This window comes from Dermacentor variabilis, chromosome 5 (genome assembly GCF_050947875.1).
Source record: "Dermacentor variabilis isolate Ectoservices chromosome 5, ASM5094787v1, whole genome shotgun sequence".
Lineage (NCBI taxonomy): Eukaryota > Metazoa > Arthropoda > Arachnida > Ixodida > Ixodidae > Dermacentor > Dermacentor variabilis.
In genome coordinates this window covers 59760049-59904227 of record NC_134572.1, presented here as the reverse complement: position 1 = coordinate 59904227, position 144179 = coordinate 59760049, and the positions used below count along the sequence as shown (strand labels likewise).

General features: G+C 43.9%; 1 protein-coding gene and 1 pseudogene across 1 annotated transcript; both read right to left on the bottom strand.

Moving 5' to 3' along the window:
• LOC142583540 (uncharacterized) overlaps positions 1–7947 on the bottom strand; it is a 15125-nt pseudogene extending 7178 nt beyond the window's left edge.
• A 37602-nt stretch (positions 7948–45549) lies between these two features.
• On the bottom strand, positions 45550–125269 carry LOC142582645 (glycine receptor subunit alpha-2-like). The gene is made up of 9 exons (XM_075692564.1): positions 124817–125269; positions 59397–59482; positions 58628–58695; positions 55380–55603; positions 51581–51663; positions 51018–51152; positions 50495–50877; positions 46940–46963; positions 45550–45788 (listed from the first exon to the last, which is right to left on the bottom strand). Exons 1-9 carry the CDS (start codon positions 124900–124902, stop codon positions 45612–45614), a joined length of 1266 nt encoding a protein of 421 aa, XP_075548679.1. The 5' UTR covers positions 124903–125269; the 3' UTR covers positions 45550–45611.
• Positions 125270–144179: the final 18910 nt, after the last annotated feature.

The window sequence follows — 144179 nt, the reverse complement described above, 5'->3', positions numbered from 1 at the left end:
ATGTGATGCAGTCCGTGTGGTGGGAATAAATGTAATAAATGAAAACAGAGTTTGTAACCCTTAGTCAAGGACTGAGGGTTACAACCAGTTAGATTAAAGCAGTTAGCTCAAATGTGGTGTGTCTCCGCCATTAATCTGCTGTCGTCGCTCCAACGCCCACCATGAGCTTGCGTAACTGCCACACCGGGCACCATAAGCGTTTCGCCAATTGACGAGTACGTGTTAATTCAGCACTCTACAGTTGCAGACGGCTTTTTTTACTATGGTCAGCATCAGATAATGTCATGTATCCTAAGCAAATGTTGTTATAAAATATGGGATTCCGGAATTTTTGCAATTGATTTGTCGCGCACTTTGCAAAAGCGTTACATTTAAGCCAGTATATAATTTGGCGTTAATGTTGCGTTGCATAACAATATTTTATTATTAATATTGTGACTGTTATGCGAAAAGATGGATATTAAAAGGTGAGTACATCTCAGTTTTCATTCCAATAAAAAAGGCCGATCTGCTTGATAGCCCTCGGGATTTCCTTACGGACAGCAAGCTAAATAATTATCTTTCCTTGTGAATGAAAATTACTAACATTTTCTATTTACTTTTATAGGGCTACTTGTGTGCGTGTATGATAGTGTTTTTTTTTAGTGAACAGTGGCCACGTAATACTATTAGTTAACACGGGTGCGTATAAAACGCATGTACTGGTTAGTTTTTTTTTTTTTTTGTCCTGATGAAGCTAAACTTTTTTTCTGTAGGCTTAGCGTGTTGCTATGTTTGTGGGATGTGTTTGTGGATTTATATGGGGAAAGCGATAGCTTCGATTTCTTAACATTGTATTGATAAAACAGTCCTTATGTAGCCTACCGTCCCGTTCCTCAGCAGTTACTAAAAGAAACATCAATAACGGGACCGCACCTTTTTTTTTTTTGCGACAAGTCACGTACTAAACTTGTAGGCCGTGAGATGGGACTCTGTAACTTGTGTGGTTTTGTTGCCTGCAAATCATAAAACACAGTTCGCACCCTAGCCAGCATGCTGTTGGTTCGATGGCGAACATACATAGCATTAGCACTGAACTGCAGTGCACATGGCAGTATCACCATTTTGATAAGTTCCCTTCGTCAGCCAGTACGTAGTGTTCCTCTAGACGGGAATATATTGACCACAGTATAAGAGAGGTCAATTGATAATATGTTATGACCTAAGGGCCATCGTACCTAAGGTCCCTGTTCTATATTTTTATCACCTTTCACCTTAGGAGATAACCACCCTTCGCTCGGTTAACTGGCAATATCTCCTACCAACAAATTATCGGTTAGGAGCACCATACCGTCATAAGCGATAAAGTTGCTGGACCGAACTTTCTAGGGTGATTTTCGTCCAAATCAATAATGTACTCTCAAACAAAGCAGCTCGCCGTAAACGGAATTATTATTCAGATCAGTTTGAATCGTTCATCACTGCGCACTCTGGCGATGTAGGGCGTCAGAAACAGACTTCGCCTTTGTGATCGCCACCCTTCTGCACAAATAAAGAGACGCTGACCGATACTTTATATTTCCTTGATCGTGGCGTCATAATATACTTTCCGGTTGGAGTTCTTCCTTTAAGAGAAACTTTCCTAGAGTTCGCGAGCCATTAGTTACTCGGACAACTTCCTTTTTGACATTCTGTGCACAGCAGAACTTCACCCAGATGGCTTGACAAAGCTGCCAGTTATCGTCAGACGTTTCTTCAATATGCAATTTTTTGTTTACCGTAGTAATCCATGCAGAGAGCCATAATTATGGTGCATAGTTAAGGTAAGTTAAAAACAAATCGATAATGACCGTTTACGAATACTTTCCCATCTTGTAGCATGGAATTTTGCTGTTGCACACAATAAACCTTTTGCTCCTCAAAAAAAGATGACTGAAGGCACTTTCCTCTGGGCGAACAGGAACTCCTTTCAACTTCTCAAGAAATTGCTCGAGCTAACTCACGTGTAGTCTGCTTGTCATAATCGAGCGTTGTGTGGGAACTATTGCCCACATAGGTGAGAAGCCATAAAACTTTGCAATCTGGAATCCTGTTTCATCTACTAATAGGCGTATGTACCTTGTCCCACATTCACATCTAAGGGTGACATTCTTAGTCGGAGAAAATTTCAGCCAATCCTGCTGCAGGACATGCTATTAGCGAAGGTAGCCCACCAGTGGCAAAGAACTGTTACGAACTAAAAGTTTGGGAACTCGGCACTTAACTTTCCATGTTTTGTAGAAAGCGGCACGACCGAACGAGAGACCGGGTGGTTTTTTTCTTCCAACACACGCGAGTAATCTCCTTTGCCCAATTGTTGCCGAAACGTTTCGTCCATACGCCTCAAAAATGTGTGTCCCGAAAAGAAGGGCGTTTGTCGCCATGTGTGTCAGCTTCGAAATAGGTTCCAGCAATTCACGCTATAGCAGTAATGTAAGATATTTATGCTGTTACTTCGTGCAAAATAAGTTTACAAGCCAACTGATGCGGCAGAAGGTCAAGTTACACATTTTTTTTTAAAGAACCGTGGTGAAGTTCACTCTGTCTTTACGTGGCGGGCCTATAGGCTGCTTATTACACTGTGCGCTAGCAGATAATCTCCTGCGCGAGAATCCCTTCTTCAAACACTTCAGGGAGCTAAAGTGGAGCCATAGATACTCACTGAAATTTTATTTTGGTTTACGGTGTATAAAATATTAATGATATCTACACGAAGCAAGCTTCCAAACAGGGCCACACCAATCTTTATATAACATTCGCTTATTTTTCTTTTCCTGCATTTGGTTTCTTTTTGTTTGTTTTATTTTCATCGCGAAATTTTCCGCAGGGTATATGTAGTAAAAAGGAACAATAAAGGTCATGAAGTAAACGCTTGCAGCCTTGTGTAATGCAGGCACTGCGGTGATGAGTCAGCGGTTTAACCAGAGACCCGCTTGAAGGTGCTAACTACTGCGAGTTTGCTCCATCTCGCTTGTCATCCTCCACACTCCACCGTTTACTGCGCGATATGAAAAGAACTTTGCAGTTTAGCGAGTCAGGCTCCTCAACTAATGGCTTTCTATATTTGTTGTCTTATTCTGGTAGGTTTAAGAGGCACTACCTCGACGGTACTTTTCGTTAAAGCAAGGGCGTTTTCTCAGTGCAATACGTGCTACTGAAGTTACCTATGTGTGTTTTTGTTTTCTTTTTACTATACGTTTTTAAGGAGATATTAGTGCTTGTTAGACGGAGCTGGCTACTCGTCCTCTTTAGCAGATGTGCTCAAAAATGCCTCAAAAAGGAAATGAAGTCTATAGGAACCGCAGTTCTATAGTTCACGCACACACAACATAAATCCGCAAACTATATTACCAACGGAAAAAGAAATTATACAAGACAAATTAGGAATAGTAGATATCAACATCATTTAGGACCGTGTCACTAAGAGCAATACTTATCAGTTGGTGTTCTATATTGCACAAAGAGAAAGCTAGACTTTTCACATCATATATGTTTGTTGATAAATATGTTTGACAACATGACTATGTGCTGATATCATGATGGCGTATACATTTGTATACATGTTGTTACATGTATACATCTAACATGTATACAAGATGTATACATGTTTTGAAACAATTACAGCCTACAGCCTACAGTTCTTAACACATAATATACCGACTGTACTAAACAACTATAAGCACACAGCTACGCTAAATAAAAATGGTTTGCGTGATTACTTTATTTCTTTATGGTGACACTTTCGTATGTCGTATTCAAGTGTAAAATGTCATTTTTTATGCATACGTGCGATGTGTAATCTTTGTCGTGTATAAAGCTCCTGTATATATATCATGTGAGTGCTACTGCCATGTGAGGGACCCTGGACCTCCGTCAAGCTGCTGCGACAGCTTTTCGCCCAGGTGTCCCTCCAGTTCCTTTTGTTTCTGGTAAATAAAATTGATTGATTGATTGATTGATTGATTGATTGATTGATTGATTGATTGATTGATTGATTGATTGATTGATTGATTGATTGATTTCGCGTAAGAAGATCCGGCAGAAATTTAGTTTATTGCATTTTTTTGCATAAATATTGTTTAATATCTTATTTATCACTGGCTAAGAGCTCATAAGGATTTTTGCCATATTCTACTAATCTTCATGTCTGGTAATAAGCTGAGGACGGTTAGTGGGATAAAACTGTGGAACAATTTAAATGAGGAATTTACGATTTTTTGAGAGCAATGTAACGGCAAACAAACGAGCACACACACTTGGACACATATAAAGCTGAACGCTGGAGTGCGAATGCTTAGTTATGTCACATCACTCCCGTTGCACTACACCCATATAGTTTCTAAAGAGTAAGCTGCCTTTTTATTTCGGACTAGTTGTTGTTTATTCTACCACGATTTCTTAGTGATTTCTTTCTATTGGAAGATGTATTTCTAGGAAACATGTAATCGAATTTGTCCTAAGTGCTTACGGCATCGAGGCCAACAAAAGTGTTAAATATACAGCTGTGTTTGAACAATCTCCGGTTGCTTCCAGATTTCTATTTATATAAAAAGAAAACATCCAGACGGCTTTCCAAGAACGTTAGCAATTTAAGTACGTTCGGCAGTACCTAGTGCGTAACTATTGCTATGTGTAAAATCTTTGGTGTAAAAGGAAACATTGAAAAAGGTTACTGAACCCAATTCGGCAATGTTTCGTGCGTAATGGGTGCATGGAGCAACCGCCTTTTATTAAAACTATTTTTCAAACTATGCGCAAATTTTTTTTTTAAATTGCGCATTTTTTTAAAGATAGCGCAATGCAAATGAAAAGGCCAAAAGGTAGGCTATAATTACAAGCGAAATTCGGATACTGTTACAAAGAACATTGCGCTGATGTCCTGCTTCGCCTCCCCATCTCCACCCCATAGCCACAACAAAGAACACAAACAGAAGAAATACTTAGTGCTCACCCTTGTTTCTGTAAATATTTGCTGGCGTTCAAAAGCGTTCGCGCCGTCTGGTCAGCGGTGATAAGGACCGCCGGCCGATAGAAAGCACTATAACGTGTGCATTTGCCACAAAGTGCCCAGAAGTACAAAAGCCAGTGCATTACTATATGTACGCAAAAAGAAAACTGCTGCAGAGACAAGTACACGTAAAGCCCTAGTGTGTTTATTTTTGTAGTTACACGGAAGGGGGGGGCGCATTGCTGCAACATTTCTTTTATGTGTATACAGTGCACGCATTAAATATTGAAAGAAACCTAGTGTGATGAAACTTAAAGTAAAATAAATGGTACATTCCACCTATTACCTGCAGTGTTTAAGAGTTCTCCTATGGAAGTGCGTAATGAATAAGGCTTCAGCAGTGAACCGACATTCGTTGTAACGAATAATCACTGTTCTGCACACCAAAGCATGAGCGCGCCAGCAAGACATTTGCGCAAATGTGTGCACACCCTATAGTGCCTTACTTCGCAAGTTTTGTTTTTCTTTTCTTTCTTTGAATGAAATTCAGCATCCCGTATTTTGTTCCGAAACACTGCTTTATCAAAAGGTGGCACATGTGGCCCAAGCTATACTGGCACGCATATTTAATGAAAGCGTATGGGTTCCTGCAGTTTCCTTGTGAAGTGAACTACTTTCCCCACGTCTGCTACATGGTTGAAGCCCACTCTTATTCACGACGGCATACCAAATATAGGAGACACCAGTCAGGTATACGTTATTGTTCTTTCAAAATATCTGGCTTGTTCGCCCTCAAATTACGCATACAGGCAGCATTTTTATGGTGAATTCACTTTAAAACCTTGTTTACTCGCACTAGCTCCATATCTTGTGTAGAATGAATTTTCGCGTTGCCTGTGCAAACATCACACCAAAAATGTAGAATTCGCAAAACGGAACATCTGTACCGCCTGCCGTATTTGTGTAACTGCGAAACAATACACGCGTCGTGTTTTGGTCTAACAATGACAAATGGCACCACTTCCCGTTCAAAAAATTTTAGATGTGTTTTTTTCCCTCTGCTTGATATTTTCAGATGTTATAAGCGCTGCTTCCAGAATTATTGCACACTGCTTCTAAAAAAGCCCTGATATTTTCTGTCGAGTGCACACGCCAAGAGTGTCAATGAAGTTACGCCAGCGCAAAGTAATAGCTTGCAAAATGTTAAACGGTGCAGTCTGCCCAGTCACTTTACATTTGGTTATACGTTCAACTCTCTTTTACGTAACCTTTATTGCTTTGGGCTTAATGACAACCAAGATTGATTTTGCTGGCTTCGAGAAGCCTAGGTAAGCATAGTTCGCAAGACACAGTTCAGGCACATATAAAGAGAAATGTGTGAACTAGCAGGGGGCGAATTTTACGGCGCAATTGAAAGAACTCATTAGAAGAAAAGCGACTTCTTCACGTAATGACACAAAGTACTTCATACAAAGGCACCTCAATTTCTATGTGTATTCTTTTAAAAACTTGTACTTGAAGCTGCAGTCGACCTATGTGCCTCGATTCATTAGAAGTGCAATTATTTTGTCATGCCTAAACATGAATCCCGCACGCATACTTGGCGAGGCTATGGCGAGGCTGCCAACTCTGGAGGTCCCAGGTGAAGGCCGCTATGGCCTGACATGTATAGAAATCCAGTAATCGTCATCACGGTTGCCTTAACTACTGCGACTTCCAGAAGTAAACAAGCTGCCCAACATGCACCACTGTAACGCCTTGATAAGTGAGAACGCAAAGTATTCAATTACACAGAGTAGTAAACATTAAAAAGTGTAAAACAGGTTTCCACTGACGGTAGGTTGTTGCGCTGAATTGCTCACGGACAACGAATACATGCCTAATATGACATATGAGGAAGGTACATTCCTATTATACCGGGTATACTCATATGACACGACTCTTGTGTTGCCAGATGGGAAGTTTTAAGCGAACAAAATACAGTTCTCGTTTGAGGAACGTGCACACGCCCCATTTCATGACTGAATAGCATTCTACTGCTGCCTGTTATGCACTGCATTCCGTTTTATTATTATTTGGTGTTGAAATGGTGAATGAAGAGGGCGCACGTTATTCAGGGCGCCATATTTCCCATCTACGAGTCGTTCCACGTCACAGCGCCTCCCGCTTGGTCACTAGAGCAGAGTCGCATGGTTGTGGGGACCTTGTTTGTTTTCCTTTTTTGTTTGTTTGTTTCTTTTTTTCTTTCTTTAAACATCAGGCTATTGCAACAGTGATGCAGGTCATGCGTTATATAACGGCGACAGCAACCCCATTTCAGCCGAGCCAAAATACAATAACCCTTCTTACTGAGCTTTCGCTGCCCGATAGGAAACGGTAAGTGCTAAAGGGTCTTCCAAAATACTCAAGCGCAAATAAAGGATATTGCGGGGTTTAACGTTTCGAAGCAGCAAAGCTGGTTATGAGGAACTCACTACTGGAGGGCTTCGAATGAACGTTGTCCACCTGCAGTTTTCTAACGCGCATGCTATGCAAGGCACAGGAGGGTTCTTTTGCATTCCATACCCATGGGAATGTGGCCGCCGCGTCCGGTATTAAATCCATGATCTGGTGCTCAGCAGCGCAATGCCATAGCCAGCAGGTGAGGCAACAGGTCACCTTAGCACACTTCCGTTCGTTGGCGCCTATGGCAAAGGGACTTCACAGAACTGAAACTACTCTCCTTCATCGCAAATGAGCGCAGGGCTACCGCAAAGTCAAACGTCGCGGTGCAAGACGGGACTTAGCACATCAACGTGGTGTGTGTGCTGTCGATCTGTTGCTACATGGACTATTATTTATTCGACTGTCCTGAATTAGAAGCGTAACCTTAATAATGGATGAATTGCAACGCTAGGTTGCCCGACATTCCAACGCCAATGACTCTGTTCCCTCGAGTGTACTGGACAGAGCTGCTTAGGCTTCTCCTGAAGTTCCTCCATGATACTGGGATACTGGCTTGGAGTGTGAAGGTAAGCCGTATGGGTCGACCTGGATTAGATAACGCGCAGCCTGCGCAATTTTTTGTCATGTTGCTTGTGTTACCGGGTACTGCTATGTTGCCAGATAGACTGTGATGGGCTTCATACCGTACCGCGTTTGACAGGGGACGCTTAGACGAAACAATAATGTCGACAACTTTTGCAAGGCAAGGTCCGCCTGGAGCAAGCCACAGTCATATTTGTCCTCCTACCACGGCGGGTCTCTAGAACCACTTGCGTTGCCTTTCATGCGCACCTTTCCGACCTAAACGCCAATCAACTAAACTTTTATGCATAAGTGCTATTATGAATCCTTATAAATGTTTTTATGAATAAATGCTATAGAACTAGCCATGGATGTGGCTGATAATTGTGGAGGCTGTTCGACGCGGCGTCACTTTAATTCCGGCTGCAGAGTTCTCTTCAGTCTTTAGATTTGTCCTGTTGCAGTGTTCTACTTTGGTCTTTATATTTGTCCTGTTGCTCTGCTTTCCTCTTTCCTTTTTCCTCCCCACCTTCCTATTTTCCATTTCTGTGTTGCTGTCACCTCCCTTCAGAAGAGTAGGCAGGTGTTGGGCCCCTTCCGGTGGCAGTTGCCAGCCAGCTCCTCGCTTTCCCTTTCCTGTTACCTGTGTATATGTGTATATGTGTTCAAAACAAATAATAATAATAATCGTAATTTAAATGCGGCTGACTTGCTTCTCTAGCATCGACTTACTACTCGACTAAGTTGTCATGCACAGTCCGTATATTCAAGTGAACCAGTAATAAATTTAAAGCCATACATAATAATCTGTCGAAATAATTATGTTGAACTGCAATTACCGAAAAAAACTGCTACTCGCAAACGGCATGATGGAAGCGTTGCAAAGCCACAATGCGAAAGTATGTACTTTACTTATGCTACTACAACAAACGTGAGCATCGCATACGGTGAAGTTACCTCCCGACTGCCGACGCTACTGATTGTACTCTCTACAATTTCCTGCTTGTTCTGGGGGCAGAAGTACAGGCCGAAACTGCGCAGAGCGTAATGATCGCAACGACTGGCTGTGCTATCTTTGGGGACAAGCTAACACGAGGCTCTTGTTTTTTTTTTTCTTGTTGCCCTCTCTCGACTCCGCACAGGGCCTGATTGAACGTTCCCGTTACGCTCGCGTTGATGGCACAGGAAGTAAATCTGAACCGGTGCCAACTCTGCGAAAACTAGGACCCATCTATTGTTGCCGCCGTTCGCTCAGCCGTGCTGTGGTAGAAGCCTCCGCGACTGTGAGGTTAACGTGGGCACAAAGCGATATTGCGAATGGCTGTTCGTTATAACCACGTAACTGAGAAGTCTATTAGATGTTTCTCGCGTCTCGGCACCTCCTTCTCCCCCCCCCTCCCCCTTTCTTTCGAAGAATCGATCGCTGGTGTAAAAGCGACCCAGAAACCGTGCACTGTTCACTTCTTCTTTGTGCGGTTTGTGCACCTTATGACTGCGTTTTGTGCGCAACGGCATGGAAGTGGAATATATTTCTAGGCTTCTCATTTTTTTTATCTCCAACTATCTGCAGTACCCTACGTTATATTTAGTTGGTTGGTTACTAAGCAGTCCTTGTCGGCGGCTGTCAGACAGCGGCTGAAAGCAACGGGAGTTGAAAAAAGAAATACTAATGATACGAAGAACACAAAATAAACGAAGTTATTGCATATTTCCTAAACGTTGCAGGCGTAGTTACTTTTGCTATTTTACTCTGTTACGTTCGTGGTTGCATTCCAAAGATTGTGAGAAAACGCGCCACTCCTTCAAAATTCACTACTCTTTTAGATCTCACCAGCTTCGGTGGCATAGGGTATTCTGTTGCTGAGCACGACATCGCACGCTCGGTTCCCGTGCTCGGCGGACGCATTTCGATGGGGGCGAAATAGAAGAAAGGCTCGTGTACTGAGATTTAGGCGCACCTTAGAAAATCGCAGGTGTTTAAAAAAATAATCCGGAGCCTTCCGCTACAAGATTTTTTAGCTGCACTGTGAAGGATGACTGCGGTAGCGCGACAAGGCGAGGATAAGGAAGTAAGCATAGACAGGACATTGGCTCTTCCCACAGCTCTCTCTCTCTCTCTCTTTGTCCCTCTCTTTGTGTATATATATATATATATATATATATATATATATATATATATATATATATATATATATATATATATATATATATACGCAGGAAAGAGACGACGAACTTTTTGGGAGACTTCTTTTTCTTACTTAACGTTTTCGGCTGGTGGACCAGCCTTCGTCAGAGTACAGTACTGTACTCTGACGAAGGCTGGTCCACCAGCCGAAAACGTTAAGTAAGAAAAAGAAGTCTCCCAAAAAGTTCGTCGTCTCTTTCCTGCGTATTTTACGTCGGGTCCAGCGTGCTGAACTTTGAAGAAAACCCCTATATATATATATATATATATATATATATATATATATATATATATATATATATATATATATATATATATATATATACGTGAGTTGCAACGGGTACGTGCTACCAACAATATTAAGAAGAAATTTAGTAATCATACCTGAAACATAAGGCAATAGCATACTAGCATTCGTGCCTAATTTCAATGTCAATCTCTATGTTCCTTAGGTATTTCCATAGCGCAGAAAAGTGCTCACGCACACACACAAAGACACACACACACACACACACACACACATACACACGCACACGCACACGCACACACAGACACGCACACACACACACGCACACACACACACGTACACACACACACACACACACACACACACTCACACACGCACACACACACACACACACAAAGAAGAGACGACAGACCAGTACGAGCGCTGGTACCAACCGTTTATCTCACCCATCTGTATAAGCGAAGCGTCTATTCATTCGCAAAGGGCCGAGTTGGATTTCCTGAATTCTAATGTCTGAAGCAGGTAGCAGTACTGTCCACTCTTTTACATTTTTCTTTTGTCAAATTCGTACGAGGAAGGGGGTGTGACACTTGCAGGGGCGCTATAACGTAAAACTATTCCAAACTTTACTATTCCAATTTTGCAATCAGCCCTCCGCGATTGGTCAAAAACTTTTTGGACCGCCCCCCTTTCACCTGTCTGTCACGCGACGTCACAAAAACCGCGATAGCTCCCCATCTGATATAACGTGTACACACGGACTATGCATGGTTTGACCGAACAAAACAAAAATAGCTATTTCTGATTCGACGCATCTTCGCCATTAGCCCTCGGCCATTGGTCAAAAGCATTCGGGCTGCGGCCACTTCACCTTCCTCTCACGCAACGTCAAAAAACCGCAAAAACTCACCGCGTCAAAGTTACGTGTACACGATAAAGATGCATTATTATGCCGAACAACACTGAATTTTCTTCTGAATAGCCGCAGGTTGCCCCGTTGCGAAAGGAATAAAAGATGGCTGCCGCCGATCGCTCAGCTACTGGCTACTCGCACCTGTCGAAGAGCATAGGTTTATTTGTGTCTAATAAAACTTTCTACATGGCCCCGTAACATTTTCGAACACTTTCGGCCCGTTTAAGACCTCGTTCTGCCAACTCTCCTTTGCTGAGGATCCGTTTGAGCCTCATTCTTATGCTTTCTTTGCATGCCGCCGCGATTGTCGAGGAGCCACCGCAAGCTAAATTAGGGAAAGCGGACCAATCGCAGACGCCGGCACCACCCTCTTCATCCGGTTATCGATTTTCAGTGCAGTGGCTCGGCCCTAACGAATCCCTCCCCACTTGAGCGTGCTCCTCGCCTCTTGTGAGCCAATTAGATAAGACAAGCCGCCCAGTGTAGGCAATGTTATTTGTTTTTCAAGCAAACAAAAGTGACCTCCTATGAACGAGGAAAGCGTTTGATTGGTCTGTTCAGAGAACCCGGCGGGTGATCGCCCGATGCTTCCGTCGGCGGTTACGCAAATTTGACGTCTGGAAATTGGAATAAAAACACATTGGAATAGCTTTACGTTATAGGGCCCTATAGGTGGCTCACTTTATAAAATCGGAGGGTGTGTCGATTGAAATAAACGGTTGGTAGTAGCCCTCGTCCTCGTCTGTCATGTATTTGAGTGAATGTATACTTTTTCTGCACCATATCTGGAATTAACAATGTTAGACGAACTAGCCCAACAGACTATGTTCTGGTGTAACTTCCTTGTTATGGAAATGTGTTCCAGCTGGAGTGCTTGGCTTTGGTTGAGCGTCATTGCTACTATCAGATGTAAGGACATTGAATAGCATGTAGTTTATTTTACGCAGTATGCATCTTCCCAACTTTTGCTACATTTATATCCACATGAAATATTCGTATCTGTGTAAGCTCGCTTACAGCTGCCATGTCTGTCACGTCTGTCTCTGCAAAGACACGTACAATATGGCTTTCAAGTTGCAGCGAGTACTTCTTTGCCCGGCGCCCACTCTACGTGAATCAAATCCTGTACCACCAAGAGAAATAAACTGTAACGGTACGTTGTGCTCATATACTCGGTATTGGTGCCCGTTAGAGAATGCCCTGGTGGCCAAAATTAACCCTCAGCTCTTCGACTGCCGTGTCTGAGCCTGTGTTATTGTCCTAAATTAAACGCAGTCAATCAAAGAATCAGTCAACCAATGAATCTGTAAGTACATACATCTATAAATATCTATTAAAATATCTATCTATCTATCTATCTATCTATCTATCTATCTATCTATCTATCTATCTGTCTGTCTGTCTGTCTGTCTGTCTGTCTGTCTGTCTGTCTGTCTGTCTGTCTGTCCGTCCGTCCGTCCGTCCGTCCGTCCGTCCGTCCGTCCGTCCGTCTGTCTGTCTGTCTGTCTGTCTGTCTGTCTGTCTGTCTGTCTGTCTGTCTGTCTGTCTGTCTGCAATCATGAATCCATAACACCTGGCTCTACACACAAATGCAGTCGTATTATATGATTTTTTCTCATAACAAAGGGCTACTTTTTCAGCATTCCTGGAAAGATAAATAGCAGCGGCTGCTATTATTTCGTTCAAATAGACGCACATCCTTAGAGAGTGTAATGTGCTTCTATACCAGCGTTAAGATGGCAGTTAAACTGCCAATATGGCGGTTTCCCTTAGGGCCTGCTTCGAATTCTATCCTTCGAGTACATGCACTCCAAGTGTTTTATACCTCTGTCACACGAGCGCGCAAGAAGTATTTTACGTAAGCGGTCTTTTACCAAGTTGAAATGCTTTTTATTGAATAGGCGTTGCGCAGCAGACACATGGCACCGACGATCTCGTTTTAGTGTTTCCTTCAGGACACGCTACCGAAAACATGGCTCTGGCATTCGAAACAAAACGGGGCAAATTAAAATGATCTATCTCGAAATATATATATGAAAACTTACCGTATTGCACACCTTTGAAATAAGTTTAACTACGCCAGATTAAGAAACGTCATAGCAAAGGTTTATTCTGGTACTTTAAAGAGCGTTTGCAGGACTAGCGAAGTGTACAAGTTTGTCTGGCAACATTGGACTTTTTTTATCACGTTGGCTGCAGCGTTCCCGTCACAGGGTGTGCACGTAACAAGTACAGGTTGTATTCCCACACCTTGGTAAGCGTCCACGTGTCCCTCTCCTACTATTGTAGCCGCTGCTTTTTGCGTGTGCCCAGGGCTGTTCCGTCAGCGGCGTTTGTCATCAATGCACAATGCCGCGCCGGGTTTTTGTCATCTGCGCGACGCACGTCTGTAAGCGTCATCACGTGACACCCGCGACCCGTTCGACCTGCTTACGAGAGTAGTGAAGAAAATGAGCATTATTAGGTTTACTGCACTTTCTGCGAGACATAATTTAATTTTCTTACGGTGAGCCTAGGCGACATAAAAAAAAAACGCACTTGCTTATTTTGTTTATATATAATTCCTGGCACCCACTAGTTTTGAGGCTACTCCTTTTCGGCCGTAAAGGAGATCGACGAACTCCGTTTCCAGAGAAGACTGCTTCTGAAAAAAAGGTCGCTCCCTGTTGTGTGTCTCCAGGCGAAACTCCTTTTCGGGAAAAGTCTTTTTGTTCAAAAGACTTTCGAGTGCCCATGTGACAGGGGTATTACTTCTGAAAGAAATCGTTACGACGAAGAAAGTTCATCTTCTAAGGATGAACGCTTACTGAATGAACCCGTTGGTAAAAGATGAGACACAGTTACTAAATAATATGCTCATGCCTATAAACACACACGGATGTCACTTTCCAATATCACATATATCGCATCAACAGTTTAGCCCATTTTGTACTCTTGGATTTAATTGCTATCGTAAAATCAGAAAATTTCTCATTACCCGCTATCATATTGAGACAATTCTTTTGCTTATGCTCCTCAACTACTATCTCTCCCGCGTACAATTTCAGACCCTTGCATTGACGCACTTTCGCTCTGGTGGCATCTGTAGCACACCTAAGCGCAGTTATTCTAATGCGGTTGAGATAGTCATTTAGTTCTCACGTTTTAATAGAAGCTTTGGATTTCCACATTAATTGCATCCGGAGTAATGCGCATAGACGCCCTTTGGTGTGGCTGCCCGCGTCTTCGTGTAAACAAGAAAACAAGAAACAAGAACTTTATTACTTTTTAACGACGTGCCAGGGAGTTAAGCGAGTTACTGTGCTCCTATTAGTGGCTCTAACTTCATGATTAAAGCCGCAGCACCACTACGTCTAATTGCTTTGCGACGCGACTCCCAAGCTCTGCAAGCTAAATCTAGGAGATTAACTCTCCAGGAAGCCGAGGATTTACTGTACCTCTCAAATTTAGGATGCGCGAGGACATTCATTAAGCTAGGTCTCATTAACTCTGCATACTCGCATTGGCAGAATGTTTTCTTTTGCTGCGTTTTACATTTATAGTAACGCGGCTAAAAGAACGATACTCTAACCCTTAGGCAGGCCGTAAAATTGGTATAACGAAGCCGGTATTTACAGGAAGCTTTCAGAATTCCACGTTACAATTCTCTTTGAGCGCGCGGTAATTATTCGTGGTGAGAGGCGGTGCTGCCTGCTAACAGCTTCCACTAAAAGTTTCACTGGCCATGCTATACTGTAATTAACGTGCTGGTGCGCACATGAACACGGCAGGGAACCTTAATTTTTCCAGCCCATGAGCAGTCGAATTATTGATGCACTTTATAGTGATATACTGTGCACGTACGACGCCTTCCTGTTGGTCACTACGTCTGGAACCTCATATGCAATGCTCCTTGTCAGCGCGAAACTCCCCTCGCCCTCATTCTGAACTCCGCAATTATTCATTTTTGTTGCGTATGCGTGTAAGGAGTCCTTACGATGCACTGACTGCGCAGGCGCCACATCGCTTCGCTGATGACCAGTAGCGCACTGGTCTTGCTTGCGTATACCTCCATTCGTCGTTATGTTGACAGGTTTCTCTTTCTGTCCATCGCAGCACGCGTTCCACAAGAGTGCCGCCATATCACAGACTATATCGCTACCTTCCCATTTAGCAAAGTCTCATTGACCCCATTTGCTAACGCAATCTCGACATGCCCTGTACGCCGAATTGAAAGCTCGGACGCCGAGTCCACTGCAGCGACTTTTTTTTTTAGTGTATGTGTGTGTGTGGGGGGGGGGGGGGATTGTGCGCGTACATGTGTTTATTGATTTCAGGCCCCGCTGCGCCATACATGCGTGCCTACGTGTTTGCTTACTTGCATGCGTACGATACTCTTATCATGTTGAGAGCGGCAGGAACAAACTGTGACACCCGTGCTATTTCAAGCCGCGCGCACTGGGACAACACCTACGCATTACCAACTTGGTCAGACGAAAGCTCCTCCGGAAGCAATCAGCGGTGTAATGTTCTTGGTAGTAATAGTTCCAAATCGCAGTATCGGCGGTAAGCCACGGAGCAGACTCAGGGATCTCTATAATTATCACCGTGGTTTCTGTACACTTTAAGAACGTTCACGACACGCCTACCCAAATGAAAGCATGTATAGTGGATATCGCATGCATTAAAGTATAGGCAAAAGCTGTTCTAGGTGATGATCGGCAGCGAAGAAGCGCTCATCATTCATCGCAGCCTTATTTTTTTATGACAGAGCCACCACATGACAATTATTTGTGCGTGTCCTGCGCGAACATCTAAAGTAGCCCATTCGTCGGACGGGAAGCTTCTTATGGCAGGCACGCCCGCGCGGCACATAAAAGCCGTGATCCGGTGAGGAACATCGCGAAGCTTAAGGTTTCCTAATGACAACGCAACGAATATTTTCGAGCCATTGCATCCCGTTAGCCCATTCATATATACGATCGCCATCCCAGGCACAGCCGAAATACGGGGCTCAGGGAACTAAGTCTTGGTATCTGTCATCCGCAAAAACACTTGTAGCTCTATATAGTACTACTATTGAAGCACGCTAATTAACGTTTTCTTTCTCTGGCTAAACAAGAAAAGCATACGTATAGCGACGGCCATGGTTGTCGTATTTTAAATTAATGTCAGACTGCTGCAACCAGCAGGATGCATAACTTATGGAGCTCTTAATTCAGCTATAGGAAGTACTCGAACAGTACGCAGCGAGGTGAGATATGTGATGTCTAATATAATGACGACATTGTCTTTCTGCCTCCATGGACATCCACATATTCATGCAGGCAACGTACACAAAAAAGCAAAGTGTGGTCAACTATAAAAGTATAGTAGTATTTCGCTTTCATTTCACGGCAAATCTCCTGAGCATCTGCATTTCTTCTATTTAGTGTTTCACGCTCGGAATGTTACGGACAATACTGAGGATATCGCATCCAAGCCAATTTTCACTCCAGCACAGCTGCTAATCAAACGTTATTGACACATAATTGCCAGTGACTTGTTGACTGCCCCTTTTGCCACCTAGCATTAGCAACAATTTTGATAAGACAGTCTTGTTTTAACTCAGAGAACAAACCAGCAAGCGGAATCAATTTTGCAGGGTAAAGCGTTACAGGAAGGTTACGAGCGACGATAATCTATACACACTCAGTGCTCAGTGTACGAGCAGGTTCCTCCCTCGTGATTTGATCTTGCGCCCGCGCGCGTGCAGTCTCTAGTCTCCAAGACCAGCTTTGGCGGTCGCCTTACTAGGCGCTAACCATGTTTGATAGGCGACACCAATACAGTCACTCAGTAGGTCACGTTTTCCAAAGTTTTCGAATATTTTTCAATGTTTTCGCTGTCACCATTGTCTCTTTCAATGAAGTAGAAAAAAAGTAGCGTCTAAAAAGCAACGATCTACTAACAACCCTTAATTATATCTGTATCTTCGCCTGCGCCATATACACTATAGCTAACCTTGAAGCGCACACAATTTATACTATTTAATTTATTATGCTCTCTATGTTGCTTAATCATAGCACGCACAAATCAGCTCTAAACTGAAAAGCGGCCACACTTGGAGAAGCCGGTTCATTTCATGGCCACGTTATCGGCATAAAAAGTTAAAGGGCCCGCCATCTGCTCTACGTCTATCAGTTCCGTGTTTGTTGCATGATGAGAAACTATGCTCCATCTCAGAAATGCCTTGCAGCACTGCCAAAGGTACGACGCTTACACAGCCAATATCCTTCCGCGGCGGCATACAGTTCCGGGCGTAACTGGGCGATTATTGAAAGTACTATAGAGAATTTGATTTTTACTCACTACATGACATAGCAGAGCGATACGGGACATGTTATGGCATTTGCGCATACATGTCGTTTACTGAGAATTAATATGGCAGTTACGGCCGGTAACCACAATAACCACCCTAGCCGTGACCACCTAGTACAATAGCAGCACCCATACAGTGCCGACCGCCCGCTTTGATCCAAATTAGCGCTTTTTGATGGCTCTCCGCCCAGTCAGCAAGAAACAAGGGGCGAAATTCGTCATGGCAAAGTCTAATCTCAAGCTGAGGTTAGAGCATTAGGCCTATTTTGTCGTAGTTATTGAGATTGGCTGTTTGTTTTCACGCTGCTAGGAATGCAGACACGGCGGCGAGCCATAAAACTGGTTTGATTTGTAGTTATCAAATGGCGCCACACCATCAACACTGGTGATGCGTTCACGATGCGGAACGCTATAAAGGGCTAATAGTTCGCTACGTCAATAACGTACTACCCTAAACTAGTATGGTACGTGATGACCGTAGCGAGCAAAACGCCAAGTAGACGTCCAGCAGACGTTGTGCCGCAGGTGAATATTTACGCGGCTGTTCGCCCTTACTACTTGCTAAGGAGGCTGCACAGTAACTGCAGGGAAATCTTACAAGTGAAGTGTAGACCTGCTGTCGCATGTATGTTAATAACGGTAAAATTTATGGCATCAAAACATTTTTTGCGTCAATCCGTCGACCATAGAGAAGGTACTGAAAGCATGCTAAGCAGACGCTGAGCAGATGGCGTGGCGCGGATGAGGACATCTCGAGGGGCTTTCAGCCTTTCCGCTTAGCTTCCACAGTGCTGCAAGAAACTACTGAGATAGAGTATACATTGATGATTCAATAGGCTGAATGCATACAGCGCGCTGATAAGACCAAGGAATAATATTATTCTTTCGCGACTCGTTTATCGATACAGCGCGCATCCGACGCCCTAATTGCGATCGGTAGGTCGACGGGTAACCACAGCATTCGATTTACATAGCGCCATGACGGTGACACGCATGACCCTCCGAATGCTCTACCAAACCTAATTCTTCTCAGAAGAAATGTCGTCTGTGTCCTCCCTCTTCTTCAACCGGGGACACCGAATCGATCGTCACCAAATTGCCTTTCGCTTATTCGGCCCTGTCCGCACATGCAGAACTTCCTTCGCCTGCCGCCATCGAGCATGACCCTTTGCATTCTGTCTTGTAGGGCTTTTCGCGCGCCTGGACTTGCGAGAAGGAAAGTCTCTCTCGGATCCAGTTATTGATCGCGAAGTTGGCAACACAATCCGAGGTCACGGACACTTGTTTTTTTGCAAGTGTTTTACAAAATCAATAGGATAGGAATTGCGGCCCGTTGGTCGCGTCCGCCGTCGCGTGCAGAACTAAGCAGTAAAAATCCTCCAGTATTGTCGTGACAGCTTCTTCGAGAGCTTTCACTCATTAATTTGCATTTCGTTGGTGCCCGTTTGTATATGTGCAAACATCAATGTCCCCTTCGAGCATTTGGACTGGCTTCACTTTGTTTGAACTAGGAGAGCGCCTCATAAATTTTACTGGGTGTGAGAGAACTTTCCATCTCAATTTAAAGTCCTCTTGCCATTTTGATTGAGTTCATTCCCTAGCTCTCGGCCACTTCAGCACAAAAATTATCTAGTTTGATTTGGCATTCTTTTTCAATAATCCACTCCGAAATTACTTCTGTCTACTCATCGAAGATGAAGCCATTGTGGTGCAACTAAACATGAACACAAAGAACACAAGACCGGACACCACGAATACTACATTCACAACTTATTTATTAATGTCTTATAGAAGACCAGAAAAATGTGTAATAAAATGTGCATGCGTAGAGGTTTATCACGGCAAAGAAAAGGTATTTAAAATAACACATGTCGCCTTCAAATCGGTGCCTTTTTTCCTGATATAGAAGGGTTCTAAAAGTTTGCGTGCAGTAGTTTCTGAGATTCTGCCGAGAATCTTAATTTCTAAGGTTCACACATGCTTGACATGCAATGTGCATGCAGATGCACATTGCCTTTATTTTTAATTGGAACTTCGTGACTTTGCGCTCAGTCCTTAACGCACCGCCCGAGGTAGGTATGCAACGACAGCTTGGTACTCTGGTGACGTACTTGTGCATGTCATGCCTGAAACGTACTAGCTGAACATAAGGAAGCGTTCGACACACAACTACTGTTGGACCACACTTAACTATGCACCCTAGTACTAAGGCTGATGGGAATGGAAGCGCCTCCTGATATAGATGGACACCTTCTTGCAATGAATAAGCGTAATTGGTAGCAAGTCCTGCTCTGATTCTAATACGAGCCAAAAAGAAGTGGAAGTTCCGTCCTAAAGGTGAAGCATTCATTGAGATAGCAAATGATTAGACAGCTATACGAAGTGCGGATAGCTTTATCGACTGCATAAACTTGTAAACATTCGCTTACTAATTAACTTAACAAATATGATATCAGGGACGCACGAGAAAACGCGGACACATCTCACTCTATGACCGTTGACACTTGCTGACGAAACGCTGGCGCGAGGAAGAGCGACAGCAGCAGCGAGCGAATAGACCTTCGTGCTGGCCCTCGCTTCAATGCAAACTAAGCGGCGAGAATACGGCGCACGCGAAGGTTCGAGTTCTCGGCGTTAGCCTAGACTCTTTGCCCATCGCAGATCGCATTCGAGATAGGGCAGGTGCGGCCGCTCTCAGCAACGCCACACGCAGCCGCCGCCGGAGTAGAACGACCATCCCCTTCTCGGGTACCTTAAGCGCGATAGAAGACGGCGTGCTACCTCTCCGCCTACCTCCCTTGCGCGCGCTAGATCAAGCCACACCCTCGGCTCACCCTCGAAGTCTTTCAGTGGGACCCTATGCATACAGCGCGCCATCACAGTGCTATCACACTTGGATTTCATATGGAACATCATGGCGACACCGACTGCGACGACGACGACGGCGTCAGAAATGCGCTTGGCGTGCCCACATAACTTCTATCACAATAAAACTAAGCAAAAAAAGCAAGAAAACAGAAACGCCTGATCATTACGGGGGTAACCCAAAATTCTTCGAGGGGAAAGAACAGGAAGACACCATACAGCAATTTCAGGAATACTCAGAAGCATGGGACAGTTTTTGTACGAAAAATCACGCTGCACATTCGAAGCTGAATTGCGGAAATCACTCATCTATTGCTGCAAGCGCTTTTCCATGTGTTTACTTAATAAAAAGGCGAAGCTTCGATTGCTATGGCAAATTAGTAGACACCTATACGAATCAAGAATAGTATATTCTTCAGCCGTATAAATGTGTTCAGATTCACTTTCTCACTAGATTAAATTAACAAGCATGGTGTCACGCGCGCACAATCAAACATGAACACAATATTCGCAATCTAGAATAACACGGCATCAACACGAGCATACGCTAACCGAGTATTCCTTTTCTAATGACGCATTCAGATACTCATTCTTTTCTCGGGTAATCAGAGAATAGAATGAACTTAAATCGTCATTAACAGCGACAAACCCTTTATCCCTGTTCGTTTCACAGCTGGAGCTTATTACAAGAGATTATTAACGACTTCTCATCTTTGTTCCCTATTTTCTTTATTTTATGTCTTTATTTTTGTCTATGATATGCCCCGGTTGTTGTTCATTTTATTCTGCGTTGTTTAGTGCTCTGTTGTATACCTTATCTACCTTATCTTTTGTGTTTTGATGAATATCATTGCTTTTTTCATTCTTTGTGTAGCTCGCACGTGTGTTTATGTACGGAAAAGAAATTGTTCATGCCCATCTGCTAGGCTCTCGGCTGAGAGCGACCGTATTGTAAAATAACTAATAAATAAATATAACTCTCTCGTTGACCGCGGAAACTCGCAATCAAAACGTTGGAGCGAGGAAGCGCGGCAGCAGCACCGAATCAGTTGACCTTCGTGCTGTCTCTCGCTTCAGTGCGAACTGATCAGCGAGAACACAGCGCGCACGAAGTTATCAGCCCTCGTCGCATCTAGATTCTGTCCCCATCGCAGATCGCTTCCAATATTGGGCCCGGGTGGCCACGCCATACGCAGCAGCCGCTGAAATAGAAAGCCCCCCTCCACTCTGTCCCCTCCATCCAGCATCTTGCACACTATGGAAGAGAGCGCACATCCTCCCCGCTTTCCTCCCTTACGTGCGCGAGATTAAGCCCACATCGCCCACATACAGCAAACGGCGCGCGGCGATGATTTTATCTCCCTTAGACTTTTACGGAATATCATGGCGATGGCGAGAGCAGAAATGCACCTCAAGTGTCCATATAATTGCTATCGCAATAAAGAGAGAGAGAGAGAATGAAGAGGAAAGGCAGGGAGGTTAACCAGATATGAGTCTCCGGTTTGCTACCCTACACTGGGGATGGGGGATAGGGGTTAGAAAGATGACAGAGAGGAAAACGTTAAAAAAAATAAAGGTAAAAAAAACACGCACACATGGAGGCACACAGACAAAAGGCGTTCCAGTTAAAGTCGTTCACACAGGCCGGTAGATCGCAAAAAGCGCAATAGCGCTTGCACGGCCTCCTTCTGTGACGGTAGGTCCTTTCGATGTTGCAGAATTCTTTTTTCGGATAGCGCTTGGTCGTCCAGTTCGTCAAGTTCGTGGCGAAGGCATGCAATAAAAATAAACATTTAGGTTGTACGGGTGCCTCTACAACGTCTATGCACAATAACACTTACTCTAACCGCCTTTGTGGCGTAGTGCCTTGGGTTTTGTGCTGCTCAACCCCAGGAGTGGTATCGAATATTGGCCGCGATGGCCGCATTTTGATTAGGGGGAAAAGCAAAAGAACACCCGTGTACCGTGCATTGGGTGCACGTTAAAGAATCACAGTTGGCCAAAATTATCCCATCAGGGCGTGCCTTATAAGCATATCCTGGTTTTGGCGTGTCGCGCCCCAGAACTTAAATCATTGTTTCCTGTAGACCCTTCAGAGTTTCTTTCTTGTGGATTTCTTTTGTTTAACTACCTAGGTCTCGGCTTCCGAGATTTGGGCAGCTATTCAGGGCACAGGGTCTTGTTATACCTACATATTTTGTATCTCTACTGCATAATCTTCAGACTAAACTGCACATCGGGCTTCCATATATTGCTTCTATCTTAACATGATTCATCAGTGCGCTTATCAGACTAATAAGAGAAAGATATGTCGGTGCTGTAAATGAAAAGAATGCGGAATATTGACAAATGACTTCAAAAAATGCTATCTTTAGGCCACACAATGTTCTAAGTTCACCCTCTCTCAAAGATAATGTTGCGGCTGAGTTCTCAAAATATGTAGAAGATCCCTACATAGGTCTTAGTTAAACAAAAAAATGATATTCAGGGTTCTCGCAACCATATTTTACCTAAATGAGCATAAGTCAACAAAACCGAACACAAACAGAACACTGCTTCCCCATAAGAACAGCTGGTTTAGAACAGATGGTGTTCTGCCGTGAGATTTATAGGAATGCAATCGATAAGATGAAATGAGTGAATTACAGCAGATTGATAAGCAAGCCATGTTAGCGGGAAGCGATAGTTTTCTTTTTTCCAAAGTACCGAATAGCTTGCGTCAGCTGCTGCCTAGCAGCACAGAGTACAACGTCGCTAACGGCGTGGAGCGACAGCTTTCCCACATATTATTTTCAGTCACCCAAACAATGGCACAGATGCGGAAATCGAAGAAATCGCCTCATTACGAAAAGGCATGCAGTTCTCGTCAAATCTAAGCCCGCCCTCATAAAAGTGCCATCAAGCAGACTTTTACATTGTTTCTGCCGGGACACTCAAACTCATTGCGAGCATATTGCATGAGTCACTTCCCATAAATCAAAACAAACTAAACTTGTTTTGTTAATTTATCAGGAATGCTCAGAGCTGCCTTTTTCACTTTTAAATGAAATGTTTAAACGTTGCCTATCAGGCTTTTATTCAAGACAAATGTTACGAATGGAGAAGCGTGTAAACTAAAACAAAAATCACATATATATTGTATATTTTAACTTCTTCGATGCGAGAATCAGTTTTGTGATTCCGAGAAGCAGAGGGCGTAAGAAACGCATTATATTCTTCAACCTGAAAAACTTGATCACGCAGGACTTTACCTGGTAGGGCTCACACTGTCCGTTCTGAAAGCAAACCAATCAAGAATGACACATTATTATTCACGCGCCTGTGATATTCAGGACTGGTTTTCTGCTGGTTAAGTAGTTGTTTTGGAGAACGGTAAGTGTATACGGAACATCTTTTATGCACAACATGGAAACGAAAACACACACACACATCAGATTTTCAGATTGGCTGATCCACTCAAATAATTACTTAAAAGATAAACTAAGATCTTTGCAATAAATAGCGCGTCACGCCGCTTATGTTAGGATCTTGCGTGGCCTACGCGATGAGCTAGGGTTGGTGTACTTTTCTACCCTTCCTTGCTGGAGACGTAGAAGCCAACCAAGCTCTTTCTCCTCGCACGACGCCATAGCGCTGTGCAGCGTGTGCAACAGCGTAAGTTGGCTGCAGAAGGAGACGCGTTCTTGAAATGAGCTAGCATGCCACTGTCACTTCCTTACTTATCCATTCTCACATTCAGAGGAACTGACCATAGTAGTGGGCATGGCTGGGAGCAGTCCGCAAACAGTTTCGCTAAACTGCCCAGCACAGCGTCTTTGTTAGCTCGGTGCAGAGTATGCAGTTCCGTTCGTTTAGCAAGTCTGCTTTCTCTACTCTTCACCCGCTTTAAAACAGAACACCCTTTGTGTGCTCCTCTATATTTCGCATCGTCATCAGGAAATAGGAGAACTTGAGGTGGCTTGGAAGTCCCTTAGATCTACGTAGCATGGGATAGTTGAACGCTGAGAAGTTGAGTATGAAACTCTTGAAGTATGAAGTTGAGTATGAGCTTGTAGCTACTCAAAGTTGTATAATCAAAACCAAAAATTAAATAAATGTGACGGGTTATTTTTTTGGTTCAGCCGATGTCTCGCTTGTAACACTTGTTTTTGTTTTTTACACTTATTCAATCACTACAGCTACAGCAATATTCCTTGTCTACGTACTACCCCTAACAGCAGTTGTCTCGTCGTTTCATAACGATCTTTACTAGAAGTAATACGCAGACGCCTACATGAGCTTAGTTTAACTACCAGCTTAACTACACTTAGAAGTTAACTACAGACCGCACATGGTGGCACCACAATCATCACAATAACGTGGCAGTAATTCTTTCTTTTTTCGAACTAACTCTCCATCGGTAATTATCCCCACACGCGTCAGTATTTTCTTTGCTGCTACAAACGAATTTGGCTGTAATAAAAAAAAACATACAGCTTCCAAGATTCTGTATGAAGTAAATGAGCTCTAGTCGCCAAACTCTCTGCAGATGAAGACCAAGAAAGGTGAGAAGGGGCGAAGGGGCTATGCAATAACTTTTTTCCGCAGATCATTAGGCAGGCAGATGGGCAAAGAAAGTAATAACCACTCGGCCGTCAAGCTGGGTGGCAGCAAAGGATTTGAGAGCTCGAGGAGTAATCACTCCTCTAGTAATCCTCGCGACAACACTAGCTCAAAAATAAGTAAGGAACTTTTTTTCAATAATAATAATACAGGAGGGGACTTATCCTGCATAATGATCCATTCGTCTATGTTGCTAGATCGATGAAGCACAAATACGGCAGAAAAGTCATCCTACCCTGTCAAGGCCTCGTCAGAAATATCCAGAGGAACTAATGACTTCATAAGGCAGCAGAGACTGGTAAAAAAACTTCACGTGTAGGGTTGACGGGGCTCCTGGCAGATAACGGAGACGATTGTTTCGCAATATTTTTATATAATTGTAATTTTCTTAGAGTATCTATATTTTCTGGAGATATGGAAATCTTTTGAACATTAAAAAAGGTACCTTGCACTTCTTTCATACACCCTATTTCAGCTTTTTGTTTTCAGGAGGAGCTATCTAAGCAGGTTTGACATGTTAGTCAAGCAAGTTAAAATTTAAAGTTTTGTTAAAAATGAGCTTTCCGCAGCCAGAAAAATCAACCAATGTAGACACTAAGAACAGAAAGTTTTTTTCCCCACTTTCAGAAATATAATCTGTCAAAGCTTCAAGCCAGACTGATTGATGGCCCTGCAGTCACAAAAATTGTGTGATGCTTGATGAGAGAGGTACAGTCTATTATCAAACTGAAAGCATGAAAGTAAAGTTGCTCATATTGAAAATTTGAAAGACGGTTTAGCTGGTATTTTTCTGCTAATATTTCTCTAGATTAGGCGTAGCACGTGTACTTCTGAACGTGTACATTTCCGGCGAACTCGAAACAACTACGTTATGCACCATACCCAAATCAAAGGTGTAATAAAATACAACGCTTAGTTGTTTACTAAAGTTGTGCATGAAGTCGTGTCCGCTGCTGCAACTGACCTAAAATAAAAAATTGAAAATGTTTTTCTCTACACGTGTCTCATTTTCCAGTTCGCAAGCTTAAATTTGTAATATTTGGTTATTCACTGCAATGGGAAAGCATTTGCACATGAATGGACGACACATTATGTTAAGACTGCCGGCTTCGGTTGCGACGAATAACGCACCGCAGCTTACATGCAATATTTACTTGAATGTAAGCCAATGCTTTTATGAAATATAATGTGCAAGAATTTGAGGGAGGCTAAATTTCCAGGATTGGGTTCAGCCGCCACCCAAAGACACTGCCGATTACAGAACGATTGACGCCACTACGTGTGAAAAGATGTTGCTAATTTAATCAGGACAAAAAGAGAGATGGGAATATCTGTGACAACGAAGCTTATGCAGGAGAATGTGAAGGAGGTCTCAAACCTTCAAGGCGCCGCTTGAAACGCATTAAAACGCCTGTCCACTTCTGCCTATTTCTATTTCGACATGCATTTAACATGTCTACTTCACTTAATAAGGTAAGGAACTGAGTCGCTGTGGCCTGGGATTAAATTCAGGCTGGTGTGATAATGCAAGCATTTAGAAAGCGCAACATCTAGATGATGTTGCTTGTCCTTTCTCGTATGCCTTCTTTTCTTTTACTTACACTAGCTAAAAGCATTTTCTTTTTCTGACCTTGCAAATTTCCATGATGGGCCTGGAGTCAAGACCGGCCTAGATTCGAATAAATACGGTATACAAAAACTTATCCCCCTAGGAACGGCGTTTTTTGTATACAAGTTGTACTTCTACCAAGCTCTTTTCGAGCCTGTGCAAGGTATTTACGGAGCCGCCGTATAGAAACGGGTATACTTGCGTGTCTGTGCTCAGACATGATTTATGTCGCGGTTTTGTTACTATATTGCTACGCTACGTTTTTTCTCCTATGTTACGCAAAGGGGTGTAACATAAGGCGTCATTTTACAGAGTAAGGAAAAAACTTTTGCATTATTTTAACATGAAAGATTATTTGTTACTTTTCATATGAAGGTTTAAAAGGACGCTTTAGCTCGGGCCCAACTACTACGCGGCCTATTCAAATACATGTAAAATGCAAAAACGCTTTTCTGAGATAACCCCTGGACCGATTTTAAAGAAATTCGTGGCATTTGAGAGAAAAAGTTAAATCCTAGTTACTGTTGCAAGCCGAATTTGGATTTAGGGCGTGAATTTGGCAAAAAAAAATTTCAGAAATTTGAAGTTCGAAAAAGATAGATGCACGAAGTTTAAATATTATAGCTCTGTATCAAGAGCAGATATCGCGGTTCTGTAAATGGCATCCATTCGATCATTCTAACACGACAAATTCGACATGTCAACTTGTCTCTTCGTGAATTTTTCATGTTGTTTACAAGGGTTCTGTAAAAACTGTATTTCCGTATTAGTAATTTTTTTACATTCATATGTAAGATATCAATTTTGTCCGCCTTAGATGTACTATCAGATGCAACTCACAGAATTGTGATATCATTTTTCCGTGCTGAGTAAGAGAGTTGTAAACTAGATAGTTTCGTTTTCAGAAAATTTTCCATTTTTGCCAACTTTTAGTAAAAATTGACGACGTAAATCAAAAATTCGAACTCAACACTCACTAGATTTAATATTTTTTGTTTTAAATGCAACAAACGTCATCAGATTTGGTGCAGTGGATGCCTAGAAAATCGAATTCTCATTTTACATGCATTTATATAGAGCGACATTTTGTGAAAAACCGCTCCAGTGTTTGGCTGCTCTGAAAAAAAAAAGCAGAGACTGTTTTAGTGCGTACACGGAGAAGAGGAACCAGTGCATGACTGGTGCGTTTAGTTATACGGCATGTTATGCCCTTTTCTCGGGTTAGGGAGCTTAACAACCATTCGATCAAAGTCTGATGTTCTTGTAGACATTTTATACCAGTACAGATTCGACGTACCACTTTATCGTTTTTTTTTTACGGCCCTTTTTGTCTAACTCGCCTCTCGGTTAGTCAAACGCAAGGAACCTTCTGCTGCCTTACGCTTCTCTCAAGCCCCACCTTCTTTTAATATTTTTGCTTACAACCTTTCCTTGTATCTACAGGTGTTCTAGATTCTACACAGCTGGTTTATTCTCTTTATTTCAGTTTTGTGAGTGTGGACCACTTTTATTAAGCTCCCTGTGTTACGTTCCCTGTACCTATTACTTTCCAGGGAAGATCGCTGGGAGCAGCCTTCCTCTTGCAGTGGATATAAAGGTAGGCGGTGGCGTTGCTGTTGCCTTTATTTTTATTAGTATCTCACCAAGGCAGCATTGGTATGTTTGCTTTGATTGGCTAAACCACAATCACTTCATTAACATTAAGTAGCATGCCAGTACCCACCGTCTCATGTCCTGAGTAAACTGTTCCGATTCTCTTATTTTGAACAGGTGGCCTCGCCCCCTATCCAGAGATGCATACTTTTGCGACTAACAGTGCTTGTACTTGAATTGTTTGTGTACGTTCTGCGGCCTAAGAGGCCCTTCGAAATATAAAGAATACTACAATACTCACACACATGAAGCGCCGCACTGACAACCGTTTCTTTTCTGGTCGTGAAATTTGTACATATTTCTTCAGAGACAATTCTAACGACGTCCGCTTAGATACCATTACAGCTTCTGATTTATGCTAGCAATCTCAACGTTACTAAAATATAGGCAAGAACGGAAATTCAGAATAGGCCTTCCTGCTACATTGGAAGAGGTGGACGCAGATTTTTTCCCGATACCCAAGGCATTCATGGTTGCGATATTGCGCCAGTTTTTCAAGACGAACATACTTCATAGAATGCCCGCGGTCGTCAATAACGGCGGCCAAGGCCACGACCGGAGAGTCTCAGATGCTTGGTGGTTCGCGCGCTGCGATAAAGCAAATCATCTTTTTCCTGTGACAAGCGATTGTGCTGCAAAATTAAGATGAATGACGTCTAATGCGGGAGAATGCAACAGGCAGACGTGAGTCAGCAGCAGTAGTGGTGGCAGAAAATAGAAGCTGTGTCGCGAGTAGCACATTTCATCACATTATTTGGCAATGTCTCACTGGAAGCAAGGGAGTCTCCATGAGGAGAACAAAATAAAAAAGGTTGCCTTGTTTTTCTCGTCTTACGCATCTGGGGTCATATCTGTCATGCTGCACATTTTCGCGAACTACGCTGCGCAGAACTCGATCTATCAACGAGCGCCCTGCTGTCGCATCAGGCACCTTTTGTCAATCTTGTAAAATAAATTATAAGCAAAGATGACATTTAAGTCTGCGATTTAGAGTCTTGGACTGAAGCACAAAATATCGGATCGTTTGCACGCAATATAGCATCGAAAGGTAGCTCCCTTCCTAATACAGTAACGCCGCTTTGATGGGCTAGTGGGCTTAAATAGTGTTGTTTGAGTGGCACAATCTTTAGCTAGCAAAAAAGTAAAGATGACTTTGTTATGCTATGGACATGTGTGTTTTTGGTGTGTGTTTTTCGGTCATCTCAATATTTGAGTGTCCCGCTTTCAGTGCGCAGCGCATGTCGCTAGTGAGAAACTATCACCTCCTTGGCCTGCGGTGTGCGACACTCGAGGAATGCTTATACCCCAGTGGTTGTGCATCTAAACGTGATCAGGCCCATCGCGCCCTACTAACCTTTCTAGAGCTAACTAACTTAAGTTCACGTTTGTAGCGTGAACGTTCAACATTCTGTAGTAGCGTGACCTTCAGTGACCGGCCCTACTGTGTGTGATCTGTACTGTGTCCTAACGATTCTTCCTTCGAAGATGGGAAGTGGCGGGTTCAAACACCTTGTAGTGTATATTGTGAACCGAATACCAGTGAAACGGTGATTGCGTGCAGCTGTACTTGGCGTCTCGTTGTGGAGCGCACAATTAGCCGCGTAGCAAACTAGCCATGGACGTGATTGATAATTGTGGAGGCTGTTCGATGCGGCGTCACTTTAATTCCGGCTGCAGAGTCGAAACTCGGCGGAACAACGTGCTAGTGTACTGTGTTCTACTTTAGTCTTTAGATTTGTCCTGTTGCTCTTCCTTTCCTCTTTCCTCCCTTCCTTCCTATCTTCCATTTCTGTGTTGCTGTCACCTCCCTTCAGAAGAGTAGGCAGGCGTTGTGCCCCTTCCGGTGGCAGTTGCCAGCCTGCTCCTCGCCTTCCCTTTCCTGTTAACTGTATATATGTGTATATGTGTTCAAAACAAATAATAATAATAATTTATTACCACAATGTCTTTGTGAGCGTTAGTGACTCTTCGTACGCTTTGTTGTGATCTGAATTGTTCAAACGTGAGCAAATAATCATGCTTGTTATAGGTTATGTACTGACTCTTCATAACGAATGATTCGTGCAGATTTCCAACTTTACATGAAGTTATTTGCATACTTGTAGAGTACATATAGTATTTCTCTTACTCTCAGGAATTTTGAAAGATTTTGATTATTTATATTCGCCGTCCTCATGTTGATTTTTCATATAGTGTTGTCTCGTGTAATGTTTTCTCGTATAGTGTTTTCGTGTAGATTGCTTTCCCGTAAAGCATTTTCCTGTACAGCACTTTTTATTTATTTATTTATTTATTTATTTATTTGTTTGTTTGTTTGCTTGCTTGCTTATTTGTTTATTTATTTATGTTGTTGTTGTCTGCAATTTGCGGATGACGGGCTCATTATTAGCCAAACTTGCCATCCTATCGCATAAATTAAGCAACGACAACAACAAAGTTTACTCAGAGGCTGTTATTGCCATTAGAAGCAGCTAAAGGGCACTTTGCCCTGTCCACCTAACACTGAAGGACACGCGTTAATCTTAAGGTCCCGTACACAAAAAATATAGAGCTCAAGTCGTAAAATTCTGAAGTGGTTCTGAGTAGGCAGGAGCCCACTCATGAATTAGGACATTTTTACCGTTAAGCATCGAAATTTTTCTAGCGTCGCAAGCAGGGACGTGAAGAGTTGGTGTGGCCGATTGGTGATCTGTGGCACTCCGTGCAAACAAAAGTCATAACTCTCAACATACCATTTAATTAGGGTTCACTTTATAGAAGTTCTATCTCTACTGGAAATCGCTAGGGCATGGCCCGGTGAAGGCACAATGTGACTTCCTCGGTTTTAAAAACACTTTCTGGATAAACTCCTGGGCTTGCGCGGTACGCGTGGCGTGGCAAGACGTAATATACTTCAAAATGCGCCGCTTAAGTTTGTCCTCGTAAATATTAATATCTGGCCGTCACCTTCACTGAAAGATGGTCCCTAAGGAAGCGTGCTCCGATACGCTTGTATCAGCGCTTGTCTTTCCTGCTGGGTAAGCCACCTAGAAGAACTTGATTATTTCTTTACAGAAATCTGCTGAAGATTGATTTACAGATGTATAAGAACTGATTTCGAAAGATGAAGTCATGCTATTTTCCTTAAGTGGTGGAGTTATAAAACAAAGAAAGCATTGACTCTTTCATATCACGCCTTGCAACGTGCCCAATTCACGCGCAATAGATAAGGATCACAAATGTTAAAGGATGAAATCACTCGCCGTGGTTGCACTGCTAAGCACGAGGTCGAGGGTTTCGTTCCCAGTCACAGTGGCCACACTTCGAAGGAGGCGAAATGCAAAAAGTACCTCACGCACCTTGTGTTTGGTGCACGTTAAAGAACCCCAGGTGGTCAAAATTATTTCACTGTCGCCCACTATGACGTTCTTAATAATCATATGGGGATATTAGCATGTTTTTAGCATAACTCATTGACCAGTTCAAGTAAATACCAATTCAGTGTCCAACCTATATAAAGCAACAGTCATGTACGCCTAGCTCGAAATGCGACTAATATATCGTTCTTTAGAAGCATTTCTTGGCTTCGCTTTTATTCCGACTTTTGACATCGAGCAACAGGCTCCTATGGTCTAACGCTTGCTTGCACAAGCTAGTCGTTAAAATGTTCGTGACGTAGTCTTCGGTAGCTCCGCCCACAGTTCCTATGTGTAGCCTTTTTCTTTATTTGTTGTTTTTCGGAACAAGGTAGCTTACGTCATATCACTCAGGTGAAAAATATTTTTTGGCTCGAGACCTTGACAAAATCCATGCAGTCTTCGTCTGGAAAAGGCTTGCAGAAAATCACCTACTTCTATAGGTCACACCAGTAGCTCTGCACAAAAAATAAATGGCACAATCTAACAGCTTACATAATGAGTAAAGGTTCTTGTGCACTTTGCCTCAACTCTAGCAACAGCGGAGCACGTTTTCCATCTTTTTTTTTTCATTTGGGCATGCTTAAGGTAGGGTGGACATGATAGCCGCCAACTGCGACGGCAGTCATATTCGTGCTCATGGCTTCACTTTATCAACATGTCCAGAGCAGTCCTTGTCCCCAGATCAGCTTACTATGTGTTTTGCATCAAAACTATGGCTAAAGATATTAGTGGCGTGCACCTTAACAAATGTAAAACTGCACATACAAGTAAACTAAATACAACTGTCATTACCATTACGTTTTAAATGCAACGCTTTGGCCTTCAAGCGTCATGTGTGAGACACTGCTGTACAAAACAAAAAGAAGCGAAGTACATGAACAGCCACGACTTATTCTGGCAAACTTATTCCATCATAGAAAGAATATTACCTTCGTGTGCGACGCAAGCACAAAATTGTTCCTTGGAGTGGTGCTCATCGATCGATCACCAGCATTTCGTGACTTCCAGAACAGCTTGACTTTCAAAACTTTTATCCCAATCGCACTTACACCCTTTCGCAGCATTCATGAGCAAATCTTTAAAAAGCGACAATGCCTACCAATTTTTGAACTCAATATACCGGAAACTATAACAAGGTGAAGCACTCTAAAGAAGCGGACAACGGTGCTCAGGTAACAGCAAGTGACGTCACTATACTTTTTCGCGCAGGCTTGAAAATTTATCTACGCGTTGGTGTTATATGTCTGCAATATATGCATACATTTCTGAATCACGTTCACAAAATTGTTGTGTCAAAGTGATGCTTTCTTAACCTCTTTCCTCCACTTTGGAGTTCGTTTTCAACTGCGATCGACTGCGCTGCAGCACGCTGACGTCATAATGCCACGTTCCCATAACTAAAAAAAATCATGCCACAAGAGAAAATTCAAACCACTCATAATGCGTTCTTTCCGCACCCTTAACTCTCATGAATACCTAATCAGCCCCAACAGATAGTGACGTTTGACTGAAGGCTACCCGCTGCATGGGTTCGTAGTTCATCGCCTTGATTCAAGCGCATGCGCATGTTATCAAGCGATTCAAAAGCGCGGAAATTTCAAGCATGGGGTCTTTCGGCAAAAGCAGTAATGCTCGGTGGTGTTATACGACGCAATACCTACGTCGACGTTCGGTGAACGGGTCGATCACGCGCTCACCAGAAGAATTGTCCACATGGAAACCATTAAGTACGCGTCTTACTCGATTTCGACCTTGCTTGGTTTGAGCATTGAAATTTGGCAATGGTTATCTAGAATTAGACACGATTTTTCATGATTTAAGAAAGTGGGGTGCCTTAAAATGTGACTGCCTCCAAATTTTTCATTTATACAACTCCGTCCAAGGCCCTAAAAATTATTTGAACGATTTTTAGATTGGTGTTTACCTGTAGCCCCTGTATGCATCCATCGAATGCGTTTCCAGAGGAGTGGGGAGGGTACCATGGTCGGCTTACGTCCGTATGGGAGACAGGAATGTGTGCGCCGATCGCGGGGATAGTGTAATACCGGTTATGCATTGCCAGGGGAGGTGCCCTGATCGCCATTGCCCCTACCCCGGCCCGTTTCATATTCAGCGACTCCAAAGCTGCAGTCCACAACTTTGCGATGGGTCGCATCTCCTCCTCTGCGCTCAGCATCCTTGAGCACTCCCCTCCCCCTTCTCGTCCTATTCAACTCCTCTGGGTTCCGGCTCACGAGGGGCATCCTGGCAATGAGGCGGCAAATTCCATCGCTCGCGAGATGACAGACCGAGCTTGCACCCTCCACTCCGGAATGGACACGCGTGACTCCATCCTCACTTTCCATGACATCACCCTTCATTACCGCAACTCTCGCCTATCCCTCCCTCCCCCTCACGATTTCCTGTCTAAGCTCCAACAGAGCACGTGGCGGCATTTACAGGCCCACACTTTCCTCTCTCCTGCCCGACTTGCCCTTGTCCACCCTCGGAACGGCGGCATCTTAGTTTTCTTTTCATTTTTTGGCATTCACTAAATAAAGTTTGTACCACCACTACTGACCGGCTTACGTCCGTATCACGGCACGTGAACAGAAATACGGGGGCACATCCCGGAGATTGTGTAATACTGGGCCGACCCGCGGTGGTGGTGAAGCAGGCTTCAAGCACTACGCCAACTTCCAAAAATAAGTGTAATAGCTCAGGTACAAATAGAACATATATATATATATATATATATATATATATATATATATATATATATATATATATAAGGTCCACTTATTGTAGCAAGTTGGCCTTCACGCGCTGCGCTTTATTTGTATGAAATCACCTTTGATGAATAACGAAAGGGGGAAAGAGTGTGGCGGCCGTACCTCTGCACGTTCCCTGAGCTTGCGTGGTTATAACGTCACGCGTGTCGGAGGTGCCGGTGCGGCTGCAGCAGCGGTTGCGGCAGATGCATGGGAGGTGCGGTGACCACGGCGGCGCTTCTGTCGGCACAGTGTCGTGCAGTATTAAGGAAACATGTAAGATTTCATAATATATGAAGCCCCGAGTAAGCAGTCCATGAATGCAGCCTGAACAGCTTCCTTGGTAATCCTTCCCCATATGAATGTTGCAGCCCCAAAAATATTTTTTTAATTACTCTTCTGGTGCTCGCCTTCGCGATATTTTAAACTTCCATAGCTTGAGGTTCGCATGCATTTCGTAAGTCGTCTTGTGATCGCAATAAACAGCACCGCTGCTTTCATGACTACCGACTATACGTTAACAGCCTATTAATTAGGGGATTTGTAGGTTTCAGGTTCACGTAACTAATTTTTCGCGAGGAATGGCGCTCTCCCATGAAAATTGCTCTCCGTTGTAGCTCATTTCATTCAGCTATGCTGCTTCTTGATGCCTTAATTTCTTGGTATTTCGTTCTGGTATTGTCTCGCCAAACAATTGTTTTTTTTTTTTGTGCCACGTAAGCGACAATTTTCGTTAAGTAGCTTGTATTAAATTTTTGGGTGTTAAGAACAGATGTTTTAGACATCACATGTATTTGACAGCAGCTCCTTTAAAAATTTCAGCAGTGTACACTCAACTCGTGAGATCATATATTCCAAGCAATGGCAACAACGCTAGTCATGAATAAACGCAATGAGTGTCTTGTAAAGCAAAGCATTAGCAAAGATTCTCTGACCTGGCTGATCGTGACTGCTACTGCTGGGCGCGCCTCTTTCATAGCCGAATAGCTATCACAGAGGACAGCCCTCATAATAAATTGGCTTATGTGTGCTCCCTCCTCCTCCCTCATTGTGCTACCCCTACGGACTGCCCTATCCTACACACTGCCCCTACGTATTAAAGCAACGAACAATACCTAAATATCCTCCATGGACACAAACATGCGCCTTCAATTGCATCATTTATTCATTAAAACTAACCTTTCAGCGCCTTTTTTTTTTCATGTGTGTGGTGAGTCTGCTCAATCAATATCTTGCCAAGAAAAGCATGTCGATCCTTAAGATAAGTGACACAGTAAAGTAGGCCGACCCTGACCACGATGTCACAGCAATGTGGGCCTACCCCAGACATAGTGTTGTCCGCGCTCACGTGAATCGCGTGGGGAGGCTGTCCACGTATTGCCGTCTTACCGAGCAGGTACGTAATCACTATGCCGCGAAACGCTTTGCCGAAAACGAACAGTTGTATAGCATTTAATTCACCATCCACTTGGCATATATTACCCGCCACGGAGGCTTAGCGGCTGTGGCGCTGCGTTGCGAAGCACGAGGTGACGGGATGAAATCCTGGCAGTGGCGGCCACATTTCGATGCAGAAGGGCCCGTGTCACGTGCATTTGGCGCACGTCAAGGATACCCTGGTAGTCAAAATTAATTCGCACTCCCCCACTACTGTGTGCCTCATAATCAGATCGTTGATTTTGCACGTAAAACTGCATAATTCAATTGACACAGACTATAATATGTTCGTTTTAGCTGCAAATCCTTTTTCTTTTACAATATCCAAATTTCATATATAAGAGAATCATAATTTGGTTGTTTCATTTAGCATGTGTTCGAAGAGAAAGTGAAATCTTTATTTACATGTAAACAGGCCCCAGATTCAGAAATAGCACGCATTCGTGCACCTCTAGTGAAGACGAAGCTTCAAGTGTGGCTTTCTTTTTACATTGTACAACGCCACACGCCGAGAAATTGTTTGAAACGCCAGGGCGACCGAAGAATCAAAATTTTGAAAGAAAGTTATAACATTCAGACTGGCATCTAAGCCTCGAAATAAAATTATCATCTCTAAAAAGCGCTCGCTGGAAATAATTTCTCGTCCTCGAAAAGCTTGATTATATGGCCATCAAGACAGAAATTATAGCCTTGCGCGTGCAAGTGCCAGCTCATTCTAGCGAGTTCCGCCCTAGTTAGCTAGTTAAGTACACGGGCGCACTCCTCACATATCTGCGCAAGGATCGAGACAGAAACGCGGTAAGCCTGTCTTTAGCCTTCGCGAAAATGTCTTTTCTCGTAAGAGATGTCACTGCTCACGAGGGTTGATGAGGGGTACATATCGGGCTAGAGAGGAACGAGCATGCCTCCTGAAAATAGCTGGTCGAGCTACTCCCAGATCTTCGTGATAAAACGGCCCCTAACGTTCAGGATGGCGTCCAAGTGGAAGGGCACGTCGGTGTCGCGACGCAAGGAGTATGCTCGACAGCGAGTCTGACACTTCCGCATGACACTCACCCCCCTTGGATCCCAAGCCCGGAAGTGGACGAACAAAACATCGAAAAGTCTGCGTACGGAGTGGCATCTCCTCCGCCTTCTGATAACATGGCACGAAAATTGCACTTGTTTATATAAGTCATGCTCCCACGTCGGGAAAATTCCGGTCTCATATCGCGAGAAGTGCACACCAGGATCAAAGTGCAGTTGTTTGCGCGATCTGGTCCGCGTAATGAAGAAACCTTTTTTTTTCTTAAGGCAAGAAGGTTTCTTAGTAAGAATGTTCCGCTACTGTGCGTAACCGACATTTATTATATATTTTAACTAGAACAAAAAAAGAACTCAAGGATATCACTGCCTACAGGGAAGTACTCTATGGACCTGACGGGGCTGTGTTTGAGCAATCGTCTATTGAGTGAAGGCTTTAGTTTTAGCTAGTCCCTTGGTCGATCGCTGCTTTTTGTTTAAATACGCCCATCTTTTTGGCAGTGTACGCGTGCTCAGATGGCTCGACCGACAGGCTGATAAAAAATATATTTGACGTTTTACGTTGTTAAAATCAGGTGATGAACGAGTAAGCACAGAGTCGTTAGCCCTCACAAGGGAATAGAAAATACATTTCGGAATAAACTCTTGTTTCAATTTATTTGGACGGCTGTGACATCTTTTGGAAGCGCTGCCGATTGTTTTCACGTACTAGGTCCGCAATGCATGAATTTATTTAAATAAAGCATAATTTGAAGTCCAGAGGCCAAATCCTGACGCTCTTCTTTCCATGGGCCAATTCCTAACCTTAAGTGAGGAGCCCTTCATGATTCCTTGTAGCAAAGGTTGCAAGAAGGAAGCAAACATAATCTGCAATGTCCGTTCACCCGTCCTCACGAAAGGAACCCTTTATTTAGCTAAGGAACGGATTCCATGCGTCTGGCTTCGACGGCATTCTTCATAAGTTTCACGCTATACTCTTTATTCAGGAAAATAAAGTTCGTTCGTCAAATATTCTTTGTTCGTTGAGTAGTTAATATATAACCTTATACGGTTTTTCAGTACCAGTGGCACCCACGACGATAATGGAAGAGAGAATAGTCTAGAGGAATTCGAAATCCCACAGGTAACGCCGGAAGAAGTAAAAGCCTTGGGAGCTATGCAAAGGGGGAAGACAGCTGGGGAGGATCAGGTAACAGCAGATTTGTTGAAGGATGGTGGGCAGATTGTTCTAGAGAAACTGGCCACCCTGTATACGCAATGCCTCATGACTTCGAGGGCACCGGAATCTTGGAAAAACGCGGACATAATCCTAATCCATAAGAAAGGGGACGCCAAAGACTTAAAAATTATAGACCGATCAGCTTACTGTCCGTTGCCTACAAAGTATTTACTAAGGTAATTGCAAATAGAATCAGGAACACCTTAGACTTCCGTCAACCAAAGGACCAGGCAGGATTCCGTAAAGGCTACTCAACAATAGACCATATTCACACTATCAATCAGGTGATAGAAAAATGTGCGGAATATAACCAACCCTTATATATAGCTTTCATTGATTACGAGAAAACGTTTGATTCTGTCGAAACCTCAGCAGTCCTGGAGGCATTACGGAATCAGGGTGTAGACGAGCCGTATGTAAAAATACTGAAACATATATATAGCGGCTCCACAGCCACCGTAGTCCTCCATAATGAAAGCAGCAAAATCCCAATAAAGAAAGGCGTCAGGAAGGGAGATGCGATCTCTCCAATTCGATTCACTGCGTGTTTACAGGAGGTATTCAGAGACCTGGATTGGGAAGAATTGGGGATAAATGTTAATGGAGAATACTTTAGTAACTTGCGATTCGTTGATGATATTGCCTTGCTTAGTAACTCAGGGGACCAACTGCAATGCATGCTCACCGACCTGGAGAGGCAAAACCAAAGGGTTGGTCTAAAAATTAATCTACAGAAAACTAAAGTAATGTTTAACAGTCTCGGAAGAGAACAGCAGTTTACGATAGGTAGCGAGGTATTGGAAGTGGTAAGGGAATACATCTACTTAGGACAGGTAGTGACTGCGGATCCGGATCATGAGACTGAAATAATCAGAAGAATAAGAATGGGCTGGGGTGCGTTTGGCAGGCATTCTCAGATCATGAACAGCAGGTTTCCATTATCCCTCAAGAGAAAAGCTTATAACAGCTGTGTATTAACAATACTCACGTAGGGAGCAGAAACCTGGAGGCTTACAAAAAGGGTTGTACTTAAATTGAGGACGACGCAACGAGGTATGGAAAGAAGAATGAAAGGTGTAACGTTAAGGGATAAGAAAAGAGCAGATTGGGTAAGGGAACAAACGCGAGTTAATGATATCTTAGTTGAAATCAAGAAAAAGAAAGGGGGGGGGGGCATGGGCACGACACGTGATGAGGAGGGAAGATAACCGATGGTCATGGAGAATTACGGAATGGATTCCAAGGGAAGGGAAGCGTAGCAGAGGGCGGCAGAAAGTTAGGTGCTCGGATGAAATTAAGAAGTTTGCATTGACAACATGGCCACAATTAGTACATGACCGGGGTAGTTGGAGAAGTATGGGAGAGGGCTTTGCCCTGCATTGGGCGTAACCAGGCTCATGATGATGATGATGATGATGATGATGATGATGATGATGATGATGGTGGTGGTGGTTTTTTTATGATTAGCGTGCACCGCTGACACACGTAAAGACACCGTGCGGTAGACAACAACGCGGCTCCCATCAAAGGTGGTATCGGCCACTTCAGATGTACGTAGTCTTCGTCCTTCACTATTTCGCGTTTTCGCTCTCAACTGATACTTGCATTTACTTTAGATTTCTATCATGCTGCTTCGACAGCAAAGTAGTGATGACAGTTGGGCGCTCTTCCCAAGATCAGTCTACAATTTTTCGTTGCTGTAGGCCAGAAGAGGGCCTCGAGATTTCGCAGCGTTCGTGGCAAGCGACGCGCTACACAATCTCGAACGCCATAAATATAGAAGTTTGCTTGTACTTGGAACTTCGTGTTAGAGGGCGCTACAAACCGAAACTCGCAGCCTTCGGTATTTTCCCGCATGACAGCCGAAAAGTGTTTGCGCATTCGCAGACGAGTATCACAAGCTGTTTCTCGGGTGAACAGCAAATGCACACAGGTATGGGTTCCGCTTTCAAAGACAAGCACACAGTAAGGCACACAGGTAAACAAACAATCTGTCCCGTTTGTTTATCTGTGTGTTTTACTGTGTCGTTGTCTTCGAAAGCGCAGTACATACATATGTCGCCTTGAAGAAGACAAGTACACTTGTCGAAACGTTGGCTCCTGCTTTCACGTTGTTCTCGTTTTGCTCATCCCCAATACATACGAGTATCACGTGAGCAAAAATCGCCAAGAAGCGCTCGTTCAGTGAAAGGAGCGAGGATAGGAACCATGACGGTACCTTCGGGGCTCCCTTGCGGTAAGGGAGCAGCGAGAAAGCCTCCAATAATCGCGCCTCAGTAAGGGAGCTTTAAAACGATGTAACACAGCCTAAGTGCGCAGCAGGCTTCCTTATTAAGATAAGGAAAGTTTCAAAATTTGGGCAATCACTGCCCTGCCCTTGCCCTCCTTTTTTTACAACGAAGCTATGCCTCTACCGTCCAAGGAACTTTCCGTGTCATTGTGATAAGCAAGAAACTCCCCATACGTAGGCCGACCCCGGAGACAGTGCAATGCCGGGCCGACCCGCGGCGGAGGTGAAGCAGGCGTTAAGTACTCGCCATACGTAGGCCGATCCCGGAGACAGTGCAATGCCGGGCCGACCCGCGGCGGAGGTGAAGCAGGCGTTAAGTACTCGCCATACGTAGGCCGATCTCGAAGACGGTGAAATACCGGCCGGACCCGCGGCGGAGCTGGAGCAGGCGTTAAGGACTCCCCATTAATGGTCCGATCCCCAAGATGGCGCGATGTTGGGCCGATCCGCAGCGGAGGTGCAATTCGCCACTAAGGTGTCCACACACACAGCTTCGCTGGTCCTCCTTCATCACAGAGTGTAAGGGCACTGATATTTTGTTATGCTAAGTAAAACGCCCAAGGCCTCAATTATTTCCTGTTTTACCTTCACGCATTACTAGCGATATCTATGATGGAAAAGCTTGTGCAGATCATTGCTTTCTTGCTTGGCTACCTTTGGCAGGTCTAGCCAGAAAATGGGTGATTTGTTCTTCTACCTGATGTATTCTTCCTCGTTATTTATTTATTTATTTTAAAGAAATTGCGGCAGAACCTATCTCAAAGTGACTGACAAGGGTAATACGTTAGCATTGAAAATCACTATGGTGACTCAACGTATTGCCACCATCGAAACAAGTTATGTATGAGACGTGCATTGCACAGGGACTCCTCTTTCTGGCTTCCCTAAGAACACTCGGTGCCATCTAGTAGCGCCACCGCCGAGAAAAGCGCGCGTGGCCTCCGAAGTGTATGGCGCGCCGGTGCGTGCGGACGCTGAGCAACGCGCCATCTGGCAACTGGGCTCTTCCCTCTCGCTTCTTTCTGAAAACGCTGCGCGATCTGGTGGCACTGCCGAGAAATCAGGGCGTGGCCTTCGAGACTAGAAGCACGAAGCTCCGCTACTTGCGAGAATTGTTCCCTCGCTTTCCCCCCACTCAGTGGCACCTACTCAGTGACCCAGGTTGGCGATATGTTCACTGAAGAGCGGCACATACCTAATGTTTTCCTAACTTATCTCGCTAAAGCGTTGGCGTTAAAGGCGTTCATTGGAAAGCGGCACACGCCCAGTGCATTTGTGGCGCAACCTGCTAATGCGTCGACTACTGCCCTTGAGAAACACTTGCGACGTGGGTTTGGTTCTGCTCTGCGTCGGAGAAATTTAAGGGACCTTTTCGTCATTGTATAGCGGCACCTTCACAGTGGCATATACCGAGTTACCCAATTTGGCGTCAAAGACGTTCATTGAAGAGTGGAACACACCTACTGACAGGCACCCAGTGACCCAAATTGGCATCGAAGAAAAATTGGAGACCAGCGCATACGGAGCGGCAAACACCCAGCGCTCCAAGTTGGCGCCAAAGAGTTTCTTCAAACAGCGGTACTTACCCACTCGCCCACCTACAGTGACTTATGTCGGCGTGAAAGAGATTAGGAAGTTAGTTGAAGAGTGGCACGTGTGTGCACACTGCCAAATAGTCAGTGACCCAAGTTAGTCCGATGGTTGGTCTTGAACCCTCGAACCTCAGCACAGCAGCGTGACGTGCTGCTGATTAGATCACTGACTACAAAGTGAGCCAGGTAAGTGCGAAAAGTTTTGCATACATACATACATACATACATACATACATACATACATACATACATACATACATACATACATACATACATACATACATACATACATACATACATACATACATACATACATACATACATACATACATACATACATACATACATACATACGCACGCACACAGGCCCCGGAAAGTACGTGAAGCAACCTAAGATTGCTAACGCATTATAAATAAGGAAGGCCTCGTTTCCCGAAGGCTATCAAAGTACAACTATAACGGGTAGAACCTGTGCACCTCATCGAAGCATCTGTTCAGTTTGTTTTCTTTTAACTACGCGCTGCTGCCCTACATTACATAAGACAGGCTCTAGGTATAAATTGATACGAAAAAATTGTCCAAGTTAAACACCATAAACCGCTACGTCAAAAATGTGTGACCAGATAGCTATGGACAATACAAACATAGGCAATCATGTCAATGTGAGGCTTGATGGTACATAGCTACTTAGGGATGACTCGGACTGAAAACTTGGCTCTAAGTGGCATTTGCCAAGTATTGAAAACAATAGTCACTCAAACGGCGCGAGAAGAACACACATTGGAGGCGGTGTTGATGTCAAATATTTATTGATTCAAACTGTTAGGTTTTTATAACTACACTTGTGAGTGTTTCGCCGCTGTGAACTACTGCTAATCTGTTTTGACGGAAGTTAAAAAAACTGGATCCACGATTCTGCCGTGCCCCAGCACATTTGAGAGTGGTATAAGCTCCGCGAAAATGAAATCTCTCCGCGATTCTAAACAGGCGTCCACATTCAAGTGCCCTTTACAAACTACAGCGTCAACGCATATAATGGGCTTGATATGCGACTGCTTTCTGTGTCACCAATATTTTTGCAATATTTTTGCTATTCCCCGGAGCGAATATGTAACGCATAAATTTCATGTTCCACAGCGCAGTGAAAATACATGGTCTTTCCAATTGAGGTTCGATAAATATAAGTTTTGCGATGACATACTTCAGCTTTGATTGGTCGCCGCGGGCTCTGAAGTTGGCAATCGCTTGTTCAAGGGCGCGCACATTGTGGGAGTCCTAGTGTGGAGAACCTCGCGCAGCTTCCGCATAGGTGATTCAAAGTGCCAGCTGCCGCACCTCGTACAGTGGCGCTCCGAAATATTCTGAGGTTCGGGCAGCACGCCCCATCTTCTAACGAACGACCTCAGCCGGCGAAGTCCGCAGTACAGAGCCTGGAGTTAGATGGAGCATTTAACCTCTTCCAGAACAAAGAACTTTATAAGCACTCGCATTACAGCGACGTTGTCCAAAGCCAAATCAGGATCCTACTGCTAGATCGTCTTTTCCTTTGACATGGCCTCTGCGAGGTACTCTGGGAGGTTCTTGGGCAAGTTTGGTATCAGGCCCCCAAAGGGTTCTTTCTTTACTGCGCGCATGAAGTGCTTAAATTTTTGTTTCCGACATAGATGGATCCGTGTTTCACAAGAGTCGGGTCGTGTACTCCACAAGCATGGCTACGTTTTCGCTACGCCGCTGTATCCTCGCCTGACTTGCAGACTCCACCCTTCTATAGTCCATTCTCCTACCATGCATAACATCCGACTGTCCAGAGTTGCGTAGATGGGGATTAGCTGCCTGCGCAATTCCTCCCGAAGTAATAACTCCGCCTCATGGTACTACAAGTATGCGTGCGCCAAATTCTCCAGGCGGAACTGTACGTATAGTATTGTAAGTGGCGACACCTTTGAAGTGATTAGGCAAGTCTTCCACATCTACAAAAGCGCTACCGTGGAATAATTTCGCAGTTCGGGACAGCTTAAAATGGCGAGCATTGCCGGCAGCGTTACGCAATAAGGGGCTGTTGTGCTCATCTTTCTGACGCCGTTTGACACAGGCCCATACTTAGGTCAGAGTCCTGTAAGCCAACGGCTCATCCACATCTGAACGGGAGTTCGCAAAAGCGGACTTTGTGCTGGGCTTGAATACGGTTTTAGGCCTAGGATTGGTTAAATGAACCCAGTGGGTCTAACAGAAAAATGCTGCGTAGGAAGAAGGTGCGGGTTATCAAAATATACGCCATGTTTAATAATTGCGGACCCCGAAAAAGCGTGCGGCCTGCGCATCTCATTGTCTTGTAGAGACAGGAGGCGACGCCCGTTTTCGTTGCGATGTGGAAGCCGAAATACTTTTTTTGTGCACTAATGCGTTCCCTCAGGAACTGTACAGGGCAAATTAACCTAAGGGCGCGATGACGAAAGGAAACAATGAAACATTTTTTTTCCAACATGATTCTCCGGCCTGAGTCGTTGATAGTATATCTTTTTTTATAATACAACAATAAAGCATTGAAAGCATCATGATATACCAGGTGTTCAAAATTAAGCTTTATGGTTTTCTTAAATTTAGCCACTGGGATGCACGCGAAGACCACCTGTGCAAATAAGTTATGTGGCCAGGGGGACACAAAGTGAGATGAGAGTTATTGCTGTCAGCAGCCCAATTAAATAAAATCGAGTAATTAACTTTTTATTGACTGCAGTAAGTGTGTATTTGTGTATTGAAAAGTTTCTACACAGTTACACTTAGAAGAATTCTTCCAGCATATCTTTGCTTCGAGATAGCTGGCTCCAAATTTTAATTGTCGTTTACGTGATTACGCACGCAAGAGAGTGAGGATTGGCACAAAGATCTTCCCTGATGTGACGAGGCTGTTGTGTGCGGCATTTAGTCTGACAATAGGGCGGAGGCATAGACAAAGACGATAACGGTTGCCCTTCCCCTCGCAGTGCCTAATTCCTATAAAACCATAAAGCTTAATTTTGAACACCCTGTATAATCATTGCATCTTCCCTCCTGCAAAAATACTGTTTCTAGCAACATGTTAGTCTGCCTTGTAAATACTACTTCAGTGTTGAAGTTTATATTCTCTACCAGAATATGATGAGATCCACTTAAAGCACAAGAAAAGTGCTGCCTAACGCATCCTTAAACTCTCCTACGTGTTAGATTAGTGACTAGAGGTGCCCTCAAGAGGATCGCGAAGAGGAAATATCCAATTCACTTTGGGACTTATACACACTGAAGGGTTGGAGTGATATTCAGTCAGAATGCACACGGGAACACAAGTGCAGAAACAAATAATTAAACACTAGGGAGACGCAAAATGTGATGCAGTGAGCTTCTGTGCAAAACAAAAGCGTTCTTACAGAGAACCAACGGGATTGTGATAGCCACAAGCACTCTCCCCCCTCCCCCCCCCCCCCCCGACTTCGTGGTACCCGCCTCTCCGTTCCTGACATTAGCTCGGGGTACCGCGGCCTCACAAAAGATAGTATGGCCAGTATGCGACGCTAAACGCCAGGAAAGCCATGGGAAATGCTATCCTGCAGGTCTGGTCAATTCTCTTGGCCTGAACCTTGTGTCTGTTTCTGACAGCTTCAGGACCTGTGGGCGAAGGGCTGATGTCTGTACCGCCAGTGATGGGGCTGCATGGCCCCTGCAAAATGGGGAGCAAAGACATCATAACAATTTCTACCAACTCTGAGAAACAAACCTTGCAGGAGTCACCGCTACCGCCGCCAATAACAGCTCACCTCGGCCTTGCATTGAGCATGTTGTACACTTTTCCACGTCATCATGCATGCAAACTACCTAGACAACTTAACGTGGAGATATTTGATGCAAGTACTGAAAGGAATATGTCAGCTACAAAAGCAATAGTATTACACGGCAACCGACGTCAATGCCACTTTATTACTTATGCAGGCTACCGTACATTCAAACTGCGTGGCAATCAATAAATTTACGAGGGTATTTTTCAAACCAAACATCAGTTTTCTTGACCGAACCTAAATGAAAACATTCTAAATGAAGCTCCTGCTCATGCTTCGTCACCTTGTGTTTTCTGTGCAGAGCAACATTCGCAAATAGGTAAAGACAGGTTCAAAGAAAGTTTTAAGTAGATTTACCATTCAAATTACAAAGTCCCGAGCGGGCACGGTAGTGCCATAACGTCGACAGCATACATGAAAGAGCATTTTCCGAATTATAAATGAACTATTAAGCAATTATGCTGTTGTACTGCACAGACAACCAATGTTTGAGATGAGATAATTTTCAAAGGACGCAGACAACAAGTAAAAAATAGTTTCAATCTCCATGCCTTACAAGCGGTACTAATACAACATATCCTGACACTTCAATGCAGCGGAAAAGCCAAGCCGATGTTTGTATAATCACAGTGACTTATAGCGCTTTAGTTATACCACTAATTAGGTTTCCTCTGGACTCCACAACAGCTGCTAATGTCTTCAAAGTTTGAACTTTTTCCGTTGTAGTCTTCAAGGTAGCCTTACAATTAAAAGAAATTTTGCTCTAAAACAGCAAGATCTGAAATCCATGGGCCAACTGCTTTTTAATTTGCGGCTTTCCTGCTGATTCAATTCTCGTTCACTTCCCCCTTCTCTTTTCAAAATATGCTATGGCAGTACAAAACTGTCTTAAAACTAATGTCAAAGTTGTTTTTAGAGCGATGTCTCATAAGCAGCCTGCAACTATACTGCGCAATACTGAGTATATAAACCCAGTGTACTTTTTTTCGCACTGCAGACACTTTAAGTCAATAGAATAAAATTTTAAAATCTTTACCAAGTTTCCGTTGCATGGGAGGAGCTGAAAAGAAGGAGAGAACATGGTTACAACTTTGTCCACCTGCGCTGTCTTACGGCAGGCAAGTAGAGTGCACAAAGCAATCTCCGCAAGGCATTTGTTCACTCAAAATGTTCATGGGGAGAATCCATGCAAACTCACAGCGTGGTGCCTCACGCGCAGAAGAAACAGTTTCTTCTACGAAAAGCACTTTCTTTAAGATCTTTCTTTCAGTCGTACTGCTTTCCCGTGACAACTACGAGCGCAATGTTATTTCGACCGCTTTAAATCACTCGTATCCGACTGCAGCAAACAACGGTGCAGTATAACACGCGTGTTTCACGGGTTTGGTTTTATCCCACGAAATTTAAGTGCGATCATGTCTGCTCGATTATAGGCACAACCCAAGACACTGTGTCATACTGATTATGAAGCACTGCTTAAGTGCCACAACAGACGCACAATAGAGGTCAATAAGCCTAGCAAAAGAGACACGTATAACTTTATAAGGTGCCTCATGTTCGCGCGAAGAGTTGTCATTTGCCTATGTGCATCTTTCCGTCGTTATTATTTTCTTATTCAGTGAGTAACTGTGTTTGTTGAGCAATAAACACAAGCAGTGGCAACGTCGCTTCATTTCCTGCGCAGTGCGTGGTTTCTCCATAACGTGTAGCGGATATGAAATAACTCTACCAAAATAAAGTTGTCGCACATTTCAAGTGGGAGTATAGGCTTCCTGCTACACATAAAGCGCTTTAATATTTCGTCTGTATGAAGTTATCAACAGTGACACAAACTTCGCTTCGTCGGAGCCCTAGACGTTGAGCAGCACTGTGAGCACTCTATACGGCCTCCAGAAGGTATAAACCATAGTCATAGCTCAGTTCCCATTCTTTACAAGGGTAAGTTCGGGAGCTATATGCGATCCGCAGAGAATGTCGCTCTCTCGTAACCTGACCGAGCAAGCAAACATGAAACCTCCTTTTACAATTGGAAGTGACTATAGCATGAGCCTGCACGCTTGAAAGCATGTAATACTCTCGTAGTAAAGAAAGCATCCGTGAAACAACTTAAACTATGCACACGCAGCTGGCTACGACACCATATCTTAGTGTCATTCACCTTTGGCTTAGACTTAACGGCAAGAACTCTAAGGCAAATGTAAAGCAAAAAAAATACAATTGCAACATGTTAGCCTCCTGCTCAATACTGTCTGCTGCGTTTATAGATAAAGTCATCTGAGCGAAAGGATGTAGGCTCACTGGGCTGCGTCTCTTTAGAAGCTCTGCGAAGGAGAAAGCTATTAGCCAGCATGTAGAGACAGGTTCGAAGGCAGTAGCGTTGGGCACTGGAGGATTTGAGAGGAAAGTATTGCGAACTGAAGCTGCCTCTGGAAATCAAACTTCCACTATCAAACATTGACATTTATTGATTCATTGCTCACCAAATTTTACTAGTGACTAAGTGTACCTCTGAGGCTTTATTATTGATGAAAAAATATCCAAGGTCGATCCTTTTCCCGCAGTCGAGAATATGTCGTTTCTCTGCCGTATAAGGAGTTATAACAGTTGTAACAATGAGATATACCATATTTCCTACGTTATAGATATACGTTATATGTCACATAGCTGCTAAGCACCAGCTATTCAGCGTCAGATCGTACCGGTCGTACCAGCGTTTGACACCGGAGTTGCTCAAGGCCAACTCGCCAGAGTTCGTCGCGCAGCGGTCGGACCAGTCTCACTCAGCGTCAGAACCACTTAGCGGACATGTCACCCTTAACGTACCCGATATTTGTGATTACGTTACGTTACCGTACTTGCTGTGAAAGCTTCAGCAAGTAGAGGTCAAGAGACGGTATGGTGACACCTTTTCAAGTACCTGTACCTTCAACTACATGCGAGGTTTTTGAGTTCGCTCATTGAAATTGGTGCTGCGCGCGTGCCACCACGTGCATTCTTGCCGATATTCACGGATCCTTAAATGGTCTCTACCGCAAGTAATTAGTTATGGTGCACTGTAAAAATTACACCCTTATGAGTGTTCGTTTGTCATACAGGTGTCATCCCTACATTTAAGACCTTACAAAAATACGTTTAAGGGGTACGATCAAATTCTTCGTGAGAACCAGTGATAGCATCTTGCTTGCCAACTTTTTCTTTGAAGTAAAAACGATGACAACTGTGCCAGGCGACATAAAAAGTGCGTTAAATAAGGTTTCATATCTATCACTGTGAAAATCTCCCGTCGGATATTTCTGTGCGCCCAAGGATGTCCGCATGATTACATAGTTTTCAACTACATTAATTGTAATCGCACGTCTAGTTAGAACACTGTTGTCGTCCTTTATAAATTTTTTGTATGGACCTAACGGTAAGGGTGTTACCTGTGTAACAAGCAAACACCCTTAAGAGTGTAAACATTTTTGCAGTGGGGCTGCGGAAGTGCGCTCGGGCTCACCTTAGAACGCACATGGCAACGCGAAATTTTTTCGCAAGTAAGCATTATAAAAAGTGTGAATTTCACGAACACAAGGGTGTTCACTTATTACCTGCTGCAAAATATTCAACAGCAATTATATTATTTACGCAGTGACAATGTTTGCTCCACAAACTATTTGATATTGCGCCGTGCTTTTTGTTGGGTGGAAAGCTTCTGTCACAAAATTGGGACTGGTTTCCAAGTTTTTTCGGTATCCTTACAGTGTGCAGTGTCTTAGCAATAAATTGAATATTTCTCAGACTTTTTAATAGCACATTATTGCACCACACCCTCTTCTTGACGCTTATATGATGAGTGAGTGACAAATTACCACCTTCAAAACTGACAGTACTACTTTTTGTAAAGAACGCTTTATATCCACGCAAATAGGAAAGCAGCACCAATATAGACACTTTGCTTTCATTTAGAAAAAGGCTATCATGAAGTCGAATGCGTAAAGTTCAATGCCCGCTATATATAAAGTCGACGCTGTAAATCTCGTGCATTTGTGCAGCAGCGGGAGGAGGTTTTGTTTCTACCTGTCTGATAATTTCCACAGGTGCTGCTTCTTTTGAAACCTTATCTTTAAAAGTCAGTCAAGTTAACCTAGCACTCGCTTTGTTCTAACGTATGCTTTAGTACTTACGGAGTGTTATCGCTTTCCCACAGGCAAGTGGTGGGCCAAATCCTGATATAGCACATGTTTACTGACCATTATAGAATCTGGTGGAAGCGAAATCCTTTCTTTCGTGGCGTGGTTTAGCCAAATATTGATGCCTCGATTTTATTGGCCCGTTTTCCACCGGCTACTGTGATTGCGTATAAATGCGCTCTGACTATCGAAGTTTTGACTCGGTGACTACGAAGGAGCAGCAAGACTGCACTGTCAAGCTTCTACCTACTTCATGTGAGTCAAGCATTGCAAGCCGGAACCATACCCAAAAGAGAGCCTTAATTTTGGCATTCTATTCAGCACTGACGTGTTCTAATGATGGCAAACTTTCAGCCTCTGATTCGCTTGATAGGACGTAACTAACCACTGCTTGGTCGAAGCGTTTGTTAAGCGATACCCACCACAGCCACTTTGCTCTCGGGAATGGCTGCGACCACCGGAGGTGGTGACTTGGCAGTCGCGGGCCGCTTCCTCCACAGGTAGTTGACAAAGGTGAACTCAAGCAGTGCGGCAAACACGAACATGGTGCAGGCGCCCATCCAGACGTCGATTGCCTTGACGTACGAGACGGGCGGCAGGTTTCCTTGTATACCGGCACCCTTGGATGAGATGGTAAGAAGCGTGGTGACTCCCAATGTAATTCGGGCTGGAATCGCTTCCACGTCGAGCCAGAAGGAGACCCAAGAGATGACCACGATCAAGATGGTGGGCAGATACGATTGGACGAGGTGGTAGCCAATAGAGCGCTGTAGGTTGAACTCGGCTTTCAGGCAGCTGTACTCTCCTGCATGTTCGCAAAACAAGTAAAACAAGAGTAATGAGCAAACTCATTATTCCCGCGGTGGTAGTGCATGTTCTCACGTTAAACAGTGAAAGCATATCTCCAACGTCCTCTACGTACAACTGAGAAAATTGCACACGTACCAATGTGGAATGTCTCATTGCACAGGGACGTGTTCACGTTTTGAATTTCAAATTGTGGGAGCTTCATGTTTTCATAGAGGATCACAGGCGATGCCTTAGACCAGTGCAGCTGTAGCTCGTCCGTCGTCTTCGAGACTGCAAAACATATATGAACCGAACATCAACAAAACGCATTCCGCTAAGCGATTAAACCGAATGATTTGCCCACAATGTCCTCGTGCTGGACAACAAAGAGGCTTAAGGGAAAAAATACGGTAAGTTCTGCAACACACATCTGCATATTCATCTAAAAATTATACTTCTCAAACTTCTATTACCACATTTTGACAATGGTATGTTAGTTCAAAGTGGCAGATAGACAGACAAATACACTCGTTCTTGTCTGTTTTTTTTATTCGTGTCTGTTCGGCCATTTTGATTGCGCTGAGTTACAATAGTCAGAGTGAGATACCAACTAGCCCAACAGTCAGTAATTCCGCTCCCACAACGTCGCAAAATGCCGTTTACTTAAAACAATATGCATTGTAATCTGGCTCAAAAGAACGTTCGAGTTTAAAACTTACACGAAGCGAGTTCAATGCTGCAAACTTGAGCGTCTAGGGGGTACCGGTAAAGGTCCATCATGCAAGAAAAAGTCAGCTTCAACCTGCATGAAACAAGGTGAATATGTATTATATAATCAATTGCTTGATCAAGCCTGCCACCTTTTCCAACTGCGTTGAACTACACTGCCGAATTAGCATTCGAGGTAACACAAGGGCATTCTCAACGCAGATGGAGATGAGAGACTGGTCATAAAAATTTACTACGAATCTCACTGTTTATCTTTCCCCGCTCACATTCAGAGCATATGAACTTGGATTTCTTATCAGAAATAACGTCGAGCTATATTGACTTTTTTGTGCGTTATTCATGTGGTAACTTGTGCAACAACGCAAAAGATAAGGAAGGGACGACGATAGAAACGGAGTGAAAAGAGCGCTGACTTCCAACTGTTTATTCTACTGTAGATGCTATGCGTATGATTACATACGAAGCGCCAGCAGGAAAGGAAGAAAAAAATTGAGAAAGGCGAAGAACGACAATCAGCATGAGTGGCACAAGGTGATATCACCAAACTCCTATTCACCAACCATCAAAAAACCTTAGCTCTTTTTTGGTGACTGTAAGTGATTGCATGCTTATACACCCTTCTCATGTAAGAGAATTCTCGATCGTCTCGATAATCTTTCTGACACACTGATCCTTGTGCTCAGAAGCAATTCCGCTTCTTTTTTACTTAGGCACATATGGCTTAGTACGATGACCCGTAGACTTGTCACATTTAGCAGTGTAAGCTAAGCTGGCCCTGATGAGTGTGTAAGCAGTGGGTTTTAGATGGTTGGTGACTAGGAGCTTGGTAATATCACCTTGCGTCACTCATGCTGATGGTTCTTCTTTTCCTTTCTCCCTTTTTCCCTTTCCTGTTAGTGCTGTGTATGGTCACTCGATGTCTATCGTCGTTCCTTCCTTATGCTTCGGGCTGTTACATCAGTTGCAATGAAACAGCTAGCCCAGCAAGCAACCTTTATATGGTGTAATTGGACAATTTGAGATTAATAGCACCATGTTACTGAAACATTGCACTTAATGCATAGAGAATAGCATGGATCGTGGTAGGAATGCAAACCGCTTGCGTAAAAGGAGGTCAGCAGGTTCTGGCGCTCAGAAGCAGGACGACAGATGCGGCTGACATGGACGTAATTGAAATTCGGCGCGGCCGTTCATCACACTGTGCCACCGCTTGCGCAAATGCGTCAACCTCAGGCACACGCAAAGTATCCAGATCCAGTAGCCGCTTTGTTACGCCAGAAGAGATACGCCCAGTTCTTCTTCAGAAACTTGTGGGCACAATAGGCCCTTTGACCAGCGTTTTGTAAAGAACCGTGCGTTGACATATGCGCTGCAGTTGCCACACCGCAAAAGAAAGCGGGTTGTCTCTTCTTTACTACTACTACTAATAATAATAATAATAATAATAATAACAATAATAATAATACAGACTGCCTTCTCAGTTTGATCCCGTTGATTCTACTGAACAGGTTGGGTTCACCCTCTCCTCCCCGCTCACCGTTTTTTTTTTCTCTATGTCGATTAGCGTCCTCAAAGATTCTAGCATAGTGAGCCAGTTATAACGCGGAACGTTGTTGGGATGAATGCGCTATAAAATACCAGAGTTAAAAGTGAAGAAAAATCTTCGCCCTGTACTTGCAAATAGCGCGCTGCTCATTTCAACAAAACTGCGCAGCACTGTTGATTGGTTAGTGGATAACTTAAAATGCCCCCACTTTAGAAGGCCACCGCCACTTTCATATTTTATCAGTATCGTTATATTTCGATTTGACAGTTTTGACGCAGACACAATTCTAACGAATGAGCTAAGGGCAAGTGTGACGACTTTGCAAAGCATACCTTGTAATTTATCACAAAAGCGACATCGTCAAGCAGTTTACATTGTCATTCAGTTAATGGGTGCCGTCCTAAAGATGGCCATTGGCTTAATTAACATTTCGCTCAAAATGCAATGCCACTTTCAGATTTGGTTGCGGATGACGAAGTGGCCAGCGCCGCTGATCACCTCTGCCCGTTTTATTATGGTCTTTCGAAGGCAATGTAGAATTTTTTTTTTCAGGCAATGTGCTCGTATGACTAAATAGTGCGCGTCGGGATATTCATGATAACACGCACAGCATGAGGATAAACTGAAGCAGGGATTATGCCATCGCAGCCGTACTAGCTAACGCATGTTTACAAACACTGTGTCTTGTGTACATCGCGGATCTTAAATTAAAATGAACAAATGTTGCAGCTATCCGATGAGCTTTATAATGAATGAACTTCTAACAAGGGATGTGTGGCGCTAAAATATAACAAGGTTGCAGCACCGAGAACTAAAGCTATCTGAAGGCGCAGTTAAGACATTGGCAAGTTTCTCGTTTTTTGATTAGCTACAGAGGAAAAATGATGAACCAGTTGACTAAAGCGGAATTTAAGCTCGTCCTGGCATTGTACTACACAATGATTAGTTTAATTTCTTGTTGTTCTAGAGCTTCATTATCGGAGACCACTTTGCCTCGCCAGCACTATCGCTCGGATCGGACACTTGGCAGGACAGGTAAGCAACGAATACAAGTCTATAGAATCAAACATGGAGTTTTGCGAGCGAAAATTATGATCTAATTAAGAGGTGGTCCATACTGGGCGACTCCGGAACAATTTTGACCATCTGGCGCTTTTTAAAATGCACCTAAGTGTCAGTACAGCAGTTTTTTTTTAATTTCACCTCATCCAAGTGCGGCCGTCGTGATCGGGATCGAACCAATAACCACAAGGTTCGCAATGAACGTCATAGCCACTAAGTTACCGCCGCAGGTTAGTATAGGAAAAGAAACCTCACAAAATCCAGTTGTGCTATTTGCTCTTACATTTATTGACACATAACCTCAGGTACCGCCTTACACCTCCAAGGGCGGGGCTTACCCACCTACGATCATATTATTAAGAAAGATTAGGAGGATGTCATCTTAGAACTAGAATAGGCACAGCATGTAAGACGGTCTCGTTAGGAAAAATAATTATCGATGTTTTTTTTTTTATTCCAGCAAGCAGCACATTATATTGGCTTCGTCATCAACTCCTCTCAAACAAGCAACCTTTGCGGCAAGACTAGAAAATCACAAGGTGTTTCTTCATTTATTGTGCTGCACCAGATTGTCAATATTTGAGCCAAAACCATCATTTTATTTGTGGCGTGTCAGCTTGTTCCCTTAGTTATGCTCAAACAAAGCAGCTGTAGTATGGAGTAAGAAAGAAGTTTCATGCAATATCTTGTTTAGAGAAGCACTTGCATTTGGTTTTTGCTTAACAATATTTCTCCACCGATCTGCTGAACTTTTTCACAGTTGAAGTCTGCAATACACATTAAAACACAAAGTAAGAATACAAAAGTTGAATAATTGTTATCTCTGCAAAACGTTAGATTATCTCTACAAAACGAGTGCGCTGCTGCACTCTTGTGCACTATCTGGCATTTGTTTTATTATTTCCTATTCCCTTTCTAAGCTCAGCTTATTCTTTAAGAATCTCACACGGCACTTTATATACAATTTTTGAGGCGTTAGAGCTCGAAATAGAACCTTCGTAAGTGGGTGCTGTTTCTTTCTTGAAGCTGTTATGCCGTACCATAAGAATTACCAGCGATTTAACAGGCCATGCGCAAAATTCATTTGTTATCTGTTTGTGTATGCGATACCGAGTCATAGTTGGCAACACTAGTTTATTAGAAGTTCATTTTACTCCATGCATTCGTGCTCAAGCTCTCACCTGAGCATGTAGAGAATGTCCCCCGTAGGACTGATGCGTACTAGGACGTTGGGCACCGTCACGTACTGGAACTCCGCATGCTTTGCGTTGGCAAAAAAGACTTCGGGTTTCCATATACGTTGCACCAGTTTGGGATCGTTCAGGTCGAGGGGTCCACTAATGCCGCTCATCTCAAAGCGGTCATCATGCCATCGTTGTCGCAGGTAGAGGTCCACTTCGTAATCCTGAAGTGAATAAAATATAATTCGTTTTATGTGGCTTCCGTTATAATTTCAAAATACACTTGAATATTGCTTTCACGTGCATAAATTTACGGCGACAAAGAAATGTTACAGTTAGCATACTGGCGTGCAGCTAGATGTACATTCTGATAATGTGGGCTATGGTGTACAGTGGTGGTCTCTATTTTCTTTTTCTCTCCTAATTTTTCTTCGTACTTTTTTTGCACAGACTGCATTATGCTTTCGTTCAGACTTTTGAACTCGGCTTCTGAACTTGTGGTTTATGTGTCACAACGTGTGAACTAGTTTCAGGAATTCGACCTTAAGAATGCTTGTTGCACCTCTGTGGCTTTGTACTTAACAAGCAGCTTATTTCTTTGCCGCCTGTTGGGGCAGAGGAGTAGCAGGAATCTTTTCGAAAACCCTACATTTATTTTTTTAGAAGTGTCTTATACGTGAAAGAGTGCGCTGATAATTTTAGAAAAAGTATATGTTGATTTATTACGCTAGTGCTACCTGGTGCATCTTCAAACACTGTTTAGTTTTAATCATAAACGGTAGAGACAACAATACCATGTGCGTGCTATTGTTGAGAACGAAGCATGAGCACGAAGTTCGTGCTCATGCTTAAATAAGCGTCAATATTTCACCATGAGAAGTCATGGGCAACGCCAGGTTCTTTCAGAAAAGTTGTCTTGGATTTGTGTAGAGCCTTACGGCCCTCAAATAGCCTTACTAATATCGTGACGATCAAACACCGTCTTTCGACGATAATCGATAACAAGCGAACACAAAAAAAATAATTTCCTCTCTCAAAGCGCGCAGATTCAGAGTCCGGCGCATTGTACACGGCGCGACAGGCTTAACGGCTCGAACATCACCTCTAAACACAGGTAACCAGTATTACTTTGTTGAAGTAAAAAACGCTGTGCTGATGACGACGGCTATTAAGAAAGAGCGCAGCAATCTTGCATTTACTGCCAGAAGTGCCCTATACGGAAAACCTTACTTACAAAAAAACGACATGGCGGACAAGCGCGATTCCGCTTTGAAGAAGACAAAAGCAACGCTGGGTTATTGCATCCGCCGTCCGGTAATGCGACGTGGAGTGCTGCTTTTAGATTGTCCATACTATTGTTGATACATTTCCGCAAGCCGGAGGTTCATTTCTCAGGGAAATGGAGTCTAATGAATGTACGTCGGTTATGCACTTAGCAATATTTCATTTTCACACTCACTCCCGCTTACGGAGAGACTGGTTCCCACAAGTCATTCATTTGTTCTTTTTAAGTAAACTTATCAGTTAAAAGAAACTTATCCTGTGCTAGCACATCGGCGGATAGATATAGTATACCGTATGGTCGAGTTACGACTAAAATATATAAGCCGTAATTTGCAAACGTAGTACCGTAAATAATCCCTCATATTGTAGTCGTAAAGGTCGATGTTGTTCTTGAATATAGTGTCGCTCCTTTCCGCTTGCAAAAAAGAAAGGTTGTTCTAATCTTGTCACCGCTTAAAGCATTCTTATGGCCTGAAACAGGCACGAATGTTCGAAAGCCTTCCATCCGCAGCTCACAAAATAGTACTAGGTTACCGGTCAATCAAAGTTTCTCTATAAGAATCCTGAGTCGGCTAGACTGATAGGGTCATAAACAAATAAAAGCAGTTCTTCGATATTGCAGTAGTAAAAAAACTTCCTCTTGTCTGAAGCCGAGGGAGAAGTATTGTCGCTGCAGCCACATTACAAAGCATTCCCACTCAAGAAAGTACAACCTCACTTCTGAAGCATTTTTCTTGCCAAATTTTATTTTTAGGTACTCGTATAAACAACGGTTCGTAATGAAATTAAACAGAGGTTCGGTTCTGAACTTTCAAAGGATGGAAATGGAAGAAAATAGCATCCGTATAGCATCACTTAGACGACACGCGTGAACCATGCGAAATAATTATGGATCAATAGCCCAAGTATACCCTTATAAGCTATACGTATGTAAATCATGGCACTGCCAGATTCTAAAGTAATGCATGAATATCCCAGAAGCGTTCCAAAAGAAAGAAGTAGGCACCGATGCGTACATAAGTAATTTTCTTTTCAACAAAAATTTCTTGTTTTCAGTTCTTGCCGTTTTGTTTGTTCAACTTACATTATACACGCGTACCCCAAGGTAGCAACGTATAGCGGCTTTGCTAGATGAAAAAAACTTTGTTTTAACTAAATGTGTGGCACAGCAAGAGACTTTTTATACGAGATTCTTTTTTACTAACTCTTCGCTTCCGATAACCACCCCACAAAGACAGACGAAGCCAGACTCAGTTCTCGCACATTCATTACTCAGCCGAAATAAACGAATGAACATCTGGTATGGTTTCACGCATACTAACCGCATGCCAAGCGCTCGGGGATCGGCCTGTCATTCAATCTAACGACCTCTTAAACAGCGATGCATCCGCTACATTTTCTCCTCCAGACCGCGAACTGCGGGCGCACATTTATTTCACTCATTGCACCATTCCACGTTCAGGCTGCCTGCCTTGCTGCGCAGTAAAAATTTGTTAAGCATTCTCTGCAGCTGACACCCCAGTAATGGACCCTGAACTTTACTGTTTTAATTTTTTTTGCGTTATACTGTTGTACGTGTCTTAGAAGCGACTAGCTAGCGAAGTATGGTTAGGTTAGCGAACAGTGCACGGGTGTTCCGTCGGCGTGCATGGGACGTAATGCTTTCGCATGAAAATTAAATTCTGCAGACACTTTAACAGCGTCGCAATCTTCGTTGTGATTGTAAGAGTACGGGGCTTCTACTTACTAATGTAGATATACGTTCTCTTTCACGTAAGAAGTTTTTCAGCATGAATAAAATAGACGTAATGAAAATGACTATGTTTTTCTTTTATGCAGTGTCCATGGCACAGAGACTGCAAGTGATATCTTGTGGACCTCTTGTTTTATCATGACTATAATACTGCTTTATAGTGCCTTCGCGCATTTTCCTGCTTTCAAGCGACAGAAAATTCAACACATACCATTGTTGCCGGATTGATAGAGCCGAAGCTCCTGATGTAGATTTCGCAGGCGACTTGCGTGGGTCCACCTAATAAAATGAGAGTGACAGAAACAAACCTTACACAGCAAAGATTTAAGTAATGCAACACTAAGCACGTCTTGTACCGCCTGCGTGCTAAATTTAGGCCGCCTTGTTTCTGCATGGGTTAGGGTGCCCTCTCAGGCACAGTTCTAATTTCCTTATTCGTTTCTTTATTCATGTCTTTTTGTCTTCGCATCACCATCCTATTCGCTTTCACTTTCTCGCTGTCTTCTTGCTCCTTTTCCTCCTCCCTCCCCCCCCCCCTAAGCCAACGCTGAGTAGCAGGCTAAAACATAGTAGTTCAGGCTGAACTCTGAGCCTTTTCATTCCTAATAAATATCTCTCTCTCTCTCTCTCTCTCTCTCTCTCTCTCTCTCTCTCTCTCTCTCTCTCTCAGGAATACTTAGTGCATACATCTACCCATATTTAAAAAAGCGATGCATGTAAATCTTGTTTAAATAAGCTCCAAAACAATAGCACAACAACAACAAAAACAACAGCCCGCCCATCTGACACGTAAAAAATTTAAGTAAACACTGCGACGAGAACAGCCTACGTGCTGGACAAGCTTAGCCCGACTTGTTGGTGCATTCGGTGGTTCAGTGTCTGAGTCAGGCATCGCGCTTTCATCCTTGTCGTTGTAATTCAATTGTATTTTATTAAACGCCAAAACAACAAACCACCACTACTGCTGCTATAAAACTCACTCATGTGCCCCGTTGGCAACGCCCTTCTGTCATATTTGCTCAGGAGTTTGTCCAACTTGTCCAAATCGCCGACAGTTCCATGTCTCCTGCGAAACAAAAAAAGAAAGGCAGGGGCAAAATCAAGACTTGCGTAATTTCACACTCAGTACGGCAGCAGCTTGGTTCGCGATAAAAAAAAAAGCGAGCACGTCCAGAACTTGTACACAAGAATTATCGTGCCGTCCTACTCTGGAGCTTTAACCGAGTCTATATGCGCCAATTAGTCCCTACCGCGAGATGATAAGCCCCGGAATCTTTCTTCTTAAGTCCACACTTAAGCGGATCCAAGAGAGCATGGTGCGAGTAGCCACATACCGAGGCTTCAGTGTGAGATGCGCAGTCGTGTAGATGTGAAACCCAGCCACACAACAAAATATAATGGCCAGCCCATTTTGCTCTAACGGTGGCCTTTCTATAGTTTGACTACTGCGTATCTTCAATGGCTCCAGACCACATTATTTTCATGTAGCGCATTGCTTTGCAATAAATCAGACTTAAAGGAATTGTTAACTGAGCTCGCAAAGTTTACTGAGGATTCCATCGTGTATGTAAGCTTCATAAGCAAGTTCTCTCCACCTACACAGTCCAATACAGTCCTAACCAGTTCTAGTGGGCCGACTTAAAACTGCGCGTCGTTATTACGTGGCCTGATCCTAATGACTGGTTGCTAAACGCGCGAAATTGGGAAACAGGATACCACACAAAAAGAGAGACACTGAAAGAACTGCACACGTTCTTTCCGTGTGTCTCTTCTTGTGCGGTGTCCTATCTCAAAATTTTGCGCATATAGCAGTCAGTCATTAGAATGAACCAACTATCCTCTCAAGGCATTCTATTATAATCTGATCCTAAAGTGGGTGCTAATAGACGAATTGCACCATACGTAGAAATGATGTTCTCTCGTGGCTGCGAATAATGGTTTGCGTGAATGATCTGGTCAACAATTTCGCTGAATCTTTTTCCCATCAAGACACCCAATTCTCAACCATTATCACCAGTACTGATGCAAACAAACCGAGTGACAAAGGCCAAGTCCACGGAAAAATTTAGGACGGGAAACAAAAGCAATGAGCAGACGAAAATGCTCGCAGTTCATCAAACCTGTATTTAAAGAAGTCAAGACGAGACAAGAAGGTAGGGGCAAGCGGTGAAGATACGTGCAGGAATATAATAATCTTTATCCTTATCTAAAAGGCCTCTCCTTTATGAAGCCACCATTTTCTTCTTCCTTATTAAACTTGAGGTAATCTTCTATATTCTCTCCCGTCTCTAAACACTTGTACCCATGCACCTTTCTTCTTATACATGCATTCCATGAATACATCTTACAAATTGAAAATACTAACGTCCTTCTCTTGAACCCTTCTGTCGCAACAACGTGTCAGCAGCTTGCAAAAGCTGGTTCTCTATATACAGAAAACAATCCTTGGTCTATAGGCCTAATGCCATAAACCTCAATGGCATTCCTTTATAAACGCCTACTCCTCATATTCCTAATAAGAAGTAAGCCTTTAGTGAAGCCACTGCAAGCTTTCACCACTACACCAACGTTACTTTTATTTTGTTATTCAATTCTACCCAGTGCTTGGGGACCCTCCCCTTCCATATACAGACAAAACAGCCAGAACGTTGGCCGGAATTCAGTATTATGTGATATAATTTTGCACTGAATCATCAAGTCATTTTTTTCTGCCACAAAGACATTGCAGTTTGGGTCAGAAATGGCGTAGCGTATATGCCTCCAGAGCACCTATAACGAGAGTTCGATAGAGTCCTGCCAGGGTATGGCAAGGTTGTGGTTAGCTTGCATTTCTTTCTTCTTTTGTTTTCTTTTCTTTTATTTCGCTGTATGGACCACAGAATCAGGGAGACGCATATCCGCAGCAAACGACAAAGAAACGTATCAGACCTTACTGCGAAGATGATGGAGGCAATTCAGGACGGGAATCTGCCACCACGGGTTGTTTATTGCCAGCTTTTGTGGATTGTTACCGGCTGTTTTTCGAGTGAGGCGCCAACGCATTGTCGCCAGTGTGGTCCGAAAAAGCTTTCGGTGGTCCTGGTCGGATCATTTGTACTCGGAACCCTGCAATCATAACGTTGCATCCAACGACGCCAGTTTGTTTGTCAAGTTCATTTCTTGGCCGTCTACTCCAGTTTACTGCTAGCATGGTGCACGAAATGCTACGCAATGCCATTTGCAAAGCCCTGAAACTGAAGGGGTCATGCGCGACGTGATCTGTCAGAGAATTTGCCGTGTTCGCTTCTATGTATCACGAAAACAATACTCTTACTTTGGTGTCTGAAAAAGGTGTAATTAAACCCGTGGCGTGTGAAAATGTGCGTGAGCATTATGTATATCGTTTAATTATCTTCTCAATAACCACATTTGCACACATCTTAACCACAAGGTGTCGTTCAGGTCAGACATAATTACTTGTGCTATTACTATTACATGGCATAATATTCAAATCATGCACAAAAAAAGAATACGAAAAAATCCATGCAGTATTACTCCCGCGCATTAAAATGACATAAATCTTTAAACGCCATGTATATTATTCGATAAGAATTGCGTATACACTTCTATGTTATGATGCGATGACTGTATTAAATAGCTACGCCATCCTCCTTGGTATGGTGTAAATTGTGAGTACCGTATTTTATAAACATAGATGAAACACGAATATAGGTCAACCCCTGTATATTGAATTCGTTTATAAATAAAGAAATTACAATTCGAACATAGGCTGACCCATATATTTGTAGAGATACAAAAATCTTTGAAGATGACGTGCATTTATTTACAGTAAGATCGGAAACTAGACTTGGCTTGCTTCAGTGACACTTCTCGTAGTCTCAGTAATTCAAAAGTGAGTTTCCTCAGCGGTGTGTTGTGATTGTAAGAGGATCAGGTGATGTTGCTCTAGAACCTCTTCTTGATAGTTTTTCACGTATGTGCCAGGATGCCTGATGCAGGGCATATTTTTCTTTCTTCCGAAGCAAATTTCGCTAGCCGATCCCACAAGCTGCATCCCCATTGGATGCTTCGCAGGCGTTCTCGACACCCCAAGTAACGTCATCCTTGGTGCAACAGAGTGCTCTGGATGTGCGGAATTTCTTAAAGCCACACTGTATTTCCTCCAGATTGGCTTTTCGGTGGACTTGACGGAGGAACCCCGTTAGCTACATACTTTTGATATGTTTGTTCACGGCTATAGCTTGAGATTCTTTCCTGTTTGAAGATAGACCAACAGATCCTTCTGTGTAACACCTTAAAACAAGAGTTGACCTATATTCAAATAACAATGGCACTCGCACGTCTGTAATTTTCATTGGTGTGTGTAGTGTGTGTTATTTTCATCTTGCCTTCTGATAGCTTATTTCTTCCTTAGCATTGTATTTAGAATTTAGCCGACATTGAGGAGGCCTTTCCGTTCATTTTCCTTTAATTTATGAGTAACTCAGCCCTCCCATGTCATGGCAGGAAACGTGTACTCAGTTAAGGCTTAAGATCTTCAGGCCTTCCTAAATGATGCGCCAGAATAAGTACCTGCTCTTAAGTGCATAAAACATGTGACAGTGCAACATGCCCTGTGCACCGGAAAACAACGAAAGCCTATCTATACTTCGCTTAGATAATTCGAGCCGTCGTAAAAACCAACAGTGCATTTTCCTTGGCACGAAATTATACTTTCTTTTATTGAAGAACTTTAGAATAAGTAAAGCTTGTTTCTTTGTCATTATGTAAACGCGCACGATGTTACTAACCGCAGACTTCCACCCTGTGTAATCAGTCGCCAACTTCGCCCATACGCTTCTTCATCGTGTACTTGCAGTGGTGCACGACAATATTTATTTATTTATTGAACATACCTTACAGGCCCCTTGACAGGGCATTGAGTAAAGGGGGTAATAAAATGTACAAAGTAACTTGTCAGTGTACAACGTACGGCTCAAATTTGCAGTTTAACATAAAGCAGAGCAATCGATGATAATGTGGTATGACGGCAAATACAAGGTTGGGCGGGAAAAAGGATAACACGAAGAGAGAAAAAAAATATTGGCTGGCATTATACATATGGCAAAACTGTATACAAGAACTATAATGTATACCGTTATGCATTATATACTATAATGATCCTTTGTAGCAATTGCTACGAACGGGTGGATGTCTCATTTTCCCTTTATTCATTGCTTCCCTCCACCTTGCGGGTTTCCGCAGAACTACTACGTCATATACTATAATGTACATAATGTAAACTATATAATAGTTTACGAACAAATGCCGCATTTAACTGGTTACTACTGTACTTATGTTTCAAGTATCCCATTCCAAATTGTTTCCCCTTCATTTTGTTTTGTTTTGGTTATTTGCTTAACTCTGCAGTGTAAACTCTGGAAGTGGCAATCAAAATGTTTTAGCCAAAAGGCCCTTCCGCTGGCCATCTCCTTCGTAACTCACGTCGTCGCCATATTTGCACGTTCTTTTTTCTTTCTTTTACTCCAGCTGCCTGCCTTTACACATAATAGCACATACACTTGCAGCACAAGCATTTGACGTACTAAAGCCGCTCCAGGAAGCAGCTGCTCGAGGCTGCTGAGCAAAGCAAAACAATGCTTTCGTGTACTGAGTCATTTGTGGAACGCCAGGTGGCCGCGTGGGAAGCAGGAATTGCTATCGACCTAGAGTGTTGTAATAATAGCAGCCAAAGCGGCGGAAAAGAATGCAGAGGGAGAAAGAAAGATTTCCTGTCTGTTCAGTAGCGGCAATTAGGGTACTTCTTTGCCAACTTGAAGTTCCTTGGCGTCAGGTGACGAAACGAAAAACAACTTATCTCGACGATATTTCTCCCATGCTGACGGGAGGTTTGGGAAACTGAAATTCCATTTCCGTCTGTGCCACCACAACAATTTTACAAGGTCCTGAGAACGGCTACCATACAAAATCCAAAAGGAAACGTGAGTAGCGTTACGAACCTCAGCGATGTCTTCTGAAAAACTCGTTGCATACTAGTTTAGCATTCAATGGAAGACAGTCTACTAACTTCACTATCAGCGCACGAGAAACGACGTCACTCAAAACTAGAATACAACATTCCGGTTATTGTCGTTCTGTTTCCCTTGCAAGTAAACTTGCAAGGGAAGAGAAACTTGTGCAGAGACCATCGACAATGAATGTTTATGCAAGCGCTTATAGAAAACTATTCGCTTTAGAAAAGCAATGAGGCGCTCAAGGCGAACATTAGTTGTTGTGGAGATACATATGTTGCGTTTCTTGTTTCATACAGAGCACATCCGTTAGCCAGCACATCTAAAGCGGTAGCATGGGTGGCTATGCATATAGGCCAAACTCTGAGAACATGAAGTCATTACAACAGCACAATATCAATTCCTGTATTTATTTTCTCGCCTCACTAGCTTGCCAGCCAATCTCGGAGACCAATATTAGCGAGATATAGGCAATAATACGTACGCTTGGGCGAATTTCTTTGTGCGTATATTACATGGGGAGATTGAATTAAAATGTTAAAATAGAACAACAACGAGGAAAAGTGTGACAGCCCCAGCTCTGTACTGCAACAAAATTACTGTCCTGATCAATTGACGATACTTCTCTACTAGGTACGCACTCTGAACGATGTATCCAACCTTACATCGTGGTACGGTGGCCGCGTTCTTATGAGAACGTGCATAAATGCTCGAGCACAAAGTTTTGGGTGTTATCAAGAGCCCCAGGTCCACAAAGTTAATCCCAGGCCTTTTAGATGCAGTGCTTCTCATAGCATAAGTTTGGCTTTGGTTTGTTATGGCCAATGAATCACTAGATCTCCTACCCGGTATTTATTTATGCAGAAAACTCTCTATTTAGAAGACGCTTTCAAACCTAGGCCCTTGCCGCCCGTGCAGATGTGCTACGTGGATAGGCGGACATTAGGAGCAAAAAAAAAGTCCACGATAATTTCGCTAAATAATGGAATGTGCTAATTAACGTTTTACTAATTACGTTTTACTTATTCAATTGCCGTCACATGTAATTGCTAAAATGAAGCAGGAATTGTAAGACTGGTGCCATTTTTGAGGTGTGCGACGTTCAAATGTGTTACAGAACACACTGGCATTCCATTTAATAGTTACTCAGAAGAGTGTCTCTAACAGTTTGGGACTATGCTAACTGAAGTGCCAAGGCATTTTTAATAGATTTTGGAGACAGACATTTTGAAGTGGTTGCTAGCCTTGGGATTTCTAGTTAACTGACAATGGCTTCACTACTCCTCGGCTTCAATTTAGGAATTGCCTCATGTACCATAAAGTTAATATTTAAATAGTTCAATAACATATTTTTGTTCATTTGCAAAATTATCGTCAAAATCTTTTCCTTTTCCTTTTATATTTTATTGTTTTTGCTAATGTCTTCTCATAGCCATGTAGCCAACCTGTCTGCAAGAACGGCGGGGACCTAGATATCAGTTTTTGTTCATTAAATAAATGGTCCGCATATAAAAAATACGTGCTATACCACATCCACTCGTTTAAGAAGGTTGTTGTTGTTGTTGTTGTTGTTGTTGTTGTTGTTGTTGTTGTTGTTGTTGTTGTTGTTGTTGTTGTTGTTGTTGTTGTTGTTGTTGTTGTTGTTGTTGTTGTTGTTGTTGTTGTTGTTGTTGTTGTTGTTGTTGTTGTTTAATACTGAACGGCCCTTACACGCGAGTGGTCAAGTGGGGTCTCACTTTTTCTGGCCGTGTGTTACACCCCCGATTTCTTTGTGCAAAAAGAGCACACGCTGCTGTTTTCATAATGCACGCATTCGTTCACGCAAGCACGCCATGCAGCTCATGCCCGTCTATAGTCCTCACTACTGTCGTTGTCCCGGCTGCTCGGATTCGGTTCGGTAGCCCACTGATCAGTACAGCCATCCTCACTGCCCTTCATGGCCTCAGATGTGACTGCGATATCAAAGTTTTTCAAAGCTATGTCCCAATATTGCACACGCCAGGGGCTCAGTGTCCGAGAGCATGCAAACGCAAACTGCGACGCTCTCTTCAGTCTTCGGATTCGTTATTTAAACTATTTTTCGAATTTTGGGCGTTAAAGTTGGGGGGGTGGCTGTTACGTGACTGCGGCCCTTAATCCACGATGTAGTGCAATTTGCTCCAGCGGCTTCATTCAGCCAGACGCCACACATCAAGCTGCGGTATGCCGCAGTATGCCACTGTGAGCTCGCTTCTTCTTTTCTTATTTTTATGTAAAACCAAAGAATAGCAATTGCCAATTTAATTCCGGCATTCTTACGCAATATTTATACCTAACAAATTAGGAAATTACCAATGTAAACCAAAAAAAGATACAACACGGTATAAATAGAGTTCAACAAGGCTGATTCTTGAGCTATAGTTGGTACGGTTTACTCTAATGTTCAACATTTTACTATTGAAATATATTTGATCCAGATAATATTGGTGGGTAATGTTTATTTTTGTTTATTTTGTGCGAAAGTCGTAATTTTCTGTTTCCATTGCTCAGCAGGAGAACTTCCAAATGGCAGTAGAAGAAGAGTATCCATGCATTCTGCAAGAGGCGATCTTTGTGACGACATATAGACAACGTCTTCTGTGTAACAAAATAGCTGCCTGCTCCCGTTGTATATAACACCATCTATGAACGCCAAAAGCCCCACCAGAAATTATCCCCTCCCCCCATACCTTCTCTAAAAGAAAAATAAAGAAAGGGACAAAGTTTTCCGAGCCAAGCGCCGAGCACTGCAGGTCCCTCTCTTTGAAATGTACGGGTTACCGGTGTGACGACCACTGCTGAAACTGTGCGAGCTCATTGTTCGCAAGGCGTTGCATCAGAGCGTGAAGTTGGGAATGCGTCGGAGTGAAGGCAGTGGCAGCAAAGCATCAAAAGATCAAAACAGGTCCTGTATATACGGGCGCGTTCTCCGACGTTTCGTGATACAAAGGACAGTGCGCGCGGAACACAAAACTTGAAAGGACGTCTTCCACGGGTGCACCATTACCGTTAGCCAACGTAGCTCGTCTTTTTATTACCTTCGCCGTTTCCTTTACGAGCAGGCTGCAGAAGCTTGCTGCGGTCGTTGCACCGCTGGCAATATTGGGCTAGTAAGACAAAAATATTCAGGCGGGTCTTGCGGGAACAGAAAAACGTGATGCTAGTCCTGTAAAAAAACACTGCAAAGAGCCTTTGATGTTGAGTTACGATGGCTATGCGCGTCCGCGCAAGGGTTTGAACGGCCGATTACGAAAGCCTCAAAGAAAGAAACACAGCAGATTTCAACGATTCTTCAGGCTCCCAACTCATTTACAGCAGCATTCTGCCACAATGAAGACGACCATCTTATTCGTTTTTTTTTGGTTGCAAGTTTCTTCTTCATAAAATTGTGTTCGCCTATTACAGGAAACTGGACAAGACCCCAGAAGTTACAGGGCGGATCTTCAGGAGGGAAGTGTGCAGGCGAATAAAAAGTTATAAATTGAATTAGGAATTTAAAAACATGTATGCATGTATGTATGTATGTATGTATGTATGTATGTATGTATGTATGTATGTATGTATGTATGTATGTATGTATGTATGTATGTATGTATGTATGTATGTATGTGTGTGTGTGTGTGTGTGTGTGTGTGTATGTATGTATGTATGTATGTATGTATGTATGTATGTATGTATGTATGTATGTATGTATGTATGTATGTATGTATGTATGTGTGTGTATGTATGTCTTGACAGACAGACAGACAGACAGACAGACAGACAGACAGACAGACAGACAGACAGACAGATAGATAGATAGATAGATAGATAGATAGATAGATAGATAGATAGATAGATAGATAGATAGATAGATAGATAGATAGATAGATAGATAGATAGATAGATAGATAGATAGATAGATAGATGAAAGGTAGTCATAACTGCGCGGGATAATACAGAACGAATGATGTTGATTAGATTATTTCTTACTTCTCCTTCTTGCAAGTACTGAAGTAAGTTCCTTTCTGAATGACATATTAATGCACGTTGTGGAATTCGAACTACGTACCTACACATACTTTATAACTGTTAGACTCCCCCTGTAGAAATAAGCTATATTTATTTAGTTAAAATGCATAGCTTTATAGAACATCCTACAGTTTAGCCAAAGGGTTATGCTGATCTGCATTTCTCTTTTCTTTGTTTTGTTTTTCTTTTGTCTTTTGCTAATGTTCGTGACGGTTCAATAATTTACGATTAAAATATATTTGGTTCACATAATCTTGATGCGTCATATTTATTTTTGCTTCTTTTGTGTGACAATAATATTTCTTTGTTTCAATTGTTCAGCTGGAAAACTGCCAAGCAACTACCAATCGAATGTGACTGCATCGCGGCATTTGAAATAACCTTATAGTTCGAAGCCTCCTCACGCCATTTCTAAAATTCCCTTTTTGTATAAATCAATACTCTGTTTTCAGGTGAAGAGGCAGTCGCTTTGTTAAACGCTTTCATTCGCACTTTACATGCGAAGTGCCGGCCGTATATATTTTCTTTGTCTTTTATTGTGTAGGTGCAGTGCAAACATAGCATCGTGCCGTTTCTTGTCGTTAATATTAGAAGTATTAGATAGCTGTAACGTAAATACTCGTAAATATTATTTGTTTATCATTTTAAAAAAAACCATGCTCGCAACATTATTTTTAATTATTTCCAGTCTTTTTGTTATCGTAAAGCCTCGGTATTCTATTTAACAACAACAAATAAGAAATTTCCACTGCATTACGTTACGCCAAGGTTAGAGCAAGGAATGTATAACCGTTGCCGCTAGATGAAAAAAGAACGCGTTTTTCTCGAATGGCGGTGGCATAACACTCTGGCAGAGATAAAGGACAGAAGAAACCAACGGGAAATCCAGCCGGGCTGCTTCAGCCCACACACAAAGGCAAGAAACGTGCCCCTGGTTTTCTAGGATAGCACGCTTAGCAGCGACCTTCACTCCAGAGTCATTTGTGAGAGACGAGAGGAAAGCGCACTCACGGAATGCGCGCAGTTGATCATTATCATTTTTCTACAGTAAAAAAAGAAGATTGAAATCATTATTGATACGCAATGGCGAAAGAGTGCACGGGTTATGAGTAGCTGTGTTCGATCGATAGCTCTCATCGCAGGAATGAAGTGCTCGACCGGAAACCGCCTCGATTGATTTCGTCTTTCACTCGTGTATCTTACATGTCTTGAACCAAGCCGTATCTTCGTGCTTCTTCGTTGTTGTTTTATTCGGAAGCTTGCAATGCAGCATAAAACGTGCGAACCATGTTATGTGTATGTACATTCAAAGCTTTTTTGTTCAAGTGAACTTCAACAGGTATTTTTGTATGTAGCACCGATCCACGGATGGTAGTGAAGTGAGTGGCTTTTAGAGGCTTTTATTCGCACTTTACATATCAACTGCCGGCCGAAGACATTTTCCTTGTCTTTTATTGCGTTAGTGCAGTGCAAACATAGCATCGTGCCCTTTCTTGTCGTTAGTATTAGAAGTATTATATAACTGTGACGTAAATACTCGTAAGTATTAATTATTTATCATTTATGAAAGCCCTTGCTCGCAACATTATTTCTTTATTATTTCTAGCCTTTGTTATCGTAAAGCCCCATTCTTTAAAGGTAACTGCGCATGGGTGTGCACAATTCAGCAGAACTGCACAAAAAGTGCGGTAGATATGCGAAAGTAGATGGACTGTAGGCAGGTGGAACAAGTAGCGCTGAAAGCTGGTCGACGCTCAGAAGCCGACAGGCAGCTTGCAGCTGATGTCAGTACAGAGCTCACGATAATCCCTCTTAGCAGAACCTCTTCGCGGCCGGAGATACCATGTGGGAAGTCTGATTCACGCGGGGCTATTAATACGCGTTTGTGTAGAAACACACGAGTCTACAGAATCACGGCGTTAGATTATTTTAAATTTCTTGCTTTTTTTGAGAAAACCCGCTTGACAGCAGCTCTGCCTTCACACCAAGTCCAGCGTCGACATAGAGACATGTCACCACGAAAATAACAGAAGCTGCGCATAGAAAAAAAATGTACGGTTTCTCTTTTCGTTCTTTTTAATAATTTTCCAGCTGCCCTTTCAAAGTCGACTAGATATATGCCACTGCGCAGACTCCATGAGCTTTCGCAGAGATCGCAACGACGAGCCGTAGTGCTTCGCGAGGTTCTCGGCTGCAAAACGTAACTATTTTGCCACGCATGGAACTTTACAGCGTTGATTCCTGCTCTCTGGAGTTTCCCACATACGTAGAGCCGTGATCGCGTCAGGAACGGCGTGGATTGATGGTAACTTTAGGGGGGGGGGGGGAGGCTGCTCTCGCTCAATTCAGCTGCACATTCCGCAAGTTGTGAGTGACAGCCGGCCATCTAAGTGCTGGCAGGCCGCAGCGCCAGCTTCAGGCCGCTAAATGCGATGTTATTCACAGTTGCAGTGTGGCGTGAGCGGTAATCTGCTCTGTGTTGTACACCGACGAGCTTTCACAGGAATGTCTTCGTGTTCATGTAGCATTCGTATTTGTTGCATTTAGAGTCCGGCATTCAAGTGCTCAACACCTTCTGTGTGAACATCTTGGTTTTGTGAACCTTTATGCTGTGTCAACTCATGTGTTCCGTGTGAACCTTCCGCTTTTGTATCTATGCTATGTGGACTCTTCTGTTGCGCGAAAGCTTATTTATATAGCGGTACTGAGAATTAGTTCGGGAATGTTCATTCATGTGTTTATTAGTCCAGTTTGGTGACTGTTGACAACTTTCCGACGTTATCTATCAGGAGAAGAGGAGTGGCGGTGCCACACATATGCACCAACCTCTCCTTGAATACATTTAATAAAAAAATATATTGAGCAATGGTAGCCAAGTATTTGGCGTAGAAAAGACCTTTCGGTAGATGCAAGCTACGACATTTTATCTTGCAATATACATGTACGCTGAGCAAGACTCTGTTAATATTTTTTAATGTTATATGACTTTGAAGCTTTCACATAAATCCAGGCACAAGCGCCCGATCCTTTGTTTCTCTATACCGACCCCTCCCCGCATTTTTTGCTTGGTGCTTTTGAATTTTTGCAGAAGGCAGCTCTTTTGCATTACGCTATATTTAGAATGTGTTAGTCGCGGCATGGAATCAATCCCCTGACACCAGAAAGCCGTAGCCAATGAGTTTACTAGCCAATTGTCCTGGTCAATGGGCACGTGTTGTGCATGTGTAAATAGGAGCTGTTTCCGTATAGCAACAAAACTAATTCTGAAGGCTAAATCTCTATGAACTTCTCCTCCGTAGTTAAGCGATACTCTACACTTCCACTATTTTTATTTCCTTCTTTTTCGTTTGTTTTCTTTGTAACTGTTTGGTCTGTTTTCCTTTCTTTTCATGAAGTCCTTAGCCACTGGCTGTTATTTCAGATGATTGGTAAAGCCAGCCCTTCGGTGGCCTATTTTTGCACTTGCTCATCATTTAATCAACAGCAAAGTTGCTTCAAATCACGGCGTACTTCAATCACTGCTTGGACACTGGCACCCTCCCTAGTTCATGGAAAGATGCCAGGGTAATTTTTATCCCAAAGCCAAACAAACCAGTCAACACTTCTAATCTCAGGCCTATATCACTAACCTCTTGTCTGGGTAGAACACTCGAACACGTCATCCTCAACCGACTCAGCAAATACATGGAAGACAACAATCTTTATCCATCAGAAATGGTAGGTTTTCGAAAATCTCTCTCATGCCAAGATATCATGCTTCGAATGAAGCATGACATCATTACACCCAGTAGCATTCTAGATACGCAAGCAATTCTCAGTCTGGACCTCCACGGAGCCTTCAATAACGTTTCACATTCCGCCATCCTCCGAGAGCTTTATCTCATTGGGGTTGCCGGAAAGACATATGACTACATATGTACCTTCTTATCTAACCGTACCGCAACGATGCACATAGGCACAGAGCAATCCCTTTCGTACGCTTTAGGTAGCTACAGCACGTCCCAAGGCTCAGTGCTGACCCCTTTTCTTTTTAATCTTTCTATGATGCCGATGGCGCAAGCATTGCGGTCTATTCCTGATCTTAAGTTTTCACTCTACGCCGATGACATCACTCTTTGGACGACTGGCGGATCCGATGGAGAGATTCAAGACACTCTACAGGCCGAAGCAGACGCCGTCGTGGCTCATGCCGGGGCTATGAATCTCACATGCTCCCCTCAAAAATTCGAGCTGCAACTTCTGCCATGCTACCGGGGAGCCGGAAAGCACATGTCTATATACAGGTCATCCTAAACCACATCCCAGGTAGTAGAGTGTACAGGCTCTGGGTGCTCGGTTTGCACATTCAAAGCAACCGGCTCAACACATATACCCTACATACACTCCACACCACAGTCGATCACACCCTGCGCCTTCTAGGGCGAGTCTCCAATAAACATGGCGGACTAAAGGAGGCCGAACTTCTCCGCTTGATCCAGGCCTTCGTTATCAGTAAGATTACATTTGCAACACCATATCTACATTTCCTTAAATCAGAATCAGATAAGATCGACACTCTTTCACGCAAAATATATAAATTCGCTCTGGGGGTCCCCATACGTACCTCCACTGAAAGGCTAATGCTTACTGGAAGTTTCAACGCACTTACTGAACTCACAGAAGCCCACCTCATATCCCAATATAACAGACTTTCTAACACCGCAACAGGTCGCCACATTCTACCAACTCTTTCTATCACTCCGGCACCCCTCATCAAGACTAAATACACCATTCCACATCACATACATGAGAACCTCTGCATCCCCCCACTTCCTAAAAACATGCACCCTGAGCACCACAAGCAGCACAGGAGGCAGCGAGCAAAGGCTCTTCAAAAACAATTCTGCACCTCAAAAGACGTGCTCTATGTTGATGACGCCGAATATGGGAACAGAAATCATTACGCAATATCAGTCATTAACTCTCACGGCCAGATCGCTGCGGCCGCCTCCATTCCTGGCTCTTCCGCGGAGGAGGCGGAGGAAGCGGCCATAGCCCTGGCCCTCACAATCCCAAATTCATGAGTTATCGTTAGCGACTCCAAAGCAGCCATACATAACTTCGGAGCGGGTAGGGTCTCTAAGACAGCCTTTTCCCTCCTCTTGGCCCATCCTTTACATCAAACTGTGGCATTAATCTGGACTCCCGCGCATGCGGGCCTTGCCGGAAACGAGGCGGCTCATGCCAGTGCCCGAGGATTTACAGTCCTGGCTCAGGCATGAGATGTATCGCACCTCGCCACGGACGAGGCGCCGTTTACAGCGCGGGATCGACTGATTACCTACCACGACATCTGCACACACTACCGATTAGACCGTGTAACCTTTCCGCCACTTATGGGCAAATCCCTGCGTAGGTGTGACGTTCTGTGGCGACAGCTGCAGACTGGCACCTTTCCGTTCCCTTACCTCCTCCACCGCATTCATCCCGCCATTTACCTTTCTCCCTCTTGTAAATTCTGTGTCTCTCCCAAAGCAGACTTAAACTACATAATGTGGGGGTGCCGTTCTCCCTTTCTTCAAGCAATTAATATCTAGTGAGGAGCAGTGGGAGGCTGCCTTGCGCAGCTCGAGGCCCGATCTTCAGGAGGCCATCCTGGAGTGGGCTGAGAGGATAAAGGACGCCTACTTCAAGTAGTTCCTCCCCCATCCTCTATTCTATCGCCCCCTTCCCTTTAAAGAGGGATAAATAAAGTTTTTCATCATCATCAAGTGAATATCTTGTTCGCGTACAAATGTTAAGACTTGTTGGACTATGACAACATCATTCGAAAAGGATACGAGTGACAACAAAAAGCCCTAATGAATGTAGCAACAATATAAATAGGCATAAAAACTTAAATGGTAAAGTGCCATTTCTCGCCTCATGTGTGCTCTTTTCGCCCGCTTAGCGCAAAGCCATAAGGCTCAAATAATATTTAACTGAGCTAGTTGGTTCACAGCTAGACAACAACGCCATCCTTATTTGTCTTCCTTGGTCCTTTGCTTTTTTTTCTCAGTTCGGCTGTTCAAAACTCGTCTTAAGAACACTAACCTTAGCACAAAGGGGAGCCATGCATTTACAGTACTCCGTATCTGCACAGATCTTAGGCCTACGAAGAAGGAACACACATTTTATTCTATGTCGCTTATGCAGAAAAAAGAGCCTTTCTCCAGCCATGCTCACCTTAGCGCAGGTTTCTTGGTTGTTCAAAGTAGAATATTTAACATATGTACGATGTATCGGCTACAAGCAGCGCATCCAACAAACTTAGTAACGAATGTGACCAAATAAAAAAAGCACTTTGCTTCCTTCGTCCTCATTCCTTCTTTTTTCTTCCTCGCGCCTGGCACTTTGTCCTAAAATGCATTCAAGCTCTCTCTAATGCGAAGAACATGCGTTAAACCGTACCTCCATTTTCATGCCCATAGTTTCCGCTTTTTTTTTTCTTTCTTCAATCCCTAAACGCAATAAAATTTATTTGAGCCCAAGCTGTACGCACGATGGTTCTTGCCTTGGTTTGTTTTGCTTATTCCTGCGAAACGACCGAGATCTCTGCCACACTTCAAGCGCTCAAAGAAAAAATGAAAGGAAAGTGGAGAGTGCTTACAAAAATGTCCTACAAACAAAAATGTCCCCCAGGAAAAGAGAGGTCAAAGTAAGAAAAATATTCGCGCAAATTGCCGTTTCCTAAACACGGCATTTGCATAAGTAATCCCAAGGTGTTTATTTTTTTTTCCTGTTTGTTTCTCATGTTTTTCTATCACTCTCGCTCGTTCTCCCGTTCGTCATTCGCGCGCCGCGTTCATATTCGCACCCAGTGCACGCTTCTTTCCATGCGTGTCATCGCTTCTGCGCGAAAAACATCTCATCTCGACGCCACGAGATGCGATATCATCGCGGCTCCTTATCAGGCGTCTCACTCGCACCCGTGCGCTCGCTGTTATGCAGTTCAGGTGTTATCCTCGTGTTCTGTGATGCGCATGCCAACAGGGTCGAGTAAACTGGAAATTTTACCCCTGCACTTATATGAAGCCTATGCTGAAAGTGGTGTGCAGGGACTCAAGTGTGGTACGACGCGTCCTTGATTTTTAGCTCTATGTTTTTGTATAGGACTGTATGTTCTAGATTTTGCGGCCCTGTACCGGTGTTTCTTTCTTATTTTGCAATATTTGCGTTAAATATTGTTGTTACTATTATGTGACAAGGAGAAGCCGTCAACATTATAGGGTGACTACATGCTTTTCTTTCATTTTCAATATAGCAAAAGAAGAGGCTGGTGTAATCATATATGATTTCCCGATAAGAACGGTACTGTTTGAATGTTATAGCGTCAAAAGGCGTTACAGGCTGTGAACGAGCGGCCTGCTTTTAAAAGTTGCTTGCACCTTTTTTGTTCAACTAAGATGCACTCACAGACTGATCACAGCATAGTGCAAGGTTATATTTGACTCGTATGCGTCGCGCCATGTAATTTAGAGTTGCATATACGGATACCGAGATTCTTATCTTTCACGACCACTACGTTCTTGATTCTTAATCGTATGTGCTTTGAACGTTGGATTTGTTGCCCGGCGAGGCTGTGGGTCAGTGAATGATTTACCCTAACTGGCATCTAAAATAAACTATTTTCTAAATAGTTGGAAAATTAACACACCGTTTAGCTGATTAAACTAGGGTTTTGACGTTGTCGTGGTACGTGTAACGGTCGAGGCAGCGAGATAACTTGGTACCGGGAAGAAACCTAAGACACAAGGCTGTCAGTGACTATTTTTATCACCCGTAGTCGTGGCTTGTGGCTATTGTGTTGCGCTGCTAAGCACGAGGTCACGGGATGAAATCCCGGCCGCGGCGGCCGGATTTCAAAGGGGGCAAAATGCAAAACGCCCGTGCCCCGTGCATTGGGGGCACGTAAAGGATCCCCAAGCTGATCAGAATTAATCCGGCGTCCCCCACTACGGCGTGCCTCATAGACAAGTTGTCGTTTTATCACGTGAAAACCCAGAATCGAAATCCAGAATATTATTTTTAGATTATGACTTGAGAAATATTCTAATTTACTGTACGAAGGAAATAAACGCAGACGTGATCGTAACAAGGTAGGAGAATATTCCTGCGATTTAAAGACAAAGCAAAGGGAATATTTTCAACTCAGACAAGCAGCTCTATACTGTAGAACACGTGGTCATTCATACGGCCTAGGATGTGCCGAAAAGAGCACTAATACGAGCGACGTTTTTACACACAATTTTCATTAGGCAAATCTTTCTCCATAAATGTTTTTTTTATAAAAAACTGTTGTAGCATAGTACGGTTCAAACAATAATACACGAAAATGCGAATTGACATGGAGGAGCATGGAGAACATTGACACAGTTATGTTATTGTGTTCCCACAGCGAAGCTCTGGAACTTTGCATTATGTTCATAGGAATGCGTTAAACGCGGTTCCTGAAAAAAGAAGAGAGTGCAGTTATCACCTTGGTTATTTCTGAGCCGTAAGATCTATCTGAAAAATTTTATAGACATTCATTATGGTCAGCCAAAATGTAGCGCTTACAACTACGTGGTCAAAGATAAGGCTTTATTTTCAATTTCTTTAGGAAATATTTATGTCTGTACAGACATCCTTCATTTACTAACACAAAGGTGAGTGAAATTATTCGCGTAAACATGTTTTTCAAAGGTTTCAATAGTGCCGTCAGCGCAATAGCTTTTGTGATTAATAAATGTATTAAGTTGTCCTCGCACACTATGTAAGGCCTGCTACCGGGAATAAAGTAGAAAGAAAGTCATGTACTTATCTCTGTTCCACTCGCTAAAAAAAATTTACAGCATCTGCTAAAAATAATACGCACATAGATATGAGTGAAACAGAACTTGACCTTGAATATACATCAATTAATAATAAATGTCACAAGTATTAGGTCAAGAGTAGTCGAACAAGGAATGTCGCCGGCGCCAACGTTTCGGCAATGTGACTTCTCTACGTCAGGGCAGAAAGAGATGCTGCCCTGTCATTGCTGTCGCTTGCTACTTTGCCGAAAACAGGTCCCCTTTAGAAACGTTGGCTCACGCGACACTCCTTTATTGACCATTGCGATTCACTTCAAGCCTCCATGTTCCCCCTGATCTTCATCCGTATATACAGGGTGTCCCAACTATCATGCACGAAGATTTAAAAATAAGCAAATACCAATTAGCTGGACAGAACCAAGGTAACGTTGTGCGCCGTCGCTTGTAGATACTCAGGCTATATTTTTTTTGCATTCCGCCTAATTAGATAATTCGTCCTAATTAATTATTTAAATTCTCAGATATTATATTTCCGTTAAAGGTATCAATGAAAAAGATTGTAGAGCAACATGAAAAAACCCCCGATAAAACTTTCTGTTGCTCAATACGCGCTACATAACACTATTTATCCGAGCGTGAACGAAGCCCTCAAATACACGGCGAAATTTCCGCGCGACTGGCCACTCGAGGCACTCTGCGGTAGCATTTAATGGTGCCCTTGCACGAGTTGAATGAAAACGAGGACGTTTCTTTCTTTTACAGTGCGTCTTTTGAATTTCGGATTTGCGTAACCATTTCGAATAAACTGTACTGATTAATCAAGGGAGGGGAAAAGGGGATAACAGAAGAGGTAGGGAGGTAGGCGAGAGCGTAGAAAGAATCATTTCTATAACGAAATGATTTGCAGTCGAATTGAAGTCGCAGGGCAGCTTGTAGCATTTTCTTGATACATACAGATTTCAAGCGACAACAATCCCCGAGAGTTCTACTTACATCAACCTGTTGTGAGTGCCGACGATCGCCCATTCTCCAAGCATTCCACGTGTCTCCCGATGAATTACGATACAGCGGCGAGTTGCCATCGCGCCGTCAATATGCGCCGCGCGCTAATGGCAATGCCTTTCACGAACGAGTACGTGCGGGTAACGGGCACTTTATCCACCACGAATTCGTCGCAACGCAGAGGCTTTGCAATGGCCAGCCATCGGACATTACGGAGTGTGCAAGTGTGCGGCTTCGTAAGAAAAAGGCTGCCACCGACGGAAAAGGCCTATGGTCGGCGAAAACTTTCTCGCTACCCAAGTAGTAATTTATAATGGGAGCGATGCAGGCGTGTGCTTCTCACAACAGCTGGTCGCAATAGACCTTTTCACACTCATATGGCACTGCGAACGCGTAGTTTGAAGTGAAGTCGCCGTAATTACTGTCTATATATTGTAAACGCTCGCGAGTTAAGTTATACTCGCACCAAGTATGCGACAGTGCCACAGCCACGATACATCTGGGCATGCGACTGCCCTATCTTATTTCATTCCTATAACCTCTTCGGTCCCCTAATAATTAACACTAACTAAAGCAATGCTGGTATATTGCACTAATGAAATTCGAAGGCAAGTTAGCAGTATCCCAAGCGGACCCTATGTGCAAAAAAGGGATGTAAAGCTAGAAATACAGGCGATGCCACTTTCACAATTCTGCACCTGCTACTTCTATATATAACGGCGTAGAATTACGCAGCTTTAGCAAAGCCCCGTTAATTGGTCACTGTAGTCATTACCAAAGTTTTATTGCAATTACACGTTTTAAGCACTTATACAGCGACCAGTTTTAGGACTCTATACAGTCACGATGCATCTATTTAACGCTATTCATCCATCGATTACTCAATACCATGTCTTGGCGCTCTTTCGCCATACCTGGCTTATGCGCCACTAAACACGATAGGTCTCTCTCTTTCTCTCTCTTTCTCTCTCTCTCTCTCTCTCTCTCTCTCTCTCTACGGCAGCCTTCATATTTAATTCGCTCACCTATTAAACTGTACAGAATTAAGAAGAGGCGGCAAATAATTATAGCTGCCGATGAAACTTTCTTACGCTATATTTACACTCCACCACTGCTCGCAGCGGTAGAGAACAGTGACATCTGCATTGATATTAATGACAGTACTTGGACAGTGGCGCTATAACGTAAAACTATTCGAAACTTTTCTATTCTAATTCTGCAATCAGCCCTCCGCGATTGGTGAAAAACTTTTTTGGACCACCCCACTTCACTTGTCTGTCACGCGACGTCACGAAAACCGCGATAGCTTCCCATCTGGTATGACGTGGGCGCACTCATTTTGCATGATTTTACCGAACAATAGAAAAATACTTAGTTCTGATTCGACGCCTTTTCGTCATTAGCCCTCGGCCATTGGTCAAAAGTTTTCGGTCTGCACTTACTTCACCTGCCTGTCACGCGACGTCACAAAACCGCAAGTACTCATCGCGTCAAAGTGACGTGTACGCATTAAATATGTGTTAATAGGCCGAACAAAAATGAGTTTGCTTCTGAATAGCCCCAGGCTGCCCCTTCCAAAAGGAATAAAAAGTGGCTGCCGCCGATCGCTCAGGCACTGGCTACTCGCACCTGGCGGAGAGCATGTGTTTATTCGCGTATAATAAAGCTTTTTGCGTGGCCGTGTAAGGTTTTCGAGCACTTTCAGCACGCTTACGACCTCGTTCTGCCAACTCTTCTTTGCAGAGGATCCGTTTTAGCGAAATTCTTGAGCGTCCGTTGCATGCCGCCGCGATTTTCGACCAGTCACCACAAGCTAAGTAAGGGAAAGTGGGCCAATCGCAGACGCCGGCACCACCCTCTTTGTGCGGTTATCGATTTTCAGTGCAGTGGCTCGGCCCCATCGAATCCCTCTCCACTTGAACGTGCTCCTCGCCTCTTGTCAGCCAATTAGATACGACAAGCCGCTCAGTGTAGGCAATGTTATTCGTTTTTCAAGCTAACAAAAGTGGAGAGCAAACGAGGAGAGTGCTTGATTGGTCTGTTCAGACAACCCTGCGGGCGACCGCCCGATGTCTGCGTCAGCGGTTACGCAAATTTGACGTCAGGACATTGGAATAAAAACATATTGGAATAATCTTACGTTATAGGGCTCCAGATCTCGCTGAAATATAATAGTACAAACTTTTTGTTCCCGTAAAAAATGCTGTTCGAGCTCTTTTGCCCAATGAGCCTATAAGTTCGACGACGGAAACTTTAGACTCTTAATAACACCCAGGACAACCCACAACGAACAGTCGAGACAAGCACTCTCGGTTTTACAACTGTTTTATTCTCCTTTCGACAATGCCTGCGCAAGCAACACAAGACATACAAATATGCAAGTCACACTAAAGCCAGTTACCGAAGACGCGCACACAAGAAATTATATGTCGCTGAGTACAGGGACAAGGAGGTATCACTGACACAGTCGTCTGCTTTTTTTTATCTTTATGTGTTTTTCTTCATTTTTATTTCTTTATTGTTTCTGCTTAGTGGATTGTTCTTGGTGCTTGCGGATGAATTTTTTTTTTACCTTAAATATACCGTGTACCAACAACCCCAACCTAAGCGCTCTTAAGGCTCTTAAGGCTCTAAAGCAGTTATAAATTGAATGTTGGGCTCCCAAAGCTTAAGATGATATTGTAGTATATAGAGACCCAATCAATTCTTTTAGAAGAGAAAAATGTTCCTTTTTATTTGCTGTGTGTTTCTATAACGTTTTCATGTGTTCTGTGACTCTGTTTTCATAACCTTCTTTTGTTGTTGTTGTCCGTTATCCCCGGACATATAATGACGGCGTCTTCTTATATTTCTTTAACCGTCTTTTTATTTTAATGTATAATTATGGCTAAGCTAATAGAATTCCTTTCCCTCTTAGTGGCGCACATTCCAATCATTCATGGATCATAAAGAAAAAGATTATCAAACATGTTTAACTGAGATAGAAACCACTCACTCACTTTCACAATGCTGCACACTACAAAGAATAGCTTGGAATCAAAATCATTAACAAAGTATGTGCATGTGTGAGTGTGCGGGCGTGCGATCGTGTATCCTTTGCAATCGTAAATCTGCTTCCTCAATGTGAGCAATCAGAAGCCCGGGATTAACGTAGTAAACGTTCTTTACTTACGAACTGCTGTATAGGAGATCCTGGCATAGAGATAGCAGCATCAAAAGATCCGTCGCCAACGCGTTTGTTTTTGAAATATTGACTTGTATGTTTTGCGTTAGAAACGATGTGCTAATGTTAAATGTCACGTATCGACCTAATGTGTTTGGCTGTATACTCGCACTGCTGCGACGTGCGTGGGCTATTTTCAGGCGCCATTTGCAGGGCTCGCTATTTTTGCTATGCGTGAAAGTATCACGAGCGGCGTGTACATCGCATAGAAGGAGATAAAAAAAAAAGCCATCTGAGTTTACGAAAGACTGGCCCGACAGAATACTCGCCTCTGAGGAAGGAAACCCGGAAGTGCCTGACTAAATGCAGCAAGAAAAAACGATGGACAGAAGTGAAGCTCAGAGATACTATGCGCCTCGTTGATCAAGCAGCAGGCGTATTGTCACTGAACGCAAGGATTGAGTCGAACGACGAATGACGCCGACACCACGCCACGTTATTTTGGGCATCTGATACACACAAAAAAATATAGGCGACAGGAAACTTCCAGCATCGATCAGAAGGATGCCGTGCCAAGGGGTGTGACGAAGCACCTCAAGAGACGGAGCAGCACAAACTCGCTTAGCTCTTGAGAGACATTATCACACTACACAACGTGAGCCTCATGTGCTGGCGTGCGCTCACGTAATGGGGAGCGGCGAGAACGACTGTGGGTGGACAGGCTTCCGAATTAGAAGAGACGCCCATATCTATCGTCATTTTTTTTTCTTTTCCTTCCGCATAGACGTCCTTTGTGAGTATTCATCCAGGTGTCACAAAGAACATCTGTCCTGGTGCTGCACAATTGCCCAGTCTGTTATGCAGGTTGTGTGGCACTTGCATGTCCTCACTAAAGCTTATATAGTCAGACCCAGAAAGAAAGTATACCGAGGTCTCATCATAACGAGATCGTTCGCACGTAAGTCCGTCCAGCCGCAACTTTAGTAAGTCACACCGCGGCACACATGGCCTGGCCCGGTCATGTTGTTCTATGCAAGATTACAAAGAAGACACCAAATAAAACAACAGACGGAGGATGGAGGTACGAGACAATAACGTAGGCGCACTAACAAGTGAGTGGTTGTCTCGTGTCTCCTTCCTCCGTCTGTTGTTTTATTTGGCGCCTTCTTTGTAATCATGTATAACAAACTCGCTCACCAGCACGTGCTCAGTTGTTCTATACGCTGAATCGCTATTTGAGGACCACCTTACATGCTGACAGCGCTGCGTGCAACCGAAGAATATGCGCGCCATTTACTTTCTGATTTTCTCCATTCTGATTTACCTACTCTCTCAATAGCATGTACTGATCTGCAAGGTAGGAAACCGGAAGCATTTCTCGTTAACATTCCTGCATTCTATGCCTCCTGCCATCTTTCCTTCTCTTTCATTCTCCATTTAATTACTCTAGACTTCTTATCAGTCTCTTCCTGCTGAACTGCGTCTTGCTTGCTCTCCAGCATTTTAGTACCTCGATTTCGGCGTCGCCAAGCCTGATGCCTAAACTACGCGTGGGCGTTTAACTTTAACAGCGTTTAACAAACTTCGTTTCGTAACAGTTGGTGCTTCAGTGGAATGGGAGTACGAACCGCGAACGCCGTATCCCGATTTCAATTTTTTGCTTCTTTCTTAACCAATTTTCACAAGTGACCACTTCGCATTCGGGGATCTTCTAGACTAGAGCACTGTTGCTTCCAATTTTTTCTTTTCTTTAGCATTATTCCACCATTACAGTTGCGGTTAATCTAACGGCACGATGGAAAGTCAGGTTTCCTGACAATCGTTAGCTGTTCTATACAAATCATGCTTAATTTTTCTGGTCAGAAACACAAAATAGTGATCGCGAGACACGGGTCGAACTGTTGTTGCTGTTGTAGTAAACTTACACGACAGTTCCTCTGCTTTGTTTACGAGCCTAAGCAGGTTTGTTGGTTGGTCTTCAACATAGGAGACAACGCCAACTACGCATGCAGAAGAAAGAAAATGTATGTCCCATGTGGCCCTTATAAATTATCTTACGCTGTTGTTTTCCACACTTCCAGCATCCAAGCGAGAGAAGAATAAAAATGGTAGCTTTGCGCGCTACAAAGTACGGTTTTGTGCCTTCCCACCATCGCGTACAAACATGACTCTACTGCATGTGTCGAGAGAATTCCAGAAATAAAGAAGCCGGCCAGATGTCAGCCGCATAAACCGCCATTGCCCAGTCATTAGCTTTTCCTGGTGGCGGAGACTTAAGTTCCAGCCGTAAAACAGTGAGCACTCCTTCAAAGGCGTACCATGTGAAATACCCAACCTTTAGCACTCGCGCGGAGTTAACTGTAAGAAGGCACTGTTGCAAGCCGCTTCGCTCGCATTTTTTAAAATTTCTATTAAAAGCTGCTGCGTTTCTTTTTCCTTTCTTTTGTGTGTATGTGTGACGAGAGATCAGAGAGTTGTGTGTTAGGAAAAAAAAGCGTAAAAAATGTATTTTCGTGTGTCTGTGTGTGGGCGGGGAGTTTATACTGTAGGTAACTCCAAAGTGAGCGAAATCTGCACATAATGCTATAAAGAAATGCATGGCCGGTGGCCGGACCCAACCTCTCTCTTCCAGTACAGGAGCAGAATCCTGTAACCATTAGGCTACGATCATACGCATGCTTCTCTCATGTAGAAACCGCTTTTCGAACGCCGAACGCCTTCGTTACGTGCCATTTTCTAGCATTATTTCCTCGTCTTGGGTAGCGCTTTATGAAGCGCATGTTAAGCTGTACTAACTGTAGCGTGTGAGCTCCACCTATAATGCTATCACATTTAAAAAAAAAAGGCGAAGAGAGCCGGTAGATTATATAATGCCTATGACGGGAGGAAGCTTTCGTCGTGGGCTCCTATCCAAATGCACGGCAAAGGAGAAATTGTTTTTCTCGGAAACCACTTCACCAAGTTTTGCGAGGTTTGTTGCATTTAAAACAAAACCTTAAATTACAGTGACTGTTGGACGCGAATACTCAGGAAACGAAACTATCAGCTTTACAACTATGTAAGTCAGCAATGAAGAACAATATCACAATTCTGCAATTGCATCTAATAGTACATTAAAAGCGCACGAAACTTAAGTGTTTACATGGCTCTAAAATACGCTACTAATAAGCGATTAAGACTTTTGCAAAAGCCTTGTAAAAAATGTAACTAATTCAATTAATATAGAAGTTGATAAAAAAAAAGAGTAGCGGCAGCCAGATGGGTTTTGTGAAAATTCAATACAAGACTGAACCGCCAACGTCGTGTGCATCTCGTGCTGCAGTAAAGGAATTAGAGGTAGGAATAAGTCGCTGGTGCAGCATAAAATGTGATAAAGTTCTAACGCAACGATACGGGCTTAGTGTCTTCCGAACTCAGTAAGATGTGGCAGCTAGTCGCTAACTCGACGCTTCGAGATAACAAGACGCATTCGTTTAAAGAACTTTGGCCAAATTCACGAAGGTTGTCACTCGTAAGTACTATTTGTCACTGGCCGGCGGCATTCACTGATATGCCTAGCATAAGGATTGGTTGGAATTTTCTCTTACGAACAACTCTCGCGTAGGAGCATTCTGTGAATACGAGCCTTTGCCTTTTGTCACGCATGGGCGGAGCATGTGCGCGCTATAAACAAACGTAGTTACGAGCGCGACATTCGTGCGTACGACAATAAGTTCTGGTTTGTAAGGCATCACTGCAGTCACGTCCCTGCTTCGGATTGGGGCCAGCACTGCAATATTTATTTATTTATTTATTTATTTATTTATTTATTTATTTATTTATTTATTTATTTATTTATTTATTTACTGCGCTGCCACACGGCAGCCTTTAGCTAATAGTAAACAAATACATTGCATCGTTAACCCTACATTCCCCCCGACCGCTGATGTTGATAAAACTGGTCCGGGAATGCAATACTGTCTCAACGCTGAGAACTCCACATTCAATACTCAAACACTCTTACAATCAGCTTTCCCGTAAAATACTTGTTCAATAATACAACATTATTCCAATTTAACCCATGCAATATGATTTGCATACAATATTCCCTTGCACGTCTTCATCGTACCGCGAGCTCAAATGTCTAGACAAACGTCAGAGCTTGAAGTGACTTCCGTACGGGCCTTACGTTCCCAATTCATAATTTTATTATGCTTGCCATTGGCTTTATTCCTCAAAGAATGCCAGAAACGCCCGCCGAAGCGGTTTCGGACGCAACGTTCCCGCTATCCAATTTAGCTTCTAGTTCGCCTTCTTCTTGTTCAAGGGACTTGCCTGCCGATAATCAATGAAATACTGGAAACACCGAGGAAATCGAAGAAAGATGCATGAAGCAGGCATTTGATATATCTGAGCCATAGAAAACACCACTTCCTTACGGGAAGACGCTAGGAGCAAGCCGACAAGGAAGGCGATCGTGGGATTCACGAACAGTGCTGCTGGAGCCTCAATACCACGATGTAATTGTACCAAAAAGGAAATGGAAGAAGTGGGCGCAGCAGATCTCATTTCCAGAGACTAAAGGGTCCTCGGGAGCTTCGTTGCCTCTTGGGAAGTCCCAAGCTTGTACAAGAAAAGATAGAATAGCTCGTCTAAAGAACGGCTGTTGACGGGTGTCTGGCAAGAATATTTTTTTCTTCTTCAGGCACCACCGCAACGTATTGGCGGTACTGATTGCTGTAAACGGCGTTCAAAGGGCCACCGTTAGCTCATTAATGCTAAGTGCTAAGTAAGCCACTTTCGAATGCATCCGCCATCTGCTTAGTGAAAGCGTGGTTTGAATGTGTTCATTCGTTCATGACCTATAGAGTGCCAGAATCTTCATAAAGAGCAAATGTGAGCTGTGGTAACAGAGAAAGAGAGGTCTTCTAAGCTTTGGTTTCAGTGTTTTATGCCAAAATTTTTGTTAAGTTTTAGGTTTCGCTGTATTCTGATGTCGTTTTATGTCACATTCTCTCATAAGGTATGTGTCAACTTTCTTCATGCTCTCAGACGTAATCTGAAATTTTCGTTTTGTATTTTTGCCACTATCGGCCATTGAAGCAACTACAAAGTCTAAAAACAACTGTAAGCAGTTTTAACGCAAGGTAATGACAACATATCGTGGGTGCGATTAATCGTTGGTGGCTTCTGTTCTGGGCTTTCGGCATTAAGGTGGAAACATGCCGAAAATTTGCAGTCACAAGTATACCGCGAAAGTAAAATACATGTACTAACAAGAGTGCACGTATATGCATGGACAGTTCTCTCCAAGCCGCCAATGCTATCTCCTTCTTTATCCCCAGATCTTTTTCTGCGGATTTTGTGTTTTCTTCTTCTTCTTTAACAGCCTCAGCACGCTTCACTTCCCCCGTCCTTGTTTTCATCTCTACCAGACAAGGAATTTTTACCAGACAAGGCTATCGAAAGAGAGGATATATAAAAATAGTTTGCAACAGATTTATGCTATAGCGCTCCTGGTCATTTACCCAAAACCGACTGCGAAACACGCATCTCACGCAAGACGCTTCTCCTGTGGTGCCACTAGTGCTGCAGCCCCTGGTCCTCGTCCCCTTAATCATGCTAGCGATAGGTGCTTCGAATTTGAGCAAAATACATAGATCATCTTTTCTTATCTGATTTCAACGTACATTCAATGTACGATGTTGTTCCAGAAGGTTTTTATCGGACGCCTCAATAGTGCCTTCTAGTGTACTATCGAGGCACCCTAGGTATTAGGTAGTGACAACGCCGCCACGTGTGATTTAAGGTTGGGCACATCGCGATCTTGTCCATGTTCAGGCATGCACTCTCTGACATTTTATTGTGACAGCAATTAGAGGGACACATGGGGGCGTGAACTTGCACCCCAAGTTCCCATGCGCACCAACGCCGGCCAAGTTACTCCAGTTTGATTATTTGGCAGGCTCAATTACAATTCACGCTCGGCGCTTACTCGAAGCTTCTCTCCTGTTTGGTCGAGGCTGGGCGTCGCACCCTTGGTTTCAATGGTATTAAAAACGTTTGCTATTTGACGGTGCCGTTGGGGCCTGCATACGAAATAGTCTTTAAATGTTTCCTCTGCAATTTAGGCCTGAGTTGGACAATCACGTTCTCACTAGCACTCAGTCTCCAACTGAGTTCTTGGTACTTGGTATCGATACTTGGTATCGCTGCGTTCGTCTTATTTTTTTCTTTTTTCGAAGTTGCTTTTCATCCTGTCATGGAACCTAACTTCACTCTCTTCTGCCCTTCTCTTTTCTGTTAGGTGGATCATGGCTTCAACTCCAAGATACGTGTCGGCTGGCAATATGTTAGCTTCCCAGTAGCAGCAAAAAGCGGTGTGCTTCCCCGAGCTTTCGACATAGGAGCGATGCAGCGTTTCAGCATGTAGCACTCGGCAAGTCAACTTCACAGGGGGTTACGTTTGTTTGCGCTCTAAATGTTTCATTCACAGTAAATTTGTGTTGCTTCGCAATAATGCAACTTAATTTCGTGAACACGTAATCACTTGTGCGGCCGACAGCGTTTTCTTTGTTCAAAGTGCGAACATTTATTTAAGAGCTGTGAAGTTTTGAAACTGCTGCAAAACATGTTGATCGTGAATTCCAGTCGGCGTGTCTTTTCCGAATTGTCGTCTTGAGGTGCCACAGACGCAGTCTGCGATAGGTAGCCTTTTCTTCTGAAGCACTGCTGGCGCCATGAGACTGGCTGAAGGGACACATAATACCCCGATTGCGCATGGATGGAAACAACTTTATTTTAAATCAGGCGAAGTTTAACGACCGGGCTCATGTCTCCCATGAGGGGACTTCAAGGCCTTGCCCTGTCGCTGCCTCTCGGGCCTGCTGCACTGCCCACTCTTGCGTCTTGAGGTTGGAGCTGATCAGAGCGGCGGCCCACTTCGCCGCAAGAACCTCCGGAGGTACTGCCATTGTAGCTGATATAACACGACACTCCAACAACATGTGTGAGAGCGTCGCTCTATTTTCCTGACATAACAAAGTATATTAGGGTGCGTCAGTGACAATGAGTGCGTCAATGAAAGTTAATGCGCATGGAGATTATGAAATAAAAGAAAGAGGGAAGGAACGCTTTACACATAATTCTTAAACGATAATAAACAGTAATTCAGCGATAAAAACAAGAACCACAAAACACGAAGCTTGAATAGGAGGATTATGGTCGGTTGCGCCACCTGCTTGATATGTTTTGAAAATTCAGCACTAAACAATCACTGAACGCTCTAAGTCACGCAATACTTCGGCATACCTTTCCTGGTAAGACTACAAGCACCCTGTCATAATTATTTTCAACCGTTGAAAAGAAAATTGTCAGTTTTACGGTGTTCTATTTGCTATTTGTCGTTTACGCAAACAAGTCCTTCGCGGTACGCTTTCGGAACCATTTCACTTAATCAGATGAGCCAGAACACGCATGTCCTCTGTTTTGCACGCTGGTAAGCTAACACTCGAGGCTGCAATGCCACGCCCGCCAGGTATTTCGCACCCCGAACATGCAGAATTGCATAATAACAATGAGGCCTACTATCGCGTTCTGGCCATCAAGCAAAACAACCGTCATGGCAGTTATTTGAAGTTATTCCCATCGCTGGCGGTGACGAAAAGAAACAAAAAAAAAATTTCAAGTATTGGCCTTGTGACAAATGTATACTGACCAAGCTTTCCTTAGAGCACAATTTCTTATATTGATCTATCGATTGTCCTTTACTGTTTTATTTGCTCACACAGAGTTTGCCAAAAACTCAGTCGATCTCTATTCATATGTTAATGTGGGTTCGAACAAATAAATTTATATAAAAGCAGTTCGGTCACTAAAAACAACACTGCATGGAACCAAAACTTTAAAGATCGCAAATATCCTTGGCCATCACACCGGCATCACAATGCGCTGTTGGAAACATCATCATGTAATTATGACTTGGCATTCTGATCAAGAGCATTTTAGGCTGCGAATGGAAAGAAAATAGGGAAACGCGAAAGTTTGAATAGGTAAAGAGACGGCCAATTCTCGTTATTCGGCGCCGCTTTAGAGTGGCCATGGGCTCAACTCCGTTTTCGTAATCCCATCACAGAATTAAAATTTAAGCTTTAGTCACGAACAGATTAAGCGCACGATGCTGGAACGAAGATTAGACCCCGGCACGGTTAGTATAAAGGAAATAACACCGTAAGTTAAACCAATGCGGCATTTGAATTGTCTGATTTCGCATACAGTTTCCACCGCTGCAAGACCGCTAGACAAACAGCTTAGAGCTTAGAGCTCGTCTAAAATTATTGAGGATTCTCAACTGCAGGCTCGTGCCGCTAATGAGCGCATAAGATAGGATCATACGCATGATTGCGAGAGTGGCCGCTTTTACTCAGTCTATACTTAAAGGCAGTGGATCAGGCAGTGCTTGCGCTTGCTGCCGTACCCGCTTACAACTTTCCTATTTTCATCGTTGAAACAGCTCCCTCTCAGAAATCCTCGCAAACTACTCAAAGGTTGGGTGAGCCTTGGAGAGTGGCATTATCTGTCGCTTAGGGGGGTTAAGTTAGCGCGCTTTAATCAGTTCAAAGCGATGTAGTAGGCACCGTGGAGACATTCCTTGGAAGTGCCCACTTTAGAGTGAAGTCAATACATACTTCAGGGTTTCCTTCTTTTCTTTTCTTCTACGTCTGTTCGCTAAGTAGGCCGTTCACTTAATGTTTCCCGCCTAGTACTTGACGCCGTGTCACCATTTCAGCAACCCATTAAGTGTGCGTAGCTTTAAGTTCGAGATACTCTAGCGTAATGGCTAACGACCGTGTAAAAATTCTGGTTAATACATTATATATATATATATATATATATATATATATATATATATATATATATATATATATATAATGTATAAACCAGGATTCCTTCACGTCGACGTGCTCAAGCAGCCTTTCCGACTCCGTAAAGTCTAATCTTTCTTAGACGACTTCACATTCCACGGCAATGTCAGCTTCCAAGCACAACCACTGCCAATTAGGTGTACGATTCTTCGCTTACTTTTCAAGTGCAAACTAAAAAAACGTTAATGCCGACGCTCTAGCCTTACCGATGAAGACAAAGAGAGCGGCTTAAACGTTTTTAATGAGTCGTTGCGTGCAGGTTGGCGCACGATGAGCATTAAGATAATGTAAGAGAAGTAATTTTCAATGTTCGCTCTTCAGGAAACGGTACTAACTTTATAACTCCTTCTGGCACTCACTAACATTACAATGCCGTAAAAGAAAAAAAAACCTAATAAAAGTACCAAGCCTTCTTGCAAGTCGTAAATGTAAGGGTACCAATAAATATTACCACATAGGTTCTTTTGAAATCGGTCACTGTAAAACTGTCCTCACTATGCCCTCAAAAGATTCCCATAGAAGATGTAAGAGCGATCTGTAATATAGAGTAAAGCCAGTAATAATCAGTTCCAGGGGTGTTTTTGATGCAATAAATTGATGAAACACTAAGATTTCGGTTTTAAATACGCAAGAATTCACTGACGCAATCTCAATGCCTATAGACCACAATTCTTGACTGAAGGATAGGCGTAAATCACAAACAAGGATGTTATTCATTGTCATTGCTTTGTCCATGTCAAAGATCATTGCCTTTTCTTAAAAATTGAGACGCGCAAAAAAAGATCTCGCCTGTGTAGGCGTTTTTCTTTTGTATGATCACTTTATACATACATTTAATTTTCTGTTTTCCATGAAGACGCGCCTTGGGCAATATTCTACGAGAGGCCAGAGTGAAGACTCAAAGTCTCTTGCACGCGCTTTAGTGAATCTTTGTACATCGAGCGAAGCAAATAAGATATAACAGGAACAAAAAAATTGGAAAATCTTCCGAGTCCGGGTGCGAAGAAGAAGCTTTCTCCTGAGCTTCAGCTCGTCGCTAGCACTCCGGGGCATGAGAGCTGATATCACATAATGGGCACGTATAACAAAGATGTTATACGAGGTAGAACATACAACGACGATTATGGAGGTAGTTCAGGCTCACACTCTTGCTGCATTGATCTTTCTGTGCAAGAGGTGTTCTTTAGTTCTGCATATGCAATCCGTGCTTGCTGCACTGTTGCTTTTGTATGTAGCCAACATGGTACGAATGGATTCTGTGCGTGCCTTAAAATGGGAGTTGTATCTGTAACCTGTGACTCATATGGTGCTTCCCGTGAAGCTGATTTTATAGGTGCATATATCTTTTTTTCTCTTTTCTCGTATAGAGTGTGACGCGGTTTCTTCGGCGGCATCACAGAAGAAACGCATAAACGCCATAAGTCATTACACTTTAGATACACCGTAAAATATACCAAGCGCAATCGCACGTGTTATGTTGCTAGTTCGCATTGTAGAAATTCAGCAACAGATCTAAGGACATGAACTCAATAATCAACTTTATTTTGCAACATTGGTCACCTAAATATCTTCTTTGAAATGGAACGGTTTCTGTGCTAAAGTGTGTTTGGACAACAGGCAGCAAACAGTGGTCGCATATAGCGTTTTGTGGACAGCAAGCATAGGGCTAGGCCGCCTTAAAGTCGATATTTTGAGCTACTCTTCAAATTACCCCCTCGCCCCTCTCCCACAACATCAACTTAGTGTGACTCTACCACTGTGTCGTAACACAGAGAGAACAATTGGTCAGCACAACGAAAAGCTTCATCCACTCAGTTCGAACGTTGATGCAATTATGGCACTTGCTTTCACTTCAAGGGAGGACAAATCTTTTCAAGTACATTTTTCTTGATTACTATTGTGTAACAATATGTTGTTAAACGTTCTCTTCAGTCGTTAAGTGAGCCGCTGGATCGGCGAATTCGTCGAATTCAATTACAACACATATGGCATTGTTCCCTATCTTGTTTTACAAGTTTCAAGAACACTTTTCTGTTCATTCAACTAAAAGTTACCCCGTTTGACTCTTTTACTCTACCTGGTAGGTCCTACTCTCACTAAGCGATTTCATGAACTTCTTTATTTTCTAAAGAAAGCGCAAAATATAATCTCAGTCTTCGAAAGAATCGTCATCTTCCCTCTCCGAAAGCAGGCGTTTGTGCTGAGTAGAACTATAAATCGAATGTGCTACAATGGCCTTCGACTCTCTTTGAGGAATCAAAAATACAGACAATCAAAATAAACATTCAATCAATCAATCAGTCAATCAATCAATCAGTTTTCATCTTTTTATACATACTGACACGTGTACTTGTTTATCTTTTCCGGGGAACCGCTTGTCACCGCCTAACAAATATCGCACAGCGCAGGACGCGCCTGCATGTATCGGAAGTTTCTGGAATGCTATCGATGGTTCCATCCTCTGTCTGTTACCGAGCCTTCTGTAATCTGATTGCATGTATGTGTGACACGAATAGTGTAGAAATTTGTGGAAGACACGCGGGCCCCAGCGATTACTCTGGAACATTCGACGACTGGTGTATAAAAACCGACGCGTTTGACCCGCTGATCAGATTTTCGACGATCGCTGTCTGTGTTCGCTGCTGTTGTTGTGCTTTAAGTGTAGCCTGTTTTTGTGGGCGCAGGCTCCCCCAAAAAAACTTAGTTTTGTCTTTCACAGCATTTCTACTGTGTTCTTTAACGTCACTACCACGTGACAATATAATGACATGATATTCTGTATACAGACAGGAACTCAAAACCGTTTCAATGGTTGTGGCAGGGGTCCGTTATTTAACATAGGTGATTATAAGTGAATTACAGGGCAAATAAAACTACAAATATTAGGACAGCTTTGTTACAAATGCGTGAAAAAGAATTTTCACACAAAACCTTAAAAAGTATTGAAACAATGTGCAGTGCAGAAGTGAAACTCTGGGCTTGTTCTGTATCCGTGCGAAAACGCATAAGTTCACTATTCCGGCAGAATCAACAGTGTCCATGTACGTTTTAATCAACCATACACCGCTCTTTATTTTGAATACAGTCAATCGTGCTTGGCCTCGTGTTCCATTTAAAATAAAAAAAAACTCTGTCTCGGACACATGCAGACCCGGCCGATTATGAAAAAGTCATTCAAAGTGGTATGTCATTCGAGTTCGCAAATATTTCGTAAAATTTGATTTTGTTGAATTGCGAACTAAGCATCCTAAGATATGTTTCTTCTTTTTTAATCGTTTCAAATTGTTTCATTTACATGAAACAATTTCATGCAATAACTTTCGTAAGTTATCTTAAAACTATCAGTGGTTGCCTAGTCACTGTGGCATGCATTGCAATGATCGAGCAGACGCAGCTGCCCGATCTGCCATGCCCGACCATGCCTGATCTGCCCGATCTGCCATGACGGCGTCAACTTCGTTGCCATTCCTCTTTCGAGAGCCGACGCAGCGAAAAAACTTTCCGCACTTGCGCGTAACCTGACATTAGCCCAATGGAATTCATCCTATTTCACAAGTGCACGCCTTCATGCCCTGGACCGTAATTTACAGCTCCGTATTCCACCCGAGCTCCCACGACGTGACTGCACCCTTCTAGTCCGTCTATGTCTTGGAGTAGCATTTTCAAATGCCTACTCTTTCCTTGTCGGAATGGCCAGCAGCCCATTTTGTGAGTACTGCGGGTGCAATGAAACAATCGAGCATCTTCTTTGTCAGTGCTCTCGTTCTAACCCACAAAGAGCGGTCCTCTCAGCCACCCTAGGCAAACTGGACAAGCGCCCAATGTCAGAAAACAAGATCCTTGGTACCTGGCCTACGCGAACATCAGCGCGATCCTCTATGAAGGCGCTGCTGCGATACTTCAAAGACACGTGACTTTCTGACAGATTGTGACTACACTGTGGGGCGTAGGACTGTACGGTGACACTGCGTAAGACTAGGAACGCCTTTGCGGGTTGCGTGACAGTCCCCGCAGAAACAGTTCGTGTGTACGTGCGTGTCTGTGTTTAGGTTCTTCTTTTATTTTTTTTATCCTTCTCTCTCTCACCTATTACATCCCCTTGCCCCTCCCCCAGTACAGGGTAGTCAACCGGAGATAATCTCGGGTTAACCTCCCTGTCTTTCCTTTGCCTTCCTCTCTCTCTTTAAAACTAATATGTTCACGCGTGGCAGTGTATGCGGGTGTAAAATCTGAAGAATATAATGACAGACATTAAAGGGTAACCAGATTCAGTTTAATAAATATGAGACATGTTTAAGGGATCAACGGTGCTTACTTATTTTTCGTATGTTTAACAATTCACTTATGTCCAATAAATTCACGATATACGTAAAAAACATTGTTACGCGTAACATTGAATCGGAACATATGATTATTCTATTGCACAAATTATCCTTTATGTCGCGGTGGGTTGAAAGCAAACTTGGCTCTGCAAGAAAGACTTCAAGCATATAACTTCATTTAACATAAATACTTCAATACATAGGGAATGCATAACCGAATCTAGAATGAATGATGGTGAAAGCTCGTGACATAATTACATTTTGTTATTTTCCTACGCTGGTGTGTTTCTGTCATCGTATCTTCGCATGCACTACATTTGTAGCCGGTAATATATGTCGTCGGAACAACTAAAATATTTGCGGCACTTCAATTCATCAAGTGTGAGTCAGTTTAGCGCATAGCTTAGAACATCAAATTCTGTTATTTTTTCCACATCCACTTTGTGTGGCCAAATTACTATTATTCATAATGCATCCTAGTTTATTGCTCGTACGGTTTGCGCCCAATGCCTTCTACCTATTTTCATCGAAAAACGAGTGCTGCGGCAAATATACTGAATAAAGGTAAGCTATGCAGGCAGCGCGCGAAACAGATCTTGTATCTCTACTTCTCAAGAGCACTCTTCCTGCCTGCCAGGAGATACTAGAAGGCAAACAAAGACAATTCTGAACGCTAATCGAAACGCTCCCGGTCACCACGCCTGTCGTCGCTTTCTTTTCCCAAGTAGCCATTGCTTCCAGCTAACATGTCCGCTGAGAATAAAGCACACGAAGGCGAGAGAAAATGTTAACAAAGAAAACATGAGGGGAAAAGCGCTTCCGACAAAACTAAGCCAAGTTAAACATCACGTCCTCGCACCAAGTCATTTGGAGCCGCCAAGCTAAGCAAGCGCGGTTGTAGGAACCAACGCCGACTCGGCGAATCCTAATCTAAGTGGACGACACGAAGGATGGCAAGGGTGAAGAGGTCTATTTGCCAGCACACTAAGGAGCAGTCGGGGGCTCCAAAGCCACCTTATACTTGCCAGGCGTCACGTAGCGAAAGTAAAGAAGACTGGCTCAAGCGCAGCTGTCGACGTGTTGCTGACCAACTCAGAAGTAAACTTTCCCTTTTCGCCAGCATCGAAGGACAGCTAGGACATTACCGCCGAACGAGCGTCCGTTGAACAAACGTTTTATCCCTCCGAATCCAGAGAGAAAGCAGTCACGTCTGGAACGTCTCGGCTGTCTGCTGCGATTCTTTCTACAAAAGCGTGGTTTGTACTTCTCCACCCGTTGACCAAACATTTTCCAGCGTTTGGCCAACCAGCGAACAAAACATTGAAGAAAGTAGAACCAGAGTTCTGCTTTGTTCACAGGAAACGTAGAGTTCGGAATGGTCGGGAAAATACAAACAAAATGCAGAAATGCTTGGTGTGTTCAAAAGGAGAGCGAGCAACAAGGAGCCGCCATTACCTTGCGGTACTAATAAATCTAGATATTCAATCCCGCTCCTTAACTGTAGATCACTCAATCTCGCAACGTACTGTTGAATTTAGGAGGTCGAAAATAATAATCCTCACCTGTAACAGACACTATCAATGACACTACTATGCCAAGACAAGTGCTTCTCGACTCAGACAATGCAAATTTGATAAATTATGAATGAAATATCAATTTAATTTTCCTGAAGTAAAATTATCTTGAGTTCTTAATAGCAGCAATCAGTATCTTCGACTTCCTATATTTAGAAAAGGCATCCGTTTTGAGTTTTATGTTTCTTTGCAGCAGTGACAGTCATTCGATTTACACAAAGCCAGAGTGATAATTAGGTTTTACCTGCAATTATCCACTCCGTTTCCTTGTAACGCGCCTGAAGTGGCGGAGGCATTTCTGCATAGCTTGTGAAGGGTGTAGTCCATAGATATTGACATTGTATAACTATAAAGTTGTCAACTATGCGGTGCATAAACATAGCATGAAATTAGAAGCTGCGCAGAATTAAAATAAGGACAATTATACACATTGTATTTAATTGCATATATCATTCCATTGACCGCTTCACGACTGATTCGCTCCACATAGATTATGAAAGGCGTGTTGCATCTGCATTATTTTTTCACCCACTCTCGTCTTCGCTACCTACATAACTCGGCCCAGTATGATGCGAAAACGTCTCCCGGGCAACGTTTGCCGCGTTTTTACGCCGATGAACATAAACCTGAGAGTTTAGTCGACAGAATATCGCATCATATTTACCTGCGTCTTCTCCCGTGTCGCTTCACGACGAACAATATATCCCCCGCCATATAATAGGGCCCCCCAGCGTGTACCCCTGCGACGCCAATTTCAGCACGCTGCGCGCGTCAGCTGGAAACTCGCGCTCACTCGACGCTACCCCATCCACGCAGAGGCGCCCATTACGGTACGCGCGCGCCCTCATCGCGGAAAAATGAGGCGGAAACAGGGTTTAATATTAAATTGCGCGCAACCCCATTTTCCAGCCCGCGTAAACTCGATGTGGACACGACGAGAATGCCTTGTGCTATACGCACGCGAAAACTCGGCAGTGATGGCAGCGTATGGCCAGCGGATGCAGTTGACCTTCAAGCATAATGCAAGAGTTCGCTTGAGTTCGCTCGCCTTAATACAGCACCGGTAGGCATGCTAGGTGAACATTTAGGTGAAAGCCAATGCACCGGCACGTGGGTGCAAGCTTTTGCCCGTGGAGCTCGGATCGAATGTCCGAAACTTGTGACGCGCACTTTTTGTGAAACGGCTGTTTGGCATGCGCTTATTGCTGTTTGCGTGCTAAATAATGTCTCTCTGCCCAATGGCGCCCAATGCTGCCGGCCAATGTCGTCGGGGTACGCAACACTGGCCAAATCACTAAAAATATGCTACAGAAAGGGTCCTGTCACAACTCAGCAGAAAATTTGGTTAACGAAATCCAAAAACATTCTAGAACTGTGGTATCTTCTTCATTTGGGTATTGCTAACCGTGAAATATGGTGCCACTTTGCACCATACGCTTTCTTGTGGTCTGATTGGTGTCGTTCTTTTTTATTTTTGTATTTATTTATTTATTTATTAAGTTTCTTCTTTCTTTTTGCGTTCAGCCCCATAAATATGCCACCCTGCTTACTGCTTCAATGCATAAGCCTATTTTTCGCAGAAATGAAGGTGCGAAAGGTGTGCTGAAAGCTTTGGTTTTAGAGAGCCATGAATAAGTTTTGTGTTACAAAACACAAATCAAACACATCTGTGCGGCTTCTCACGTAAGGTAAGAAGCATCGAAGCCGAGCTCACCCGAAGTGGTTCGTGATATTGCACCCTTAAGGTAAAATGTGCGTCCTCGTGTCCTTAAGGTAAGACATGTGCATGTATAAGAGTACTGAAGGCCTTAGGCGTAGCACACTCGACACTGGACACAAGAGCATTCAATGTCCATGTGTGTCCAGTGTGTTTGTCCAGTGCGGGTGTGTCCATGTGTGTCCAGAGCAGGTGCGCTACGCCTAAAGCCTTCATTATTTAATATACCAACAAGCCCAACAAGCAACCCTAGTCATATATAAGAGAGCCTTTATTGTCTTGCCTTTTCGCTTGCAAGCGTTTGCCTGGAAGGACGGTTTATTCTACACTGTAGAGTCTCGTTTTAAAGCTCCGCATCAGTTAGCAACAAAGGCCACTCCAGGATTTGTTGTTTGTTTGTTTGCCCAAAACGCGGAGGCATTTGAGGAATCGGGCGTGGAGCAAGGAGGCGCCGTGCCCGGGGTGGAGCTAAAAATACGTAGGTCGCTTTTCTGCGCTTTCTGTATATGTCACGAATATATATCCACGCGTTTGCCTGTCGTTGATTCGAGTGACAGGTAGTTGAAATCCAGCTCTCCAGTGCCATAGACTATGTATGGAACTATCTGTGTCGCTTTTGCAGTTTCTGACTTTTTTTTTTGCTGACGCAGCTTGCTTTCCAATCCAAATCACTATTTGCCCCATACCAGACACTTGTCCCGGCTACTTTTGGGCCTTTCTAATAAAAATAGAATTTAGGGTACACTCTAAGAAGACTTTACACCCTTTGGAGTGCCCCTTCTGTCACACAACAATAATCGTCATCTGCCTTGATGCGTTTCTTTTCTTTAACGCTGCGAGTCCGGTGCTTTCCAGTAACGAACGGCATGCGCGTTATCAGCATGATAGCATTCCCGACTGGAAAGTAGCGGGCGCGCCGTTTTCAAGAAATTAAACGCATCAAGGCAGATGACGATTATTGTTGTGTGGCAGAAGGGGCACTCCAAAGGGTATAAAGTCTTCTTAGAGTATAGATGCCAGCGTTTAATCACCGTTAAGCGAAGCTTTCTTGAAACGCTCCAAATAAATGCTGCGCAGAAGGACGCAGGATGCATGAAATTATTTTGCGTGCAAGAACGTGCAAGGAACTGTTTAGGTTCTTCTACCGCAAAATCTCTGCGTCATTTTGCAACGTGTAAAGCACACGTCATCGTAGCAGAGCGGTTTCGCCCCGGCCTGGTAAAACGCAGAGTTGTCTACCAAGGCGAAAACCACGTCGGTATCCCTAGACTTTAGTTCGTGGCAGCAAGAGCATAAAAGAACTCTATGTGACAATGTGCCTTCTTCGGGATCGGCACAGGGCGTAACAGGACGGGTTGCAACGTTCCCTCACTGCAGTAGAGTAAATTAGTTGTCATGTCATCGTTCATGTCGCCACCTTGCTCCTGTCGTCACTCCCACGATAAGCCTCGCACACAATTGTTTGTCTCACAGGATCACATTAGTTTGTCTAGTTAAGGCCTTGTAGAACACCAGACGATACTCGAGCTACCTGCAAAGGGCATCGCATAACGTCGCTTTCAACTAAGCATGTTATCCGCATAATTTTCCTGAGGGGACATATTTCGGCTTTTCCGTTGTCCTAAGCATAACATCTGCTAGTGCAGGGAAGGATAAACTGCACGTCTTCGGCGTGTTCTACGCAATCAGCAGTCTCATCCCTACAGCTTTCTATGTATGTTTTATTCACTTTCATGATAGTGACTAGTTGCTAATTTTGCTCAGCCAAATCATAAGTAAGCCATTGAGTTTCATAATATAAGCTGTCGCTAGGCGTGGTCGTATAGCTTTTGAAAACGTGAGCTCCTTCACCTGTATTACAGCCTTTGTAATTTGCGAAAAATGCCGGCCGCATAAGAGCGATTAGGATGGAAGAGGATAGCAGTATCGCACTTGCTTCCTGGTGACATTTGAGCGTACAAGAGCCTCCGTTTTATGGTAGAACACAAACAATTGACCCCAGTTTGTTCTATTGATTAATAAACGCTTCCTTTCGAAGGGCTTGTCGACCTGCCGCAGGCACATACAAAACCCGAAAATCTTCTACGGAACCATGCATGGTTGGCTCCTTAGAAGCCGAGATGCCTTGTTTGACATCCTTTGCGAAAAGGCTTATTGAAGCTGCGTCAAATTAAAGCTACCTTCACGTTCTCCGAAACCGCTTCGAGGAAATACATTTTGCTTCACAACATCGTGCACCGCCACAGCAATAAAGTGCTCGTTCTTAGGTTTTATTTTCTTTTTCTTTTTCACTACGTAAGGATAGCTGAATTTGTCACACAAAACATACCTAGTTATTAAGGCTGATTGCTCGATTGGTTTCAATTAGAGACGACATAAATACACATTTGCTTCACATAGGCATTGTAGCCTAAGTGAACACAACATTGTATTCAAACTCCAAAGCGCCAGCTTTACGGAATAAAATGCACATTGCTGTTAACAACATAAAAAATTGGCGTGAATTCTTACAATGTGCCTTTTTATTTTTCACCATATTAGTTCGGTGACTTCTGGTGGTCGTATTGATGGCGATTTCTTTCCCTTTGTGTGTTTGTAGCAATAATGGTTTGATGTAAACGGAAAGAACAAACAACGAGAGACGTTTACTTTTGTTGATTAAGGGATTAACCATGTTTACGCGAACACTGTGTTCTGGTTTCCTTAGAATAACACGTAAAGAACGCAAAAATATGTTCTCACAAATGACTGAGTACCTGGGGACAGTTAGCAAACAAAGCGAAAGATAGTTATGACCGAATTAAACAGTCCACAAAGAAAAAAATGTGCTAGTCTGCGGGGTCCTAATTAACTCGGTGCTTAGGGAATAGTGTGGCGTGCTTCACTTTTCCTGAAAAGCGCTAATGAAGCGCAACGCCAAACTAGGAGCCTGGTCATAAAATGTGGTTTTAGGTGGGCGGCTCACATTGTCGTGTTTAGGTGCTCCACAGGAAGTTGCAGTGATTTATTACGTCCTTAACGCTATCTTTTGACACATGATATATGACGACCGAGCCCATTACTGCACATTGCTGTTAACAACATAAAAAATTGGCGTAAATTCTTACAATGTGCCTTTTTATTTTTCACCATATTAGTTCGGTTTATGTTCTTAGCTGATTTTACTTGAGCACCATAGGAGGCTTTCGGATCAATCCTGTTTTGATGGCATTAAATGAACGAGCATTACATAGAGGATATGTTATTAAATCATTGTTTAGAGCAGTATAGAGCATGAAGAATCTTCGTCTCCTCCTTTTCCAGTCACCAGTCTGCTACAATATACATGATGACTGCGGAAATCACGTTAAATCGTACGTCGGGGTAAGACTTCTTTATTGCTTCAAACTTACTTGCGGTGCCCAGGAATGGTGCGGTAAAATGTGAACTTAAAAGTGAGAACAGCGCAAAAAAAGCGAAGTATGAAAACGATTTAGTAGTTAACTATCAGTACGCAATACTAGATCTTACTCATTAAAAAAATAATTAAACAGATTTTTTTTTTTAGGTCATCGCCCATGTGTAGTTTTCCGACGGGAAACACCATGCATGATTGATAAAGCTGCCGTGAAATTCAAATGTAGCGCTTGCCAAACTGGCAAAAAAATCACGCATGCCAAAACGTCGTTCGACCAGGTAAGCTGAACAAATAGCAGCCGTTCTTACTCATTTTGTGTTCGCATTTGTCTGTGTATTGTTGCATGCTAAGTGCCCTACGTTGTAAGACCATCTGTAAGGCCAAATAACGAAATCGTCAGAAAACATTCTTCTTATACGCCGGTTTTAAAAAATATACTCATGTGACGTCACGGACAGGGTACAATGATGTTAGGGATCCGAAGATCAAGACAATGCACAGGCTTTTTGGCAGAGTAGATCTAGGACGTTATGGCAGTTGCCATAAATCAATATTCGCCCCTTATGAACAGTTATAAGGAGCGCTCGCAAGCAATAGCACAAATGTCTCTCGCCACTTCTTTCTAAATTTATCTGAGTGGATCTTTCGTCCTGACAACATGGTGTCTACAAATTAAAAGCGAGAAAAATAACATTCATCAAGTCCTTGATCTGATTCATAAAACAGAATATATACGGTATGCAGAATATGCATAATACCATACATAGCAGAGTATAACGTAAATAATCCATATTGCTCCATATATACTGGTGCGCAGCAGGAAATAAAAGTGAGTTTTTATACTAATGCAGTGTTAATATTTGGAACTATTAATTAGTTCCCGCTAATAAGGAATGTTTAATAAAAAGCGGCTTTGAAACCAAGTTCTCGTATAACTTTCTTTAATAGAGACGCAACATCCGCCGGTCGAATAGAGAAGGACGCAGTCGCGATTATGTTTACTGCGTGCAGTGGTACTGCTCCGAAGGAGGAAAAATACAAGTGTGTTCGTCTTTGTATATTGCCTGGGCAAGTTAAGGAACCTGAGGCAGTCATAATTAACCCCTGAGCATCGCTCCTTCAATCAATCATTGCCCTTTGCCCCTTTCGACGGCATTCCCAACATCCAAATAGCGCAATCGATATGCTACTTATTTTCAACTATTTCTCAAATCAAAATTAGAAAATAAGATAGAATTAGGAGGCACTGAAAGGAAGAAAATTAATATACGTAAACGCTTGTTAAGAGAGAAAGAAAAAAGAAAACGCACAGGCACATTAACATTACTTTCGGCACGAAAGCGCCGGCTACGCAGCATAGTCATTGCTGGTATTGGCCTTGCCGATTTCGTAAATTCGTAGAAACAGCTGTAACTCTTAAAGCACCGAAACGTAAAAAAAACAATTAAATTCAGTGTTTTCAGAAATTCTTGTGCTCTCCTTTGGCCTGCCCAGGAGCCTTTGCATAATAAATGGAATTCGCGTTATCAAAGACAGCGAGGAAGACATGACAATGCACTCTTCGCTCCCTGAAACATCACAGCCTTTACAAAATAGCAGGCCTGTACATTTACGACATTCGACAGGCGTCTGCATTCTGTGTTCTCTGAAAGCGAAATGTAGCCCCTTCCTACGTTTGTCTTGGTCCCAAGACGCTGCTGCGTGTCCACTCACTTATTTGTGTTTTTCTATCTTACTCAGACACATTAAAGCAGGCGTGGGCGCCTATAAGATTCTGTTTACGAACACGAACGTAAACAGCCCTGCGCTATTGCTTACTGTCCCAAACAGTAGCGTGAGGATATCAGTGGAAGGGGTGAAAGAAAAGAACGGGAACGCTATTTGTCCTGCCGGGATGTGCCATCTATACAAGGGGGTCCAGCCCGTCGTTAAATGCGTTCGAGACTCGTATTAAACGGAAACGCACGTGCATAACCGACGCCTCTATCGTGGGGCATGTTTTCCCTTTTTTCTTATTCTATTGATATCCACAAACTCAAACATTTTTTTTTTCCTGTGAAACTTTTATCTCGATAGCTCCTGGAAAGATTCTTTCGCTAGTATTTCTCCTAATCGGCTCCGTTCGCACAAAACGATCTTTACTACGAAGCGCCACATACGCGCAAAGGGAGAGTGTTTGGCTTCCGTTAGCCGAGGCCCCGGAACACGCTTGAGGAAAAGCTATCAGGAACGAAACAAATGCGAAAGTTAGAACACCGATGGGTTCCTCAGATCCAGGTGCGCAAAGTAATAAAATAAGATATTAGTGAGCGAAAATGCGTTTTCTCTAAACTCGCTGCCTCTAAGCGCACGATATCTTTTTTCCTCATTTACTTGCTTTTCTTCTTTTTGTCTCTCTGTCTCTCTCTCTCTCTCTCGCTGAACGGCACACCTTTGTGCATACGCGCCACCACTCATCAGGGAAGAGCGCCCTGTCAGGCGGCTCTGAGATACGACCCGGCCACTTTCCGTCATAGCGTGGCTCTTTGCTGACCCTGTGCGGGACCCGTCAGCCATTATGCTAGCTGGTTGTTTTGGAGATGCGCGCTCCGGAAGGGACAGGCTGCGCAAACTGGAAGTTTAGTCAGGGCGCTCAGACGAGCGCATCAAAAGCGCTTGTGATTCTTAATAAAGGTCCGCCTCGGAAGAACACGAGCGTCGCCATAATTTTGTGCACAGGAATAAGCAACACGTCTCGTAAAGAAAAGCGAGGAGCCTCGCTTCGCGTTGTTCGCGTTCTGTGCGTTGCTTATAATGTATGTGCCGTAAGCGCACGACTGTCGCTTTAATAGGTAGTGCGCTTCAGGGCAATTCGCCGAATTATGTAAACGAACACCAGTCTTTTGTGTGAGCGTGGAGACGATGGCAGAATGTGTGGCCTTCCAAAAAAAGGAAGTGCGATTGTTCTCCGTCATATAGTTGTCTTGATTGTGCACTGGTTGCCTACAGTGGATACTTCGTCTATTTTTCACAAGGGCGGGGTATTACTGCCCATATAAGCAATTTTGGAATGGTAAACCGCATATAATGAAAAGAGCGAGTTAGGAAGGAAGGAAGGAAAAAGTGGAGAAGGAAAGGCAGGGAGGTTAACCAGTTTAGCTTAACCGGTTTGCTACCCTACACATGGGAGAGGGATGGGGGAGATGAAAGATGGGGAAGAGGATGTCCAGCACGAAAGGTCCCGTAAGCGATTATCTGCAGCTTTATTCTTAGATGTGAAAGGGGCATACGATAACGTATTACATGAGGCCATTCTCGACGCCCTTGCGACGGTTACCCGCCGTGGTTGCTCAGTGGCTATGGCGTTGGGCTGCTGAGCACGAAGTCGCGGGATCGAATCCCGGCCACAGCGGCCGCATATCGATGGGGGCGAAATGCGAGAACACCCGTGTGCTTAGATTTAGGTGCACGTTAAAGAACCCCAGGTGACCGAATTTCCGGAGTCCGCCACTACGGCGTGCCTCATATTCAGAAAGTGGTTTTGGCACGTAAAACTCCATAATTTATTTTTTTGCGACGGGTGGCCTAGGTGGTCGAGTTTTTTTTTTTTTTTGTGGATTGCAAGTTATCTATTTGCAAGATCATTCTTTGTGTTAACTGACGATAGCCCAACTACGCGACGCTATACCAGCAGGGGCGTTCCTCAAGGCGGTGCTCTCAGCCCGACGCTATTCAACCTCGCTGTCGTTGGACTCGCTGAATACTTGCCAACTACCATCAAAATTTCAATATACGCTGACGACACCTGTGTTTGCACTTCGGCAGTCACACGTCCTCAGATACGTGCGCGACTTCAAAGAGCGGCCACTTTGACAGCGAACTACTTGTGTAAACAGGGTCTCAGCATATCACCAGAAAAATGCGCACTAGTAGCATTTACTCGCAAACCGATGACGCTTATGTCATCTCAAAGAGCGAGTTAGTTTTTTGTAAGACTGGTGGGGTTAAATGGAGTCCAGCTAGAAAAGTTGAAGGCTGCTGGCGAAATTTCTCATTAGCCGTAGCCAAAAAAGAACACTGAGAAACGGCGATCAGAATTAATATTATGCTTCTGCAGAACAGCTTTGAGCTTTCCTTTACACTAAAAAGAAATATTGTGTGCATATGTAGTATTTAGGCGAGTTACCTCTCGGCTTCAATATTCGCTTGTCCATGATATGTGTTTTCTTTTCTTTTATTTTATTATTATTTTCTTTGCTTCATCAAAATTTGTTTAATAGTCTGTGGCAAGTAGCATATTTCTTAACTTTGACGCAATTACTTGATGAGGCGGCTCATTAATTAAACGAGAAATCATAATGCTTAACTCTAATATTAATATAAGTACACTTCACAACTTTATTAATTCTTTAGTAAAATAATAGTATTTTCGTTGTTAAGCGTGGGAATAGATTTTCAAGGTTATTTCTCCGGGGCGAGCGCGCACTTTTCACCGAATATATATATATATATATATATATATATATATATATATATATATATATATATATTCGATGAAAAGTGTGCGCACCCCCCGGAGAAATAACCTTGAAAAACTATTAAACTATTCACACGCTTAACAAGCATATGTGTGTGTGTGTGTGTGTGTGTGTGTGTGTGTGTGTGTGTGTGTGTGTGTGTGTGTGTGTGTGTGTGTGTGTGTGTGTGTGTGTGTGTGTGTGTTTTTGAACGAGCAGACAGGAAAACGAGGGCCCCTATTTTTATTCGTAGTCATGTCATAAGAAGCCAACCAGGAATGACACCAAGGACAGTATAGGAGAAATTATCCGCCGTTAATAACTCAATAAATCCAATGATAAATGAATGGAAATGAAAGTAGATGAAAAATAACTGGCCACAGGTGGAATACGAACCCACATCTTCTCATTACACATGCGAAGCTCTAACCGATAGAGCTACCGTGGCGCCATCTTGCAATCCACTTTCTGGGGTATATACGTTTATCTACTAGAAAAAAACTAAGGAGTGTTTGTCAGCGCCACCACTCGCGGCCTTGGTGGCGGACATGAAACAACCTTTCTGCCGCAGGCTTCACTGTATACGTGAACAGTTTGGGTGAAGGCAGCCGGCCAATAAGCCCGCACATGGTACCTGAAGACATCAAAGCTGCCGGATTCGACACCCTCGCTGTGTGATGAACGAGAAGACGAGAAGAAAGGAAACCGAGGGACCCGATTTTTGTGGGACCTATCGTAACACGCCAACATATATAATACCAAGGATAGCGTATATATATATATATATATATATATATCTGCACGTACATCGCTCATCGTCCCTAGAGCGTGACAATATGTAGAAGTAAATCCCCAGAACCTGTGGACCGAGTAATTTCTCTACGTTCTCAGCGTCTCATGGTATTTGTGTGTTGAGAAGGTTCGGCGAAAGAAAGGTTCATCAACAAGACAGAACACTTTATCTGAAGCATGATATAACACCTAGTGAAAGAACGACATAGAGGATAATGTCACCGTTTCGTTGGGAAACTTCTCAGTAAAGCAAGCGCTCAAGCAACTATAGACGGCAAGCTACCTAGACATCGCCTTTCGTTTCGTTCTCAAATATGAAGCTTTTCGCTTTTTCGCTATCTAACTAAATTTATCGAGCTCAATATTTCTTCCTTACGGTTACGCAGCGGGCTCTCTGGAGACCCATATCTTTCAATTGGCCGTTTCCCACGCCGGAACCAATTAGTCCCTCGTGGAGGCCACAAGGCTGCAGCCACCGCGATAAAAGCAAGAGATGGGCAGAGAATACTTTTAGAAGCAATCCTAGATTCGATACTTAGGGTACGATGCTGGATAAGGTGGAAATGGCCCGAAATTCGATTTTAGCTAGCTGAACGCGAACAGGGGATTCCAAGGAGTGGGTCCATTCACATCATATAGTCTGAAGAAAATTTCCGCTCGCCTTTAGAAATTGGTCCCTTTCGAAAATAGTTTGATAAGCTCACTCTCAGCGCTCATTGTTGAATTGGTTTACGTCCCATTGAAAACCGCTGATCTGTGTTACAAGCACTGCGTAAGCCAGAGCCCTTTACTTCCTCTTTTTTAGAAAAACGGGCATATCTTATGGTGTTTGTTTCATTTTCAAACTTCTAAGTCTATCACTGTTTGCCCTGTCAAAAAAAAACTAAAAAGAATGCGATAATAGATGAATCCGAAAAAGAAAGAGATGGACATAGGGCAGCTGTCTGAAAGAATTCGCCTCCATTCCACCCTGTGAAAGTGGATGTAGAGAGAAGCTCGTGCCGACGTTAGAAAAGTACCACCATTCCAACTGACGTTAGACGATGTTACGCAAGCACCACCACCACCACAAGCGACGTAAGTCACGCGCACACGCATGCACGTGTGCGGAAGTGCAGCACACACCCTCAGTCTTCTAGGTCTTCCGCCAAGCGTAAGTTCCTTATTGAACTAAATTAATGTTTCAAAGTAAAAATCCGTCACAATGTGCGTAAAGTACGATTTACACAGCCGACTGACATGATAGCATCGTATTGCAATTCCAATATACGAAAAGAAGAAGTAGTTTAATGACTGGAAAATGTAGAGAGGTCGGCCGGAAAATGGAGCATCTGTCCTGCTACTCTACGTAAGGGAAGGGGAAGAAGGGAAGAAAAGGGTCACAATGGGGGATGATAATGGAAGGAACGTAATTCTGTTACGCGGAAACTTAAACACAAACCCCTTTTCTAGCTGCGGTTTTTTTTGGCCGAGCGCACAACGGAAAATCCCGTCCAACCAGAGGCTGACAGCTTCACTGTAAAACGTGCACTTAGCAATACTGCCGTCAAACCTAACGAGTTCTACATTTCTATCATCGTGTGCTTTCATGCGCGTCAGTATGAAACTCCAAAGTCGGGAATCTCTGTGACATTTCCTACCTTGAATAATTGATTGCAACGTCCCAAAGAATAGTAGGTTGTTAGAGACGTCCTACTGTAAGGATTCTGATAAAAGATGATAGCAATAAGATAACTTAGGCACCATATCAGCACTAAAATGTTTTTTGAAGTCTTTCATTGAATTGATTTGGGGATGACTTAACGAGGAAGTACTTACTGGTTGTGTAATCCTAGCTGCAAACTACGAGCTGGCATCACAATAAAGCTCCGCTCTGAGTAATACCAGTTTTCTATTTTGATTGCGATAGGAACTACGGAGACGCTCAAGGCGTGATCGTGCCGTCGCCGTTGGCACCGCCGTTGTCGTGTTGTCGCGTAATTTGACCGCTCCGACGCTACTCCGACGCGGAGCGTTACGGTGTCCAGGGACAGGGAGTGCATTTAGCTGCAAAAACAACGTAGCGAAGGGGATGCATCGTCAACGCTACGCTCTATAACCTCGGTGACGGAGCCAGGCCATCGTTCTGAGGACGTATTCTTCCACGCGCACTTGTCACGATACTATCGCTCGCCGTCAGGAGCGCGCTGATTGGCTGGTTGGGTACTACGTCAAGCTAAGGTGATAGTGTCGCCGAAGTTATCGTCGCAAGACCCGTTCCCTGCTTTCCGCTGCTGTGCGTACGCACGCAGAATATATATTTCCTCCTTACCTGCAGTGTGTGTGCAGCTGCCTGAGCGGAACGGACAGCAACCTTCAAGCTAACGTTCTATATTATCTCACTTTGTTCTTTGCGACTCCTGTTTGTCTATTTACACTTTCAATTACCCTGTACTTGCTTGCCAACTTTCTTTTACCTTTTCCTTCATTCGGTGTCCACGCTTTTGAGGCATATATATACATATATGTGCACTTTTGTGACTGCCATTTCTTTTCGAACACGTTCCTTCGGTCATTCTTCCAAACTAATCTTGCGCTGCGCTTCTCTGACTTTCAAAGAAGCCCAGCCTATGTCATCATGCACTGGCTCATTTGTAGTTTTACCGTGAGCCCCCAAAGTCCGTCGGCCCACTGCCCTCTGGTTAATCTCCAACCCCGACAACATATCTGATTTATAGCACAGAACTGCACTTGCGAACGTTAGCGCTGACATCGTGACACTTTTCCAAATTACTCGCACCACGTCGTATTTATTGTAGCCTGACAGTGCTCTACGTCTCACTGTTGCTGCATGCCGCTTCCCTTTCATTTTTAGATTGAGATATTGAGACTGAGAATTGAGAATTGCGAGACCAGCATCCTCAATAGTGTACTTCCTCGACGACTGCAGGCCTGGGAACCTTGCTGCAACACCTGACTACAAGCTTGGCAGGAGCAAAGGGGGTGCTTAAGCACTTCGTCTTAATCGAAAGTGGCACGTATAGCCAAGTATTTCGACCCCCATGATCAGAATGCAGCTCACAACGCGACATAGACCTGCTTGGCACTGATCTTTACCAGAGACTTTAACCTGCTAGAGTCACCGCTGCAGTCACTCAGCATAGAATACAGCCCGCATCTTCAGAGTTGATTCACTCCTGTTACTACAGAGTGAAAAATTTCTCTTCATGCAGAACTCTTGCTCCGTTCTCTGTACTACGCTATCTTTCACCTTTTGACAAGGCTCTCGGCAGCCTTACTGAAAAGTATAGTGAATGCCTATTGACCTCCACACGTTGTGTATGTAATGTGTGCGTTTTTTTTTCTCAAGTCGCGGAGCAGCTTTGTGGCGTTGTCGTACATCAATATTTTTTCAATTTTCTAGTCTTTGCTGGCCGACTAGCTGGTGATGCACTCTTTGTAACAGCATTACAGGCCATAGAAAGCATAGAAAAAATAACGCACAAGACAGAGTGCTCCACTCCGTCCTGTGCCTCGATGTTTATCCGACGATTTGTATATGCTGTAGCAAAGCTACGAATATTTTTGTCATTTTTCCGGCAGAGAAAAATGCGATTCATAAATTTCTTCTGACTCAGAAAACAGCATACCACCTTTTCAATATTCCTTTTCAGTACAGCAGTATTCATATGTGCATAGCTAAGACAGCTGCAGAAGACCATAGCACAGTCGTTTTCTTTCTTGAGGGATGCATTATACCTGTAACTTCTGCAACCTTCTAGAGTTTCTTTTCTTTTACCCCGACGAAGTTTCTCAGCTTATATCCTTAGCAAATAAACGCGAGCATGCGGAAAAAACTCAATGTACCCTCACTTTATGGGCACCGGGCAGCTGGCTTTCATGCGCAATTTATTCAATGGCACTGAAAAGTCGTCTCTGGTGCTGTCTTTCCAGCAAACGCGTGCCTGTGCCGCTATATACTTGAAAATCAGCCATTAAAAAAACGAATATAAAACAGACAAATACTAGTTCAACAGCTAAAGGCTAGAAAATTTAACCATGAAGCGCGAATATTTGAATTTCGTGCGTGTACTTAACGGTGGGAAGTATAGCTAACCTCAGACGAACTCCTTGATTTTGCGTATATGTTGCCTCCCAAAAAGTTTCAGTAATTGCCCAATCAAAGGTGTAAAATAACTGTGCGATGGCAAAGGATTGAGGCGAATATGCAGAAATAAAAAAAAAATGTGCGGCTCCGAGGAGCCCCCAGAAACAGCCAGCTGGTGGGTTTCAAAGTAAAGTAAGAGTAAAAGGATCAGAATAATGATAATTCGTATAGAAACGCAACTTCTCAATCACCAAAAAGCGTTCAATGTGTTCTAATTTTATGGTGACAGCAAACTACGGATGCTCGATGCGCATTCCCGCCATCGCCGTCGCCGTTGCCGCCAATACCGCCGTTATTGTGATGTCCCACAGTCGAAGGCACATGAGCGGCTCGCATCATATTGTGAAAATGCTCAGAAAATGCAAGTGAAATCCATAGTTGAGCACAAACTTAGTGAGAGAGATAGAAAGAAAAATACAAAGGAAAGACAGGGAGGTTAACCAGAGATTATCGCCGGTTGGCTACCCAGTCCTGGGTGAAGGGCAAATGAATGCGATAGGTGAGATAGAGAAAAGGATAAAAAAAAGAATGAAAAAAAAACCCACACGTGTACACACATACACACACGTACACACCATACGCAGTAACTGTTTCTGTGGTCAATGTCACGCAGCACGAAAAGCCGTTCGTAGTGTTACTCAGTGTCTCCGTACAATCCCACGTCACACAGTGTACAGTCACACTTTGTGAAAGAGTCCCGTGTCTTTTAAGTATCGAAGCAGCGCCTTCATAGTGGATCGCGCTGATGTTCGCGTAGGCCTGTTTCCAAGGGCCTTGTGTTCTGTCATTGGGCGCTTGTCCAGTTTGTCAAGGGATGCTGAGAGGGCTGCTCTTCGCTGGTTGAAACTAGGACACTTAAAAAGAAGGTGGGCGATTGTTTCATTGCACCCGCAGTAGTCACAAAGTGGGCTGTTGGCATTTCCGATAATAAAGGAATATGCATTTGAATATGCTACTGCGAGCCATATATGGACCTATAGCTACGTCGTGGAAGGTCGGGCGGAATACGGTGCTCTAAATTAGGATCCAGTGTATAAAGGCGTGCAATTGTGGACTCGGATAAATTCCAGTGAGCTAATGTCAAAACACGCTCAAGCGCGGAAAGTTTTTTCACTGCGTCGACTCTCCAAAGAGGAATGTCAACGCAGTTGACGCCGTCATGGGCAGATCGGGCAGTTGCGTCTGCTCGATCATTGTCATGTATGCCACAGTCACTAGGCAACCACTGATATATTATATCGTGTCCTTCTTCAACTATGCGATGGTGGACTTCTCTGATCTCTGCGACGAGCTGCTCATGTGATCCATGGCGCAGTGCTGAGAGTACACTCTGTAGGGCTGCCTTGGAATCACAGAAGACTGACCATGCATGGGTTGGTTCCTCCTGAATAAAATGAAGAGCCGCATGCAGGGCTACCAGTTCAGCCGCTGTCGTTGATAATACATGTGACGTTTTTAGCTGTATTTTGACGGATCTTGTTGGTATCACCAAAGCAGCAGCTGAACTGGCAGATGTGACTGGGCCATCGATGTAAACATGTACGCGGCCACTGCGCACCTCATGTAAAAGTCCTAATGTGGCCTGCTTCAGGACCAACGACGGCATGTTAGTTTTCTTCATGATTCCTGGGATGGTGAGGAGTATTTCAGGTCTGTGCAGGCTCCATAAACGTGAGAATGCTCTTGCTGCAGGCATGTAGTTCGATGGCAATGAGGTACGATTGGCAACAATTATACGACTGAAAGTTGCGTGCAGCCTTTCTGCGGGTAGAGCGGCAAGATGGTGATAAGGTAGTCGGGCAACGTGCCGAATATGCGCCCTCAGAGCGTCGGTTGCCAAGTACGCTGATATTGGGTGATCTCGAGTTATGACAATCGTTGGCGCTGTAGACGCACACCTCTAAAGACCGAGACACGTTCTTAGGGCTTGAGCTTGTAGTCGCTAGAGTACGCGCAGGTTTATTTTGCAGGTGTTACGAAGCACAGGAACTTAGTGAGCGGAGTACACAATACTAAGCGGCCACTGAGACAGCACGGAACGCACACTCAGAGGCAGTCCACGAGTTCTCTTTCCGCTAAAATGTCGCGAAGACAACTCACTGCATGTCTCTGCTTATAAGGGCACGACCATAATCCAAGCACTGCGATCACTGATAGACGCATACAAACTGTGTTTGCCGGTCCTAGATTAGAAAATGATCACTCAAGTTACACGTGGCTTGAGTGTTATGAGAGCTATTATGACAACCTGTAACTGGCTGAGTGATGAACGCTTGCGCATATGCGGGTGTGCGTACACACCACGAACGTTTTCTTGTTTCTTTCTCATTTTTCACTCGCCTTCCCTTTTCCGTAGAGTTGGGTAGCCAACCAGACTCAGCCTGGTTAATCTCCTTGCCTTTGACTTATCAATTCTGTCTCTCTCATTCTCTCTCTCTCTCTTTCTTTTTCTCTCTCTCTCTCTCTCTCTCTATCTCTGACAGGCATCTTTTCTATCATTATTTTATGTGTGGAAGAAATGGGAAGGCAGACTACGTTAGAGCCAGCTATTCCAAAATGTCTAATTCATTACTCAAACAACAATAAAAATTATAATGCAAGAAGGAAATGTCATCAAGCGCTATATACGCGCGAACATGTCACAAGCACATTTATCCTTCATTGCAAAACCACCTGGTCCCGCCTACGCGGTTAGCGTCACAAGAAAATGGAATCCTGCACGAGACTTTCGATCAAAAATTGGCAGCCTTCTTTGTGGGCTGTATTCCCCGAGATTTTCTTTAGTCGTCGTCGTCATCATTTGTTGATCTTGTTGTTCCTTTGTGCGCAGGACCACCAGTCTATTCACGTAGGTACTTCCTCTTTCAGTGTATTTACTCAGGTAGTATGCCGATCTCGTGTATATAAATGAGCCATTTGAATACATAATCACTATGCGACCGTTTCATTGGCGCGACGCTCTCGTGCTGACCTATATATTTAAACAGCATGCTTTTCCTTACCACGGAAAGTATATTTTCTCATCAATGAAAAGGCTTTCTCGAGCGAACATCAGCAACTCTTCACCCGTTCTCTGTTTGTTTGTTTTTTTTTTTCGTTCAAGGGCGAAACCACATACTATGGTGCGGTATTTGTCCATGAAGATTAGCGAACGCATCACATAGGTTGTCTGGTGAACACGGAACATAACATACAAGACAAGCAAAGCTCCAATGAGAAGTCGCCGCTACTACCGAGAAATATTCATCTTGGGCCGTTACGCACAGCCCGTGACTGAGAGCGGCTTCAAGTTGAGGCGGCAGCTCTTGCCATCAGTGTAACGGAAGAAACAATAGCACTTCCTTAATACCTCCCCCCCCCCCTCTGGAAGCATCGTTTTTTTTTTTCTTATTCATTGTTACTTGAATTTTTGTTAGTATTGGGCATGTTGTCCCTTATATTTATTGTCATTCTATGGCTTCATTTCGCCTTTTTCCTATAGCTATTTGTTGCACCCTCTAGCTTGAGACATAAGCGATCTGGAAAAACATGTGATAAAGTGGTATGCTATCATGAGCTCGACAGGAACAGCAAATAGCACGTATATGAATTGAGCCGTAAGCCGCCAATCGAGCGGTGCTGTACGCACTCGCATTACCATCATCTGCGCCATGCAACGTTTATAAGGTGGTGTGTACCATGAAATCGGTGGGCACACCTACACGTGCCTCCATGTCTTATCATGTTTTGCCATAAGAGCCGCCCAAATAAAGATGCACTGGTTCACGTGGTTCTAAAGGTGCTTGATGTTGTGAAAAGCATCTAAGCTTGTCACGTTGGGGTCCGTGTTCAAAAGCAAGACAGCTTTAATTAAAATTAAATTTTGTGGTTTTACAGGCCAAAACCCCGATTCGCTTATGAGCCACGCCGTAGTGTGGGATTGCGGTTAATTTTGGCCACCTGGAGTTTTTTAACATGCGCCCAATGCATGGTATATGGCCGTTTCTGCATTTTACCTCCACCGAAATGCGGCCGCCGTGGCCCGGATGCGATCGCGCGCTCGGGTTTAGTAGCGCAACGCCATGGCCACTACGCTCTCACGGCTGTTGAAAAGCACGAGAAATACTCTCGGGCCAGCGCTGGTATATTTTGCTCTAGATCATATTCCCACCAGCTGCAGAGCTCACCGTCGTATTTATACTGACTGCTCCGTTGCACCTAAATCCTCGACCATTGGTGTGTGGATTCCATGTGCCATTGTTACCATCTCCACCACTCTCAGTCACCACACTTCAGCTACAGCTGCTGAACTAGCTGCACTGACAGCAGCTTTTGTTTAGACCATAGACCAAAATGCTGAGTCTTGGGTCATCGTCTACTCAAGAGCGGCTCTGCAATCACGGAAGTCAAGTTCAAGTTTCAAGTTTCAAGTTTACTTCACGAAAGTTAACACAACACCGTATGGCTAGTGCGTACAGTAAGGTCTGTGTGGCCACTGTACAGTGTGTGCAAACATTGTATGGAACATCATGGACATCAAGCGCCTATGCATCAAAGCCTACGAACTGCACCACAGCGTTCTGCTGCAGTTTGTTACCGACCCACTGCGGTATACAAGGCAAAGATCACGCTGATTGTGCTGCCGAAACTGCATATGACGCTTCGAGAGAAATTATCCAGATACTTGTCATGAGAAAAGATGCGAGGACACTGGTACCTGCACACCCATGGCGTTTTCAGCAATCCCCCTGGAGAGATTCAAGCCATCAGTACGGATTTCTGCATAAAACTGATCCATCTTGTGACTTTTATGTGCCGCGATGCTTCGATAGGCATGACCAAAAGTGCCTTCACCGCATCAGACACAATGGACCTACGACGCGAACTACTTCAAATGCAAGATTCAACGCACAGACTCACCAATGGGCTCTCAATGTAACGACCCTGAAGACCTCCAACATGTTCTGCGCGATTGCTGCAGCTGCTCGTCAGATAGAGAGTCTTTGAAGGCGGCCCTACACCTGCAACGGAGCTCGAGCTTGGAACTGCGGCACATTCTCGGCCCATGGCAAATCAAGACCTGTGCGTTACGTGCCATGACAGCGCTGCAGGTGCTTTTTGCGGGCGAGAAGCCTTCACAAAACTCAGTGTATGTCTATATAGTGTATGTGTGTGTTTGTCATTGTATGGGCTGTTTTTGTGTTTATGTCATCACTGTGTATATTAAAATTATCATCCATCATCTGGAGTAGCATACCAGACGATCAGTCAGGCTAACATCTTCGGCGTACAGAAGGCTTGTAAGCAATGGACTGCTTCAGCAAGCAAACACAGCCGCTATCAAAGAATATGAGAGTGCTTTGGGAACGTATACTCTCTTTAAGAGGAAGCTTTAGCTCTAACCAAACTCCGAAGCGGCCTACTCCAATGCATGTGAAACGCAGAAACGCTTTTCTTAGATAACCCCTGGACCGACTTTAACGAAATTTCTTGCATTTGAGAGAGAAAGTTAAATTCTAATGACTGTTGGAAACAGAATTTCGATTTATGGCCTGAATTTTCTGAAAGTGATCTCCAAAATTCGAAAGTTTGAAAAGAAGTAGATGCACGAAGTTCATAAATTAATAGCTCTGCATCAAAAACAGATGTCGCGGTTTTTTAAGCGGCATCCATTAGATCATTCAAAGCGGACAAATACAATTTGTCAGTTTATATCTTACGTGAATTTGTTACGTTGTGTACAAGGATTCTGCAAAAGCTGTATTTCGACATTACTCAATTTTTTTAGATTCATGTGTAACATATCAATTTTTCCACTTTAGATGTACTATCAGAAGCAATTAACAGAATTAAGATATCATTTTTTTATTGCTAAGTTAGAGTTTTGTAAACTTGATAGGTTTGTTTTTAAAAAATTTTCGATTTTCGCCAATTTTTCACAAAAAATTCACAATCTAAATCGAAAATTTGAAAACAGTAGTCACTAGATTTTTGGTTTTTCTTTTAAATGCAATAAACCTCGTCAAATTTGATGCAGTGGTTACCAAGCTAAACGAATTCTCCTTTTGCATGTATTTATATAGGAGCATCCGAGCTAAAGCTTCCTCTTAACGCAAGCTTTTCTAGCTAATCAGTGCTGCCAGCTCATATGGCATGCGAGGATTGAACACCGAGTTTATATACAGAATAGAATATCGGTTAACTGCAGTCGCTTGAATGGAATTGCCCCCTAAATGGAACAACAGCCTTATGATTTGTTGGTTTTGCATTAAGGCAATGGCAAAAACAAAGCTTGTTAGAGGAGAGCACATTGTTCGAACTACGGGTGAAGTGAACCAAAAATATTACTGAAAATAAAAGTGAGTGGCCAATCTCAACGGAAACCCGTCAGGCATCGCACCGCCTTTCCTTTTCGGTTTCGCTCGCCAATTCTCTACGCAATCGCCAAGAGGGCTTTTGCTAGTATTCGTTAGCGCAAAGGTCACTGTGGCTATATCCTGGTCATTGCTTCCTATAGAGATTCTTTGAGTTCTCAATGTCGGTGAACGGTGAGTTTGCCTAGCCTTTCCGACTGCGGCAAAGAGACGCCCCGCAAAATGCGCTCACGCTGGAAACGGAGATTAAAGTTATCGATAACTTCGAGAATGGTTGCTTGATTAGAAAAGTTATTTTTGTTTTCTTTTTTACTAAATATCTCCTTTCCTCATTTTTAATTAGGTTTTGTGTTAGCTAATTACGGTCAGTGGTTGTGTGCAAGTAGGAATTTTGTCAGAACTTTTCAAGTCAGATCCGCCACACCTGCTATCTGCTGTTGACAATAAGTTATAAGCCCCTTAGAAAAGAGCATCGTCAGTTCTCTCGAGCTCAACTTCTAGTTATATGACACTACTGATAAACGGAGCCTACTTCCTTGGTCCCTTGAGGTTTCGTTTAATGAGAGTTCACTTTCTGCGAGTTGCGCTTCAAGAAGCAGGTCAACATGAGATGACGCCTACTCCTCCTCCACCGTGTTTGCAATTGCGCTTGCAAGTGTCCTATATTAGTGTTATTCGCATGTAGAAACTATTCAAAAACAACATGTGAGCGCACCAACAAAATAAATTTAGACTATTATTTGGCTCGCTTAAAGAAATTGATTTTGCTTAAATAGATAACGACCTTATTATGTTATTCTATTGAAGGTAACATCCAATTCGGTAGCATAACTGTATTTAGTTTCGATGCACATTTGCTGAGGCTGTCATGACAATGTTTCCAGTGTGCGACATGCCCGTGGCGCTTTTGTGCTAGTTATCATGAAATTTGCATTTCAAAGCAAATAGCCTAAAGCCCAGAGATTCTTGATAATTAAATTACTGACTCATCGATCAGAACAGTTTTCATCGATCATCGATCATATCAGACTCATCGATCAGATCAGAACAAGCTACTCCGGCTCCGTTTTATAGCGCAACAAAAGAAATCTTTTTCTATTAGGTGACACATTGCCTTAGTGTACGTCAATAAACGCTCGGTAATGATGGAATCTTCAAACAACCGGCTACCCTCGAAACGACAGGGTTATCTGGTCCTGCTATACTACTTGCTCTGATGCTGAGGAAAGAAAATTGGCGCTAGAAGAAGAAACAATACCATCAAATCGGAGATCACGACATCACCTTCTCGCGGCGCGGTTTTACAACTAAGATTTAAAGAAATAATACGTGAATTTCATGCTCCGCACCCTGAGGCGAGATTCGTCTGTGGACAGTAGACTGCGGTACAACGGCTTCTGTGGTTGTTCCAGCTTAGTTTTGTCCTGCTTAGTCATCGTAAAGCCCGCGCCATCGTAAGCACACAGCTAAGCGTTCGACGACACTAAGAGGCACGTAAAGTAACCAAAGTGAACCTGACATACAACTTGCTCTTCATATAATATCATTTCCCTTATACCCACTGCATGACTTTCAGGTAAGTATAGAAATGCAGTACGCATACCTCCGAAGGGTGCTGAATAAGTACAACAGAAAAGAAAAGAGTGAACTGTGAGAGCTTGCAAACTCATCTGAGAGACTGACAGCTCCCGCACCCCTCTTCTTTTGAGGTCTGGTTCGAAATGGGCCTTAGCCAATTTGCACGCCTACCTAGACACGAGATGCACTTTCCATGATTGTATTGTCCAGTCACATGTAGATAATCAAGCATCTGCAGATCTAATCTTGACGAAAGCAACACGCCATTTATATAATGACTTCCTCTCGTCTTTATCATCTCGCACATGCAATTCCCTCCAAGCCCGAATTCAATTTAGAAGTGAAGCCCTAAATCATCTGGAACGTTTTGATTGTCGCCATAAATACTGATCTCGCTGCCACTTTTTACACAAAGGTACCTGCACCCTCATCTGACACAGAAATCACGTTCGGGGAGTGAAATATCCTGCGTTTCAGGCGGTTTTCTTCTTTTCTAGTATTTGCTCAGTCACAACTGCTGCTCTCAGACAGGCAAAGGCGATTACCGTGATCATTTCATGTTGTTTTGTTCTTTCACCCTCGGGCTTTCTACACCTCACAGCGCCACTGGAAATAGTTCCGTCGATTGCCACCTGTCCATTACTTGCGTTGCTAAGACGATTCATAAAACACTCAGCCGTCGCCCATGAAGCGCTCCTGACCCATCGTCACACATGTGGCTATTGTACTTTGTACTATGAGCACCTCAATCTGGAAGCGAAAGACAGAACGTCGGAACCCTGAGAGATGATTGAGGCTCAGTGTAACGGGCAGCTCATTGTATGAGAGCCGCACATGGCGACGAGTATGGTGGGGTACAACAGATGAGAAAACAGAGTTAGCATGAAAACTTTGCCAATACATACAAGAAGAAGTACAGAAATTAAAAGCCGCTGGATTACACTTAACACAAGCGCCCCATTTTGATGCTGCCATCTCACATTCATTCATTCCGCTCACTAACGATAAATGTTAAAAAAATCGATGGCGCAGTTTCCGGGTGGCGATGTGACGTATATGCGAGTTGAAGAGGGCGAGCAAATGACCCCGCTGCAGAATCCCTTCCACATAACACGGAGCTGGCGAGACATCCTTCATTATGTGAGGCAAGATCGCCATATAGGCCATTTTTCACTGCCGTCGCACATGTCACCAGCTATTCTTCTGCTCCCATCAGAGGCCCCACAATGCACAATTGATTGCCGGCGTTGCTCATCTACCTCGCTTGATTACTACAAGCTGCACTGACTCGATTATGGCGGGGTCGCTGCCACTATAGGCTCATGCATCACTACAGTGAATTATCAGAAGAGATATCGCTGAACAAATGTCGCGGTGCAACGCATTTCGCCTTAGCAGCCGTTTTCCCACATCGCGAAATTCCTCCTGGCTTATTTCGGGCCCAGGTCTTCTCTAGCAGTTCATCTGATGCTTCTGTGAATATGACCACACGAATATCGTGCTGTAAAACTGTGACAAAAATAACGTCATCATTGGCTCAAACTTCAGCCGCTTCTTTTTATTCAAGCAAAACTGGTGCTGCGAGATTTGCGCGGCACAATGCTTCCATATCGACACCTTTCTTTTTAACACGATAGTGTTAAGAAGCCCGTGCCGCAAAAAATACGGTGTCGGCGTCCTGCGTCGGCCTCGGGTGTCGGACGTCGGGTCGGCAAAATAATTTTCGAACCATTCATACCCAGGCCCTCCACGTGACGCAAGAAATGTACTGAACTAATAAAATTTCTCCAGCTAAAACACGTGGAAAAATCGTAAACTACGACTTACACACAACCTACAGACATGGTAGCTATTGGATTGTAAATTGATTATGTGTAACTTAGAAGGTTGATGGTTAGGGCTAGTTGGTTCTTTATATTAGATTGTGTAGGACAGCACGGAGCAGGGACAAGGGACGGGAGAAAAAAAAAACGAGGATAAGCGCTTACTGCGCTGCAGCAACTGCGCAAGCAGCAACTGCGTACCGAGCATCCGGCAGCCTACCAAGCCTTCGTTTAATGGACCGTCAGGATTAACCCAGTTATAAACACCGGGGCCGCACGTTTCAGCTTCGCTGGTTAACCATCTGTGCAGAATGCTTGGGCGGTGATTTCTTTTTTTTTTTTTTTTTTGGTCACGCATATGGGGTTGCGCCGGTGGAGTTTTCGGCGTAAAGGCTACCGACACACGGACAGACGGACGGACGGACGGACGGACGGACCAATCGGCTAGCCATATACAGCTTCGCTGTAAAAACAAAGAACACGCAGGTTCGGCGTCACGTGAGCGCCCCATGTTCAGCAAGGCAGCCTGCGTTTATATGCTAATGCAATAGGTTGGCCTATGCGTAAACCTAAACTTATTGAATATTTCCAGCGCTCTTGTGTGCATATGTCGTTGCGGACATTCTTCAAACGACACGGATATCTTTTTTATGCTGGAACTACTGGCAACCATTTAGATTCCTTTGACAGCATAATTGACAGAGTTACACGGTAAAGTAAAAAACTCGAGCTTGTTGCGTGCAAGAAAGAAAAAAAAAGGACTGACAAGAAAACCTCCACAGAGTCAAAGCTGCGGCGGCGTCTGCGCCTCTGTACCCCGTTTCTTTGGTGTGCGTTCTTTTGCATTTTCTATGGGGTACAAGAGAAGTACAGAAGTCGGGCCCATTACTACGGAACAGAGCGATTCACTTACGAAAGTTGGTAATGAACTTAGGCAGACATGCGTAACGATTGAGTAAATAGCATTTGCCAACGGCCACGACGCAACAATGGACACTCAGCCTACCAAGACTGCACAAATAATACAGACACTTGTCCAAGAGGAGCACTCTGCTATGCAAACACTAAACTTAGATAGCTGGCAGCACAAACAGAAAGTCACCGCCGAGTTACTGGTGTGGCGCCATGCCAGCAAGATTGTTTTCTTGGGTTCAGAAGGTATTCAGTGTTCAAGGGACTTATTATACAGCAGACCGCATTGTACTGCCACATTGCGGCTTTCTGTTCATTTTTATCCCATTTCTTTGCTAAACACCAGACGGTTTAGGCTGTCAAACAATGATATCGGGGTTGGTGGCATTATTATGCGTGTAAAGAAAGTGTATAAGTGATAACAGGCACGCGTCCATATAAATGCAGTGGCAAGTAATGTGTCAAAAAACGACAGACACTTTCTTTTTCGTTCACGTAGTGTCACTAATTATTCGTGTCGATCAGTTGTGTAAGAAAGTAGGTTTGAAATATAGCGCGGCTTATTAAGCTCTGTAGGGGTTCTTTACAACACAGCAGTCAAGACAAACTGTCTTCCAGTTGTTTGAGCATGACGCAATAAGAATCAAATTTGCCTTGGTCTAACCATAATGCTGTAGTTTGCTTCACAGCTCATGTTTCAAAGAAAGTCGGACGTAAAAGCGACGGCAGTGCAACGGCACGTTCACCGTTACCTGGTGTGTCGCAGTAAAGCACACATGTTTGTAGAGTTTAATAATAACCTATGAATAGCGCATCTCTGCTTAATGCTTTCAGTTTAATCTGTCGTTGCGAGAAATTTCGGGTAGAACTCATTTACGATTACTATTCAAGTATGCGAATAGCCAAAACACGTCTTGTATGACGCGTGTACTGTAGCGAGGCTCTCCCCTCGCTCTCCTCTCTGGACATGCTGCGCTATCTAGCGGCGCCACCAGAAAGTACACAGGAAGTCTCATGCATGGCCTCTGAGATTGTGTAGCCTCTGCGATTGCACAGGGGGCGCTGCGGTGGCGCGCCGGCGCGTGCGAGCCGTGCACTACAGCCAGCCTCTTCTCTCGTTCTTTCCTCTGGACATGCTGTGCCCTCTAGCAGCGCACCCGCCAAGTCCGGGCATGACCTCTGAGATACGTAGCACCCCGGTGCGTGCGAACTCTGAGAATCGCTTCCAGACCGCAGGCATTCGTGGCGCGGTGCGCTAAAGCATGAGGCTACTTGAACTGTTTTCCTGTGACGCGAGTTTGGCTTCACCCAACACCGGAGAAGTTTTAAATGATTTGTTTTTTTTTCGTTGGAGAACGCTAAACGAGGTTAGGTCGTCATTTTTAGACTGCAATGCCCTCGGTATCAGCCCCCATTTTCAGCCTGCACTATCTTGGGTATCGGCCCATAATTTCGGTTAAATAGTTAGATAGTCGGAAAAAAAGTAGCCTAACATACCAAGGATACTATTCGCAATTAAATAAACAGAACTTACCTGGGCCGTCTTCCAAAGGCATGAAATTTTCATCACATCGCGCCCACTGGTTATGGTAATATTCGCTGTCGACTGCACAAGCGAAGTGTGGATCAACAGATCTTGTAGCAAAGTTATGCTACAATAAAGTGTAAGTATGAACAGCGCTAAAGCAATGCATGCGGGTACAAATGCTTTGAAGAATTTTTATTTCTTCTAGTTTTGTAGGGATCTTCCGCCCTCTCTGAAGTGCACCGATGCACGTAATAGTATCAGCAACTTAGGAAGGGTCCGGTTGTCTGAAACTCATTTCTAATCTTTCAGAACCACCTGTACACAAATCCTTTTGTAATAGACGCTGCAAGAATGGATGGTTGTCATCATCACAAGCTGTCCAGGTATGGTCACTATTCTGTTTTATGACCGGTAACGAAGCCAGGCGCTGGCGATGCTGCCGTATTCTACTCTTCTCTTAAACTTAGATTTCTAGTCTGGGTAACATGGGGGAACAATACTCTTTTTGGACGCACAGACGCTCGGGAATGGGGCAGTCTGACAAGGAAATTTTATGTTTGTTTGTTCGTTTTTGTTATGACCCACCGGCACCTTAGCATGAATTCGAGTAATTATCTTTTTCCTCTACTTGACGTTCTTGTTTCATGTCTGCTTCGCGCTCCAATTAAACACCAAAGCCTGTGAAAGCTTCTCTAGCGTACGGATCTAAATATCGATACATATCATATCATATCATGAGATTCAAATAATGAGAAGAATGGGAATGGGCTGGGGTGCGTTTGGCAGACATTCTCAGATCATGAACAGGTTTCCATTTTCCCTCAAGAGAAAAGCGTATAGCAGCTGTGTCTTACCAGTATTCACCTACGGAGCAGAAATCTGGAGGCTTAGGAAAGGGTTCTACTTAAATTGAGGACGACACAATGGGCTATGGAAAGAAGAATGATGGGTGTAACGTTAAGGGATAAAAAGAGAGCAGATTGAGTGAGGGAACAAACGCGAGTTCATGACATCTTAGTTGAAATCAAGAAAAAGAAATGGGGGGGGGGGGGCATGGGCAGGGCATGTAATGAGGAGGGAAAGTAACCGATGGTCATTAAGGGTTACGGACTGAATTCCAAGAGAAGGGAAGCGTAACAGGGGGCGGCAGAAAGTTAGGTAGGCGGATAAGATTAAGAAGTTTTCAGGGACAACATGGCCACAATTAGCACATGACCGGGATAGTTGGAGAAGTATGGGAGAGGCCTTTGCCCTACAGTGGGCGTAGCCAGGCTCATGATGATCATCATCATCTCACATGTTGAGATATCATGACTTTGATACTTTAACGAATGTATATTGGATTGTATTCTAGGGTTTTACGTGCGAAAACACCGATTTGTTTACGAAACGTGCCGTAGTGGGGAACTTTGAATTAATTTTGACCACCAGGGAATCTGGGCGTTTTTCGATTTAGCTACCACCAAAATGCAGCCGCCGTAGCTCGGATTTGATCCCGCGATCTCGTGCTTAGGAGCGCAACACCATAGCCGCTAAGCCACCACGGTGGGTAACGAAGGTAGATACATGTTCATTATTACCGCCTAGCAAACTGCATTCAGTCTGGTTAACCTCCCTGCCTTTCCTTCTTCTCTTCTCTCTCTCTCTCTCTCTCCCTCTAATAAAGATATTGTAATGCCAATGTCACCTGCTTGGTGCCTATATGAAACTATCACACTCGTAAACACGTGTTTCTCCCTGACAATGTGGTTCTGCGCTTCAACTTGCGGAAGCTACAGGTGCCGCGTAAGAAAATGCCAGCTTGTAAAGTTTCTGAAGAGTTCTTCGTCGCAAGACTCACCTCTGCCCCAGAGAAGCCGGCACTGTCACCAGCAGGAGCAGCGCCAGGACGCGATGCGCCGACGACAGAGGGTTCGGCGGTGTCATGCGCCCGGTTGCGTCACGCGGCAGGCGCACCGCAGGCGGAGACACGAAATGAATGAAACGTAGAGGCGACGCTGGGTGTCACGCCGCGTGATCACGGCGCGTCATGAAAGGAGAAAGTGGGCCGACCGGTCCGCCGGAGTGAGCGACGATGACGACGGGGAAGATGCTGGAGGCGCGGCGTGGCCCAGGAATGCGGCGGCGCGGCACGGGCGAGCACGCGGCCAGCCCACTCTACGGAGAGAGTGACGACGCTATAAGGCGTCCGCGCGAGCCAGCGCACGGCCGCCGCGTGTTCGGGACGCGACAGGAACGGCCGTGGCTCGGCATCCCCACGAGTTCGAGCGCGCCCATGCCACGCGCCGCGCTGCTCCCCATCCTCCGCTTCCTCCTCGCCCTCTCGTCTCGCGGGCCTCTCGGGGGCGCTCTCTTCCGTCTTTCCTGCTTGCCCTTCTCTTCGGGGATCTCTCGCTCGTTGCCTGCAGGAGCGCATGCGCCCTGCGCTCGTCCGGAGCGTGAGGCCACTAACACAAGAATTTAAAGAAAGAAAAAAGCAAAAAAAGGCGGAGCTCCAGACGGAGAATGCTATCCGGAGGCAAAGCTCGGCGCTCTCGGTCTTGCTGTTCAATTCCCCACCGGCTCTACCGCGTACTCGCGTCGTAGCAGGTCACTTTGTCGGGTTGTTCATTTTTTCTGTTCCTCTCACTCTCTCGCTACCTCCCGATTAACATTCTCCCGGCTTTAGGACTGCCTGCACCGCCTTCCTTCTCAGTAACTCTACAACTATTTCCTTCGCCTGCCATACCCACCACTCCCTGTAATCTTCACGCATTCTACGCCTTGTACGCGAGCGCGTCGAGAATAGATGATGATTCCGAGCTCCCTGCAGAACATCGCGGCAGATCCAGCTTAGTTAATGACACTATTGCTCAGTGCTTGCGGGCGCTCGGTCTCGTGAATGGGGCTTTCTGCCTCCCCTTCAAAGCTTTATTGGCTGCACAGCTTTGAAGGCACGCCGCGGGAAACTTCGGAAACCTTTCTGCTGCTTCATTGTATAGCCACTTCCCCACAACTGCGTGCGCTCACATGTGGTGTCCTAGCACAGCGTGGTTAGAGTCCGTAGTTGAGGTCCAAGCACGTTGCTTTATTGTAACAGAAGGTAGCGCAAGAACGTCACGTTCACATAGGAGGGTACGAAGGAGAAGCGCAAAGTCGCACTGTTCTTTCCCCGGCAAGGGCCGCTAAATAGGTAGGAAATGCATGACACAAAGAATACGTGCTCGAAAAATGGCTATCACGACGGTTTTTACACGTGCCTGTCCCTCCATAGCACAGGTTTGCCCCCAAACGGGTAGCCGACACAATCATACCCTTTCTTTGATACTAACCGCCCAAAGTCCCAACATCATGTCACATAGAAAAATTAAAACGATTGTGTCACATTTATTTCCGGTCTTGTAGGTTATATTATTACAGAGAAAACAGTGAAATAACAATTCAGTAGGAAAAATAATTAACGCTGAATACTTATTTAGCAATTGATTTGCTGGTCTATCCACAACTGAAAACTCCCTAGAGCATAAAAGAAGCTGTAGTGTGGGTTCTGAGTTTGGTTTCTACCACCTAAATTTGAGCCTTTGGACATCAAGTTCAGCGTGGCAAAAAGTATACTATGGGCATTGTGGGGTTAAAAAGCTTCTAATATTTGTCGTGCGCTAATATTTCTACTTCTACAGAGAATCTTTATCTCGTTAAGTCTGGAATCACAAGTGCATGTATCACAACGCTCACCTAAATAAGTCTTTGCTTTCTGCTTAATATTCGACAAATGTTCCCTCTGGTTATCTTTAATGCAGCGTCCATTTCAACTTATATATACCTAACTAGACGTAAGTGGTACACCGAATGGTATCTTAAACGGTGCTTCCGCTTGGCCCTCAAAGATTCGTGTTAAACTTTCATGACAAACGTTGCCGCAGTCGAAGCGCAGTATGTGCGGGCCGTCAAATTAAGCTCACTGAAGTAAGAGCGGTGCCAAAGAGCTTCTATTTAGGAATTCATGAAAGGGGGTTTTCAGATGCACACCGTATTCAGCATTGCCATTTATTTTTCTGTACTTTTATTTATTTTTCTGTAAGAAAAAAAAAGAAACAGTAGTGTGCATTCTTCCTTCAATTTAGATCACCTTACAATTTGAGCACGTTGGTTCTTGAAGTAATTTTACAAAACATATAGAGAGTGCCGTTCCTCCTTCTTTAGGGGTGGGATAATGGTCCTATACAAGATAGATAGACAGACAGACAGACAGAGAGAGAGAGAGAGAGAGATGTCTTTAATAAAAAACTGGAGATTGTTACGTCTCAACTCCATAAAGGCGTCAAGTGGAATTTTACCACAAGGCAAACACCCGCCGATCCATCAGCGCCTATACAGACTTCAACGCAGCGTGGAAATCGACTCTGGACGGGTCCCAAAAAAGGTCCTCACCCCACAATTACCCGGCAGCCTGAGCTAAGGATAAAAAAAAGGGGGGGGGGGGGTCGAAACAACGACGATGACCTGGGAGTCGAAGTTTGTTTTCTTGCCACATATTCCAAACCATCAGGCTTCGGAAACGGAGTTACTGCGGAGTGTTGCTGGCATGGGCGTGGTATCGCAACGGGATCGGCCATTGTGATTTGCTGCTGGACAGTCTTCCGATTCCCTAGTAAACTCGCCTAGGGAAGACGACCCGCCGTGGTTTCTCAGTGGCTAGGGTGTTGGGCTGCTGAGCACGAGGTCACGGGATCGAATCCCGGCCACGGCAGCTGCATTTCGATGGGGGCGAAATGCGAAAACACCCGTGTGCTTAGATTTACGTGCACGTTAAAGAACCCCAGGTGGTCAAAATTTCCGGAGTCCTCCACTACGGCGTGCCTCATAATCAGAAAGTAGTTTTGGCACGTGAAACCCCAAATATTATTATTATTAGGGAAGACGACGGTATTAAAGGCGGATACTTTTTGAGGACAGAGGGTCCTGATGTGAACTGAGACATTGAACTTCGCTCCTGCATGGAGTGGGCTTCCGTAACTGGAGCTGTGTAACTAAGCTAATTGACGCTCTTGCTTCATTTTCTTGAACCTGTCCTAGAAGTCGATGGGCTTGGTGGATTCCTTGCCCTAACATCACCCTAAGCCGCATCAAGATTCACTGAGAAGCCTAAGTAATAAAGTATCTGCATTGCTTGTAGACATATGTAATAGAGGGCAGAAACAACGCTAGCGACTACTGTCCCTTTCAGGAAGCTTATCACGAAAAGAAATAACGTAATCTGACCAGGAAGCAGCCAACATTTCAACAAAGCTACAACCCGCAAGGGCACTGTCCTAACGTACAGTGCCCTTTGGCAATCTGCGGCAGCGAAAACGGACGATCCAGGCTTTAAACAAACAAAGAAAAGTTCCGTTCGACGTACAATACACCAAAACATGATAGAGATGTGGTACCGTACTCATTATTCTCTGTCCACGTATACGCACCCTTGCGCTCTCCCTCATCGATATATATATATATATATCAGAGAAATACGTTTCTGGATCCGGGCAAATATATACAGTGAAGTAGACGCCCGTATGAAGCGATTTATCTACGTTTCGGCCGGGGTCCGGCCTTCATCAGGATGAACGGACCCCGGCCGAAATGCCAATAAATCGCTTCATACGCGCGTCTACTTCACTAATATATATATAAGGAATGTTATGAAAATCAGCATTATATCGTCACGTTTGGTGACAGCTAATAAACGAACGCTCAGAAAAATGTGATTTCTGAACGCAAATCTTTATCGGGTGAATCTGTGAGCAGATGTACAGGCAACACTCAAATCGCAACGATAGCGGTGATTACCGTCGTTTATCGTCCGATCTAATCACAGGGGTCGAGTTTCTCACCTATCTATACATACCTAACCATACATTCCAGATACATTCTAGAATAATCGCTGGTACTCGCGCCGTACATCCCAAATCTGAAGCCAACCACAAAAGTTTACGGACCAGTGGATCTGGTAAAACGCTGAATTTCTGGACAGGGGTGCTCCGCTGGATGCGCCATATTTGGCGAAACTCGGGATATTCGCGAGATCTGGTGACGCCCCAGGATGAAAAAAACTAATGTTACCAAGACAAAGCTCGTCCCTTGGCACGCCTCCTGTTTCATTGATTTATGTAGATTCACTCTAGGTGGCCATCATCACTTGGGCGTTGCCTTATAGGTGGTCGACAAACTGGGGTCACATGATCATACTGTCGCTACATGGTCGGTGCCTTCTTTCATTTGTCTGTCGTTTCACCGAATGAATTACATGCAAAAACAAGTTATAAAATAAATCCATTTAGTACAACATTATTAGTCACTTCAATCTGGTTTGTGAGCATCTTAATGTTTACATGTTGTACACTGAATGTGTATTCGACTAATTTGTAATTATTTACGTTTTGCGTTATGCCTCGAGAGAAGGCTGCCCCTCCTCTTTCTTGTGGATTGGATTGGCGCGGCTCGCTTCATGCTTGCGCTCACTTTTCCGACCACGAATTGTGTGCGCCTGGTTTTCGCACGGGGCTTTCAACAGATCACTCGCTGCTCCTTCTCTTTCCTCTGGATTGAATTGGTACGGCTAGCTAAGTGCTTGCGCTCGCATTTCCGAACACAGGTTGGTGCGCGCCTGGTCTGCGCACTGGGCTTAGAACAGATTCTCGTTGCTCGCGCTAAAGTAAGGCTGCGGGACGGAGAGAGCGTCTGCCAGCGCAGAAGTGGGTTGCCGCGCGCTTACCGTATAAGCACGCAGGAATGCCGGAAAACGCTCATAGAAGCAAAGGGTAAGATAACTGCGCTTTGTGTTCTGTGACTTTGTGATGCACCTTCATACTGGGTAGCGCCGAGTGATCCATAGCTTCTAACAAACGCAAGAGTCTTTGCTGCGCACATGGCCGTTAATTAACTGACGCCACATCCAAGTCAGGTCGGAGTCGAGCAGTGGTGCAGTTACCCTATACCGGCCGCTGAGGAGGTGGCGCTTCACTTTTTGTCAATAACTTTATATTTTGTGCGTGTGAGCGCCCGTGATGGAGTCCACAAGGTTCAAGCTGTGGTTGACTGTCTCCCAATGCAGACTGAGGCGCCCCGTTAGCATCGACTAAATTTGGGATACAGTTGTACGCGACCCATTCGACAGTGTGAATAATGGTCCCTGGTTGAACATTGGCTGCAGTAATTGAGCTTAGCGTCGCCGCGTCTCGTCGGTCGACCTTGAAAAGTCGTAGCTCCCCTGTGCAAATGTGCAAACCTGCAACGCCGCCCGAATTTCGGCTGCTCCTCAAAACGCTGTCGCCCGTCATCAGATGGCCTCGATTGTACTTTCGCTTGCCGCGATGAAGGCACTCGTCAATTTGTACTATCGTACCGGGGCCATCGAGTGGAGGTCGGGACAGCAGCTCGTCTTGCACCTACTCACGCATGACGGCGCACTCCGACCGAGCACACAATTGTCGCCGGTCATCTCCTTCAACAGCCACACCTCTACCCTTTTGCTCACGCATTACATACGAGCCACTTGCCACCTGGATAGGCGGACGGCCGAGGTGGTCCGAAGTAACCTGCTTCTCCATGCAGTGAAGCGGTACCGTGTAACTTGCTACAACTGCTTTCGGCACCTGTTGCACCGGAGGCAGCCCGGCGTCCACTCTGAGTCTTCCAATATAATCTGACGCTTCGCCTTCGCACGTTAATTGGTCAGGGTTGAACCCCATGCCCTTGCAGGTGCTCCAGTACTCCGATGACACCGCTGGACCTGGCCTGGCACTGGGTCGCGCTGGACGCACAGCGCTTGAAGCCGAAGTGAGCCGAAGAAATCGCACGAACTTTTCCTCTGCAGCCCAGTCACATCAATATGTGCTCGGAAAGCGTAATTTGCCGGCCCCACTGTATTCGCAGATGAAACTCTTCGCCTAACTCGTCACGCAGCCAGCGCAGTGACGTTTTGGAAAGGACGCTGTGTCGGTCATGTAGGTGAATGGATCCAAACAGTCATATTGACGCTTGCTGCCGCTGGATGCAATGAGACAGGCTGCTGCTGCTGCCGTCGCCATGCTCCCGAGTTCAACTCGGGAGGGTTTCGCCATGTAGAATTTTGGCACGAGTTCGCCTATCAATTGAAACCATAAGTCACGCCCCGTGCCAGGCATGTAACTCTCGGGAACGAAGAACCCCCACTGTTGGGCCGCGCCCTACTTATTTTTCGGCAATAGCGACGCGGTGCTTAGCTGAGAGGCATCAACAGGCTTGACCACCGAAATGAAACACACACAACACAGTGCCATCGGTGATGTACTGAGCAACACTATCAGTGAAGCGCCTGCGGCGAGCAGCCACGCCGCGGCGCTGCGTTGCCATTCCCCTAATGAATAGGGAATAGTCAGATCATGGTCAAGGCATCATCATCATTATCATCAGCCTGGTTACGCCCACTGCACGGCAAAGGCCTCTCCCATACTTCGTCAACTACATGAAAAGAGCGCTACGAAGACGCAGAATAAAAGAACAACATTTACGACGGACATGCCTTTTAGTCCGCGTCTTCGTTGCGCTAGTTTCATTAAGTACGCAAAACCAACTCGCCCACATCAAGCTTCTGCTTCTCCAGCTACCCCGGTCATGTACTAACTGTGGCCATGTTGTCGCTGCAAACTTCTCAACCTCATCCGCCCACCTAACTTTCTGCCGCCCCCTGCTACGCTTCCCTTCCCTTGGAATCCATTCCGTAATTCTCCATGACCATCGGTTATCTTCCCTCCTCATCACGTGTCGTGCCCATGCCGCCCCCCCCCATTTCTTTTTCTTGATTTCAACTAAGATATCATTAACTCGCGTTTGTTCCCTCACCCAATCTGCTCTTTTCTTATCCCTTAACGTTACACCCATCATTCTCCTTTCCATAGCTCGTTGCGTCGTCCTCAATTTAAGCAGAACCCTTTTCGTAAGCCTCCAGGTTTCTGCCCCATACGTGAGTACTGGCAAGACACAGCTGTTATACGCTTTTCTCTTGAAGAATAGTGGCAACCTGCTGTTCATGATTTGAGAATGCCTGCCAAACGCACCCCAGCCCATTCTTATTCTTCTGGTTATTTCAGTCTCATGATCCGGATCCGTGGTCACTACCTGTCCTAAGTAGACGTATTCCCTTACCACTTCCAATACCTCACTTCCTATCGTAAACTGCTGTTCTCTTCCGAGACTGTTAAAAATTACTTTAGTTTTCTACAGATTAATTTTTAGACCCACTCTTCTGCTTTGCCTCTCCAGGTCAGTGAGCATGCATTGCAGTTGATCCCCTGAGTTACTAAGCAAGGCAATATCATCAGCGAATCTCAAGTTACTAAGATATTCTCCATTAACTTTTATCCCCAATTTTTCCCAATCCAGGTCTCTGAATACCTCCTGTAAACACGCTGTGAATAGCCTTGGAGAGATCATATCTCCCTGCCTGACGCCTTTCTTTATTGGGATTTTGTTGCTTTCTTTATGGAGGACTACGGTGGCTGTGGAGCCGCTATAGATATCTTTCAGTATTTTTAGATATGGCTCGTCTACACCCTGATTCCGTAATGCCTCCATGACGGCTGAGGTTTCGACTGAATCAAACGCTTTTTCGTAAGGTCAAGGCATACTTTATCATGAATAGCACTGCAGCACCCTTGGCGGCAGTTCACCGTATGAACTCCTTCACATGTGCGACCCTGTACAATGTATGCGCTTGGAAGGTTTCGCCTCACTGTCGCCACTCACGGCAAAAAGTGCAAAATTTAATCATTCGCTCGATATCTGTCTGTCATCAGAAATTTATAGCATTCAAAACGAAAAACAGATACTTTAAGAAAGAAAATTTTTGCTAATTTGGTTGTTTTATTTTAACGTATTCTATTTAGGGAAAGTGTAGGTGCAAGAATGGGCCGCACGGGGGTGCCCTGTTAGTATTCAACGGAGGATAGGACAATAATGCCCGAAAGAGGAAGCACGCCCTTGGCGCACCCTAGACAGGCGTGGCAAGAGACTCATGGCAAGTGTGCAGATATACCGCTGGACAGTCACGGTATTGCTAAATTTCGATAATACGTTTATAGCAATACGCGGTCTGGCGTGTTTCGTTGCACAGATTTCTGTGCTTGCAATGCGGAGGGATTGTGCCGCGCAGGGTGCGCTCATCTTATCATATGTGGCTTTTTCTCGACATTTTTTTTCCTGCTGTTTTTGCTCGTTCGGCCGGACAAACTCGGTCATAGAATTTCCACAGCCACACAGGGAACAAATAGCATTTGTTATTTCCTCAACGGGGCAGGACTGAGCTTTACGACTGTATGTCTAGTTCCACGATGCCTCTGACGCCCTACTTTTGATTACCTCCTCCTCAAATTTAGTCCGAGCATTAGCCTGTAATGTACTGTACCGGAGCGACATCCTAAATTTTAACTCTCGATTGGCATGTTGTTCTTCCGTTAGTCTCAATAACATATTTTGATAAAACTTCTTTTGCAGGGATTACGTATTTTCCATCATTTTCATCTGTCACATTTCCGTTTAGTTTGTCTTGCGTTTCCGGCATCCTGCGCTAAATTATTGGAGGTGCTCATTCCAGCACCGTTGTAAAAGATACAAATTCTGCGCCTCGTGTAGTACAGTATTCTTCTTTTTCTTTTTTTTTTTTTGCAGTGACAGGGACTTCAACTTCTCGTAATGGATCTTTGTTTCGGTTTCGGTAGGACGGATCGTTGGGCTAGTGGATATTTTATTATTGGGAAACTACAGCGCTGGTACGGTGTGACACGAACAAGATGACGGCTAGAAGCGCTCAGTTAGAAATGAATTTTTATTACAAGCAAGGAAAAATATATACAGACATACTGCGCATGTCACGCGGGCTAAAAATAACTAACAACAAAGGTGTGTGCGCCTTACAACGATCAATCTCGTTGAAATTTTTATCAGAAAGTGACAAGGATGGCCGCCTCACGGATAGAGCGTCATTCTTGGTCTCCGAGATCTATCGCTTGGTCTTGTCAGGGTGTTTGTGTCTCCTCCTGTTTGTGTCTCGTCGTGCCAATGCTCTGGCTTCCTATATATTTGTTGGTTTCGGGCTGCCTAAGTGCGCTAGGCTCTAACAAAGCCGCTCTCTCTGCATTGCTTTAAATTTTCTGTCTGTCATCGCTCTTAAATATTTATCAAACAATGCGTATTTTAGGCGTTCCTCAAGCAGCAAGCCGTCCCGGCATCGTGAATATGTGAGTTAATAACAGTTTCAGCAGTTCTTAAAGGACATTGCCGAAGAAGAGTTTTGCATTAACAACTGCACGCATAGTTTACCGATCCGCACACGTGATATCTTGTGCCTACACTGGTGTACCCTGATGCTGCTACCTGTTCCTTTCTACGTGACTCCTATTTCGGCACCTAGAGAGCTTGTTGGCTTTCGTTCTCGAAAATGAGAAATAACAAACAAGACACGGCAGCAATTAAAGATTCCAACTTTGCGATGGGAGCAAATTACGCACAGATCTCTCCTGGCTGTATTAAATAAAACAACTGCTGGATCTATATTGGTTCCCATTTCTCTGTTTAATTTTTTTTTCGTATAACCGTATCCGATGGTGTGTAAGCACAACTCGTCGTTGCTGTTTGTTTTGCTTCTTTGGGACTTGCTGCTGTGCAATCCAAGCACGTAGATTACAGGAAGAGCCGTGTTTCAGTTCTTCATAAACATTGAAGTGTTTTTTTTTCCTACTACGTCGTTCTTGTGCATATTCTCGCACTTCTCTAGGGTTTGCAACGTCTCTGTCTGCATTTAAAGACTACAATTTCCCAAGTCCTTTCATTTTTACACGTACTATAGCCATCAGTATAATCGTCCACACAGCTTAAACAAATGCTGCTTAGCCATGCATATTGTTGTAATTGCCCATGAACGAGGATTGATTTACTTACATTATTTAATTAATCACTCAAATTAATTACATTACCTCTCATTGCCTTGAACAAATGGTAGGTTAGTAATTTAATGATACTTAACCGCCTCCTGAGTTAAAATTTTCGGATGAGCTATCTGAGTGATAGAAGCAGTAATCCAAGCATTGCACTAGCGCTTTCAAAGCTGTTCGTGGCGACGTCGGCTGGGACGAGGGTACAAGAATTCTGGATTCCGTAAGGGGACGGTTGTCAACCTAGGGAAGACGACCGACCGACCGACCGACCCCGGAAAGTGAGCCAAGTACATTAGCATTAGCATTAGCATTAGCATGATTAGCATTAGAATGCTAATGGCTTTAATATATCACAATGTAAAATCGGTGTGCAAAATTGTCTAAATCGGTGTGCAATGCAAAATTTCCGCCACATTCTCCAATACCACCACGCAACGAATTAGCGTCTTCTTGCTATATCTTGTTCCTTACACTTAGTTTCCAAGTCATTTGCGCGAATGTTTCGTAGTCGCAGGCCTAGTAAAACCAAATATAAGCAGAGTTCATCGAGTTGAATCACTGGGGGCTCTCCTAGAAGCGGCTCTCAATAAAGGTGACAGCCCCGCCGAGGCGTTTACGGAGTACCCGGCTCATCGAGCACGCAGTGCCGCGTAACACTGTGGTAGAGTATCGAGTTTCGGCCGGTCGACCACGACCCGTGCTTCATTAGCGCGCAGGAATGGTCTGCTGCACATGGCTGACAGCTATAAAGAAAGGTTATAAGCATAACGTAATTGCTTGTGGTACGCAAAAAAAGAAGAAATTGAAAAATGATTATGAAAGGCTTCAGTTTTCTGAGCCAACGAGATGTAATAGCGATAGCCGAGGGGAAGCGACGTTTTTTTTTTTCGTCTTTTTTTTTTATGTGTTTACACAAGTGATTCGAAACACCTTAATATCGTTTACAATGTGGTGACACCGCGCTGCTATGCATTGACACTGCATATTCACTGTCATAGACTCTGAGAAATGTGAATGGTTTTCATAAACGCACGAGGAATCAGGGCGCACACGCAACGAAATTGGTCTTCTTATACTGTCGCGCAATGAGTTCCAATGGCTGTGATTCCAACCTCGACGCCACCGAGAAGCACGCTCAAAGTTGCGAGACCCAATGGCTCGTCGCAAATGACAAGCTACGTAGCATGCTCCTTCTATTCCGCCACAAGCAATAACCGATAACAACAATAATACATCATGGCACACTGGTCTAAAATACACCCATGTGTCATAAATCCAGCGTGGTAAATTGGAACCTCCTTCGTATCGGAAAAAAAATTTTCTGATAAGTCTTTGTGTCCGCACGCAATATTTAACCGGTCATTCAGTTATCTTCGGAATGCCGATCGCAGTCAAAAACAGGAATTCAGGCGAACAAATTTTTTCATAAAACATCTCATTCAATCCTTGCGTCGAACAAGAACAACCGAGTATTTTTTACATGAATAGTGTTACACGTAAGCTTACTGTAGATTGTTAGGTAAAAAAAAAAAGTACTCCGCTGTGAAGTCGGCGATCTTGCTCCCGATCAGCAAGGGGAATCTCCCTCTAGTTCAATGACTGTATGACATAGCCCTAATTTCTCCTGACGGTAATAAAATAGTGCCGTAATGTATTCGTCCCGATGGTACACATTTAGGCTTGTTTGTGTGGCATAATTCGCCGTACAGAGACAAAAACACATAACGAACAGGAGCTGAAGGTAATACTTTTTGCTAGTCAGCGCTGAGTGTGTCGTCTTTCTGAATCAATTCGGCTGTTTTGCGGGTCAAAACCACGATTCGATTATGAGGCACGCCGTAGTGGGGGCTTCGGGATTACTTTTGACCACCAGGGGATCTTTAACGTGCCCCCAATGCAGAAGGCACGGGACACGCGCGTTTTCGCATTTCGCCTCCATCGAAATTTGGCCGCCGCGGCTGGGGTCTGATCCCTCGACCTCGTGCTTAGCAGCGCAACACCAAAGCCGCTAAGCCGCCACCGCGGGTGTCGTCCTTTCCATCTGTTCGTTTTAAAAACTAAGTGTTCTGCGGGCTGTGCAGCAAAGTATTCTCCAGATGCTTTGTATTAAGGGAAAAAATTAGAAAACCAACCCTGAGCCACAACACTCTCGTCTTCTTGTAGCTACGTTTTTACACGCTACGCCAGCCACCGAGTTCCCAACGAATAACTGCAATATGAATGGAGCCACTGATGGAGTAGATAAAAACAATATGACGAAATTGAAAAAAGAAAGAGTAAGTACGCCAAATAACTCCGTTCAAGCTACCATACGTAATGGGCGGCTGCTCAGTACAAATAACAGTGCTATTCGTCTCCCAGTCTTAGCGCACACCATGTCTTCATAACTAAGTGTTAATGCCCCGGCATTGTACATTGTCTTCTTACGTTGAAGTATTTTACGCCTAGTTATCCGGCGAGCTACTATAGAAAGCTTGAACCTGAGCCGACGCCACTAGCAGCTCAAACTCCCACAGCCGCGTGTTAGCTATGCAAATTAGTATCGGCGCCATTTCTGCGTTGACTTAAACATTTGCGTTACAATTACTTCTAAGCTTCAGAGGGCACTTATCAGTTGCACCATTCGCGCACTACTGCCTTGAATTGAAAACTGGAAATATAGATGGTTTTATCTGAGATGTATTCACATATATACATGAATATTGTAACCTCCCTGTAACGGGCCCTAAAAAGAGGGTTACCAGTATGGCTAAATAAATAAAACGCCGACTAAGTCACCGCAGGTTCAGTATTGCGCTATGCGCTTTAGCTGGTTTGCCCCCTGCAGCGGCTGCCCTGAGCTCCCACCATCTAGTAACCACGAAGAGCGCAAGATAAGCGTGTGTGGGCGTAGAATTAATTAAACACTACCGACCAGCTGCTCTCGCTAAGTACCATGCAAGATGAACCACACTGGCTATCGCGATAGCGTCTTCTAAATTAGGCTCCTGGGATTAAAAATTCCGCCCGTATTCGCAATGCAGCGCATCCGTTTCACTTTGGGATGTTTGAGGCCGTGTGCATTTAAAACAGTTCTCTAAACTTCTCGAGACTTGCCCTCTGCTCTGGCGAGATATGAGTTCCCGCTAAGGGACTCAGTCAACATGTCTTCTATGGAAGTAGGGACCAGGGGCTTAACGATGTTAAGTCAACAAATATGTGTTATGGGGAATAAAGTTCTTAGTGGAGCTCTTTAACATTATCTCACTTGACTGGAAGAGGCGTAATGAATGCTTTCTGTTTTGCCTCGCTGGCAAAACAGAAAGCATTGTGTGCTTCACTGACTTTGAACAACATCAGCGACCATGGCCTTAATTTTGACTCAGCGTAGCAGTTGAGGCTTCAGAAGAGTGCTTTTCTAGAGATTTGGGAAGTCGGCATGTTTCGCCCGGAGGCCCTATGGAGTCTTGCGTGCCGTGTGATATCCCTTGAACAAACACAACAAGCGCTCTGAACGGCAATGGAAATCTTGTCTTTAGTCGACAGTGTAATCTTCTCGAAGCATGCGACTGCCGTTACCTCACATAAGGCCGATTTCAAAAGTAAATGCTCACAAAAGTTGGAGCCCGTTGTATTGCAGGAAAAGAGTCTTATAAAATAGTATATTTCTATGAAAGTCACAGCTGGCCAATGCCATCCTATATGTTGCCTCTTTCTTCAGGTTGTAAAGGAAATATGTGGCATATAAAGACTTCGTGACGTCATCCTAGCTAAAATAAAACAGACTCTGGAAAGACGAGGCAGGACACCCCGAGCGTTACTCCCACAACTGATTTATTGATCTCGAGTGCGCATTCGCACAGGCTCTTCATGACAAGGTCATAGAATTGAAACCGCATCTCGCTTCCAACTATACAAACAGAAGCATCGCTAACGAAATCTATGCCTTATTTCCTGATGTGAAAGGCTTCCAAAAGTTTCTCGTGCAGTAGTTTCTTTACTCCTTTCCAGAATCTTAATCTAGCGAAACCGAGGTTCACGCTTGCAAGTCATACAATGTGCAGGCAGCATTTATTCGCAATTGAAAATAGGTGCTCCCGTACTCAGTCATTACGGCGCCGTCCAGTTTTACGAGAACCACGCAGCTGACATTGTCTATTCGATACCGTTTTCATGTGAAACGTCATATATATATATATATATATATATATATATATATATATATATATATATATATATATATATATATATATATATATATATATATATATATATATATATATATATATATATAATCATCAGCCTGGTTACGCCCACAGCAGGGCAAAGGCCTCTCCCATACTTCTACAACTCTTCCGGTCATGTACTAATTATGGCCATGTAGTCCCTACAAACTTCTTAATCTCATCCGCCCACCTAACTTTCTGCCGCCCTCTGCTACGCTTCCCTTCCCTTGCAATCCATTCGGTAACTCTTACTGACCATCGGTTATCTTCCCTCCTCATTACGTGTCCTGCCCACGCCCCCCCCCCCCCATTTCTTTTTCTTCATTTCAACTAACATATCAAGAATTCGCGTTTGTTCCCTCACCCAATCTGCCCTTTTCTTATCCCTTAACGTTACACCTATCATTCTTCTTTCCATAGCTAGTTGCGTCGTCCTCAATTTCAGTAGAACCCTTTTCGTAAGCCTCCAGGTTTGTGCCCCGTACGTGAGTACTGGTAAGACACAGCTGTTATACACTTTTCTCTTGAGGGATAATGGCAATCTGCTGTTCATGATCTGAGAATGCCTGCCAAACGCATCCCAGCCCATTCTTATTCTTCTGATTATTTCAGTCTCATGATCCGGATCCGCAGTCACTACCTGTCCTAAGCAGATGTATTCCCTTACCACTTCCAGAGCTTCACAACCTATCGTAAACTGCTGTTCTCTTCCGAGACTGTTAAACATTACTTTAATTTTCTGCAGATTAATTTTTAGACCCACCCTTCGGCTTTGCCTCTCCAGGTCAGTGAGCATGCATTGTAATTGGTCCCCTGAGTTACTAAGCAAGGCAATATCATCAGCGAATCGCAAGTTACTAAGGTATTCTCCATTAACTCTTATCCCCAATTCTTCCCAATCCAGGTCTCTTAATAATTTCCTGTAAACACGGTGTGAATAGCATTGGAGAGAACGTATATCCCTGCCTGACGCGTTTCTTTATTGGGATTTTATTGCTTTCTTTATGGAGGACTACGGTGGCTGTGGAGCCGCTATAGATATCTTTCAGTATCATTACATACCGCTCGTCTACAGCCTGATTCCACAATGCCTGCATGACTGCTGAGGTTTCGACTGAACCAAACGCTTTCTCGTAATCAATGAAAGCTATATATAAAGGTTGGTTATATTCCGCACATTTTTCTATCACCTGATTGATAGTGTGAATATGGTCTATTGTTGAGTAGCCTTAACGGAATCCTGCCTGGTCCTTTGGTTGACGGAAGTCCAACGTGTTCCCGATTCTATTTGCAATTACCTTAGTAAATACTTTCTAGGCAACGGACAGTAAGCTGATCGGTCTATAATTTTTCAAGTCTTTGGCGTCCCCTTTCTTATGGATTAGGATTATGTTAGCGTTTTTCCAAGATTCCGGTACGCTCGAAGTCATGAGGCATTGCGTATACAGGGTGGCAAGTTTCTCTAGAACAATCTGCCCACCATCCTTCAACAAAGCTGCTGTTACCTGATCCTCCCCAGCTGCCTTCCCCCTTCGCATAGCTCACAAGGGTTTCTTTACTTCTTCCGGCGTTACCTGTGGGATTTCGAATTCCTCTAGACTATTCTCTCTTCCGTTATCGTCGTGGGTGCCACTGGTACTGTATAGATCTCTATAGAACTCCTCAGCCACTTGGACTATCTCATCCATATTACTAATGATATTGCGGGCCTTGTCTCTTAACGCATACATCTGATTCTTGCCAATTCCTAGTTTCTTCTTCGCTGCTTTTAGGCTTCCTCCGTTCCTGAGAGCCGGTTCAATTTTATCCATATTATACTTCCTTATGTCAGCTGTCTTACGCTTGTTGATTAACTTCGAAAGTTCTGCCAATTCTATTCTAGCTGTAGGGTTAGAGGCTTTCATAGATTGGCGTTTCTTGATCAGATCTTTCGTCTCCTGCGATAGCTTGCTGGTATCCTGTCTAACGGAGTTACCACCGACTTCTATTGCACACTCCTTAATGATGCCCACAAGACTGTCGTTCATTGCTTCAACACTAAGGTCTTCTTCCTGAGTTAAAGCCGAATACCTGTGCTGTAGCTTGATCTGGAATTCGTCTATTTTCCCTCTTACCGCTATCTCATTTATCGGCTTTTTATATACCAGTTTCCTCCGTTCCCTCCTCAGGTCTAGGCTAATTCGAGTTCTTACCATCCTATGGTCGCTGCAGCGCACTTTGCTGAGCACGTCAGCATCTAGTTACCAGATGTTGACGTGCTCAACAAGGTGCGCTGCAGTGATATATATATATATATATATATATATATATATATATATATATATATATATATATATATATATATATATATATATATATATATATATATATATATATATATATATATATATATATATATATATATATATATATATATATATATATATATATATATTGAGTAAGCAATGCCAGCTGCGTGGTTCAAGTAATTCCTGGCCTCCTTCTTTTGACATCCACGCTTTTTGTTTTCGCTTAAAATTCTTGGACACACGCCAGTGAACGACAGGCGTATTCCGTAGTCACGAAAAGAGATATGACCTATGTTTCTGTCTTATTTTTCAGTGGCTTCGGGGACCTTAAGCGAACTGACGCTGAAGCATGGCTGCAGTCAACGTCTCGTGAATCTGCGTTGCTCCTGTGGGAATCCAAACATTTTCACTCTATCGCTTCTACGTTCGTCGCCCCCTAATATTTATTAAAGCTACGTCTACCACCTGCTGCCACGGTGCGAACGGACCTAGTTGTGCTGTTTGTTCCCTGGCATCGCCTTTAGTGACTCCTATGTGACTTCTTCATTGCAATTTCCTACCAGCACACGTTCTAAGAATCCAACTGTCAGGAGACGTTGACAAAACACTTTCTTTGTACCTGCGTGCGTTATAATTAAGAGAAACAAGTGATCTGCGCTGTCTTTGATAGATTGCAAAATCATCCATTATCAGAATGGAAAGTTCTAGGGCAACGCTCCAAACCTATAATTCCATACAGAATGCTCCAGTTCCCAATGCTGTTTAATCTCGTCTTGATAGGACTCCCCAGAAAATTAAATTACATAGAGTCCCTGAATCATACAACCTACGCGGACGATATTACTATCTGGGTCTTTGATGGTAGCGACGGATCAATAGGTCAACGACTCCAGACTCAAATGAACACAGTAGAGGAGCACATCATAGGAACCGGCGTCACATGCTCTGCAGAGAATACCGAACTTCTCCTATACCGCCCCACACTAAGGGGATGGCCTCCCAAAGGATACGACAGAAACTGGGCTCATTAGGAAATCAAGCTACAAACCAAGAACGGGCGGAATATCCCAATAGTCAACCAGCTCAAAGTGCTAGGTCTAGTAATCGAGAACAAAGGTACAAATGGAGAAGCCATAAATAAGTTAGACACAAAGGTAACAAACACCATGAGGTTAATCAAACAAATTACTAACAAGCACTAGAGTGTGAAGGAAGAAAGTATCATACGGCTGATACAATCATTCGTAATCAGTCAGATCACATACATAGCAGCGTTCCACAATTGGCTTGCAGCTGAAAAGACCAAAATTAACAACCTGATAAAAAAGGCATACAAACTAGCACTAGGAATTCGCATCAGTACGATCATGAACCTCTTGCTAAAGTTAGTCCTCCACAACACACTGAACGAACTCATAGAAGCACAACAAGCCTCGGCGGCCGCATTTCGGTGGCCGCGAAATGCGCAAACACCGTGTGCTTAGATTTAGGTGCACGCTAAAGAACCCCAGGTGGTCGAAATTTCCGGAGTCCTCCACTACGGCATGCTTCATAATCAGAAAGTGCTTTTGGCACGTAAAGCCCCATATTTTTTTTTTGTCAGGTAGGCGGGCCCGTGTACCCGATTGACACGTGGTGCTACCATTCCAGAGCATGAGCAGATAAGTTTTGTGTCTTTCCTTTTTCGCCTCAGTGCTTCCTTCACTTGATGGGCGGCGTTCGTGTGGTCCACTTCTCTTGTGCCCATGTCTGCATGCCTTACCCTTTATTTATATACCCAAGAACAGGCATTCAGGTTATAACTGGGGCAGACGCGCGATTAGAGCAGAGAAAATGATCCGAAGCTATGGGTCAGATGACAGAGCAACCTCTGTAGACGTGACTGAATACCCACACGGAAATAGCTACGTGGCAGCAGTCGTAGATCACACACAAAGACTTCTTTCAAGTGTGTCATTTGATATCAAACATCCCGAGACAGCAGAGAATGTAGCCATTGCACTGACATTGTTCTCCGCGAATCCTCAATACATCTTTAGCGATTATCAGGCGGCCATTACGAATTTATGCAAAGGGTAGGATCTTTCCTGAGGTGTGGTACAACATCAGAGTGAACGAAGAAAAATTATTCAACGCAAAGGAGAACGGCAGGCGATTGCTCTGGTTCCCAGCGCATACAATACCAGGCATTCCCGCAATCAACCCCACGAGGTAGCGCACCGCGAAGCTCTAGATCTTACTCGCCGAACTGAGCAAAGAGTGACTTCCATCGGTCAGGAGTAGCGGAAGAGGAGATCTGGAGGGGAAATGACAGATTAACAAGATTTAGCGATGTTACCAAATTCTATTAAAATCGGAGGCGAATATCACCACCGCCTCCCACTAAACTGAACAGAGCTGAGTCCATTACTTGGAGGCGAGTCCCGTGCAACTAAAAACTTCCTACCTCTACGCATACGAGAGAGATATATGCAAGCTATGCAAGTCTGCTAGAGCCACCTTCAACACATGTTGTGGGGATGTAAAATATATCAAGATAAAATGGCAGGCTCCTGGGAAAATCTATTAGCGTGGTGGTCGGCCGCGTTGCTCAGCTCAGAACTCCAAGGAGAACTTTGGGCCGTCCAGTGAGCTATGGAGGCCGTACGGGAGCAGCAGCTCCCAGTGGCCATCTAGGCGGCCCCAGGCCCGGGCCTCCCAATGGTCAGGTTCCAAATAAAGTTATCTCGTTCCCCGCTCTCGCTTTTTCACATGCGTACATGCCCCCTCGTGCTTCT

Excerpts from the sequence above, each read along its gene's own strand:
- LOC142582645 (XM_075692564.1), bottom strand. The coding sequence starts at position 124,902 with ATGACACCGCCGAACCCTCTGTCGTCGGCGCATCGCGTCCTGGCGCTG. Across the intron at positions 55,604-58,627 it reads CTATCAATCCGGCAACAATG|GATTACGAAGTGGACCTCTA; the intron begins GTATGTGTTGAA and ends TATTCACTTCAG. Across the intron at positions 46,964-50,494 it reads CCGAGAGCAAAGTGGCTGTG|CTCCTCCCATGCAACGGAAA; the intron begins GTGGGTATCGCT and ends CCTTCTTTTCAG.